We start from the raw sequence: 144179 nt of genomic DNA, 5'->3' as shown, positions 1-144179 counted from the left end.
AGACAGCCCCATGTCCTAATTTGACAGGCGTACAAGGGCGGGTGCGTGGACCGAAACGCAGACAGTGAGTATTCGGGGCCACACCCCCACCCCATACTACTGTCAAATTCGGACGCACGGCTGCATCTGTACAGCTGCTGTGTCTGCATTCACTTACATAGCCTCCTTCCATATCTTATGGCAGGTTATGTTTAACCCTTTAACCCTTTCACCGCCAGAGCTGCTGTTGCATTGTTACCCTTTTGAAAAAAAATAAATTTAGAGCTGAAGGTTACTTAAAACGACAAGCATTCTATATATATATTTCTGAAAGCAGACACCCTCTAGAATAAAATATTGGTAGTTCCAACTTTATGTCACACAATACTAGTGCAAACACAAAATTTCAGTTAAAAATATGTAGCGCCCCCACCCCACCCCCCCCATTCAGGTGGGTGCTTAGTGTGTTCTGTTATTGGTGATAGGTAAATTTGGCCTAGGCTTTGCATTTTTTCCTTAGGCCTGGTTGTTTATTTGTGGGTGGGAGTGTTAGAATACAGGTTCCCTCATCCTTCCAGTGGAAATGTTCTGGAAGGGAGGCAGGATTTGGGACTTGAGTGGCAGGCAGCTTATATGGAGAGCTCTGGACCAATCATTAAATTGTATTGGCAGGGGCAGGACTCACATATAGACTGGGGTCACATGCTTCTGGGAGAGATTCAGGAGTCAGGAGGAGTTGGAGCCATGTAAAGAGTGCTGCTGGAGGAGGCTTGAAGGCCTGGGGGTTCAGAGACCCCAGTGCTGGATAACAGGAGGAGTTCAGGAGTCTGGAAGAGGAGGCTTGAAGGCCAGGGGGTTCAGAGACCCCAGTGCTGGATAGCAGGAGGAGTTCAGGAGTCTGGAAGAGGAGGCTTGAAGGCCAGGGGGTTCAGAGACCCCAGTGCTGGATAGCAGGAGGAGTTCAGGAGTCTGGAAGAGGAGGCTTGAAGGCCCGGGGGTTCAGAGTCCCCAGCGCCGTATAGCAGGAGCAGAGGTCGTCATGTAGACCAGAGGAGAAACCGGGTGTACCGGACCATGAGGAAGAGGAAGTAGGAGCAAAGCGGAAGGAGGAAACTGGGAATTGACTTTCTGTGAGTACCATGGACTGTTAATTGGGAGTGAGCAAAGGGAGTGCAACCCAGTGGTGCTTATCAGTAAACTTGCTAATGAGTCCAAGGACCTAGTGAGAAGTACTTTTCTGAACTGACAGGGATTGATTGCAAGAGTCAAGGAATTAGGCGGTGGACGCCTGGGAATCTTTTATCCACAGCATTATTCAGAGTGATGCTGGTCAGCTCAAAAAGGAAAGTACACAAGACCAGAGACAAGAACCAGAATTAATAGAGGCATCTCATATTTTATATCTACTTGTTTACCAACCCAAGTTCAAGAATAAAGTTCTTTAAAAAAAAATAAAGACTGTCTGGTGTTTTGAAGTTGCCTGGGAAGGAAGATCGGGGGTCATTTACATAAAGGTAATCAACAACTTTGCAGCTCCCAAGGGCGTAGTGCGCTACAAATACACTAAAATTTATTTGAGAGCACATAAACACAATATATTATCCAATTGTTTGGTTAAAAAAAAATAGGTTGTGCTGAGTAAATAGATACCCAACATGAAAAACCTTAAAATTGTGTGCACCTGTGAGATGATGGCAAACTTCGGTAGCCTATATTTTCCATAAAATCCCCTACAGGTCATCAGTTTAGAGTTAACAGTGAATCGTGGCCCTTGGATTATTGCTCTCACTCTGGTGTGTGTGGCAACATATAAAATGTGTAGCATAATCCATAAAGCCAAACCAACAGAACGGACTATCCAGGTACCAAATGAGGAATATATGTATAATAATTGTTCAATAATTTTATTTATACTAAATTAAATATATAAAATATTTTCATAAAAACATATAGATGCTTCCCTGTGGTTCATAAGTAGATATTTCTCAAATTTCAGTCTGTAGAAATGGTTGACGCATTTCGCATGGTCGCTTCCTCAGAACCATTTACATATGACATATGATCAGAGAACCTTAACCACTTCAGATCTGGGCCATTGCCAAATGACGGCAACAGCGCGGATCTAAATTGCCAGGACTACGTCTGTTGACGTTGTCCCGTGCACGAGTGGCCAGCGCGCCCCCTGCAGGGCGCGCGCGGCGCGCTCGGTGATCAGCGAGTCTATGAGACTCGCCTGATCACAGATCAGAGCAAGGGGTTAGTCCCGACCCCTTACCACATGATCAGCTGTCAGCCAATGACAGCTGATCATGTGATGTAAACAGAGCCGGTAATCGGCTATTTTTCCTCCTCGCGCTGACAGCGTGAGGAGGAAAAAAAAAACCTGATGACCGGCGGCCGTGATCGGGACATCAGTCCCGATCACGGCGATCTTATAACACAAAGCAATAGGCAGCAGTGCTGCCTACCAGTGCCCACCAGAGTCACCCATCAGTGCCCACAGTGCCATCAATCAGCGCCACCCATCAGTGCCCACAGTGCCACCCATCAGTGCCCACAGTGCCATCCATCAGTGCCCCCCATCCGTGCCCCCCATCCGTGCCACCTATCCGTGCCACCTATCCGTGCCACCCATTCGTGCCGCCCATCTGTGCCGCCCATCCGTGCCGCCCATCCGTGGCCATCAGTACCGCCTTATCTGTGCCCATCAGTACCGCCTTATCTGTCCCCATCAGTGCCGCCTTAACTGTGCCTATCAGTGCCGCCTTAACTGTGCCTATCAGTGCCGCCTTATCTGTGCCTATCCGTGCCCATCAGTGCAGCCTATCAGTGCCCACCAGTGCCGCCTCATCAGTGCATATCAATGAAGGAGAAAAATTACCTGTTTGCAAAATTTTATAACAAACTATTAAACATGATTTTTTTTTTTCAAAAATTTCCATCTTTTTTTGTTTGTTTAGCAAAAAAATAAAAACCCCAGATGTGATTAAATACCACCAAAAGAAAGCACTATTTGTGGGAAAAAAATGATAAAAATTTCATTTGGGTACAGTGTTGTATGACCGCGCAATTGTCATTCAAAGTGCGACAGTGCTGAAAGCTGAAAATTGGTCTGGGCAGGAGGGGGGTTTAAGTGCCCAGTAAGCAAGTGGTTAAACAGGAAAACATGAGTAAAGATCATTAGAGACAAGAACATGCGCTCAGATATCCTATACATGGAGGTTCACATTAAAAGGTATAGTGACCCATATAGGGACAAATACCCCTATAACTTACGTATTAAGAACCCAAAGTAGTTAAAATGTCTTATTAATCCTTAGAGGGACCATGCTGGTTGGATTCCTGCATCTCCTTTAATTCTACTCACTCCTCCCAAATTTGGGGCACATCGTCTTCCATCCATAGATTGAACTATTTTGGGTTCTCAATACGTAAGTTATAGGGGTATTTGTCCCTATATGGGTCACTATACCTTTTAATGTGAACCTCCATGTATAGGATATCTGAGCGCATGTTCTTGTCTCTAATGATCTTTTCCCATGTTTTCCTGTTTAAAGCGGAAGTAAACCCATCCATAAAAACAGTTCCATTTCCGGCATGTGCCGGAAATGTAACACTCCCATTGGTTGTGCTCTCAACCAAACTGTCAAACCATCCAATGGCTGGTGTCATAACTGATCACATGTGCACCATTATGGCAGTTGTAGATTAAACAGAGGCAAAGATGGCAGCTTTCTTGGCTGAAAACGATAGGGGGGGGGGGGTTTACTTACACTATAAGGTTCTCTGATCATATGTCATATGTAAATGGTTCTGAGGAAATTTGAGAAATATGTACTTATGAACCGCAAGGAAGCATCTATATGTTTTTATGAAAATGTTTTATATATTTAATTGTGTATAAATAAAATTATTTTACAATTATTATACATATATATTCCTCATTTGGTACCATGATAGTCCTTTCTGTTGGTTTGGCTTTATGAATTCTATATAGGATGAGGTACCCCCATAGCCTTTTTACATTCTTGTGTAGCATAATCAACGTTTTTCATGCGTAGGAGCCCCGATACATGCATTTATTTTGGAGGCTCAACATTTTTCTGGGGAGGGTTCTAAGTGCCTGGGTGTGACTTTAATTTCTTACATTTTTTTTTAATTTCGAATGATTTTTTTTTGGTGACACATTCTCTTTAATGAGACATCAGGGATTTAAAAGTCTCACCTGTTCTCCGATTAAACGAATGCAGTGAAGTTCAGGAAAGTGACACAAGGACCCGGAAGTGAAGATTTATAGTTCAAGACTCTTGTTTTTTCTCGATACAGTATAATGAACACATTGTGAATAATGTAAGATAAAAGAAGAACATATAAACATACAGTATCTCACCAAAAAGGGAGTACATCCCTCACATTTTTGTAAATATTTTATTATATCTTTTCATGTGAAAATGACACTTTGCTACAATGTAAAGTAGTGAGTGTACAGCTTGTATAACAGTGTAAATTTACTGTTCCCTCAAAATAACACACTGAAGCAGAGCATGATCCCCTCCCCTCAGAGACTGGGCCGCAGGGCAGTATTCCAACATAACAAACCCAAACACACCTCCAAGACGTCCACTGCCTTGCTAAAGAAGCTGAGGGTAAAGGTGATGGACTGGCCAAGCATGTCTCCAGACCTAAACCCTATTGAGCATCTGTGGTGCATCCTCAAATGGAAGGTGGAGGAGCGCAAGGTCTCCAACATCCACCAGCTCCGTGATGTCGTCATGGAGAAGTGGAAGAGGACTCCAGTGGCAACCCGTGAAGCTCTGGTGAACTCCATGCCCAAGAGGGTTAAGGCAGTGCTAGAAAATAATGGTGGCCACACAAAATAGTGACACTTTGGGCCCAATTTGGACATTTTCACTTAGGGGTGTACTCACTTTTGTTGCCAGCGGTTTAGACATTAATAGCTGTGTGTTGAGTTATTTTGAGGGGACAGCAAATTTACACTGTTATACAAGCTGTACACTCACTACTTTATATTGTAGCAACGTGTAATTTCTTCAGATGAAAAGATATAATTAAAAAAATGTGAGGGGGGTGTACTCACGTTTGTGAGATACTGTACCTGATATTGAAATGTATCCCTAATTAAAAAAAAAAAAAGTAGGGATAACAAAATAAAATTAAACTAATATCCTGTATTAACAAGATATTACAAGTATTATTATAGAAAGTAGTATTTACTTAGTATAAGTATAAATATCATTGTCAGTAATCACTAATCTACATGGAAGTGTTTAAAAACGTGTTCAAAAATAAAATTTCTAAAAAGAAAAAAAAAAAGGAAAGATAAGAATGAAAAAAATGTGAGCAAGACAAGGACAGTCAAGGTTTTTCTTTCACAAATTTCTAAAATTCATAGATAAATAATGTAAACAATGTATTTTCAAAAATAGTAAGGCGGTTATGTAAAATGCAGGTTCATTTATCGTTAATCATAATACAGTTCAACTTTTGTATAACGTAATCAAATGTTATTCACGATTGATTCCAACAACACGCAATGGTTATTCTAGTGGCTAGTATTATACAAGAAATTAAGTGTTTGGTGTGTTTAGGTAAACTCATATCAAATTTTTGAAAGAGCGCAATTTCAGGGGATTTAATAATATTTATTTTGGTAATTTCACATATAAAGTCAAATATTTTGATCCAAAATTTACATTATTTGGGACATCGCCACCAAATGTGTACCATAGATCCTTCTTGACAACAATTTCTAAAGCATTTGGAAGAGACTTGTCAATTTTTTTTAGCTATTCTCAAAGGAAACAGTTTTCATTGTAATGGAGTTTCATAATTGGATTCCACTAAAGACGTATTGATCGATATTTTTGAGAGATTATTGATTTTATTTATAAATAATATTTATATTATATATATAATATTTATTTATAAACAATATTATTGATATTGATTGTTTTATACTATTCTGAGAGTTCCCAAGAAAAATTAGGATCTTTTTCCCATTTTTCCATATATGGGAGCTTATGTTCAGGTTCAATTTAAATACTACATATAATAGAGACGCGGCCTGTTATTGGATTGTTAGTAAAATTGATTAACCAATCCTGTCATCCCTATTTGAAAAATCTTGTACTACTAAGTTTATATTTGAAAAATAAAGTAATCAGGTTGCATCTAGACAGTTCTGAGGAATGCAGTTGTAATACGGATTGATAATAATCCAATGAGTACAATTTATTCCCAGATAAAAAGTTTAACACATCGCTTCCAGGGCAGTAACAGAAAAGGGAGGCCAGCGAACGGACGCTCGCTAGTTTCCCTTCCCTCTATTCGACTACATCTGCCATGCTTGTCCGGGGTTCACCTATGGGCATGCCGAGCCCCGGAAACATGATGGGGATGTATGGAAGCGATCACTTCAACTTGTCCGATTTACACGCACTTTCAGGGAATGCAGTGTGTGTAATGCCTTCGACATATGTCGGTGGCAGTAAAAGGGTTAAAACTCAAATTCCAATGTTCTCTTTTTAATATATTAGCTGTGCATAGAGTCTAAATATGACTGTGCAGTCCAAGAAGTACTAGAGTTCAGCAACTAGAGTTGCTCTCATCAGTGATAGTCCTGGTGACACATAACCCCGTCTCTCTCCTTGTATATAGATACTTGTGCTGAGGGGTGTGGCTATTACTCAGCTCTGCCAGCACAGAGCAATGGAGTGTGGGCAGGAGCAAAATTGAAAAGGTATTTTAGGGAATCAATCATAAAAAGAGAAGGGGTACAGGATTATAGAGCGATAAAAAGGTGTGAGAACTAATTTGGGCTAGAAGGGTCCCAGTTTGCAGCTTATTTGCTGCAATAGGTTAATAATAATAGTAATAAAAATAAAATAACCATGTATATCCATCACCACCATCATATCTGTACGAGCAGGTCATATACAAATTATCTTGCTCCCCTGCACACCATCAGTTTTTTCCAACAAGCATCCTGTACGTGGCCATACAAATACTCACCCGAGAGCGGGTAGTCCTAACTTTTGCAGCGATTAGCAGGCACCCTGTTATAGTGTACTGTATAAAAAAAAAACAGGAATGAACATAATGGATATTAGAACATTATAAAATTAACCTGTTGATCTCAAAAGAATTCCAGTGTGCTCCTAACTTCCTGGTTAAGCTAACAACCCAGTGCCATAGCTGCACTGAAAACCAAGTAGTATTGTTACCTTGTTACCAGCTCTTCCCTTCTTGTCAATAGAACGCCTACCCAACTCCTCATCTCCATAACATAAGTGAAGGAGGGTATTTTGTAGTCTAGCAGGCAAACAGCAAACAGCTTAAAATGCATTGTGCAGCGTGCAGTGCCATGTGGGGTACTCCGCGGGTGAGCAACCCGCCGAGCGCCCCACAAATTTGGGTGTTCGCTGTACGGACAAACAGGCAATGTTCGGTCCGAACTTTTTCTTGGCCCGAACTGTTCACCCAACACCATTGACTACACAAGGGGTACCTTTACTTCTGTGCTGTATTCATCAATGCCCTGGGACAAGGCTGAGGCTGCCGTGGGGCAATACTTGAACTTAAGGTGGGCCTCTGCTGTTAGAGATAAGTGTAACTAGAAGATCAAATGCTGGTCAGAAAGAGATCAACTGCAGGTCACCGTTAATTAATTCAGAATAACCTCAGAACATCTCCAACTAATGTGAAGGAAAAACCTTGTCAACACAGACCCTAAGGCTCCGTTCACACTGCTGCGACATGGGATCCGACTTGTGAGACCAAAAGTTGCACATCTTAACTGATGCTACACAAGTCGCTCCAACTTTAGAAAAGTTTCCTGCACTACTTTGGTCCGACTTGGGTGCAATTTCAGCCCTTGTACAGGCTCCTAAATAGCATCCAAGTCGTAAGGAAGTTGCAGGGCAAAGTCGTGAACCAAGCCTAAGACAGTTGTCACCAGAACAGATCTCTGATCTCTCCATTGGAAGATTCCTCCTCACCTCTTATTGTAGTGATAGCTCCTCAAAAATTCTAGCGACGACTCAAAAATTTGGGATTTCCAATCACGTCCTGCACAGACAGTAATAAAAACTTGACACGGATCAAGTTTCCTGCTCTTTTAAATTTAAAAAATGGTAGATTTTTTTAGAAAAGATTTTATGAGTCCCTTCTTGTCTACACTGCCTGCGGCGTATGCACAATGCAATGTACATCTATAATATTATTGTTATTATACATGATTTATATAGTGCCAACAGTTTTCCCAGTGCTTTACACCATGAGGGCAGACCGTACAGTTACAAAACAAGAAGGGTAAAAAATGCTGAGAACGGAGACGGGTGCTGTAACGATGTAACTCCAATTTTACAGTACATCATCATGGGCCACCCACTGGCCAAAGAAAGAAGATCGGACAAAGGAGGAAGACCAGTAGAAGATGTCAGTGACAGTAGACAGGGCAATGAATGGTGGTGCTGAACTTGCATTGCTTGAGGAATTTTCACATTATTACATTTAGTTCCCCTTTACGGTGCACTAATATTAACATGTTTCACATTAGCTTGTTGTTAAGGGTATTTAAGCTTGGGATCAAGTGAGACTAACATCTTCATAATGTGTATATATATTGTAAAGAGCTTTACAGTAAATCTTTGAAACACATGGCGGGGGTTGCCCTGAATAATCCACTATATTCTATCAAAGAACTAAGTACTAGTTTGGTTCTTGTGCATTGTGAATAGAGGCATATGCAAATAACAATAGTTCAGGTCTTTCTAACTTGAATGCCATGCTAGACCTCACTGTTTGCACACAGCTTATAAATACAGATTCTGCTTATTGGAACAAATTCTCTCTATCCCCAATTTCTCATCGAATGTCCCTCTGTTAGCTCCAGTGTAGAGTTTCGTATTGCTACAGTACATTTACTATTTAACTACTGTACCAGATTTTTTTTTATTGGGTTTTGCTATCTTCCATTCTTCCTACTTGTTCTTCAATTCAGTCTATGTGATCAGAGGGTCCAGGGTGTGTTCATTGCCTACAAATTCTAAAATGTGTCCCTCTTTGCCAACTCAGAAGATTGGGAGTTACGATTTTAGAGCCAGCAGGTTAGATCATTGTAAATGTATAGTATTGTTTTCATGTAATTAGCTAGTTGATTGTACTGTTTGCCACGCTATATGACCAAAATGTGTGTATGCGTGGCCATCACACCTATATGAGCTTATTGCTTACAACATTCCAAAACCATGGACCCACCCCTTTGTAGCTAAAACAGCCTCCACTCTTCTTCAAAGGCTTTCCACAAGATTTTGGAGTGGGAATTAGTGCCTATTTAGATGAGAAGACCTGGCTCTCAATTGCCATTCCAATTCACCCCAAAGGTGTTCAATAAGATCAGGGCTCTGTGCAGGCGGATTAAGTTCCTCTACACCAAACATATCAGGCTTACAATAAGTTTGGAAGTGCACATTTGACTAAAATGTCTTTACTATAAGTATCTGAACTCAACAATTTAAATGGTGTTTTTGGCCATATAGTTAGGTGATTAGCTCAGGTGTCCAAATAATTTTAGGTCATAAAGGAAGGTGCACTGGTCAGGTGTCCACATACTGTTTGCCATATTGATAGGCCTGAGGTTCAGGTGTGCACAAACGTGGCCATAGAATGTACAGGTATGTAGTCTTAGGGCTCTTTCACATGGGGCAGATCAGTGATGATCCACCCCGTGAATATCCGCTTGCTCAGCGGGGATCGCTCCGCCGATCCCCGCTGAGCAGGAAAATGACAGGTCCGTCGCTGTACACTGTGCAGCGACGGACCTGTCAGAGCGCCGCTCTCCCCTATGGGGGATCGGATGATGACGGACCGTAGAGTCTGTCGTCACCCGATCCGATCCGAAAACGGATCAAAAAGTAGGGTTTTCCTCCGTTACACTTTTCGGATCGGAACATGTCACCGCTGACATCCGATGCTCCATAGGGATACATGTATGTCCGTTTTTCATCCGAAAACGGAAGGATGAAAAACGGACATACGGATCCCCCGTGTGAAAGAGCCCTTAATCTGAAGAGGAGACTACAGCTCCACCTGCTGGCTGAAAATGAGAATACAAAATATTTAAAGTGGTTGTAAACTCTTATGCCCCGTACACACGGTCGGATTTTCCGATGGAAAATGTGTGATAGGACCTTGTTGTCGGAAATTCCGACCGTGTGTAGGCTCCATCACACATTTTCCATCGGATTTTCCGACACACAAAGTTTGAGAGCAGGATATAAAATTTTCCGACAACAAAATCCGTTGTCGGAAATTCCGATCGTGTGTACACAAATCCGACGGACAAAGTGCCACGCATGCTCAGAATAAATAAAGAGATGAAAGCTATTGGCCACTGCCCAGTTTATAGTCCCGACGTACGTGTTTTATGTCACTTCGTTCAGAACGATCGGATTTTCCGACAACTTTGTGTGACCGTGTGTATGCAAGACAAGTTTGAGCCAACATCCATCGGAAAAAATCCTAGGATTTTGTTGTCGGAATGTCCGAACAAAGTCCGACCGTGTGTACGGGGCATTATGCCGCGTACACACGAGCGGACTTTACGGCAGACTTTGCCCGGCAGACGGGATTTCGTCGGACAATTCGATCGCGTGTGGGCTCCAGCGGACTTTGTTTTCTCAAAAGTTGGACGGACTTAGATTTGAAACATGTTTTAAATCTATCCGTCGAAGTTGAGTCCGGTCGAAAAGTCCGCTCGTCTGTATGCTAGTTCGACGGACAAAAAGCCACGCTAGGGCAGCTATTGGCTACTGGCTATGAACTTCCTTGTTTTAGTCCGGTCATACGTCATCACGTACGAATTCGACGGACTTTGGTGGATTGTGTGTAGGCAAGTCCGTTCATTCGGAAAGTCCGTCATAAAGTCAGTCGAAAAGTCCGCCGAGCAAAGTCTGCCGTAAAGTCCGCTCGTGTGTACGCGGCATTACATATACTCAGTGAAGTGACGAGCCTCAGGTAATACACAGACATGAAACAAATCCTCCTACAGAAGTTGTATGTATTCATCTGCAGCCATCTCTTCTCTACATCAGGTTAAAGTGCAGAATTTGCACAGATTTCCTGAGCTTCTAAAGGCAGGGGTTGTGGATCTGTTATCATACACTGCACAGCTCAGAGAGGAGAGGAGAGCCCAGTGTAATCTGAGACCTGGGTGGAGGGAAAGGACACACCCCTCCCCTCTACACAATCTCACAAATAAACATGCACAGCTGAGGCTACCAATCACCTTTTGTGTGCTGCAGCTCCCCTGCCCCACCTCCCCTCAAACCCATGTTGTCAGCACAGACTGTTAGAAATGACTCAAGCAAACTGCATAGGAACCAGACTGCAGACACACATACACATCACACTCTGTGGTTTGGATTGAGGAAAGTACACGTTATAGAAGGATATGCTTTGTTCTCATATCATATCACATCATATGCTTTGTTTTTATATCAGAGGTCTACAACCACATTAACTGCAAGATTTAATATGTACTGCATATATTTTACTTTAGCTTTTTCATCCTGACCATAATAAAAAAGGCAAATATATGCAAAACCACCATACATACCCTTTAAACTAACTTTTTCTCGTTTTAAATGATCCAGTTCTTATGCATCCTTGAAAGATATAGCAATATAGTACTTACACACACTGATGTCCAGTATGGTATTCCATATGATAGGGTTGCAGAGTAATCACGCATACTGTTAAATGCCAACATCGTACCTACTGCGATCTGCACAAAGGCACACAAAATCACCAGCACCTGAGACAAAGGAACATGTATATTTATCAGTACTGCCTGTCCAAGTCTGCAAATGTATATTGCAGTGCTAAGTATTTTCTTTTCCAATATACAAATTAATTTATCTACAGTGCCATTTCTATGCGGGTGGGGGGGGGGGAGCTTTCTTTAGCATCCATTGATTGACACAGGATTGTAGAATAGTCTGACGTGTGGGTTATATTGCCACCTTCATGCCCTAACTATCATGCCTCAGTTTTTGCTAGTGTCCTAGGAAGTGGAAGGGACACCAGAAGGCGTGCAGTATACAAGAAATATTTAATGATTAAAATGACAAATAGCAAATCACAAAATAGTGGATAACACAGCACTTATCAGAACTGCATGTCAGCACAGGAACTCAGTGGGGGACACATTAATCCAGTCTTGAAGTCCGTGGCACCGCCGCTGGTTGGGTTATGTGAGGATACCAGCTATCAGGAAAGGGAGATAGCATGCAAGGCTGACAGGAAGTAACTTCACACAGTGTGGGACATACTGGGGGCATGGCTACGCATTTCAGAGTCACACTGCTCCTTTCCAAAGCCTGTGTGGGTAATACTACTTATACCCGTGGGACTACAATGCCCAGTGCTACTTCATAAAAAGGCAAAAAATAGTGGATTCACTATAAATATAGCATGTCCAAGTGTATAAAAAAATAAAATGAACATTAATAAATAAAAATGTGCATAATGAATTGCATTATTAGGCATAAAAATAAATGATAAACAATATATAACAATTAAAAGATAGTCAGATGGACCAATTGAAAAACAATAACCAAATATAAATAAAATAGGATTAAACAGATAATAAAATTGAATTCATTCATAAAGGTTATAAAAAAACACTTTTAAAATTGTGAAACATATCTTAATGCAAATTATATTTAATTATCGGACCCAGTGATACCCAAAAACTGTCACCAAGTGGAGATATATTACTCTATGCAGTGGACTAAAACATCAATGTTGTGAGGAAAGAAGGCAATAAATGGAATACAAATATTTAAAAAAATAATAATATATAGATGGAATGGCTGTATAAGAAATATATTTAAACATATCTATATATTTATATAAATATATACAATATATATATATAAAAAAATATACAGTTTACAAGAGTATGGCGTGTGTAATTGTTGTGATCTGGAAGAAAGGACTAATCAACAGTATTAACTTCTATCTCTTATCGCCTTCTATCAAACCACCTGGGGTGAGAGAGTTCAATGTGCACATCCAATATGTTTCTCTCTCTCGCACAATTTATTTAAATGCTCTGCTTGAGGAAATTCATTGGAGGTAGGCTCAATGACCCAGACCTTTAGCCCATCAGATAACTTCCCATGTAATTCTGCAAAATGCCTAGGAACATAGTCTTCTGTGCTACTGTTTTCACCGAAGCGTGCACAAAGGATCCTACTTATTCTCCTTGCATTGAGGAGACCACATGGGGATGTAAGACATTAAAGTATGTACTGTGAGAAACAGTTCTTAAATGATTGAGTTTATTAGGTCTTTCCATTTGCCACAAAAGATTCTTGGCCATGTAAAACATGTTTGCAGGTCAAAGATTTTTTATTTTTACATTGAAACATATTGTCTATATAATGACCATAGTAGACAATGTTGGCAGCATAGGAATTGTTGTTACAAATGTATTTAAGTTCCTATAGCCCCATAGTGAGGTTGGCATAGCTTGGAGCAAAATGAGCTCCAATAGCTGTGCTGGTGTGTTGGATATAATAACTTGCATTGAATTGGAAGTAATTATGCTCCAGCACACCGCCACAGCTATTGGAGCTCATTTTGCTCCAAGCTATGCCAACCTCACTATGGGGCTATGGGAACTTAAATACATTTGGAACAACAATCCCTGTGATGAGTGGCTGCTAGAATGAAGTCGACCTGTACTTCATTTATATCTGGGTCCATGGAGAAGTAATTGACTGCCCGTATGCCTATTGAGTGTGCTATGAATATATAAAGAGAATTGACATCCAAGGAGACCCACAGATAGGTAGGTTCCTAGAAGTACGATTGTAAGTTCTCCAAAAGATGCACTCCATCTTGGATGTAGGAGGGAAGGGACAACACCAAGGGCTGTAAAAATGATCCACATACAAACATGGACAACTTGTTACACTCTCCATGCTACAATGCGGCGACCAGGGGGGTTGACAGAGTTCTTGTGGACTTTGATTAGGTGGTAAAATAAGGGATTTTGTAAAAGGCTTTATCAAAAAAAATAAAATAAATAAAAGCAGATTCTTTTTTATCGATAGTACCCTCTGCTAGGGCTTTGAGGATTAAGCATTTTAATTCCTTTGTAAATTCTGCGAATGGATCCTATCATAGTTTTCTGTAAGTATTGGTATCTGATAATAGGCAATATTTATGTAATATTACCGTACCTCCCCCTTTGTCGGCAGATTTTATAATGATGGCCCAATTGGTGGTCAAACCATCCAATACCTTATGTTCCATGAAGCTCAAATTAGAGGATTTTGTTGTCGTTTCTTTGAAAGTCATTTGTTTGCACATAGCTAGTAGCTACCTGGTAGAATGTTTCATAGTAGGGGCCTTTAGCTTGTGTAGGATTAAAAAAAAAATCGATCTAGGTCTAAATGTAGTGTGCTGTATTGGATGAGTACACTGGAAGAAAATGTCAAATTCCTCCTTTTGTTTTTTCTTCCATTGGTTTTCCAGATTCATAAGGGCACTGATATCACCTTCACCAAATTGTCTTTAAGGACTCTCTGAATTGGAATTATGTTGTGGTGGCCCCATATTATAAAACCACTTTATAGTAAGGTTTCTTAAAAGCCTATTCAGATCCTTTAAACATAGAAAATGGATTTATTTTGTTCAGAAGGAGCAATATTCAGGCCTCTAAAAAGTAGTGATGTCTCATATGGTGTAGGTGGATGACATGATAGATGAAATATTTTACTGTTTGATGCTTCTCTCTTTTTTGGGAGTTCATATACTTTCCTCCTCTTCTATGTACTTTTTTTAGAGGCAGGAGAGGGGACACCCTAAAAAAGAAGAGGAGGTAGAAAGAGGAGAGAGAAGTGTCTATAAGGATTCTGTAGGTGCAGTGTTGTCACTGGAAGGTAGAAGCTGGCATTAAAGGTGGAATAGGTTCTATGGTCGGATGAGTGTTAAACTCAGTAGTGATATTATGACAGAGAGGGTGTTCTTGAGTGGGATTATGTTTTTTCCGTGTGCCATTAGGTTCAGAGGATAGGGCATGTTTCTTCCCCTAATGCCACATACACACGAGGGGACTCTTCGACCAGATTGGTCCGACGGACTATCCAACGGACTTTCAGCGGACTTCCAACGGACTTGGCTACACACGATCACACCAAAGTCCGACGGATTCGTATGTGATGACGTACGGCCGGACTAAAATAAGGAAGTTGATAGCCAGTAGCCAATAGCTGCCCTAGCGTCGGTTTTCGTCCGTCGGACTAGCATACAGACGAGCGGACTTTTCGATAGGAACTGGGTCCGGCTGAGTTCCGACGTAAAGATTTGAAACATGTTATAAATCTAAAGTCCATCAGATTTTCGACCGAAAAAGTACGCTGTAGGTCCGATAAAGCCCACACACGGTCTAATTGTCCGTCGGACCAGTCCATTTGAAAAGTCCGCTCGTGTGTGTATAGAGGATTTTTGTGACTATTCCTTGGGTTATTATTTGTAGCCTGAGGTTTATTGGACTCCTTGTTGGGCGTATGATGTTTGGATACCTCTAACAATTTTCTCATGTTACCAACATTGAAATTAGGAATGGGTTTTAATGACATCAAAGGTGGAATATTCTTTGATATACCTTTTTTTCTTCCACCAAAAATCTTTATTAAGATTGCAGTCATCTAGGTCTCTGCAAAACTTTCCCAATTTCTGATGTTTAAAGCTTCCTGCTTTTTAGTATTCTGTTTAACCTCTTTTGGACTGCCCCACGTATATATACTGCGGCCCTTCTTTGTGAAATCACGTACCTGTACTTGATTTTGTGCACTGGGTCTGGGGTTGTGACCTGCTGTGATTGGACACAGCGGGAGCCATTCAGCGTGTCCGGCTGACCCGATGTTTGCTGACACCCCGCGGTCATTCTCAGGAGAGGCAGAGCGGCGGTCTGCCTATGAAAACAAAGCAGACCATTGTTCTGTGAAAGGGGAAGATGGAGATCTTGTGTTTCTGCTAAGCAGGGACACAGATCTCTGTCTTCCCCCAGTCAAAGCATCCCCCACACAGTTAGAAAGCACTCCCTAGGAGCACATTTAACCCTTTGATCGTCCCTGATGTTAACTCCTTCCCTGCCAGTGTCATTAGTACAGCGACAGTATTTTTTTTAGCACTGATCACTGTATTAGTGTCCCTGGTCCCCGAAAATGTATCAGAAGTGGCACAGTGGTGGGCGGCACAGTGGTGTAGTGGGTAGCACTCTCGCCTAGCAATAAAAAGGGTCGCTGGTTCGAATCCCAACCACGACCCTACCTGTCTGGATTTTGCATGTTCTCCCTGTGCCTGCATGGGTTTCCTCCAGGTACTCTGGTTTCCTCCCACACTCCAAAGACATGCTGGTAGGTTAATTGGCTTTTGTCCAAAATTGGCCCTAGTATATGAATGTGAGTTGGGGACCTTGGATTGTGGGCTCCTTGAGGGTAGGGACCGATGTGAGTGTGCGATGTATGTGTGGAGCGCGGCGTAAATTGACGGCGCTATATGGGTACCTTAAATAAATGATAATATAATAGATGAGCATCTTAATGTGACACAATGTACAGGGATAGGGACACGAACCCACACTCACTCAGGTTGAACTGGATGGACTGGTGTCTTTTTTCAACCTCCCTAACTATGTAAGTGTCAGTTAGGTGTCTTACAAAAAAATGTCGCAGTCCTACAAAAAAAAATCACTGATCGCCGCTATTACTAGTAAAAAAAATAAAACAAATAAAAATTCCCTAAATATATCCCATAGTTTATAGACGCCATAACTTTTGCGCAAACCAATCAATATACACTTATTGGGATTTTTACCAAAAACATGTAGCAGAATACATATTGCCCTAAACTGATGAATAAATTAGATTTTTTACAATTTTTTATTGGATATGTTTTATAGCAAAAAGTAAAAAATGTTGTTTTTTTTTTCAAAATTGTCATTCTTTTTTTGTTTATAGCATAAAAAATAAAAACCGCAGAGGTGATCTAATACCACCAAATGAAATGCACGACCGCGCAATTGCATGTTAAAGTAATGCAGTGCCGTATCGCATAAAATGGCATGGTAATGAAGGGGGGTAAACTTTCCGGGGCTAAACTTGTTAAGGGTTGATATACATTTAAGAAACGGGCCATGGGAATATTTGCAGATTTCGCAGATTTGTGCCAATGTGTTTTGGCAGCAATGGAGTAATATTTTTCTCTCTTTGAGTGACAATTATGCTGACCCATTTCTGTATGCAGAAACCTGCAACTTGTTCCCATTACTTCTTTTAAATCACCATATAAAATAATCACAGCTTTTAATTTAAAAAAATGGGCAATTTAAATAATATGCCCTTCATTATCCACCATCTTGGATGACCGATGCTGCAGCTGTCCCCTGCTGTCTCTTCACTGAGAACCGAGCCACCGAACACCGCCGATTGCTCGGTTCTCACTCCTTCCCGAGCAGAGTGATGCTGACTGTCAGTGACATCAGCGGAGAGCGGACTGCAGGCCGTTTGCACTCCTGTGACCCATAGGAGAAGCCCAGCCTAAAAAGTTCAGGCTGGACTTCTCCTTTAAGCATTTAGCTTCCATTGACTTTAAGGGGGTTTGTAATAAGCACTTGAACTTTCACAATGTTCACTAAACCTGCCTGGAACCAAACCCAGGCTCACCACTAGAAACACACCTGCATTTCAGCAGACCACATTGCTCAGATATAAACCACTCCTCCTATAAAGCAAACATGGCATCCTAATCTTAGTTTGTAGGATTCAATATTGCGTTGGCCCACCCTTTGTAGCTATAACATCTTCAACTCTTCTGGGAAGGCTGTCCACAAGGTTTAGAAGTGTGTCTATGGGAATGTTTGACCATTCTTCCAGAAGCGTATTTGTGAGGTCAGGCACTGATATTGGATGAGAAGGCCTGGCTCACAGTCTCTGCTCCAATTAATCCCAAAGGTGTTCTATTGGGTTGAGGTCAGGACTCTTTGCCTGTAAAGTTCCTCCACCCAAAATTCGCTCATCCATGTCTTTATGGACCTTGCTTTGTGCACTGGTCTACTGTAAATCATATGGTGGAGGGGGTTATGGTGTGGGGTTGTTTTTCAGAGATTGGGCTTGTCCCCTTAGTTTCAGTGAAAGGAACTCTTAAGGCATCAGCATACCAAAACATTTTGGACAATTTCATGCTCCCAACTTTTTGGGAACAGTTGGGGGCTGGTCCCTTCCTGTTCCAACATGACTGCACACCAGTGCACAAAGCAAGGTCAATAAAGACATAGATGAGCGAGTTTGGGGAGGAGGAACTTGACTGAGTCCTGACCTTAACCCGATAGAACACCTTTGGGATGAGTTAGAGTGGAGACTGCGAGCCAGGCCTTCTCTCTAAAATCAGTGCCTGACCTCACAAATGCGCTTCTAGAAGAATGGTCAAACATTCCCAAGGACACACCTCTAAACCTTGTAGACAGCCTTCCCAGAAGAGGTAAAGCTGATATAGCTGCAAAGGGTGGGTCAACTCAATATTGAACCCTACGGACTAAGACTGGGATGCCATTAAAGTTCATGTGCGTGTAAAGGCAGGTGTCGCAATACTTTTGACAATACCGTGTGTGTGTATGTGTTTGTGTATATATATATATATATATATATATATATATATATATATATATATATATATATATATATGTAGTATGTAGTGGGGCAAAAAAGTATTTAGTCAGCCATCAATTGTGCAAGTTCTCCCACTTAAAAAGATGAGAGAGGTCTGTAATTGTCATCATAGGTATACCTCAACTATGAGAGACAAAATGTGGAAACAAATCCAGACAATCACAGTCTGATTTTTGAAAGAATTTATTTGCAAATTATGGTGGAAAAATAAGTATTTGGTCAATATCAAAAGTTCATCTCAGTACTTTGTTATATATCTTTTGTTGGCAATGACAGAGGTCAAACGTTTTCTGTAAGTCTTCACAAGGTTGTCACACACTGCTGCTGGTATGTTGGCCCATTCCTCCATGCAGATCTCCTCTAGAGCAGTGATGTTTTGGGGCTGTCGCTGGGCAACACGGACTTTCAACTCCCTCCAAAGTTTTTCTATGGGGTGGAGATCTGTAGACTGGGTAGGCCACTCCAGGACCTTGAAATGCTTCTTACGAAGCCACTCCTTTGTTGCCCGGGCGGTGTGTTTGGGATCATTGTCATGCTGAAAGACCCAGCCACGTTTCATCTTCAATGCCCTTGCTGATGGGAGGAGGTTTGCACTCAAAATCTCACAATACATGGCCCCATTCATTCTTTCATGTACATGGATCAAGGGTCCTGTTCCCTTTGCAGAGAAACAGCCCCAAAGCATGATGTTGCCACCCCCATGCTTCACAGTAGGTATGGTGTTCTTTGGTTGCAACTCAGCATTCTCTCTCCTTCAAACACGACGAGTTGTGTTTCTACCAAACAGTTCTACTTTGGTTTCATCTGACCATATGACATTCTCCCAATCCTCTTCTGGATCATCCAAATGCTCTCTAGCAAACCTCAGACGGGCCCAGACATGTACTGGCTTAAGCAGGGGGACACGTCTGGCACTGCAGGATCTGAGTCCCTGGTGGCGTAGTGTGTTACTGATCCCCCGTGTGGTTCTGGGATTTTTGCTCACCGTTCTTGTGATCATTTTGACCCCACGCGGTGAGATCTTGCGTGGAGCCCCAGATCGAGGGAGATTATCAGTGGTCTTGTAGGTCTTCCATTTTCTAATTATTGTTCCCACAGTTGATTTCTTCACACCAAGCTGCTTGCATATTACAGATTCAGTCTTCCCAGCCTGGTGCAGGTCTACAATTTTGTTTCTGGTGTCCTTCGACAGCTCTTTGGTCTTCACCATAGTGGAGTTTGGAGTGTGACTGTTTGAGGTTGTGGACAGGTGTCTTTTATACTGATAACAAGTTCAAACAGGTGCCATTAATACAGGTAATGAGTGGAGGACAGAGGAGCCTCTTAAAGAAGAAGATACAGGTCTGTGAGAGCCAGAAATCTTGCTTGTTTGTGGGTGATCAAATACTTATTTTTCACCATAATTCGCAAATAAATTCTTTAAAAAATCAGACAATGTGATTGTCTGGATTTGTTTCCACATTTTGTCTCTCATAGTTGAGGTGTACCTATGATGACAATTACAGGCCTCTCTCATCTTTTTAAGAGGGAGAACTTGCAAAATTGGTGGCTGACAAAATACTTTTTTGCCCCACTGTGTATATATATATATATATACATATATACACACACAATATACATATACAAATTTATAACCATTATCATCATAATTAGACATAAACAAACCATACTCAATAAAAGTATAGTCGTAAAAACAATATACTCACTCCTACACATAGAGGCCTTCCTCTTTGAAATTTCTCATTAAATAGGGAATTTGAACTTGTTGGAGTATTCCCTGAGTTCCGATTGGTGTTGGCGTTAGATGGAGCTTCACTGTATTCCGGAATAGGCAGGGGAAAGTTCCATAGCTGGTCATCTGTAGGTGCAGTAAGTGGGCTAACAGGAATACTCCATATGGGGGTATCGAGAAGAGAGTCATAGGCAGGAGGACAGTCATTCCAAATCTGCTCACTAGGTGTCACACTGGAGATATTCCACACTGGCTCTTCTGCAAATGAATTGTAATAAGCAGGAGGTTCATTCCCAAGGTGTGCAGCTGTCTGATTGCTGAAGTTATTCTCCTCCAAGGGCATTGCTGAAAATTATAGAGAAGAAAACAAACTAATTAAATAAATAAACAATTGATTATGTTCTCTAAAGTTTTTGGTGTGACTGATCATTTGTGAACCTCCTTCTGAAAATGCTAGTACCTGACAGTCTTCAGGATTCTGCTAGCTAAATGCCTCCAGGTGTCAGCAAGCCAGCTTAAACTTTTATGGGGCCTTTAACCCTTCTTGGCCTCACTACCACTTTGGTAATCTTGTGGTTCTACCAACACAAAGTTTTCAATTTGTGTTCTACAAACTCCATACGTAAAGTTTCCTTGCTTTAAGTCAGTCATCTCCAAACTGCGGTCCGTAGGCCAGATGTGGCTCTTTTCTTGGCCTTATCTGGCCCTTGGAGCATTATCCCTCCCACTGTAATGAGACATTATTTCTCTTTGGACACCAAGAGAGGGGCATAATTCTTGCCACTGACACTAATGATGGTGCACTTTCCCTCCCATTAATACCAAAAACAGCCCACTATTCCTCCAACTAATACCAATGGCGGGCCACTATTCCCCCCCCCCCCCCCCACTGCACACATACAAGATAATGGCACTGCAACCCAATCATGCAATCAGGGCTGGCAAGAGCTTTCTGTTTCCGCTGCAATTGTTCAAACATGAATTAAAAAAACAAAACACTAAAGTTAGCCCAATTTGTTCGTATAATATGACAGATGATGTTACGCCGAGTAAATAGATACCTAACATGTCATGATTTAAAATTGCGCACACTCGTGGAATGACGCCAAACTTCGGTACTTAAAAATCTCCATAAGCAATGCTTTAAAATTTTTTACAGGTTACCTGTTTAGAGTTACAGAGGACCTGGGATAGAATTATTGCTCTCACTCTAACGTTCGGGGAGATACCTCACATGTGTGGTTTGAAAAAAAAAAAGGATCTCAGCCTTTCCAGCCGAATAAACGGTGTTCTGACAAAGCAGACAACTCGTCGAAATCCCCAATCACGTCACTTCCGGTGACTCTCCAGCATCAGTAATTGGAAATTTGGACGAGTTTGCTGTATTGACATAACACCGGCAGCGTAAACACACGGTACACAATATAATGAGCGGACAAAACTCATCGAACCTTGAAACAGATGGGCTACAGCAGAAGAAGACCACACTGGGTGCCACTAATGTCAGCTAAGAACAGGAAACTGAGGCTACAATTCGCACAGGCTCACCAGAATTGGACAATAGAAGATTGGAAAAACATCTGGTCTGATGAGTCTCAATTTCAGCTGGGATTTTCAGATGGTGGGGTCAGAATTTGGTGTAAACAACATGAAAGCATGGATCCATCCTGCCTTGTATCAACAGTTCAGGCTGGTGGTGGTGTAATGGTGTGGGGGATATTTTCTTGGCACACTTTGGGCCCCTTAGTACCAATTGAGCATCATTTAAACACCACGGCCTACCTGAGTATTGTTGTTGACCATGTTTATCCCTTTATGACTACAGTGTACCCATCTTCTGATGGCTCCTTCCAGTAGGATAATGCACCATGTCACAAAGCTCCAATCATCTCACCACTGGTTTCTGGAACATGACAATGAGATCACTGTACTCCAATGGCCTCCACACTCACCAGATCTCAATCCAATAGAGCACCTTTGGGATGTGGTGGAATGGGAGACTCGCATCATGGATGTGCAGCCAACAAATCTGCAGCAACTGCGTGATGCCATCATGTCAGTATGGACTAAAATCTCTGAGGAATGTTTCCAACACCTTTTTGAATCTATGCCATGAAGAATTAAGGCAGTTCTGAAGGCAAAAGGGGGTCCAACTCGATATTAGCAAGGTGTAACTAATAAAGTGGGCAGTAAGTATATACTGTATATATCATTGCCCATTACCTTTTTTTTTTTTTTTTAATGCATTTCACAGAAAACTCTGCTTCATAAGGAGAGGCAAACAAAGATATGCTTGGATACAGAGAGGTACGTCTCAAAAAGATTGATTGATCCAAACATTGAGAAAACCATGTCCCTTTTCCAGGACTCCATCACAATCCCACCAGCCTGACACCTTCATTAAACCTGATGTTACAATAGGTGACAAGAAGAGAAACAACCAGTAGAAGTAACATTGAATTATTTAGCCCAATTATTATCTCTACTCCTTCAAATAATTTAAAGTGGTCATTGGATCCCACTGCTGTCAATCACAGCCAGTGAGGCAGAAGCTAGATGCATGTCCGAGCCGCGCTTTCTATCGACACACAGAGCGGGGCTCAGGAGCGAGCATGCACAAGTGCCCCCATAGCAAGCCATGGGGCACTCAGCAAGGAAGGGGGGAGGCAGAGCGCCGGACTGGAATGTAACTGTCACATTTCCTTGTGCTCTCAACCAAACTGTCAAACTGTCAAATGTCTGGTGTCATAACTGATCATATATGCATCATCATGGCAGTTGCAGATCAAACAGAGGCCAAGATCACAGCTTCCTTGGCTGAAAACTATAGAAGGGTTTAGTTCCGCTTTAAGGGCTCGTTCACACCATATGTGCATGAAAACTGCTGTGAACTGATAGGAAAACCGCGCAGAGATATCAGTTTCACATCAATTTTCATGCGCATCAGTTATGTGCCCTTTTCACACCAATACATGCATACAGTGCTTTAAAAAAGTATTCATACCCCTTGAAATTTTCCAAATTTTGCCAAAACCTAAATGTATTTTATTTGAGATTTTATGTTATAGACCAACACAAAGTGGCACGTAATTGTGAAGTGGAAGGAAAATGATAAATGGTTTTCAATTTTTTTTTACAAATATCTGAAATGTGTGGCGTGTATTTGTATTCAGCCTCCCTGAGCCAATACTTTGTAGAGCCCCTTTCACTGCAATTATAGCTGCAAGCCAATGGATAGAGCTAAATAAGGTGTGGAATAGTCTAGTACTAGCTATTGGTATATCTTGTATGGGGGAGAATAAAAGACATATTTGAGGTGATAATGGAATCCTTCTACCAGATTTTTTTCTATTATAAGACTAGCATTATGCCAAATGTTTTTTAAGTGGGGGCAATCCCAAAATAAATGTAGTAGTGTCCCATGTGTAGGGCAGCCCCTAAAGCAAAGTGGGGGATGTTGATGGGTAAAATAAGTTGAGTTTGGCAGGGGTGAGACACCATCTATAGAGCAATTTAGTGGCTGATTCTCTAATAGTGGTTATTTTGGTGCATTTGTGTAGGTTTGTAAAGATCGTGTCCCATTATTCAAGGGAAAGTGATATATTTAGATCTGATTCCCATTGTTGCATGGGGTGAGATTTTTCTGGCATATTAAATTTGTTTACATTTTTATATATTCTAGATATTAATCCCTTGTCCTGTGGGGAGGAAATGCAAACCTGCTCGAATTGTGTGAAGGGGGTGTGGAGTGTGAGTGAGTAGTATTTTTGATAGAATTGTTTTATTTTTGTATAATTATCATACTCTGTGTATGTAAGATTATATTTTGTTTGTAAGTGAGAGAAGGAGTGGAATGAATTGTTGTGGGTGAGTGATTTTAGGTTTGTTAGATTATATAGTTTCCATATTGCTAATGAGTTTTGGTCGCTATCTAGGGAAACAAAGCGAGGATCACCTAGAAAAGATGCTAGGGGAGGGATATCGGAGGACACGCTAAATTTATTAACAAGTCTGTTCCATAGTCTGCAATCTGCAAAATAGTTAGTTCGGAAATGTCCTGACTGATATGTTGCAAAAGGGCCAATACCGTTACTGTGAACAACCAAAATGGATCTAATTAATGACTGATGGCAAAATTTAGATAAAAATTAAATAAAAAATAAAATAAAAACAAACAAATAATATAGATGAAGGAAATAAGATAAGGACAGCGGAACCCCCCGCTAATTATAAGAATAAATTAGTTAAAGTAACTATTAGTTAAAAAAACTTGATGGTATTAAATATGCTGGGATATATATCTCAAACTCTATGGGTTGAAAAATAAACAAGTAAATGGATTAAGCCCATCTTATTTGACCTCCGAAGGGCTGGACAAAAACTACATAGCACATTGGAGGGTAAGAGTGGAAAATGGAAAGTAAATAAAAAAAATGTGTTGTGGGTGCTAGGCCTATATGTGAGGTGTTGAAGGAGACTATATGGTGATCTGACCAGGGACATGGGTGGATATCTGCTTTAGAGAAATTGGCTAATAAAATTGGGGTAAGAAAATATAGTCCAGACGAGAAAAGCTATCGTGTGGGTGAAAGTAGAATGTGTAGGCTTTAATTCTTACATTGTATGATCTCCAAGTATCAACTAATTGTAGATTGTATAATGATTTATTTAATGATTTGGGGAAAGCTTTAGAGGATGGGACTACTCTGCTCCTATATAGAGCTGAATGAGCAGCTAGATTGAAGTCACCACCCACTATTAGATGCGTGGAGTGAAATTTGTCTAGAGTGTCAAAACATTTACAAAAAAAGCTTGACTGCGCGTCATTGGGGGCATACAATGAAGCTATAGTGACCGAGCGTCCCTTAATTAAGCCTTTTAAAATCAAACATCGACTGTCTGGGTCTTTAAAGACATTTTGGGTTTCAAATACCACTGACTTCCTTATAAAGATTTCAGCACCTCTGGATTTTGTATTGTGTAATGTGCAGTAATATTGACTGTAACTTTTGTCAAAAAAGGATGGTTATCAGTTGCAAAATGAGTTTCTTGCATCAAAATTATGTCAGCTCCCAATCTTTTGTAGTGACGGAAAGCTTTCTTCCTCTTATGAGGTGAGTTAATGCCCTGGGCATTGTGAGAGATCACCCTAAGCCCCATTGAATTGGTGTTAAGAAGCAGTGAAGGTTAAGGGGTGATGGTAAAGTCCCACAAGGCCCAGGTTTGAGCATATCATAACATTGACATAGTTCCCATAATGTGGCTATCAGTGTCATCATTAGAATTATTGTATTACCTGAGATAGAGACAGGTCTGTTAGACTTTATGTTACTGTATAAGCTATCACATGTATATAGCTTCATGATACATATCACTATCAAGCGTAGATATTTTCTGGTTGACCTTTCTATATCAAATAACTTGAAAAAACTTTTTCCATATAAAATTATAACAAACAATAACCAGAGGGCAAACTGCAAAAGGCAGTTTGGCCTAAAAACAAATAAACTAGGACTGTGAAGTCCATAACTCGCACAGGAAGTCCAATCATCGGAGACCCGAAAAAAGAAGAGGGTCAAAAGCAGTGGAAAGATCGCCAAACATGCCGTGTGGGGACTTCCAAAAGCGAGCTGGGGAACGATCAAGCAGAGGCGGAGAGTCCCAACATCCCTTCATAATTAACGTTATCAAATTGAGAAAAAAAAGCGTGCATGCCTATATATGATATGATCCCGAAAAAAAAAAAATCTTAGACATTGACAACTGTATTAGAGCATATTAATAGCAAGGTTGCGAGCATTATACAGAGAAAAATGTAGAAAAAAAAAAGGGGGGGTAAAATTTCTTGTAGAAATTGTTGGTGGCTTATTAGAGTGAAGAAAAACGTTTGTTCGTTTCCAAAAAATGTTTAACTTCTTTTCATGAATATATAGCCATTATTGGTGACCAAATAAGATGGTGCAAAAGGGTTTAGGTGAATCTTCGAATGTTTCCCTATGGGAATGCATTTCTCAAGGATTGTCTCACTCTTCTTTAATCTCGGGTAGTAGAGGGAGTGGCCCAGATGGGGATGAGTGTGGAGTAGAAGGGAGTCTAGGGTTTATTTCTGGATCAAGCAATCCCAGTTTGACCAATAAATCTTTGCCTTCGGTGACATTGTGGACTGTGTATGTGGTTCCATTATGAGGTACTGTCAGTTTAAACGGGAATCCCTATCTATATCTTATGTGAGCAGATTGCAGGACAGATGTGATTTCTTTCATCTTACGTCTTCTCTCAAGTGTGACTTGGGATATGTCAGGGAAAATTTGATTTTTTTTGCCGTCCAATTCTATATTCTGTGAATATCTTGAGGATCTTAGGATATTTTCTTTAGTGAGAAAATCTTTGATACATAATATGATGTCTCTCGGTGGTTTGTCAGGGGGAGGTTTGGGTCGAAGTGCTCTGTGTATCCTGTCGCAGATGAAGGAAGATGGTGGTGTATCAGGAAGGAGGGACTGGAACAATCTGGTGGCTGCAGGTATTATATCTGTAGCTGATTCAGGATTTCCACGTAGTCTTAAATTGTTCCTGCAATTTCTGTCGTCCAAATCTTCAACTTGGGCTTGAAGAAATGTGTAATTGTCTGCTAGAAGTTCAAAATCCTTCCTTAAGTCATTGTGTGCAAGGGCTAGTTCATAATGTTTTGTCTCTAATATATCAGTGCGTCCACCCAGGGAGGCTATCTCCTGCTTTAATGTACTAGTGGTTTTGTGCAGTTCACTTTGGAACTTGTTGGCCAATTTGTCATATAAAGCAGACAAACTGGCATCCAAATCAGCCTTAGTTATGAGTACTCACTTTGTTGCTGTGGAGTAGTTTGATCGGCCGGAGCACCTGTAAAAGCAGGAGATGCCTGTGGAGAGGGACGGGCGCCATTTTGGGACATCTTGTGCTTGTCTTTATGCCGGAGAGGATAATTTGATCTCAGCTGTAACTGGCGTCCTCTACCGCTTGTTCTTTTGCCTGACGGCATGCACGATGCTGTCCTGCAGGGGTGTGGTTGAAATACGGGTGTCTCGTGTGGGGTGTGGCCCTGCAGGAAGGGATTTGTCCTCTGTAATCGGCTGAGCTGTTACAGAGAGCTGCCGTTCTTCATCGTGCCAAGCATGCGCCCCCTTGACTGGGCCATTCTAACACATGAATATTTTCTTTTTTTGCAGACTCTAACAGGTTTTCTTCTAAGATTGCCCTGTATTTGGCTCCATCCATCTTCCCATCAACTCTGACCAGTTTCCCTGTCCCTGCTAAAGAAAAGAATCACCACAGCATGATGAAGCCACCACCATGTTGCACGGTGGGGATGGTGTGTTCAGGGTGATGTGCTGTGTTAGTTTTCTGCCACACATAGCATTTTGCTTTTAGGCCAAAAAGTTCAATTTTGACCAGAGCACCTTCTTCTACGTGTTTGCTGTGTCCCACACATGGCTTCTCTCAAACTGCAAACAGGACTTCTTATGGCTTTTAAGGATGGGCTGACTGTTCGACTCGACGAAGATCGAACATTATGGGCCGTTCACGCCAACTTCGAGCCGTGCGTCACGGCCCGTAATGCACTGCGCCATCGCAGTGCTTTGCTGGTCGATGATTGGCCAAGCATGCACTATGACCCACATGCTTTGGTCAATCACAGCGCTGTAAGCAAACAGAGACATAATTGGCCAAAGGCAGGTTGTCTTTGGCCAATTATGGCTCAGGGTTTAAGTACACGCCCCACAGTATATAAGGCTGCCTGCACGTCGGCCCTTTGTAATTTGTTGCTAGCGTTATAGAGAGATGGATAGAGAGAGTGTGTCATTTCATTTACTTTGAGCAGGCAGTTTATTCAGTTAGCTAGATCTCACTGCAAACCGTTCCTGCTGTACTATTTTTAATCTACTTCAGGCAGGCAGTTGATCCAGTTTAGCTAGATCTCACTGCAGACCGTTCATGCTGTACTGTTTCTAATCTACTTAAGGCAGGCAGTTGATTCAGTTAGCTGCAGTGTATTTCATATATATATATATATATATATATATATATATATATATATATATATATATATATACAGTCAGACTGCTATATATATATATATATATATCCACTGTATCCAGTTTAGCTAGATCTCACTGCAGACCATTCCTGCTCTACTGTTTCTAATCTACTTCAGGCAGGCAGTTGATTCAGTTAGCTGCAGTGTATTTCATATATATATACAGTCAGACTGCTATATATTATTATTATTATTCACAAGATTTATATAGCGCCAACAGTTTACGCAGCGCTTTACAATGTATAGGGGGGACAACACAATTACAGTACAGTTCAATACAAAAGGTACAGGAGGGCCCTGCTCGTAGAGCTTACATTCTAAGGGAGGGGGTGATGGTACAAAAGGTAATAGCTGCAGAGAATGATTTGATGGGGGTGGCTCGGGGACAGTTGTTAGGTTTGTTTTTGATATAGGCTTCCCTGAATAAATGAGTTTTCAGGGATCTGCTAAAGGTGGACAGGACAGGGTAGGGGCTGATCGGACATACTGGGGCAGGGAGTTCCAGAGGATGGGAGAGGCTCTGGAGAAGTCCTGAAGGCGAGCATGGGAGGTGGTAACAAGGGAGCTAGAGAGCAGGAGGTCCTGGGGGAAAGCGGAGGGGACGATTTGGGCGATATCTGCCAATAAGGTTGGTGATGTAGTTGGGGGTAATGTTGTGAATGGCCTTGTAGGTTATGGTTAGCATTTTGAATTTTACGCGGTTGGGTAGGGGAAGCCAGTGAAGGGATTGGCAAAGAGGAGAAGCAGTCATGGATTGGTTAGTGAGGTGTATTAGTCTAGCAGCAGAATTCATAATAGACTGAAGGGGGGATAACCTGCTTAAGGGTAGGCCATTAAGGAGAGAGTTGCAGTAGTCAAGGTGGGAAATAATCAAGGAGTGAATAAGTTGCTTTGTGGTGATGTTGCGTAGGTTAAGGCGACAGGATTTAGCCAGTGATTGCATGTGGGGGCTGAAGGAGAGGTCAGAGTCAAGGATTACACCCAGCACCCTGGCATGTGTGGAGGGACCAATGGTTGTTTTGTTGATATTAATGGTGAAGTCACAGGGGGGAGACCGTGAAGGAGGAAATATAACAAGCTTAGTTTTAGAATGATTGAGTTTGAGAAAGTGGTGTGACATCCATATCGATATGTCATTTAGTAAGTTTGAGATCCGTGAGGAGATTGAGGGGGTGAGTTGAGGAGTGGAGAGATAGATCTGAGTGTTGTCAGCATAGAGGTGGTATTGGAAGCCATGGGAGGTTATCAACTGGCCCAGGGAAAAGGTATAAAGTGACAATAGGAGAGGCCCAAGGACGGAGCCTTGGGGTACCCCAACAGAAAGAGGAAGGGGAGCGGAGGAGATGGAGTTGTAAGTGACACTGAAAGTGCGCTGAGATAGGTAGGAGGAGAACCAGGATAAAGCAGAATCACGGAGGCCAAGGGAGTGTAATTTGCTGAGGAGAAGTAGGTGGTCAACTGTGTCAAAGGCAGCAGAGAGGTCTAAAAGTATGAGTATGGAGTAGTGCCCATTGGTTAGTTTTAGTAGGGCAGTTTCAGTAGAATGTTGTGGGCGGAAACTAGACTGTAGGGGGTCGAGAAGGTTGTTGTCCGTGAGGTAGTGACTCATTCGGTCACGGACAAGGCGTTCGATGAGCTTGGAGGCAAACGGGAGCAGGGAGATGGGTCTGAAGTTATTCAAACAGGTGGGGTGTAGTGAGGGTTTTTTGAGTATGGGGATAACCAGTGCATGTTTGAGCGGGGAAAGAAAGATGCCGGAGCAGAGGGAGAGGTTGAAAATGTGGGTTAGGGAGTTGAGGATAGAGTGGGAAGGTGGTCGCAGTAATTGAGAGGGGACAGGGTCCAGGGGACAGGTAGTGAGGTGGGCCATGGAGAGGAGTTTATCAACTTCATCTGTGGTAACTGGGCAAAAGGAGGAGAGTATTGAGTGTGGTGTTGGACCCGATGTGTTGGGTAGGGGAGGAGTTTGAATGCTGGATATCTCCTTGCGAATTATGTTGATTTTGCAATTAAAATGGGTGGCAATCTGTTGAGCGATAAGCAAGTTGGTGGGTGGGGGCAGTGGGGGGTGAAGTAAGGTATTAAGCGTAGAAAAGAGTTGACGAGGTTTGGATGAGAGGGTTTTGATGAAAGTATTTTAATAGGTTTGTTTAGCAGTGTGGAGGCATGAGTTGTATTTGAGAAGGGCAGATTTGTACAGGGTAAAGTCTTGCAGGGATTTAGTTTTACGCCATGCTCACTCAAGAGCACGGCTGTGTCTCTTAAGACTTCTGGTGTCGTCTGTTTGCCAGGGTTGTGGCAGATGGGGCCTGGTTCTGTGTGTAGAAAGAGGAGCAAGTATGTCTAGGGAGGATGACAACGTGGTGTTGTAGATGGAAGTGGTTAGGTCTGGGCAGAACAGGGGTGCGATTTTGTCATAAAGGCCATCAGTAGCAGAGTGAAGAAGGGAAGGGTTGAGGTTGCGAAGGTTTCTGCGGGTAGTGGTTTGTGGGTTGGCAGCATGGGATGTAGGAGACAAGGAGAGTGTGAAACGGATAAGGTTGTGATCAGAGAGAGGAAAGGGGGTGTTAGAGAGGTTGCAGGTAGTGCAGCGATGGGAGAATACAAGGTCAAGAGTGTTGCCATTGGAGTGAGTGGTGGTTTGTGTCCATTGTGTTAGGTTAAAAGAGGAGGCTAGGTTGAGTAGTTTAGAAGTGGTAGCAGTATTAACATTGATTGGAATGTTAAAGTCACCTAGGATGATGGCAGGCACTTCAGATGAGAGAAAATAGGGTAACCATGCAGAGAAGTCATCCAGAAAGCGTGACACTGGTCCAGGAGGCCGATAAATGACTGCGACCCTCAGACAAGCTGGAGAGAAAAGACGAATGCAGTGCATTTCGAAAGAGCAGGGGGAAAGAGAGGGAGGTGGGGGAAGTACCTGGAAGGTGCATTGTGGGGATAGGAGACGTCTGACACCACCTCCTTTTCGTCCACTGGGTAGGGTGGAGTGAGTCCAGAGGAGGCCACTGTGGGACAGGGCAGCTGGAGAGGTAGTGTCAAATTCCTGGAGCCAGGTTTCAGTTATAGCAAATAGATTAAAGGATTTGGAGAAGAAAAGGTCATTGACTAGTTTGTTGAATATATATTTGTTATATATATATATATATATATATATATATATATATATATATATATATCAACTGTATCCAGTTTAGCTAGATCTCACTGCAGACCGTTCCTGCTGTACTGTTTCTAATATACTTCAGGCAGTCAGTTGATTCAGTTAGCTGCAGTGTATTTCATATATATATATATATATATATATATATATATATATATATATAATACATACACAGGCTTGTATATATATATATATAGTCTAGCCAAGCCTATACCTGACAGTAGGCCATTCCTGGAGTACGTGTTCAAAGACACTTTCAGGCAGGTGACTCAGTGACGTGCAGTTCATAAAATATAAATCCACTGCATTGTAGTCCAGCCAAGCCTGTACCTTACCTGACAGTAGACCATTCCTGGAGTACATGTTCAAAGACACTTTCAGGCAGGTGACTCAGTGAGCTGCAGTTCATTTTATATATATATATATATATATATATATATATATATATAAAATGAACTGCAGCTCACTGAGTCACCTGCCTGAAAGTGTCTTTGAACACGTACTCCAGTGTATCAAAATCCAAACAGGAAGTAAAAACGTCTGTGATAGGTGACTTTCGTGAACACAGTTGATCAGATCCAGTGACTTGCGGTGCTCCCCCTCAAAGATCCCCACTCACCAGCTCCCTGCACCCCTACAGGGGTAGTAGGCATGTAGTAGTAGGCAGCAATAAGGTGTGTATGGGTCCTCAGGGTCCACCGCTCCAGCAGCTGAGGTGTGCTTGGGGGACAGGAGCCACACTGGGGCAGAGGTTCTGTCAGCTCTGCAGGGGCAGGTTCAGAGGTGGTTGACGCCACACCAACTTAAGGCAGGAATGGTGGTTTGCGACAATGGCACCAACCTCCTCTCTGCCCTCCGACAGGGACAAATGACCCATGTGCCCTGTTTGGCTCACGTCCTTAACTTGGTGGTGCAGCGGTTCTTGGGCAGGTACCCGGGCTTACAGGATGTCCTGAGGCAGGCCAGGAAAGTCTGTGTGCATTTTCGCCGGTCATATAATGCCAGTGCTCAGCTGGCAGACCTCCAAAAGGAGTTTAACCTGCCCAAGAACCGCCTAATCTGTGACATGCCCACCAGGTGGAACTCAACGTTGGCCATGCTGCAGCGGCTGCACACGCAGCAGAGGGCCATCAATGAGTACCTGTGCGACTATGGCACCAGGACAGGGTCAGGGCAGCTTGTTTTTTTTCCCCACGCCAGTGGGCCATGATCAGGAATGCATGCACTGTCCTGTCACCATTTGAGGAGGCCACGAGGATGGTGAGCAGTGACAGTGCATGCTTCCGTGACACTGTCCCCCTTGTCCACCTGATGGAGCACACGCTGCATGGAATAATGGACAGGGCACTTGAGGCAGAACAGAGGCAGGAAGAGGAGGACCTCCTTAGCTCTCAAGGCCCCCTTTATCCAGACAGTGTTCCTGCGTGCCCGCCGATCACACAGGAAGAGGACGAGGAGGAGGAGGAGGAGGAGGAGGGGGAGGAGGAGGAGGAGGAGGGGGTGGAGGAGGAGGATTGTGTCAGTATGGAGGTGGAGCCTGGCACTCAGCATCAGCAGCAGTCTTTAAGGGATCAGTCCCAACAAACTCATGGACTTGTACATGGCTGGGAGGAGGTGGCTACGGACCATTTCGTCCTTAGTGACTCAGAGGACTCCGGACCGAATGCCTCAGCAAACCTACGCTGCATGGCCTCCCTGATCCTGCAAAGCCTGTGTAAGGATCCTCGTATTCGTGTTATCAAGGAGAAGGACCAATACTGGCTGGCAACCCTCCTTGATCCACGTTACAAGGGTAAGGTTGCAGACCTTATCTTGCCGTCGCAGAGGGAGCAGAGGATGAAACATCTTCGGTAGGCCTTGCAGAAAGGTCTGTGCAACGCGTTCCCAGAGACTGGGAGGTTACAAACTCCTGTTTCTGGACAATGTGTTGCTGAGGCTTCGGTCAGTCAAACAAGGAGCGGTGGAGAAGGTGGCCGTCTGACCGATGCGTTCAGACAATTTTTTAGTCCGCAGCCCCAAGGTATGATCGGTTCCAGCAACCATCGCCAGCGTCTGTTTTACATGGTGCAGGAATACCTAGGGGCAAGATCTGACTTGGACACGTTTCCCACCGAAAATCCTCTGGGTTACTGGGTCTTGAGGATGGATCACTGGCCAGAGCTTGCACAGTATGCAATTGAGCTACTGGCCTGACCTTCATAAAAATGAATCAGTCTTGGATCACCACCAGCTACCAAGCACTTTATGCTGATGTAACCGAATAATTTTTTTTGAAATCTAAGATCCCTTCAAAGACTGCCTATGCTGATGCTGAATGACTATCCTGAGTAATTATCCTCTTCCTCCTCAATGATCACGCTGATAGGTTGTAAGAACATTTTTGGTTCTGAGCGCCGCCACCAGTGCCTAAGGCCCAATTTTTCAGCCCCTGTTTAACAGGGGCGTGTAATTACAATTTTTGATGCAATACTTTGCAGCAGGGCTCGTTCCTGCGTTCCAACTAGAGTATCTGTGAGGGGTTGCAGTGTTGTGGCACCAGCACCAGTGCCTAAGGCCCAATTTTTCAGCCCCTGTTCAACAGGGGCATGTAATTACAATTCTTGATCTAATATTTCACAGCAGGGCCCCTTTCTGCGCCCACCAAGAGCGAGTGAGGACTTACAGTGTTGTGCCACCAGCACCACCACCACCACCAAAGGCCCAATTTTTCTGCCCCTGTTCAATATGTGGCATGTAATTACAATTCTTGATCTAATATTTCACAGCAGGGCCCTGTGAGGGCTTACAGTGTTGTGGCCACAACAACAACTAAGGCCCAAATTTCTGCTGAGTATATAGGGCAGGCCCCTACTTTCAAACATCCAACTTACAAACGACTCTTACTTGCAAACAGAAGGAGACAACAGGAAGTGAGATGAAATCTACCCCTTGGATGGGAAATTCTCTCCTGTAAGAGTTAATATGGGAAAAACATTTCTCCTTTCCACTGATGCTTTATCACCAATCCTTGTTTCACAAAAAACCCCAAATTTTCAAAAAACATTTGTCATTGGGACAAAAAGTGAGGTGAAATCTTCTGAAGAGGAGCACAGACAGCAAAACAAATGTCACAGGGGAGATAACCCTTCCTTATGTTTTCCAAAAAGCTTAAAATAGATTTTTTGGCTGGAGCTAAACACGTTAAAAATGTACCAGTTCAAAATTACAAACAGATTCTACTTAACAACAAACCTACAGTCCCTGTTTTGTTTGCACCACCTGTATACTGCTGTTCAGAGTACAGAGCCTGTATACTGCTGTTTCCTTTTTTAATTTGGGTGCGGGGTTCCCCTTAATATCCATACAAGACCCAAAGGGCCTGGTAATGGACTAGGGGGTACCCATGCCGTTTGTCTCACTGATTTCCATCCATATTGCCAGGACCCGACATTACATTAAAGCCGCAAGCAGTTTTAAATGACTTTTTTTCCTTTAAAAATGACATTTTGTGCAGGGACTGTTCTAAGCACGGGAAACACACGCCACTTTACAGGCATACTATAGACACCCCCCAGGTACGATATTTAAAGCAATATTTCACTTTTTTTTTTTTACTTTAAGCATCATTAAAATCACTGCTCCCGAAAAAACGGCCGTTGTTAAAAGTTTTTTTTGCATTGATACATGTCCCCTGGGGCAGGACCCGGGTCCCCAAAACCTTTTTAGGGCAATACCATGCAAATTAGCCTTTAAAATGAGCACTTTTGATTTTGAACGTTCGAGTCCCATCGACGTCAATGGGGTTCTAACGTTCGTGCAAATTTTCGGTCCGTTCGCAGGTTCTGGTGCGAACCGAACCGGGGGGTGTTCACCTCATCCCTAGTTACAGGGGTAATAACCCTTCCCTATGTTTTCCAAAAATCTTTAAAATAGATTTTTTGGCTGGAGCTACACTTACAAAATGTACCTGTTCCAAATTACAAACAGATTCTACATAAGAACAAACCTACAGTCCCTGTCTTGTTTGCACCGCCTGTATACTGCTGTTCAGAGTATATAGGGCCTGGGGGCCCTACGCCTTTTCTTTTTTTAATTTGGGTGCGGGGTTCCCCTTAATATCCATACAAGACCCAAAGGGCCTGGTAATGGGCTGGGGGGTTACCCATGACGTTTTTCTCAATAATTTACATCCATATTGCCGGGACCCAACATTACATTAAAGCCGCAAGCAACTTCCGGTTCCGGCGCCGCATGGAGTAGCTGCACCCTTTATCAGCTCCCGCTCTGAGGACGCCCAAACCAGCCTACAAAACCGGCCCAGAAGCCAGAAACCCCCCTCAACCACCTCGGGCACCTGTACCCGCTCTATGGACCGATTCGTGGAGGTCCGCGGCTCCCGCTCCAACACGGCCCTGACGGCGCCGCCGGCCCTGCCGCAAATCGAGGCCCCGGCTTCGGCCTGCACGGAAGTCTACACAGGCACGCAGCAGCAGCATCAGCACACGGCGGAGATGGAAGTAAGTGGAAGCACAGCTCCACACACATCCCTACAGGCATCCCCTGCCCAGCCACATTCTCAGGCCTCCTCTCCTCAAGTACCCTCTCCACAAGCCTTCTCCATGCCAGCTACATCCCCACAGCTCGCCGGGGATCACAAAACTGAACGCATTGCACAGGCAGTGGCAGCACTTCTGTCCCCCATGATATCTGCCTCGGTAGAAAAGGCTGTTAATGCGGGGATGAAACAGATAAAGGCCCAGCTAGGAGAACACAACACTAGGCTAAACGAGCTAGAACATCGCCAATCAAGCATAGAGGAAGAGTTGTATCAAGCTCAAGCCACGGAACAAGCACAAGACAAAACCAACCAATACATTATCCAAAAACTTGACGATTTGGAGAATAGGTCCAGAAGGAGCAACCTGCGATTCGTGGGGATTCCCGAATCTCTCCAAGCATCTGCCCTAATGGACTTTTGCTCCCAACGCATACCTGAGGCGCTAGGCCTAACAGGCCCTTGCACGGTGGAACGCGCTCACAGGATGGGGTCATATAGTGAAGAACGCAAGAACCCCCGGCCCATCATAGCCAAATATCTGAACTACTCTGACAAGGCTCTAATTCTTCAAAAATTCCGACAATCCCGCTCGCTTCAAATCGACGGGGTGAGGGTCCTGATTTTTGCTGACTACTCCATCGAAGTCTCAAAAAAGCGCAAGGCCTTCCAACAGATATGCTCTGAACTCTTTAAACAACAGATCAAATTTACTCTGGCATTCCCGGCTATCCTACGCCTCAAGACACCCAACGGGGACCAGCTATCTTTCCAGGAACCCTCAGAAGCAGAAGCCTACATGCGGTCTTTGCTCCCCAACGCCCAACAACACACCCCGTCGAAAGGCACTTCAATTAACCGCTCCCTGGATCAACGCAGCCCGCGCAAAGACTCCCCCAAGCGATTCAGACCCTCGGTTCCGGACCAGCATCGCTACACCCACCGCTGAACAGAAACCAGAAACCTACCTTCACCTGGTTTTCCACCATCTTCTTTTTTTGGACAGTAAATTTTCTGTCCCCCCACAGGTTCCACATATCCTCTGTTCCTCGCCAACACGTAATGTATAATGTCTCTTATACATATGTTTGTTCTTCCATTTTAAATGTTTTTCTCCTTTTAGGATTCATCCTAGCAAGTTACAATTTTTAAGTGTTTTTCTCTACATCCTCCTGGCTTCACTGTGTGCGGACAACCACTCCCCTCTCCCCCTCCCCCATGTATGCGACCCCTTGGTGTCCACATAAACAGCTGTCTCACGGCCAAGGGCTCTCTGGGGCTTTATCATTACCGTCCCGAAATGGGAGTTGACCCTCACAGTGACTCCATGCGGAAAAAAGCGAAGTTTCCATGTTCATTTGTTTTATTGGTGATACTCTCCCCTATGTTGACTCTCCTACAGATTAACCCCTCTCCCCATCTCCCCTCTCTCCCACACGGCCCTAGCCAACTCAAATCCACCTCCTTTTTTCTATCCCTCCCATACAACAACATCAAGCCCCTGGACACAACTGGCACTCTATCATACCTACCTCACAATAGTAAACCATACTTAACAGCACATACCCCCTTTCGACCCCCCTGATATGAAAATAACTTCATGGAATGTAAAGGGTCTAAGATCCCCCCAAAAGAGAATGAAAATCCTAAGGCATCTCAAACGTCTTAAAACTGATATAGCACTAATACAAGAATCCCACCTACCAGCTTCAGATTTTCATCGCATGCAGAAACTATGGGTAGGCACTGTGCTAGGCTCAGAGGCAGCAGGACGCAAAGCTGGCGTTCTCCTGCTCATACACAAGAACCTCCCGTGCACAGTCCTGTCTGTGAAAAACGACGCTCAGGGGCGTCTGATCACGGTCCACATCAAAATAGGCTCCAAAGAACTACTCATAACTAATGTATATGCCCCCAATAACCCAGGCAGACAATTCTACACTGAATTATCCAGTTGGATACTAAATAACCCACATCTCCCTCATCTAATCGGAGGAGACTTCAATGACATCATCCATCAGATAGACGACAGATCTTCACAAAAACGTCCAAAACAGGGCACTAACCCACCACCCCCTTCCCTCCTGGCCAGCACCATGGAATCCACACATTTCCAAGATCTTTGGCGCCTTTCCCACCCAACAGACAGGGAGTTCACTTTCTACTCCAACCCTCACAAAACATTCACCAGGATAGACTACCTCTTTGGCTCTGACAACATTCTCCCCTACCTCCAGAACTCCACCATCCACGACATAACTATCTCAGACCATGCCCCTATTGAGGTGACACTGGACAATCTAGACCTACCCCCACACCCCAATTTATGGCGGTTCCCATCTTATCTACACAACAACACTGACTTCCAAAACTACATCTCTGACGCATGGGCTGAATATTCCTCCAATAACGCCCCACACATACACAACCCCAACCTATTCTGGGACGCTGGTAAAGCTTTCTTAAGGGGCCGTATCATATCGTATGCAACCTCTTTTAAACGTAACACCCTAACTAAATACAAAGAGGCCAGCTCACGCTTACACCAAGCACAACGAGAAATGTACATTAATGACTCCCCAACAACACGCTCTGAATGGCAGACAGCGAAGAGGGAATTTGACACTTGGGTAAACACCTTAGAAAACACCAAGAAGGCCCATTTAGATGCCACATTCCATAAATTTGGAAACAAAGCAGGAAAACTCCTATCTAGATTATGCAAAGGCCCATATCGCCCCACTCACATCACGTCCCTACGTGACAAATCAGGCGCCCTACACGCCACTCCACTTTCGATTAACAAAGTCATGCAAAAATTCTACTCCACTCTTTATGCCCCAGACCCCATAGACAAACCTACTGCGCACGCTTTTCTAGATAAAATAACCTTACCCAAACTATCCCCAACACAATTAGAAACCTTAAACGCACCTATCACCATCCCTGAAATATCGACAACCATTCGCAACTTAACCCTGTCCAAAGCCCCAGGCCCAGATGGACTCACCAGCGAATTCTTCAAAACCCTACAACCCCTAATAGAACCTACTCTCCTCCAAGTATATCAACATATATGGGCAGGGGGTGCATACCCACATTCGGGGAACCAAGCCATCATAAAACTACTGGCAAAAAAGGGTAAAGACCCCCTAGAACCGGGTTCATACAGACCCATATCACTTCTTAACCTAGATGTGAAAATCCTCTCAAAAATCGTTGCCACTAGACTAGCAGATATTATGCCCTCCCTTATCCACCCCACCCAGTCAGGTTTTATTAAAGGACGTACGGCCACCCTTAACATCCGCAAAGTCATGCTGGCCCTAGAACATGCAATGCATTACCCGAACACCGATCATGCCATTATCACGCTAGACGCGGAAAAAGCTTTCGATAACGTCAGTTTCGATTGGTTATCCATGACAATGACGGCAATAGGATTCACTGGCCCCTTCAAACATCTAATCACTGCCATGTACACAGCTCCGACAGCAAGGTTAGTGGCAGCAGGCCGGCTATCAGAAGAAATTCACCTCCATAAGGGCACTCGCCAGGGCTGCCCCCTATCGCCACTCCTCTTCAATATAGCACTAGAACCACTCTCCAGATATCTAACGACAATAGCCCCACTACATGGCTTAAAGATAGGCCCACATAACCTACACACCTCACTTTTTGCAGATGACGTCCTTATATTTTCAGCCAACCCTACATCAGATATGCTAACCATAAAAAACGTATTCGACGAATTTCGCTTATGCTCGGGCCTCCGTATCAATTACAGCAAAAGCGAAATTCTTCCCATCGGCACTCACTCAACACCAAAATGGACCCAGCAATCAATCTTCCCTGTTGCTAAATCTCACATCACCTACTTAGGAATAAAAATAGGAAAACTCCCTTCTTCACTATACCACCTCAATTACCCTCCTTTATTGTCAAAAATATCTCAGGAACTAAATACCTGGATGGATCTGCCCCTTTCGCTTTTGGGAAGATGTCATTTAGTGAAAATGGTCAGTTTTGCAAGATTACTCTACCCAATGCAAACCATCCCATTACTCCTCCACCATAAAGATGTGACCTCCCTTAACAACGCTATATCTAAATTTCTATGGCAGAACAAAAGACCACGCATAGCTCTTAAAAAACTCTATCTTCCCAGACGCGAAGGGGGCATTAGTCTCCCTCATGTTAGAATGTATAACCTTGCATGTTTGCTAAGAACAAGTCTAGACTGGATAACCCAGTCCTCTCGTTACTCAAACTTCTCTCTGGAATCTGCCATGGCCCATCCCTACTCACTAGTAGCCCTCCTACACTGCAGATGGAAGTCGGTCCCCCACCCCCACCAACATAATCTCCTATTAAGAGATACAGCAATAGCCTGGAGAGAAACACGAAAGATCCTCAAGCTATCCCCTTTTGTGTCAATACACCTCCCGATCCAAGGAAATCCAGCATTCCCGCCGAGTTTAGAACATAAATCTTTCAAAACATGGGAACAAAAAGGTTTAACGAAATTCTCCCTCCTCTGCAACACCCAGACGGGTCAACCATTACCCTTTGCTGATATCGCTGAATCCTTCACTCTACCCTCCACACATATCTTCCACTATGGGCAATGTATCAGCTTCCTAAAGGAGGCGTGCAATCACAACGAAAAAAGGTTCCAACCAAACGTCACGGATCTAATGATAATGAGCAATGCTTACAAAATCTCAGACATATACAAACCACTCCTCAACAAGTCCTCTCCACCTCTCTCATCATCCTCAATCAAAAACTGGAACAAAGACTTCCCCGATCCAAACCTAGTAGAAAAAATCATCCAAGGGCTCAACGCTGTACAAAAGCTAACACCCAATGAAATATGGAGAGAAACACAACTGAAAATAGCCCACAGAGCATACATGCCTTTCTCAACCTCGAAAACTGACAAAAACAAAGCTCTTTGCCCACATTGCAACCATCAGAAACCATCCCTAGCTCATCGTTTCTGGCACTGCTCCTACATTTCCGCCTTCTGGGACCAAGTTCTTGCCTACATATTTGAAGTGACCCTAATCAAACTACCCAAGGATCCTTTGCTTCTTATCTTCGGCCACTGGGACCCAATTCTACTACCCTGGTCCAAAACCGCCACCACCAGGGACGGCTCCCCAAAAAACCCGAAAGAAATCACATCACATAAAGGGTGGCCCTTGACTTGCCTATTAATCGCAAGGAGAACCATTTTGAAAAACTGGATTACACCAATAAGCCCCAATATCTCTCAAGTCAAACGGGACCTCATGCATCTTCTATACAAGGACCGCCTAAACACGGACTTCAAGCACAAAAAATCTTCAGAACATTTCTACTTCAAATGGCTCGCCTTCATGCGATCATCTCTCTCACAAGCGGAAATAGCAAACATCTCCTCGTCCTCCTTTTCCTACTACGATCCCTCCCATCCGCTGCCATCTCAAGACCATAACCGATGCCACACTTCTATCCCTGGCACCAACCGACCCTTTGCCAATGCAAATGTAAATGGGATTACTGGATAATTCTGCATGGCTTTACAACTTACCATAACAACTCTCTTACTCTTTCCAGGGCTCCCCCCCCCCACACTCAACCAACCAACCCAACCCCCCCCTCCCCCCCCCCCCCCCCCCAGTTTTCGTATTTTCTTTATTATTTTTCAAGTTCAATTATAATATGTACTCAGGGTTTTCAAACAGATCCATCCAGGTATCCAGGTACCCACTAACTGTTATCATTTATTGAAATGCTATGTCCAGGTACACACGCTCCAAGCAGCCACCCTACATGGGTATATATACCGGAAACCCTCCCACGTCTTAAAAATTTAGTTTACAATTAAGTAACCCTTTTATTTTGTTACTTCCGTATATGTCACAATTACATACTGTACACTATACTGTATATTTTTTGTATTCTCTGAAAATTCAAATAAAAACTTTTTGAAAAAAAAAAAAAAAAAAAGCCGCAAGCAGTTTTAAATGACTTTTATTCCTTTAGAAATGTCATTTTGTGCAGGGACTGTTCTAAACACGGGAAACACACGCCACTTTACAGGCATACTATAGACACCCCCCAGGTATGATATTTAAAGGAATATTTCACTTTTATTTTTTCACTTTAAGCATCATTAAAATCACTGCTCCCGAAAAAACATCAATTTTTAAAAACTTTTTCTATTGATACATGTCCCGTGGGGCAGGACCCATTTCCCCGAACCCTTTTTAGGACAATAACTCGCATATTAGCCTTTAAAATTCGCACTTTTGATTTCTTACGTTCGAGTCCCATAGACTTTAGCGGTGTTCGAATGTTCGCGCAAACTTTCGGTCCATTCGCATGTTCTGGATGCGAACTCAACCGGGGGGTGTTTGGCCCATCCCCAATGGCTTTTTTTCCCTGGTGGCGCCGCTCGCGACAGAATTATACCATCCCAGCAGGACCTGCCCTGTTACTGGTCCCCTGTGCTGTATCCACATCTCTCACAACCTCCTTTCAAATTCTTCTTCCATGGTGGCTGGTGTCTGTACCTCTCCTCTTCTCCTATCCGGACCTAGGGTGGTTTGGACGTGTTCACAACAAGAAAGCATCCCACTGCTGCCACCAGTGGGACGGAATCACTTCCCAAACTCTGCTTGAGTTCTTCCTTCAGTCTGAACATAGATATCAGATATTATAGCTGCCTATTGCAACCAAGAACTAGACGTGACTCGTTTGGCTGCAAAACTGGAAATGTTTATTTGAAAACTCACAGAGAATTTATACTACACACTCAGGTGAGGCTGATCACATTATCATATGCAAACGCAACTGTATACAGAAATATAATTAACATTATAAACATTAAGTTAAATACAGCAGGTAAAATAAGTATTGAACACATCACATTTTTCTAGATAAATATATTTCTAAAGGTGCTATTGACATGAAATTTTCACCACATGTCAGTAATAAGCCATGCAATACCTACTTACAAAGAAACTAAAACAAATAAGTTCAGAAATGAAGTTATGTGTAATAAAATGGAATGACACAGGGAAAAAAGAATTGAACATGCAACCTAAACGGTATTTAATACTTCGTACAAAATCCTTTGTTGGTAATGACAGCTTCAGGTATGAAGAAACTAGTCGCATGCATTGCTCAGGTGTGATTTTAGTCCATTCTTCCACACAGTCTTCAAATCTTGAAGGTTCCGTGGGCCCCTTCTATGAACCAGGGACAGATCCAGGGGGGGGCAATGGGGCAATTGCCCCCCCTCGAGAAATTAGTGACAGGCAGGCGGATCAGTCAGCGGGACCAGAGGGTGAGCCGGCGGTTCAGTTAGCGGGGCCGGCGGGTGAGCCGCGGTTCAGTTAGCGGGGCCAGCGGGTGAGCCGCGGATCAGTTAGCTGGCCAGCGGATGAGCTGGCGGATCAGTTAGTGGGGGCGACGGATCAGTTAGCGGCCTGGAGCATTGGAGAGTGCTATCGGAGCTGTCACACTTCACTACACTATTAGTAAAGTGAAGGTGATATTTTTCCAGTTTCCACTATCTGTTATTTCTGTGAATGACCCAGGCTGTTTATCGACTGTGAAGTGAAGATATTTTTCCAGTTTCCACTATTTCTGTGTATAACCCGGATTGTTCATTGACTATTCCTCTGCCAACCATGTTTCTGCCTTCCACGTGAATTGACCTCGGCCTGTTAAATGACCATGCTTTTTGACTGCCTCCTGAAGTGATCATTTGTCCTGCCACTGTACAGCACAGGGGTCTCACATATGTGAGGGGCTCCAGAATAGATTTTCCGAGTGGAGAAAACTTTTTTTCTCCAGGTTTTTGTTTTCTTGGTTTAGGGTCTGGAGACTCAGAGGCTTCGAAGAGATTTGGGTGGGAAGAAGACTCTACCCCTGTCCTCAGGTCTTACCTGACGAGGCCCTAATCCTTATAGTGCTGCCTTTGCCTGCCACCTGAACTGGCCATGTCTTTGCCTGCCGCCTGAAATGGTCATGTTTTTGCCTGTCACCTGAACTGGCCATGTTTTTGCCTGCCACCGGAATTGGCCATGCCTTTGCCTGCCGCCTGAAATGGTCATGTTTTTGCCTGTCACCTGAACTGGCCATGCCTTTGCCTACCACCTGAACTGGCCATGCCTTTGCCTGCCACCTGAACTGACCATGCCTTTGCCTGCCACCTGAACTGGCCATGCCTTTGCCTGCCACCTGAACTGGCCATACCTCTACCTGTTACCTGGAATGCCTGCTTATGGACCATGTTCATACTTTGGCTTATCTCTGTCTGCTGCCTGGACAATTCCTGGACATTTCCTTTGGCTGTCTGGACCAATGCTTTGACTGGCTGGGACGATAGTATTCCTGCCTGCTAAAACCACAGGTAATCCTTTTTTTTTTACCCTTTGCTCAGCAGAATGTATTTTGGAGTGTAATTCTTGGTGTGTACATGCTATGCCTGACGGTGCTACTTGCATGTTGGGCCTATGTATGTGGCCAGGCTGTGGAAAAGTCTCACACATGTGGTGTCGCCATACTCCAAAGACAAGTAGCTGAATGTATTTTGGGGTGTAATTTTTGCTATGTACATGCTATGTGTTAGAAACATCATATAAATTGACAACTTTGTGAAAAATACATTTTCGTTTTTTTTCTGCATTTTTTAAAACTTGTGGAAAAAAATAACATATTCAAAAGAATCATTATGCCTCATAGAATATACATTGGGGTGTTTTCTTTCCAAAATGGGTTAATTTTTTGGGTAATTTTGTTGTCCTGATGCTCCAGGACCTTCAAAAATGTGATAGGTGCTCAGGAAATGAAATGTGTAATTTATGCCTTTCGAACGCCTGACGGTGCTACTTGGATGTTGGGCCTCTGTATGTGGTCAGGCTGTGGAAAAGTCTCACACAAGAGGTATTGCCATATTTGAGACGCGTAGCAGAATGTATTTTGGGGTGTAATTTCAAGTATGCTTATACTGTGTGTGAGAAATAACTTGTAAATATGACAATTTTGTGAAGAAAAAAAAATATATTTCTATATTTCCTAATTTTCCAAAGCATTGTGGGGAAAAAAAATTGCAACTTCAAAAAATTCACTATGCCTCTTACTAAATACCTCAGACTGTCTTCTTTCCAAAAAGGGGTAATTTGGGGGGTATTTGTACTGTCCTGACATTTTAGGGCTTCAAGAAATGAGAGGCCATCGGTGCATCAGGATTGATCAATTTTCAATAATGCGTACCATAGCTTGTAGACTCTATAACTTCTACACAAACTAATTGTCATACACTTATCAGGATTTTTTTTACTGAACATGTAGCAGAATACATGTTGGCCTAAATTTATGACCAAATTAGATTTTATTGGATTTCTTTCAAAACAAAAAGTAGAAAAAAATTTGAAATTCTTGCTCTTTTTCCGCTTATATCGCAAAAAAAAAAAAAACACACACTCAGTGGTGAATAAATACCACCAAAAGAAAGCTCTATTTGTGCAAACAAAATGATAAAAATGTAATTTGGGTACAGTGTAGCATGAGTAATTGTCATTCAAAGTGCGAGAGCACTAAAAGCTGAAAAATGGTCTGGGAAGGAAGGGGGTGAAACTGCCCAGTATGGAGTGGGTTAAATAGGTCAGAGGCGGGGCCACCCGGGAGACTTCGCATGGTGACATCATGTCCCAGCATGCAACGGTGTATATAGCAACCAGCTATATGCAGTGTTTTTAAAGGGGGGAAAAAAACAAAAAACACAACACTTGCAGTTCCGGTGCGACTTCATTAAAGTCTATTACACGCAAAACACAATCTGCTGTGGGAAAAAAGTCCATGACCCTTTCCAAAAATGCACCGGCTAAAAAACTCATAGATGTGAACATGTGATAGGAAACCATGTTTAATGGACTGCAGTGCGTTTCTGCAAAACAGAAAACGCTCCAAAAAGCGCTTAGGTGTGAACGTAAGGTTAGGGAGAAGGAAGGGATGGAGCTTATGAGGATAGTAAAATAATCTGGGAGGGGGGGAAGGGGGGAATAGGGTAAAAGGAAAGGGGGAGCAGGTAATGGTAGAAAGGGAGAGGAGTGATTATGGTGGGGTAAGGGATTGTGCACCCAAAGAATGATCTCGGGGAGCATGAAAGAAGAAATCAAATACCTTTTGGGGTAAAAAAGAACTTTTTCCCCCAAATATGAGAGGTATAAACTGTAGACCAGATACCAATTTTCTAATTGATTTGGTCAGATAAACAATGTCATAAACAACAGGGTGAGCACATAGAAAAGAGATTAATAAAAGAACTTTGCAACCATTAGTGATTCTCTGAGAAGGAGTGTCCATTGAATATATAAAGAAATCTGTAGTATTACATGACCTGTAGCACACTGCAAGAAGCCAAGGTCCTTATTACGATTCAGACATTGGTGCAATAAAACCTCTAATGCCGCGTACACACGAGCGGACTTTACGGCAGACTTTGCCCGGCGGACGGGATTTCGTCGGACAATTCGATCGTGTGTGGGCTCCAGCGGACTTTGTTTTCTCAAAAGTTGGACGGACTTAGATTTGAAACATGTTTCAAATCTATCCGACAGACTCGAGTCCGGTCGAAAAGTCCGCTCATCTGTATGCTAGTCCGACAGATGAAAACCAATGCTAGGGCAGCTATTGGCTACTGGCTATGAACTTCCTTATTTTAGTCCGGTCGTACGTCATCACGTACGAATTCGACGGACTTTGGTTGATTGTGTGTAGGCAAGTCCGTTCATTCAGAAAGTCCGTCGTAAAGTCCGTTGAAAAGTCCACCGGGCAAAGTCTGCCGTAAAGTCCTCTCGTGTGTACGCGGCATAAGAACTAAAAATAGGAAATGCATTCTGAAATTGCAATTCCAGGACAGTCTTTCGGTCTGTCTTCCCTGGAAAAGGGTCCCTATAGGGCAGTGATGGCGAACCTTGGCACCCAAGATGTTTTGGAACTACATTTCCCATGATACTCAACTACACTGCAGATTGCATGAGAATCATGGGAAATGTAGTTTGGGGTGCCAAGGTTCACCATCACTGCTATAGGGTGTCTCTTCCATCTCTGTGTGATTATATGAGCCAATTGTCTAGTCATGTCCCTGGGCGAGACAAATAGATCCCATGCCACAATAATTAAGATGGGGTTTTCCAAGCTGGCATCAATATGCATTAACGGCACCCAATCACATTCATGTCTCAATTGTTACTCCAAACTCAAAGTATAGTGACAGGACCATTACATAATTTCACTTGAATGGACTGCCTTATGTGCGATTGTCCCTCCAAAGAAGTCCAGAGACCAAATTTTCGCCCTAAGCCAGGAGTTTTCTCTACACTCACATATCCTGCAGTGCTGTTCGTTAATTATTTACCCAGCAAGATCCAATGGGAGTCTTTGCTGTATCGAAAGGTAGAAGAGCTTATTGGGTAAAAGTACCCTTTCTTGTGACATCATTGACCTATTAAAGAAGTAATGTACTGACCAGACGTCACCAAGTGAAGGGTGGGGATGATGGAAAAATTTAGCACACCTGAGCCCTGGATTAATATACACTATATCACCAACAGTATTGGGACACCTGCCTTTACACACACATGAACTTTAATGGCATCCCAGTCTTAGTCCGTAGGGTTCAATATTGAGTTGGCCCACCCTTTGCAGCTATAACAGCTTCAACTCCTCTGGGAAGGCTGTCCACAAGGATTAGGAGTGTGTCTATGGGAATGTTTGACCATTCTTCCAGAAGCATATTTGTGAGGTCAGGCACTGAGGTTGGATGAGAAGGCCTGGCTCACAGTCTCTGCTCCAATTAATCCCAACGGTGTCCTATTGGGTTGAGGTCAGGACTCTGTGCAGGCCAGTAAAGTTCCTCCACCCTAAACTCGCTCATCCATGTCTTTAAAGAGGAAGTAAACTCTGATGGATTTTACTTCCTCTTTATTTCCCTGCAAAGTTAAAGCATAGTGGGCTACTATGCATCGCATAGTAGCCCGTTATGTGTCACTTACCTGAGAACAAAGCCTGCAATGTCACCACTGTCTGGAAGTGCCCATCCTCACCCCTCTTCCTTATGGGGCCGCAGACTCCGGCTTTGTGACTGGCCGGAGTTGCGTGACGTCACTCCCACGCATGCGTGTGGGAGCCGTAAGTCACGGCACAATCCCTCTGGAAATGGCACAGTCATGCCCTTTCTAAAGTGTGATCGCTGTACGTTGTGTTGAGCAGCAGTCCGGAACTTCAGTGATCCAACATAACCTGTGTACAGTACACCAATCAAGGAAGCCTGAGCACTGTTGATTGGAGAACTGGGTCTGATGGGGATCTGGACTGCTGCACATTGTGTTGAGTAGTGGTTAGGATCTCCAGCAAGCTGCCAATCCATGGAATTTTAATAAAGGCTGCAACATATTAGTACATAAAAAAACACTGGTATGTCCTAAGCTGTTTATTCAGACTAAGGCCCCATGTACACGGGACGCTGTTAAACGTACGTTCAGAGGCAGTTGAACGCTTTTCTCAAATGCCCCTGAACTCATTAATTGTTATCCTATGTGACCATGTACACAGCCTCGTTTATTGCCGTTTTTATGCAGTTGCGTTTAACAGCCTTTGGAAGCAAAAAAATGGGTCAGACGCCAGAGATTTCCACGTTTCAGACACCAAATGTGGCTAAATGCAGCTAAACGTGGTACCGGCGTTTAGCGCTATATTGGCCCTATTTGCAACCCAAGAACAAGGACCTAGTACCACCCCCTTTGCTACTGCCTTGTTTACCACTATGCAGTGGCCAACTCTCTCACAGAACTGGTCAGTGGTCCAAACGAAGCCTTAAACAGCTAACAAAGTCATCAGATTGATTTGCCCAACAGGTTGGTGAACTGCAACAATTTTTTACTTGTAGTGTTATAGCAAGTTTTTCTTTAACAAACCGGCAGTAAAAGTTATTGGTATTGAACACACAGGTCACATATTCACTCTCTCCCACATGTACTAAACAGAAAAGGCCTTAAATTGTTAATCATTCTTCAACAGCAAAGATAATTGTTTCCAATACTAAGGTAAAGTACGCTAAAGACATTTATATATCTAGTTCACATATATGATAATATATTTCCATGACAATATATTTCCAAGGTATAACTCGGGAGAAACAAAAAGTAAAAAAAAAACATATTTTCTGTCTCTAAAAGATCTGTTTTATTATATTTTTATATTAGAATTATTTTATATTATAATAAAGCAATATAAAGGATAAAAACAATAAAGGCATAGTACCTCAAAAGCTGGCCATGCTTTCATTTTCTACATATCAAATATGCAATGTCATTGATGTTCAATACAGTGTTTAGCTATCAGAGTTTCATCATATTGAAAATAATATCCTGGCAAACAGCTAACAGGAAAATACACATACGGAGATAATTGGCGTTGCAACTTATGTATTATTCTGTTCAGTCAGTCTTGAGTTTCAGGCATCTCTGCCATACAACACAAAGAATGGTCTAAGGATGGGCTGCCCTAGACTAGCCCTTAGACCTTTCTACAGACGTCAGTGCAGTTGAGCAATGTAATCAATACCCAACAAATTTGGTTATGCACAACCTTAGGTTTAATTGTTAAATTGAATATACAGGTTAACAGATATCAAGCGAAAAAGACTTTTAATATCTGTTAATCTGTATATCCAACCTATACAATAAAACTATTGTTGAGCAGAGAGCTACGTAGAATCCCCCCGAAATGCATTAACTCTTCTTATACAAGGAAATCAATATTTTGTTCAGACTCCCAACAATTAAAATTCGTTCTTGATGGATTCTAGCTCTACTCTTTTTTGTGGATTTGGTAGGAAGTGATCTTTTGTGGCTCTTTTGTGTATTTAGAGTGGCCTCACTAGGGAAAGGTATAGATCATTGGCAGGGCCGTCTTTAACATTGATTGGACCCTGGGTAAAAATTTTCTTTGCCCCCCCCCCATGCAGTTTCGCTTTCCACCTGCTCTAAGACATACAATAAATAGCAGCTAGACTCAAAATCAGTTTACTGAACCAGATCAGACAGCGATTGGTTGCCAGAGGTTACAGTGCATTATTACTGCTCACTGATTGGTTGCTAGAGGTTACAGCAAACATTACGGCTCACTGATTAGTTGCTAGAGGTTACAGCACATGATTTCTGCTTGTTGAATGGTTGCTAGAGATTATTGCACATCAATACTGCTCACTGATTGGTTACTGCACATCATCACTGCTTACTGATTGGTTGCTAGAGGTTACAGCACATCATCTCCTCACTGCCTGCACACCATGAACTGGGGAGGTGAGGGGAAGCATTAATAGACAGAAAACTCCTAGGGATCCTAGGACTCCTGGGATCAGTGGCAGTGTTGGGGGAGGAGACGGCGTAATCAATGGCAATGCTGATTTTTTTTTTTTACTGACAACCAATATAAAGAGGAGTTTCAACACTGGCCACCAATGTAATAGGGGTTTACACTGACTACTAATGTAATAGGGGTTTACACTGACCACTAATTTAATAGAAGCATTCATAGTAAGAATCAATGTAAGGAAGGCTTTACACTGACCACCAATGTAAGGGGGACATTCACACTGGTCACTAGTGTGAATGAAAGGTTTTTACACCAAGCACCAATGTAATGAGAAGATTTACATTGACCACCAATGTAACTGAGACATTTAGCCTGCGTGTTCGGAACACATGCAAAATCACTTTCCTGACACCATAGAAACGTGGTGCCCTTTAGCAGATATACAGCAGTGACATTAATTGTTAATGACACCCTCGCGCATCTGCTGACATGTGCCTTGCCATCATGTGATTTTGAAAAAGGGTTTGGGACTTTCTTTCGCATTTGTACTGCATAGAGCAGCCCATTGAAACGAATAGGTTGCCCTACACGTGACCTACATCTTTACCCTGTCGGTACACCTTTGCATCCTAAAACCCATGCTAACCTCTGCACCTCAAGGGACGAGGGAATTTAAACTGGGATAGTTGGCAAGTATGAGGCAGCTGCTTTGGGCCCCACAACAATGACAAGGCTCAGGGCAGCTGCCCCTTTTGCCCTGCCTTAATGTCGGCCCTGATCATTGGCACCAAAGGTAAACGTAAAATATTACTTGGAGCATGTGGCTACAACCTACAGTTCCAAAAACATAAAAATAACCTGACAGAGGTTCCACATTTCTCCTATTATACTGAAAAAAGTGCTTCTGTTGCCATCTGTGTTTCCGCTAGTGATATTTCCCATCATTTCCTTTCCAGAGAGAACGTCAAGGAGCATCTCTACAATGGGTACACACACCAAAAATGAAGGGCTTGTTTAAAGTGCAGTGACTGATGCAGAGGTTCTATCCATCACGTACTATGAGCAAAATTAAAATAGGATAAGTTCTGGGCTTTAACCACTTCACCTCCAGAAGATTTAACCCCCTTCGTGACCAGGCCATTTTTTCTGATACGGCACTGCATTACCTTAATTGACAATTACACTGTACCCAAATACATTTTATGTCCTTTTTTTTCCACAAATAGGCAAGCCGACAATTTTGAAAAAAAAATATTTTTTACTTTCTGCTATAAAATATATACAATAAAAAGATGGATAAAATCAAATTTCTTCATTAATTTAGACCAATATGTATTCTGCTATAAATTTTTGGTAAAAAAAAATCCCAATAAGCGTATATTGATTGGTTTGCGCATTATAGCATTTACAAACTTTCAGATATTTTTCTTTTTCTTTTATTTACATTTTTTTACTAGTAATGGCGGCAAACAGAGACTTATATTGGGACTGCAATATTGCGGTGGACAAATCGGACACTAACTGACACTTTTGATACTTTTTGGGGACCAGTGACACTAATACGGTGATTAGTGCAAAAAATATGCACTGTCACTGTACTAATGACACTGGCTGGGATGGGGTAAACATCAGGGGCATTCAAAGGGTTAAATGTGTTCTTAGCCAGTGCTTGTGTACTACGGGGGACAGGCTTTTACTAAGAGAAGGCATAGATCCGTGTCCCTGCTTTGCAGGAACACAAGACCAATGCCTTTACTACTGACAGAACTACGATCTGCCTTATTTACATAGGCAGATTGCCATTCTACCTGTGTACTGAACAATCAGCAGGTGCTGGGGGACATTGCGTAAATGGTATCTGCTACTGGGCTCCCACTGTGTGTGATCACAGCAAGAGCGGGAGCGGCTCGCCAAGGGCACATGTGCGCACCCCAGACCTGAAAGGTTCAGATCACGTACTAGGTAAGTGATCTAGCGCAGAGTGGCTGCCCTGCTGCAGTGCATGTACGGTGAGATGGCTGAGAATAAAATTCAAATCCTCAAACTCAATCCTTCCAATACTGAGCTCATAATGTATCCTCACCTTCTCTATTTGTCCTGGTGACCACCGGTATTAAGACTGGAAATGGGAAATCCAACATTTGGAGTAAATTTCAATTCAAGCTTTGGTAAAATAAATGAACCACTTCAGCCCCGGAAGGATTTACCTCCTTAATGACCAGGCCATTTTTTGCGATACGGCACTGCGTTACTTTTATCACAAAGAGAGTTTTCGTTTGGTGGTATTTGATCACCTCTGCGTTTTTAATTTTTTGCACTATAAACAAAAAAAAAACTGACAATTTTGAAAAAAAAAAAAATTTTTTACTTTCTGCTCTAAAAAAACATTTTTTTTCATCAGTTTAGGCCAATATGTATTCTTCTACATATTTTTGGTAAACAAAAAGCAATAAGCATATATTGATTTGTTTGTGCAAAAGTCATAGCGTCTACAAAGTAGGGGATAGATTTATGGCATTTTTATTATTTTATTTTTTTTTACTAGTAATGGCGGCAATCAGTGGTTTCTAGCGGGACTGCGACATTGCAGCAGACAGATCAGATACCTAACAGACATTTTTTACACTTTTTTGGGAACCAGTGACATTAATTCAGTGGTCAGTGCTAAAAATATGCACTGACATTGTACTAATGACGCTGGCAGGGAAGTGGTTAACATCAGGGACGATCAAGGGGTTAAATGTGTTGCCTGTTTGTGATTACTAACTGGGAGACTGTGTGACTGGGGAAACACACAGATCCGTCTTCCTGCTTAGCAGGAAGACAGATCTCATTGTCATCCCTAGACAGAACAGCGATCTGCCTTGTTTACTTTAGCAGATCCCCGTTCTGTCTCTGCGGGGAGCGATCGTGGGCGGCCGGTGGACATCGAGTCCGTCGGACCCACTGATTGGCTCCCCCACTGGCCAATCAGAGCATGTGCGCATGCCCATGAATGCTAGTGCTACGGCGATTTGCGCAGCCGAGCCACCTTAAAGCAGTACATCTGCGGCAGGTGGTCGGCAAGTAGTTAAAAGGGTTCTTCCAGCAGCTCATAAAAAAACCCACCTCATCTCTTGTGCTTTCTGCCACAGACTCACCAATCCAGCTCCCTTCTCTTCCTGGCTAAATGACCTCAAGCATCAGTCAACCCACTTCCTGTGAGCCTAGAGTGTCAAGGGACGTGGCCGGAAGTCCAAATACCCCAGGACAGCTGGCCACTAAGCGACAGGGTTAAGGTTGGTAGTATAATGAAGGAGCGTGCAGGTTTAGAAACAGTTGTCATTTCAAACACGAGTGCTCCGGTTCTGGAGGTGGTCACATGCTGTCTCGCTGCTTCAAACAGGGGAAGGACGTCCCGGAGATGCTTCAGGTAAAAGGGATGCCTCCGGTGATAGTGGAAAGGATGCTTCCCGGACCGGGCAGCTGCTCAGCTCCTGGAGTCGGGGTTTAACCGAGGGTTTTCGGATTCCATATTCGCGTACTCATATTCCTCCCGTTTCCAAAAATTAGCGTTCTGCACTGCTACACCCTTCTGTGGTTTCTGAGAAAGGATGTGGCTTCAGGGGGGGAAGTGTGACCCCTTCCCTCACTCTCCCTTGGAGGATTTGGTGGTTTCTCCATTGGGGGTGGTCCCCAAGAAATAACCCCAGAAATGTTGACTAATTCATCACCTTTCTTTCCCTAGAGGTGGCTCTGTTAATGATGCGATTGACATAGGTGCCTGCTCAGTGTCCTATACCTCTTTTGATGCCATGGTCTTTGGGGTCCGGCGTTATGGGAGCGGCGCTTTCATGGCCAAAACTGCTGTGGAGTTGGCTTTTCGGCTGCTGCCGGTCCATCTGCAAAGTTTTTATCTCCTGGTATGTCATTGGCTAGATGCCTTTTATGTGGATCGATGTCTGACTATGGGCTGTGCAGGCTCTTGCTCCCTTTTTGGGACCTTCAGTTAATTCGTGGAATTGGTGGTGCGGGAAGTGTCAGGCATCAATTCCGTCATTCACTACCTCGACAATTTTTTATGTGTGGGCCCCCCTTCCTCTGGGTTATGTGGTATCTTGCTGGGTACCCTTCAACATATTGCGGAACGTTTTGGGATATCGCTGGCTCCAGACAAGACTGTCAGCTCAGTTTTCTGGGGATTGTTATGGAATGTCGGCTGCCTGATGACAAGCTGGTTGCTCTGCAGTCAGGGATCCACTTGGTGATAGGGAGGCGCAAAATTCAACTACGTCAGCTGCAGTCCCTTTTGGGTAAGTTGAACTTTGAGTGCAGGATCATGCCCATGGGGAGGATTATTTGTCACCATCTGTTGGCTGCTACAGCAGGCGTCTCTTCTCCCACTCATTTTATTACGCTGGCGCCAGAACACAGGGAGCATTTGCCATGTTTTCCTGGACTCCTTTAATGGGAGTTTGCTTTAGATGGATTTTGATTTGGAATTTTTTACCGATGCGGCCGGGCCGTCTGGATATGGGGCATGCTTTGGAGAAAATGGAGTGCGGCATGCTAGCTGGACGATTGGCGGGAGGCGGGATTTCTAAGAATCTTGTCCTGCTGGAATTATTTCCGGTTATTGTCATGGTGGAAGTCTGGGGTGAGTGCTTTTGTAATAGGAAGATCCAGCTCCTTTGGGGGTGGTTGAGGTCATTAACAACGTGTCGGCATCATCCGCGCCGGTTGTCCGCCTGTTGCGGCACCTGGTGTTACGTTGTTTACAACTGTGCATATTCAGGGAACGACTAATGCAGTGGCTAATGCTTTGTCTCGGTTTCAGTGGAACAGATTCCGGGAGTCAGTACCAGGAGTGGAGCGACACAGATATCCTTGTCCCCAGCAGCTGTGGCACATTGCATTGGCGTCACCGCAGGATTGATCTGGAACTCCGTGGGGACATGGTCTGCTTATGTAAAGGTTTGGCAGGAGCGGTTGGGGCTGTTTGGAGCGTGTAGGTGAAGTGGCTGGTGACGGAGTGGTGACTGTGTTGCTTTTTTTTATTTGCCTGAATTATGAGAATGGTGTGTCAGTTTCAGTTATTGATCGTAAGATGGCGGGATTAGCCTTTTGGTTTAAGATAAAGGAGGGCCAGGGTTTTACAAAAGTTTTCCTGGAAAGCAGGCCTTGACAGGGTATAGAAAAGGGGCTAAGAGCCGTGATAGTAGGCATCCTGTCACTTTTTCCATTCTGCAGCAGTTGCTTGGGCAGGTAAGTTCAGTGTGTACCTCTAGTTACGAGGCCTGTTTGTTCAGTACAGCCTTCGCATTGGACTTCTACAGGCTTTTCGGGTAAGTGAATTGGTGAGCCATTTTAGATCGACCCAGGGAGGCCTCCTAGTGGGGGACGTTATCTGCGGAAGTGCTTTGGTGGCTCTTTTTCTTTGCTGGTCTAAAACAGATCGGTTAAGGAGGGGTAAGTATGTCCATATGTATCGAGTTCCAGGTGCATACATTTGCCCTGTGGATGCTGTTGAGGAGTATTTGGGCATTCAACCAGCAGTTGGTGGTTAATTTTTGGTCCATCGGGATGGGTTGGCACTCTGTTTTTCAGTTTGGGTCGGTATTTCAATGATGTCTGGGGGCAGCGGGTTATGATCCCCTGAATTATTCCTCAAATTCCTTTCGCATCGGGACTGCCACTGAGGCTGCCCAGTGGGGATTGGAGACCTCGGTCATAAAACGCTATGGACCTTGGGAATCAGACAGGTTTAACCACTTAAGGACCAGAAGAATTTCTGCCTTAATGACCAGGCCATTTTTTGCGATACTGCACTGCGTTGCTTTAACTGACAATTGCGCAGTCGTACAACGCTGTACCCAAACAAAATTTACGTCCCTTTTTTCCAACAAATAGAGCTTTCTTTTGGTGGTATTTGATCACCTCTGCGTTTTTAATTTTTTGCGCTATAAACAAAAAAGTGTGACAATTTTGAAAAAAAAGCTATATTTTTTACATTTTGCTATAATTAATATCCCCTCAAAAAATATATAATATATATATATATTCTACATATTTTTGGCAAAAAAAAAATCACAATAAGCGTATATTGATTGGTTTGCGCAAAAGCTATAGTGTGTACAAAATAGGGAATAGATTTATGGCATTTTTATTTTTATATATTTTTTACTAGTAAAGGCGGCAATCTGTGATTTTTAGCAGGACTGCGACATTACGTCAGTCAGATCGGACACTTTTGACGCATTTTTGTGACATTTATACAGCGATCAGTGCTATAAAAATGATTACTGTGTAAATGTCGCTGGTTAACACTAGGGGGCGATCAAGGGGTTAAATGTGTTCCCTGCTAGGTGTTTTTTAAATGTGGGGGGATGTGACTTAGTAGGAACAGACGATCTGTCTCTCCTATCCTGACAGAATGGGATATTGTGTGTTTACACACACACATCCCCACTCTGGCTCTTGTGCCCACGATCGCGTATGGCCAGCAGACATTGCGGCCGCCGGCCACGCGCATTGTGTCCACGTTGTGCAGCGGGCATGCACCTGCAGGAGTTTTTTAAAGGGCCAATGTACAGCCACAGCGATTCGCAGGAACGTGCCACCCTGCAGCAGTATAAGGATGGCGACTGGTCGGCAAGTGGTTAAAGAGGAACTGCAGTCTACTCACATAATTTGTAATAAAAACATCTTAGCCATTCGGAAGCTTCCCTCCAACCACTTTGCATATTATTTTATATATATTGTGATTCTGTACTTGCCAAATATGCTGCAGAAATCTCCCTCCACTGAGTCTGGCTGCCACCATTTTAACTGTGGGCAGCTGAAGCTGCTGCCTGTTCACTTCCTGGATTTACACAGACACACAGAGGCACGCCTCCAGCTCTGCAGTCCTCATTGGCCCTCTTATGACTCATTCCCCTCCCTTCCTGGCAAACTCTCACGAGAGAGAGAGCTGTGCATGATGTCATAAGCCTAGTCTTTTTACCAGACAAGAAACAGGAAGTGGGCTGTATAAGGTGATTACTGGCAGAAAAAGAATGTTTTACTATCCAAAGTTAAAACAACAACAAGGGTAGAAGATTTAATAGATGGAAAGATGAAATAATTATTGAAGTTCCTCTTTAACCTCTTGCCGACCAGCCGCCATAGGTCAGCACGTCTGCGCAAACTGCCGTAGGTGTACATCGGCCTCTTTAATAAGTATAGGGGGGCGCGCAAGCTGCTGGAGCCGATGTGCGTGGCCGGTGGCCGCGATGTCCGCCGACAGAAACAGAAGGGGGATCTGTCAATGTAAACAGACAGATCTCTGTTCTGTCTGGGAAGTAGAGAGAGATCTGCTGTTCCTAGTAATCAGGAACAGTGATTTCTCTCTACTCCCTGTCAGTCCACTCCCCCCCACAGTTATCCGATCACCTCAGCCGCTACCAACGGCTCCGGTAAGCAGGGGAGGGCACCGGAACGCGGCAGGAGGGGGGGGGGCCTCTCCGGCTGGCGATAAAAGTGATCTCACGAAGAATCTGCCACAGAGACCACTTTTTTCTTGAAGCGGACCGCCCCCTGAAGAAGAGGATACCAGAGTTATGGCAGCTAGCTGCTGCCATAACAACGATATTCCTCTTCAAAGTACCGACGTATAACCACGGAAGTGGTTAAAATGTATCTGTGATATCATTGTTTTTGTAAACAAAATGTGTTTTATGGTTATTTGTTAATAAATGGCCAGTATGGCCAATTGAATTCCAAAAAGGGTGTATTTGCGTTATTTACTATCGGTATAACAAGTAAAGGGAGTAGTAGTGGTAAGGTGGAGTTTGTATCTTACCATAGTCATGGGGGGCTGGACAGTGGAGGAGGACACCGCACCCTAAAGTTAGGGTTTAATTTACCCTTCCCAATTGACTACAATAAATTGTGCCAAAATTTCTTCAAAGTGAACGTTTCACTCATTATTGATGTCACTCATATGTACGTGCTGACTGGTTCAGATTATTGTTCTTTTCAATCCCATTAGTTGTGTATTAATATTTAGCCCAGGTTCACAGTGAGCTGCGGGAATGAAGCCGCACATGCACGATTTCACTCCCGCATGTAAGTCCCGATTTCGGCCGCGATTTCAGAGACATCTGTTACAGGTGCAGGTTACTGCACAGATGTCAATGTAAATCGCAGCCCGAAATCGCAAAAAGTAGTACAGAAGCTACTTTTTGAAATCAGTGCAGCGCCGCATATGCGGCATCGCACCGATTAGGATGGTGCCATTGACCGCAATTCGTCAAAACGCTCCAGTGTGAACCAGGGCTTACAGAGATATGAGGTGTTTAAAGCTGATCTTTACACTGATATAAAAATGCAGCTTTGATTCAGACTCCAGCCACTTATAAAAAATACAAATAATACAGCTCTTTAATCATAAGTACATCATTAAAGTGATTGTAAAAGTAACAAACATCTCTATACTTACCTGCTCTGTGCAATGGAATGCAAGCTCTTAAAAGATATGTCCACCAAAAAAGTGATTATGCTATAGTTGAACCCTTCAGAATTGAATCCTCCTTTTTATATCTTTGAAAGAATCCACCAATGGTAACTTCCAGCTGTTGCACTTTTCACATTGGCATTAAGATGATCAATAGTATGAGTGGGAACCCTTCGTAATCCCTAGGATTGAGAGGTGGAGCTGGCAACTGCAGAAGACCCCATGAAATTCAGAAAGTTAAAGGTGATTTAATCAAATGCCAGATCTTCAAATCTGAAGTATGTTCTCTGGCTGGACTGATCCTTTTTGAGAGATCTGTTCTTAAAGAGTTTGTTAGGAGAGTATATATCAGAATTTAGATGTTACCTGTTAACAGGAAGATCACAGCGGGCTCCGGGTTGAACCTTTAGACTCTCTTTCTGAAAATAGCGCAAGTCTGAAGTTCTCCTGATGGAAATTGTGTCTATTGATTATGAGAGTTGCAATTTTACGGCCTCTTGGTATTCATTTAACTCTTAATGGGATTGAACCCTGTTACATCTATCTAGTTACATAAAAAAAAAAAAAAAAATCCACTGCTTTGCATAACTTTCAGGAGTGAACCAGGAAATGTTGATTGTGCAACCTTTCCATTGTGAAACCGAAGAAGAACAAATTGATCCATAATTCAGAAAGAGACACGGACACTGAGACATGTTTGGGGTTATGTTTGTAGACACCATATATATTTCTTGTACAGAAACAATATTAAAAGTGCAACAGCAGACAAAACTTTCTTTGGATCGAAAGGGGAGGGTAATGCGTGTAAAAATACCACCACATTTTAGACACTTTATGGCATAACAAAATTTGTTGGTATTTTAACAAGAAATAAAGTACATTTCTGATTAATCCACCATATTTACTTTTTTGGCATGCCATTATCAAAATTAGTCTGACCAATGCCAAGGTGCCACATCCTTGATACTGCTTAAGGAAAGTGGAGAACCCAGACTGGGATTTTTTAGGCATCAATTAAACCACAAAATATTAAGAAATTACAAACATATTTTATTGAACATCAGATAAAACTACAATAAAAACAATTCAGCTGCTAGATAGCTCACAGTTTCTTAATACATAAAGACCACCCTTTATTTTTTATTATACTGTACATAGGATATAGGAGCCTATCAGAAAATTTTCACCAACTGACCCGCCTTCTTGAATCCAGGACTTTAGATACCTCATACTTGTGCAGCCCATCCACGAGAACAGGAGAAGGTAGTTGTTGAGGTCTTGAGTACCGGTTGAAATTTGCTTTTTTTAGTAGAGAAATGTGGAAAATTGGGTGTATCCAGAGAGAAGGGCGCAACTTCAGGTGGTAAGAGACTGGCCCAGTTCAAGAAATGATCCTGTAGGGACCGATAATAATTGAAAGAAGGTTGCTTCAGTGTCACATAATTAGCAGATAGGCATACTCTGTCTCCCACTGCATATGGAGGTATATGGCGCCTTCGTTTATCAGAGCAGAGCTATATTAGCCTGCTGCCTTTTGTAGAAGCCAACAAATCTTTCTCCAGTGCAGCAAGATGTATTTTACTCGTAGGTTTGCTGTGGGTACACCAGGAGGAGGTTGTAGTGTGGGAAAAGTACAAGGGTGACAGCCTAGAGCTGCATAAAGAGGTGTGGTATGAAGGGCACTATGCCAACAGGAGTTGATGGCAAGCTAAGCTGAAGGCAAATATTCTGACCAATTAGCCTGTAATGAATTAACACAGTGCCAAAGGTAGGTCTCGAGAGTCTGGTTCATAAGTTCAATTTGACCATCAGTCTGTGGGTGGTGTGAGGTTGAGAAGGACACTGTAATGCCCCGTACACACAGTCGGATTTTCCGATGGAAAATGTGTGATAGGACCTAGTTGTCGGAAATTCCGACTGTGTGTAGGCTCCATCACACATTTTCCATCAGATTTTCCGACACACAAAGTTTGAGAGCAGGATATAAAATTTTCCGACAACAAAATCCGTTGTCGGAAATTTCCGATCGTGTGTACACAAATCCGACACACAAAGTGCCACGCATGCTCAGAATAAATAAAGAGATGAAAGCTATTGGCCACTGCCCCGTTTATAGTCCAGACGTACGTGTTTTACTTCACCGCGCTCAGAATGATCGGATTTTCCGATAACTTTGTGTGACCGTGTGTATGCAAGACAAGTTTGAGCCAACATCCGTCGGAAAAAATCCTAGGATTTTGTTGTCGGAATGTCCGAACAAAGTCCGACCGTGTGTACGGGGCATTACTCTCAACTTTTTATATAAATCTCTCCAGAATTGGGAAATGAACTGGGAACCCCGATCAGACATGATGTACAGTCAGGTCCATAAATATTGGGACATTGACACAATTCTAATCTTTTTGGCTCTATACACCACCACAATGGATTTGATATGAAACAAACAAGATGTGCTTTAACTGCAGACTTTCAGCTTTAATTTGAGGGTGTTTACATCCAAATCAGGTGAACGGTGTAGGAATTGCAACAGTTTGTATACGTGCCTCCCACTTTTTAAGGGACCAAAAATAATGGGACAATTGGCTGCTCAGCTGTTCCATAGCCAGGTGTGTGTTATTCCCTCATTATCCCATTTACAAGGAGCAGATAAAAAGGTCCAGAGTTAATTTAAAGTGTGCTATCTGCATTTGGAATCTGTTGCTGTCAACTCTCAATATGAGATCCAAAGAGCTGTCACTATCAGTGAAGCAAGCCATCATTAGGCTGAAAAAACAAAACAAACCCATCAGAGAGATAGCAAAAACAATCCGCTTGAGTGCTTCCGTCAGTACACAGCTTCCTCCAATCTGGACCTTCAGATATCAGATTTTTACAGCTGAATATTATAACCAAGATCCAGACGAGACTAGCTCAGTTAGACAGCTTTAACATGGACTGTTTATTTTGAGATCTCACACAAATATATACACCAGAATGACAATATAAACTGTAACCAGAAACCTAATTAACATGAGCTAATTATCTAATCGTTTAGACCAGGGGACTCCGAAGCATGACCTTTGAGGACAGACTTGCCATCTTTTAGCTCAGAAGACACAATCAGCATTATCATAAATATAAACACAGCAAACCTTCTCACAATAGCAGAAGCTAATTACAATTAACAATACAAACTGTGATCCCCCCTCCTAAGCCTAGTAGGCAACAAACTATAGTAGGAGTAGACTGTCTGGCTCCTACCCAGTTCTAGAGGCCTTTGATCAGCTCTTTTTTATATATCCTGGGAGATATTGTGGATAAATATTACTGTTATATTTAAAGCGGAGGTCCGGCCGGACTTTTTTTTAAAAGTCATCAACTACAAACATTGTAACTGCTGACTTTTAATAAGGGCACTTACCTGTCCAGCGATCCCGCGATGTCTGCCCCCCAAGGCCGATCCGTCCATCAGATCGGGTGTCGGCGCCACCATCCCAACTAAGGGAAACAGGCAGTGGAGCCTTGCGGCTTCACTGCCCGTTTCCTACTGCGCATGCGCGCGTTGCGCGACACTTTGTGAATGGCCCTGTGGTTTTCTGGGACACACACGTGTCCCAGAAGACAACGGGGCAGCTCGCCGAAGAGCCGCGGAATAGGAAGAGGCAGATTAGGAAGACTGCCTAGCAACAGGCATTTCTGGTAAGCAAAAAACATTTTTTTTTTAGATTTTTTTGTAGAATGTTAATTTAATTTTTAATTTTAGGGTAAACCTCCGCTTTAAGTAACCACCTTCTCATTGTCCATTAAACAGCTGTCCATCATTTTTCTCATTCACCCTGTGCCCCTAATGGACACAGGGTGACTTAGACATAGGAGGTGCATGGGGAGCTGAAACAACCTCTCCAAGGGATTCTGGGTTCCACGGGCCCTTCTCACAAGCCGCAATCTAAACAATGATTATTAGTACTAAGAAAGAACACTGCAGAACCTCTGAATGATTCATTAACATCTTAACCAGCATCAAAGACAAAGCTTGTCAAAGTAAATACTCTTTTAATTTAGCCTATAACAATAGCCTATAATAAAAATAAAAATTCAGCACCGAGCTGAGCTGCAAGATAACTCTCTGCATTTGACACAACTACAGTATTTTCTGAAGAACATTAGTATCTCCCTAATTAGCTCACTTCTTGAAAAGCTTGCTCTTTTAAAATAAGTAGACAAAAATGTTGTTTGCCTATAGTAACTGAAGTAACAGGTAGAGTGATCAGGAGATTGATCACACAGTGGGTGCTTGAAGTTCACTTACTATACAGATCAGAAATAACAACGCAAACATGGTTGGAGAAGCAAAAGCTATACATACAATATATAATAGTGTAAAATAACTCATGAAGCTGTTATTTTAAAAAAAAGGACCCGCTAGAAGCAATGCCCCTAAGTCACTAAGTGGCAGCATACTACAGTCCATGAGAAAACCAAAAGAGACAAATTAGGGAAAGGAATATTTAATATAATAAACTTGGCTGTAAAGAACAAGCAGCTACTTGTGCATCACCTGAGACAAAGTCTCCCTCACATTAAGTTGGGCTGGGTTTGGCAGTCCAGGTGAGCAGCTGAAGGGATCCCAGGACCGGCTCCACAGGTAAGTGTCAGATAAACTCTCTGTCCTGGACACACAAAAAAATGGCTGTGGGCACAGGACCACCCCACTTTAGGCTAAGCACTCTGGAACAGTTGGTACAGTGAGATCTATGCAGTGTTTGGGTCTTCTAAGGAAGCTGTGTGTTATTGTACTCCAACCTGGCTGCCCTTCGAATAATAGCAGTGGAGGACCTGGCTCCTGGTGACAAATGACATGCCCAGTCAATTCTGTCTCAGCAGGTGTGGTCTCTTTGAGCCTTTCAGGGCAGGAAAGAAAGCAACTCATACCTCCTGGGCGTGTCCAGGAGCTTGTGGAAACCCAAAGGATTTTAGGAAAAGAAGTTGAAGGAGCCCACACTTGCATCTTAGCATGGTAAGTAAAGGGGTACCCCTATAGGGTAACAGGGCTACACCCCTGTCATACTTTTTAAGTATTAAAAAACAAACAGCAGTTGTAAATTGCATTGCCACATACATTTGCTTTAGTTTGCACTAAACTCAGCACTATCAGATATATTAATTAAAGTGCTTGCCCATGTCCAGCATTAGGGAAACAACACCCTACCCCCAACTATATATACCGTATAAGGTCAACTATATATATATACACTACAAGAATTTTAGCAACAATTATTGTATATAATTGCCTGTCTTCTGTATATTTCCAGGTTATGACAAGGCACTTGCTGACAGTACACTTGATAAGTGGGAGAGTCTGTCACCTATAAATACAAGGTAAGTCTTAGCATTATCCTAAGAAATTTAGCATTTTCCAGCACCTTTTTTGAGATGAAACTCTGATGCCGCGTACACATGGTCGGAATTTCCTTCAGAAAAAGTCAGATGGGAGCTTTTCATCGCATATTCCGACCATGTGTATGCCCCATCAGACTTTTTCCGTCGAAAATTCAGACGGACTTAGATAGAGAACATGTTCTATATTTTTCAGACGGAACAAATTACTATCGGAAAAAACGCTCGTCTGTATGCTGTTCCGACGAGATTAGCAGAAGGACCCCAAAGGGTGGCGCACTGGCTATTGAACTTCCTTTTTCTAGTCCTGTTGTACGTGTTGTATGTCACCGCGTTCTTGACGGTCGGAATTTGGTGTGACCGTGTGTATACAAGACAGCTTGAGCGGAATTCCATCTGAAAAACCTTCAGAGTTTATTCCGACGGCAAAACCGGTCGTGTGTACAGGGCATAAGTGTGGGACATTGTAAAGGATGCCTGTAATTTGACTTTAAGATTTATCCAGGCTATTTGGAAAAAGCAATTATACAATTACATGAACAGGGGGAGAGGTTTATAGAAATTGATATAGGAAAGGTATACCATTACCATGGCTGTAAGTAAAAAAAAATGCATTTTTGTTGGTTTGGCAAATCACAGCTGACTGCAGTCTGATATATAAAGGCTCTTTTTAATAAAATTAACCACTTGCCTACTGGGCACTTTTACCCCCTTTCTGACCAATCAAATTTTCAGCTTTCAGCACTGTCACACTTTGAATGACAATTGCATGACCATGCAGCACCGTACCCAAACAAAATTTGTGATGATATTAATAGATTGTCATATGCTATTGGTTTTACCATATGACCATATATACAGGTGCATCTCAAACAAAATTAGAATATCATCAAAAAGTTAATTTATTTCAGTAATTCAATTCAAAAAGTGAAACTCATATATTTTATATAGATGCGTTATACACAGAGTGATTTACTTCAAGCAATTCTTTCTTTTAATTTTGAGGATTAGTGAAAACCCAAAATTCAGTATCTCAGAAAATCAGAATACATAAGACCAATAAAAAAAAGGATTTTTTTGGCTTACTGAAAAGTATGTCCATGTACAGTATAGTATGCACTTAATACCTGGTCGGGGCTCCTTTTGCACAAATGACTGCATCAATGCGGCATGGAGGTGATCAGTCTGTGGCACTGCTGAGGTGTTATGGAAGCCCAGGTTGCTTTGATAGCAGTCTTCAGCTCGTCTGCATTGTTGGGTCTGGTGTCTTTCATCTTTCATCTTCATACTCTACAGATTTTCTATTGGGTTTAGGTCAGGCAATCAAGCACAGTGATACCATGATCATTAAACCAGGTATTGGTACTTTTGGCAGTGTGGGCAGGTGCCAAATCCTGCTGGAAAATGAAATCAGCATCTCCATGAAGCTGGTCAGCTAAGGGACTCGTGAAGTGCTCCAGAATTTCCTGGTAGAGGGCTGCGCTGACTTTGGACTTGATAAAACACAGTGGACCAACACCAGCAGATGACATGGCTCCCCAAATCATCACTGACTGTGGAAACTTCACACTGGACCTCATGCAACTTGGATTCTGTGCCTCTCCACTCTTCCTCCAGACTCTGGGACCTTGATTTCCAAATGAAATGCAAAATAGTTCACAGTCCATGGTGATTTGGGGAGCCATGTCATCTGCTGGCGCTATGTATAGAGTGAAAAACAGTGTAAAAAATCCAACATGCAGAAGGTTTAAAAATGCACCACACTGGTGTCAAGAGTTCCATAAGATATAAAGGGATACTTTTTTTATGCATTTTTCTTCCACTTTCCGACCAGCTGTGCGTTTTTATGATGTGTTTTTTGAGTCACACGTCCAAGTTTCACAGGTGCATGATTGGAGCCAGGAGTCCAGAAATAGCGGCAAAAATGCAGCACGAACGCATATGTGTTTTTACCGCGTTTTTTTCGATGGAGCAGTGTAAAAGGCCCCTAGTTTTTTATACAAAATCTGTTCATATGTGCTTCCTTATCTGTTTTCTTTGAGAAATGCAAGTGTTTTCTCTTGTGAAACTTATATTTTTTTAAAATATTTTTTTGTTTGTATAAAATGGCATTGTTATTTTTAGTAATTCAGTTTTTTATGCCTCTTTATTGCTTTTGGGTCCAACTACATTTGGTCACTGGTCAGGGGGACGGTGAAAATAGATGGTTGAGACACAGTTTTACTGCCCCCTGACCACCCTGCCTTAGCCGAACCCAGTAGCTGAAGAGGGTTGTATGTTGCGGCAAAAATTACACCACCACAATAACAATGTATTCCCATGGGACTTTATCACAGAACAATTTTTTTTATAAAATGAACACATTTTATATGTACAAAAGATCAAAAAGAAAACGTTAAAAAAAAATAAAAATTTAATAAAAATAAAATAAAAATGTTGGTTTTGCAGTTTATTTAATTTACACAGGTGAGTTAGATAACTATAGAAAACCATATAGCAGCTCAAAAGGAATATACAATAGATATACTGTAAAAAATATAGTTGCTAGTTAGTCCTATGGAAGTAAACGGCATTGTTGTTGTAACATTAGAGTTGTGGCAGCAAATCACTTTATACAGACCTATTCATTTTTGATGAAATTATACCCCCTGTACTGTCCACCAAATGTGACAAATTCTAGTGAACAAGGGTGGGCCTCAACTGCAAGCTAAGCGCTAGGCTGGCAGTTGTGGCACGGTATTCCATTTGGCTGTCAAAAACAGGCATTCAGGTGGCAGTATTACCTTCTGAATGCTTGTCAACTACTTCTTCACCCACCATAGATTGCTTTTCAGAGACCAATGCAAGCTTTGGCTTTGATTTTTACATCCACACACAAAGGTTTCACTGGATTATTCTTGTTCCAACTTGGGCATCTGTGTGCTTTGTACTTACCTTGGTTTCACTTACAGAAGAATGCCATAGGGGTTTTAAGTGTAGCCACAATGTCAAAGTAACCAAAATCCCTCTAATATTATAAGAACACACAATATGTCCAAATTCTTTCTTACAAGGACTTCTTACTAAATGAACGGATGGATGGATGAATGAATTGATCAATTAATCAATTGTAGCTCTTACTCCCAGAGGGGCCGCTGAGAATATACAGTACCCAGGTCTCCCAGTGCAGTGCAGAGGCCGCCACAGTCCCACAAGCATCCCCACAAACACTGACAATTACTCCTGCACATTTTTTACCTCCCCGGACACCTTATGGATACCTCCTTCCAGGTATTGGCTGGGGCATAATTCAACATTTATAGGTAAAGTTGATCCAGGGAATATCCAATTGCCTCTTAGGGGATCAGGAAAGAATTTTGTTCCCCGGCTGGAGCAAATTGGATAATGCTTTGCTGGCTTTGTTGCCTTCCTCTGGATTAACTGTGGGTAAAGGATTGGGTATATAGGATTATATTTTTTTTTCCCCTTTTATTGGTTTAACTAAATGAACTTGTGTCTTTTTTCAACCAGTTCCAGACTAACTATGTAACTGATTCATCATTCAGCTGATCATCTAAATCTCCTGGCCCTATGTCCCACACTCCGCTTGAGTGCATCCGTCAGCATACCGCTTCCTCCAGTCTGAATATAGATATCAGATATTATAGCCACATATTGCAACCAAGAACTAACAACCAAGACTAGCTCAGTTGCAAAACTGGAACTCTTTATTGAACAAGAATACAGGCTTTTTATACACTACACACTCAGGTGAGGCTGATCACATTATCATTTGCAAATGTAACTGTATACAGAAGTATAATTAGCACTTTAAACAATAAGTTAATTAAATAACTAGCCACCTAGACACTCAGAGGTGTCATTTCAGGTCAGACTTGCCGGCATCAAGCTCACAAAGTACAATAGACATTATTACAAGTGTAAACACATCCCTTAGCAGACAATACGTGAGTTAATTAGCACAATTAACAATACAGTGATCTCCCCAGTTCTCAGCCTAGTAGGCCACATACTATAACAGGAGACCTACTTACAATAACACATTATGGCAGAGGACCCCAGTGGTCTGAGCGGATTACATTAACATCTAAAGTAATTGATGATTTAAGGCATATAGGCCCCAAATATGGAAATGGAACCTCCAGTTCCCAGAGTCTGTGTGTTTTTGGGGAGACACGAACCTAAATCAGAAACAAGACCACTCCACAGATTCCCCAAGCATACATCTTCCAAAGAGTAGTGTCCCTGTAAATGCCAGGGTGCATAGTCAGTGGGTAAGAGGCTTGCTCCAAGTCCTCTCAAAAAGCCCCTGTCCCAGCTAGGTCTGTCACAGGCCAACACAATCCATCATTGCTCCACTCACCACAATGGAGCCAAAAAGGAAATTACCCAAGCAGCCTATCTAGAGGAGGGTGCTACACATTCAATCAATCATGTTTGCATTCTTCACCCTCATTTGGCCATTCACACATTTTCATCCTTTAGACGTTAATTATAGCGTGAATCTGCTATGGACAGAGGGTGAATGTCAGCAAATACAAATAAAGATATTTTGCAGTGCATCAAATGCGCAGTGTTTGTCCTACCCCCCCCCCCAACCTTTCTGTGTAGCTCATGTGCCAGCATTATTTATTTCTTTTACCTTGCTACTGTATCAAGAAACAGTTTTTATTATTCCCTGTGGCATCATCACCAGACATCACCAGTACAATTCTTGCAAGGCACAGCTGCTGGGAGCTAAGTTCCCACTAACGCAAGCACACCCCCAGAACTACATCTTCTAAAACCCCCATGTAGTATCCATGTGGAGAATGACAGGGAGGGGTAGGGGATAGGTGGAGTTCTGTAGTTTAGCACAGGCAGGGTTGACAACATTGGTGTGGATTTCAGTGTAGCAGAAGCCCAAAAGAGTGAAATGCGTCAGTATGGGGCGGTCTTAAGTATTGCCAGTCCAAACAGGAAGTTGGAAACACAATGGATTACTGGAAGATTAGCAGGTATTTTTTCTGTATTTGCAGAAATTAAAAAGATAAAACATTGGTAAATGTGCAGGAATTGCAGGGATCAGCCAAAATGCCGAAGTTCATTCAGTTAAACCAATAGAAAAAATAAATGAAAAATCTCTGTCTACACAATACCCACAGTTGATCCAGAAGAAGGCAAAAGAAAACCCCTATAAAAGATGATCCAATTACCTATACTGTACATATTAATATCGAGTTACAGTATATTTTGTGCATTTAGGAATAAATGGTGAGTCACTGAGCAGTATTTAACCACATCCCGCCCAGCCTATAGCAGAATGACAGCCAGGCGGGGGATCAGTTATCCTGACTGGGCATCCTATGATGTGTCCAGCAGGATAGGCCACCGGGGGGTGCTCCCAAAGGGTGTGCAGAGCGGCGATTGGTAATCAGAGCTACACACCGCATCTCAAATCTCAGTAATGAGCCTATGACATATCACAGCTGGTCACATCTTAACCAGGAAGTGCCATTTATTGGCTTTTCCTCTATTCACGCTGACAAGGCGCGGGTAGAGGGGAGCCGATTAGTGGCTCTCTGCTGATAATCAGCACATTGATTATCAGTGCAGACCTATCAAGGATGCCCACCAGGGATGCCAACCCGTGTCCACCGTGCTGCCTATCAGTGCCATCTATCATTGCCCATCAGTGCCACCTATCAGTGCTGCCTATTAGTGCCACCTCATCATTGTCACCTCATCAGTGCCAGTCAGTGCAGCCTCTTCAGTACCCATTTGTGAAGATGAAAACTTACTTATTTACAAAATATTATAACAGAAACTAAGAAAAGAAAAAAATTCAGAAATTTTGGTCTTTTTTTATTTGTTTAGCAGAAAAAAAAAACAGTGGTCATCAAATACCACCAAAAGAAAGCTCTATTTGTAGGGAAAAAATGATAAAAGTTTCATATGGGTACAGCGTTGCATTAACGCACAATTACATAGTTACATAGTAGGTGAGGTTGAAAAAAGACACAAGTCCATCAAGTCCAACCTATGTGTGTGATTATGTGTCAGTATTGCATTGTATATCCCTGTATGTTGTGGCCATTCAGGTGCTTATCTAATAGTTTCTTGAAGCTATCAATGCTCCCCGCTGAGACCACCGCTTGTGGAAGGGAATTCCACATCCTTGCCGCTCTTACAGTAAAGAACCCTCTACGTAGTTTAAGGTTAAACCTCTTTTCTTCTAATTTTAATGAGTGGCCACGAGTCTTGGTAAACTCTCTTCTGCGAAAGAGTTTTATCCCTATTGTGGGGTCACCAGTCCGGTATTTGTAAATTGAAATCATATCCCCTCTCAAGCGTCTCTTCTCCAGAGAGAATAAGTTCAGTGCTCGCAACCTTTCCTCATAACTAATATCCTCCAGACCCTTTATTAGCTTTGTTGCCCTTCTTTGTACTCGCTCCATTTCCAGTACATCCTTCCTGAGGACTGGTGCCCAGAACTGGACCGCATACTCTAGGTGCGGCCGGACCAGGGTCTTGTAGAGCGGGAGAATTATCGTTTTATCTCTGGAGTTGATCCCCCTTTTAATGCATGCCAATATTCTGTTTGCTTTGTTAGCAGCAGCTTGGCATTGCATGCCATTGCTGAGCCTATCATCTATTAGGACAATTCTCATTCAAAATGCGACAGCGCTGAAAGATGAAGGTTGGCCTGGGCAGGAAGTGGATGAAAGTGACCTGTATTGAAGTGGTTAAAAGCCATTAGTGAATGCATGCATGTTGTATTGTAAATATGGAACATCTTACTGGGACCTACTGTAGATTTGAATTCTGTACCATACTGTATATTTGTAGAAAAAATGGGAACTTGAAATGTCAAGCAGATTTCAGTAAACAGTAGAAAGAACTGTTATGAAGGCACGCATGCATGGAAAAATTATAAGGGTAACTTCACATCTTTATCCTTTTTAGGCTTTGTTGATAGTTTAAGTCAAGCACCAAAATAACTTTATAGGCTTGATTTGTTCCAGTATTCCTGCAGTAGATATTGAAATATCAGATCAAAAATTCCTTGATGTCATGTGGAAACCTTGGAAAAGACGTGATGCTGGGTCTGTGTAAACACTTCACACTGAACTATAGACAAATGTGCATGGACTTAAAAAGGAAAAGTGATGAATACTATTTACAATGTTCCCTTTTTTAAATATAATATTATAATCTCAGATGTCGCAAAGCTGGATGATGAAATATGTCATGACATTTTATTTTTTAATTGACTTTTTTAGCAAGATAGCTTCCTTACAAGCTAGTAAAGGGATCCTTTGGACCATCTAGCAGGTCACTCCTAAAGTCAAAAAGACTGTACTTAGAATATGTTCTTACTGGAATAGGGATTCACTCTTTAAACAAATGACAATGGTCAGAAGCTATATGAAGTGCAATTTTCCCACCTCACTGTCAACCACTAATAGCTTGTTGACCCAACCCAAGGAGCACTACTTCTTTGTCTGCTCAATGATATAGCATATTATAGTTATATAGAGTTACAGCAGAGCCCTATTTTGCCCAACGCCCCCTAATGTTAGTGTCTTCAGAGTCAGATCCTCTTTTCTTCCATTACTGTAACCCCCCCTGGTAAGAGTGGTGAGCCAGTCCAATATCCTGGAAAGCATAAGACTCCCATGGGGAAATGAACTGCTATAGGAGAGTTACAGGCAAAATGGACTAGTGCATCTGATGGATCAGGCAACAAAATGTGTTATGAATATCCACATCCTGTACATTTAGCAGGTCTGGTTCAGAAAATGTTGTTAGGTACAGTCTGGGGATTTTATGTTTAGATGAAGTGTAGATAATTTGTGATGGTTTTGCTGAGTCTTCAGTCAGTTGGCTTTTTTTTGGGTCAATTAAGTGGTAAAGATCTGGAAGAAATGAATGGATAATATAGTTACATAGTCAGGCTAAAAATAAAAAAAGACATTTTCATAAAATTTTCTCTGCAAAACTGTACTCTTGACCCCAGCATGCTGCATTGTGTGTGCTATGATGTACATTACATAGTCCTGACTGCTGCAATGTACTGTATTTCCAACATAGTCCTGACCACTGCACTCAATACGCTATGCTGTACGTTATATTTTTCTAACTATGTAACTCCATATGTGTAGCCTCCCTGTTGTCAGAGGTGTCCAGTAATTATAGGTGACTGCAAGGTGTTTTTTCACCTTAATGCATCCAGTAGGATGCATTAAGGTGAGAAAACGCCTTGCAGTCACTGCCCCCCCAGCCCCCCATTTTACTTACCTGAGCCCCCGAATTTCCGTCGGTGCCCTCTCTCCACAGGTTCCCGGCTTTTGATTGAATAGATTGACAGCAGTGGGAGCCAATGGCTGTGCTGCTGTCAATCAAATCCAATGGCGTGGGCACCGGGGGGTGGGGCCGAGTCCTGCATTCGGCCTCTATGGACGCCAAATGCTGGACTCGGGAGCGCGCCTGCAAGGTAACCTCCTCTGGAGAGCGCTTCTCCAAGGCGGTTATTTAATGCGGGGAGGAGCCGCAAGAGCCGCCCAGGAACCCCAGAAATGGATGTTCGGGGCCACTCTGTGCAAAACGAGCTGCACACTGGAGGTAAGTATGACATGTTTGTTATTTAAAAAAAACAAAAAAACGATCCTTTAGTATCACTTTAAGTAAGCAGGACTGACGAGCAGGATATCATCAACAGGTGAGTCACTATGGAGAGATAGGAGCTGGCAATTAGCCAACAGCTGAGCAGCCGGCTCAGAGAAGGAAGGGCTCAGCCCTGACAGTACCTCCTCCTTAATGACCACCAGGTTTGAGGGGAAAACGTCTATGGAAATCACGGAGGAGGACAGGGGCATGTACGTCCGAGGATGAGACCCAAGAGCGTTCCTCTGGACTGTACCCTTTCCAATGCACCAGGTACTGTATGTGCCCCGGAACCTACGGGAGTCAACAAGGGACTGTACTTCATACTCCTCATGGTTCTCAACCTGTACGGGGTGAGGTCGTGGCACTGAGGTGGTAAAGCGGTTGCAAACCAAAGGTTTTAATAAGGAGCCATGAAATACATTTGAGATACACATATTAGAAGGAAGGTCTAATGCGTAAGCCACTGGGTTAAACCTGCGGAGAGTACGGAAGGGCCCAATAAACCGAGGTGCAAACTTCAGAGAGGGAACACCAAGATGGAGGCTGCGAAATGACAGCCAGACTCTGTCCCCAGCCTGGTAGTAAGGCGCAGGCAGGCATCTGCGGTCAGTATGGAGTCTGTACCTATCATTAGCATGTCGCAAAGCCTCCTGAACTCGTGCTCAAGTGGAACACCACAGAGATGCTCCGCTAAGGCAGGAATACTCTGCGGAAGAAATGAGTCAGGCAACATGGAAGGTTGGAAACCATAGTTTGCCATAAACGGAGACAATCGGGAAGCAGAATTCAAGGCACTATTGTGAGCAAACTCCGCCCATGGTAAGAGGTCTGACCAGTTTTTATGATGACAAGAAATATAGCAACGTAGGAACTGCTCCAAGGACTGATTGGCTCGTTCTGCGGCCCCATTAGACTGCGGGTGATACGCAGAGGAAAAAGCAAGCTTAATTCCCAACTGTGCACAAAAGGCTCGTCAGAACCGGGACACAAACTGACTACTCTTGTCCGAGACGATCATCTTGGGTAGCTCATGTAAGCAAAATATCTCCCGAGCAAGTGGGCAACTTCTTAAGTGGGATACAATGAGACATTTTCGAGAACCGGTCAACCGCCATAAGGATAACTGTGTTACCTGGGAGTTGGATAACTCCACTATATATTCCATAGACAGGTGGGTCCAGGGCCTCTCTCCATTGGGTATGGGTTGTAGAAGGCCCACTGGAAGGTGTCGTGGAGTCTTAGTCTGAGCACACACGGAACAGGCAGCTACGAAGGCAGTTAAATCAGCACGTAGACTAGGCCACCAGAATTGTTGGGAAATGGCCCAAAAGAGTTGATTTTTCCCAGGGTGGCCAGTAGCCTTGGAAGAATGGTAAGTCTGGAGCACGGCAGTATGGAGACTCTCTGGGACAAAGAAGTGGTCACAAGATTTTTCAGGAGGAGCATGGACCTGAGCGGCAAGAATTTTGTCACCCAAAGGAGATATGAGACTGGTGTGACCCGTAGCCAGAATACGATCAGGAGGAATCAGAGGAACCGGATCAGACTCCATCTTGGAAGTGGAGGAAAATTGTTGTGACAAAGCATTAGCCTTTACATTCCTAGTACTGGGCAAGAATGAGACAATGTAATTGAAACTTGACAAGAAAAGAGCCCATCGCACCCTTCTGGGAGAGAGGCGTTTAGCCTCAGACAAGAATGTGAGATTCTTATGGTCAGTAAGAATGAGAACCGGCACAGTGGTACCTTCGAAGAGATGTCTCCATTCTTTCAGGGCTAAAATGATTGCTAACAGTTTTCTGTCACCAATCTCGTAATTGCACTCTGCAGGTGACAATTTCTTGGAAAAGTAGCCACAAGGATGCATAGCGCTCTGAGAGGTAGGACTTTGAGACAGAAGGACGCCAACTCCAGTCTCAGAAGTATCAACCTCAAGGATAAAAGGTAACGTAGGATCAGGATGTGCCAACACAGGAGCAGAAACAAAGGCAATCTTGAGACTCTCGAAGGCCTTAATGGACTCCGGAGACCAACTCTGTGGGTTACTGTCCTTTCTGGTCATATCAGTCAGGGGCTTGACCAGAGACGAGAAGTTACAAATAAACTTCCGATAATAGTTGGCAAAGCCAAGAAAACGCTGTAGAGGATGTAAACCCATGGGTCGGGGCCACTGTAGGACTGCTGAAAGTTTCTCTTTCCATCGAAAAACCAGCAGTGGAAATTACATAACCCAGGAATTTACAATAGAGATTGTTCTCTCTTAGTTTCTGAAGCACACAACAGACATATGTGTGGTGGCTCTCCAGGGACTTGGAAAATATGAGGATATCGTCGAGATAAACCACCACACATAACTGCAACAAATCTCGGAGGACAGCGTTAATAAATTCCTGGAAAACGGCCGGAGCGTTACAAAGGCCAAATGGCATTAAATAGTACTCATAATGGCCTGTTCTGGTATTAAATGCAGTTTTCCACTCGTCACCCTCCTTAATCCTCACAAGATTGTATGCCCCTCTCAAATCAAGCTTTGTGAAAACCGTTGCTCCCTTGAGGAGGTCAAAAAACTCCGTAATCAACGGAATCGAATAAGCATTCTTAACTGTGAAATGATTGAGACCCCTATAATCAATACAAGGTCTCAGTTCACCACTCTTCTTCTTCACAAAGAAGAAACCAGCACCAGCAGGAGATGAGGATTTGCAAAAAAAACCTCAAGAAAGTGCGTCTGCAACATACTCCTCCATGGCCTTATCCTCCAAGATGGACAAAGGGTAAACCCGGCCACAAGGGGGTATGGTACCTGGTTGAAGGTCAATTGCGCAATCATACAACCGGTGTGGAAGCAAACTACCGGCTTGAACTTTGTCAAAGACATCGCTAAAATCGCGGTACTCCTCCAGCAGGGAGGATAGTGAAGAAGTGCACAGGACCTTGGCTACCTTCTGGAAGCGTGTCTTATTGCATTGTGGCGACCAGGAGAGAACCTCAGCATGGAGCCAATCAAAAGAGGGGTTGTGCCTCTGTAACCAAGGATAACCAATAACCAGCGGAAACTTAGGTGAGGAAATAACTTGGAATTAGATTATCTCATGGTGAAGAGCCCCTACGGCCATGGACAATGGAACAGTCTCATGAGTCACATGGGCAGGCTGTAGAGGTCTCCCATCAAGAGCCTTAATGGGAAGTGGAGTGTCACGCAGCTGCAGCAGAATCTAGTGCTTCGATACACAGGCAGCATCAATGAACAGGCCTGCAGCCCCAGAGTCGATTAGAGCCTGTATATCGACGGACGACTCAGCCTAAGAAAGGGTAACCAGAACCAGGGGCTTATCCTTCTAGATAACTGGGGAAGAAACAACGCCACCTAAGTTCCCCACTCCAAAGACATTCTGGTAGATTAATTGGCTTCTGTCAAAAATTGGCCCTAGTATGTGAGTTGGGGACCTTGGATTGTGGGATCCTTGAGGGTAGGGACCAATGTGAGTGTGCAATGTATGTGTGGAGTGCTGCGTAAATTGACAGTGCTATATGGGTACCTTAAATAAAAAATTGGGATAATTGTAGACATGCACCCACACTCTCTCAAGTTGAATTGGATGGACTGGTGTCTATTCAATCTTACTATGTAACTATATAATATTGTCTGTCCGTGACAGGACCTCAAGGTTTGGGTGTTCCCTGGACAGGTAGGACAAGACTTCAAAAGGTGACCTGCCTGACCACAATAAAGGCACAATCTCTCCCTCCTCCTAAAGGTTCTCTCATCCACAGAGAGACGCGTGAAACCCAAGAGCATGGGTTCACCTTCACTGACCGACTCAGTACCAGGAGGCATGGGAGGTGACAGAGGCAAGGATGGGACTGCAAAGCTCAGAGACAAATGTAAAGGAGGCTTCCACAAGCGCTCTTTAAAAGTATCAAAAAAGAAAAAACACAATAGTCAGTTTTTGACTATACCTTTATTAAAAAAGAAAAAAAAAAGTGTCCCGCAATGTACATCCATTGCCAGTAACGCAGTCGTCAGGAGGCGTCCCATCAAGGAGCAGCTTTTTTTTTTCTATTTTTCGGGTCCTTTGGGCGGCGTGATTGAAGATGGATGGACATCGGGGGACACTTTTTTTTGTTTTTTTAATAAAGGAATTGTCAAAAACTGTCTGTTGTGGTTTTAACTTTTTGACACTTTTTTTTGGTGAATGGGTAGGGTTATAATGTACCTGATACCCATTCACATGGGGGGGGCCGGATCTAGGGGCACCCTTGTTCCAGATTCCAAGAAGCCCCCTGTCCGCAGACCCCAACAACCAATGGTCAGGGTTGTCAAGAAGAGGCTCTTGTCCCCATTAACATGGGGACAAGGTGCTTTGGGGGGCCGCTTGCCCCCCTCCCCTTTCCTGGCCTGCCAGGCTGCTTGCTCGGATAAGGGTCTGATATGTATTTTGGGGGGATCCCACGACAATTTTCTTTTAAATTTTGGTGTGGAGTTCCCCTTAAAATCCATGCCAGACCCAAAGGGCAAGGTCTCAGTTGTGAATGGGGACCAGGTGTATTAAATTTGGTGTTATCGCTCTCACTCTCTCATACTGGTCACTGGAACTTCAATATGACACCTCATGGCAAAGAACTCTCTGAAGATCTGAAAAAAAGAATTGTTGTTCTAAATAAAGTTGGCCTAGGCTATAAGAAGATTGCCAAGACCCTGAAGCTGAGCTGCAAGACCATACAGCGGTTTAACAGGACAGGTTCCACGCAGAACAGACTTCGCCATGGTCGACCAAAGAAGTTGAGTGCACGTGCTCAGCGTCATATCCAGAGGTTGTCTTTGGGAAAAAGATGTATGAGTGCATTACGTCACTGCAGATTCATCCCAGTCGCATCTTTGCATATGTGCATGCGCATCCTCAGTGCCGTCAGATGCCAGTTCCACCGTCAGGTCTGCGCGCGCCAGTTTGGGGGCTTATAAGGTGGGCTCAACCTGCTCTTTATTGTGGACCTGATGCCAGGGGGACTTGTGTACAACTGCTTCAGGTGTGTTGACCTATATATTTTCCCTATGGCCTTTTTGCATGTGGATTATTGTTATACCAATTATTGCATACTGTGATGAGACTAATGACCATTTCCTTGTTGTGTCCGATATATGACCTATACCTTATTCATTGTAGACTTGTGACCTTTTCTTGGGGACTCAGCCTCAGGCATATGGTCTTTACTATCTGGGCCTTTCCCTTTGCAACTTTAATCTGATATGGGTAACAATCTCCCATTATGAAGCACAGGACGATGTCCCCTGAACATTAACCCTATATACCCCCTGGCATTCTTATTCATATATGTTATCTTTTAGGTCAGTTTTTGGCAAACCAATTCTTCATATCTCCAATTTGTCTTCTCCTCTTTCCCCCTTTTCCCCCTCACTCTTCCTCTTCTCCCCACTATCCTTTCTCTCCCCTCACCCTCCCTATCCCCCAAAACCTTCTGTTTCTAATTGTTCTTGCCTCTCCTGGTTTGTATCAGTGACCTGAACAGTCCTTATAGTTTTGTTTATAGTCCTGAAGGCAGTGCACCCTTGTGGGCCCGCCTTTCCTACCCCCCTTGTCCGTAGTGGGGGAGTTCCAGCTGTGCCCTTACACTTAGCACCCAGGTGGACGAGTACACAGTGGTACGCAATTGATTAATTATTTGAATGTATTATTGTTGCAGTTACATGTAACATCCACTATCTGTACTATGTATTATTTTGTATTTGACTGTTGTTATATCTTGTTGAAGGTATTGTACTGCTTTTTCCTCCTGAAAAAGCAGATTAATCCATAAAACATGTAGAGGAGCAATTGGACACCCCCATGGGGTTTACTACTTCTGGGGGGCATATTACTTGTGACCCCTATATACTGTATACATTAGTCTGTCATTCAGTGATAGATGTGATTTTAGTATGTATCTGTGCATATGCATTAAAAAAAATATTTCTTTTAACTTTTGTATCAAATAACATTTGCAATTTTTTGGTTACTTTAAATGTGTTGTTAATTGGTTCTGAGATAGTCCATTCACTTTGCTAGAAGACCTCTCCCTTGTTGTTGGGGTTTTCTGGGGGTTAATCCCCCTACTTTTTGGATTAATTCATTTTGGATAATGGTACCCCTCTTTTTTCTTTAATTAGTCTTATGCCACGTACACACGAGCGGACTTTTCGACTGGACTGGTCCGACGGAGTATCCGACGGACTTTTGACCGACTTTCGACAGACTTCCAATGGACTTTCCAAATGAACGGACTTGCCTACACACGATCACAACAAAGTCCGACGGATTCGTACGTGATGACGTACGACCGGACTAAAATAAGGAAGTTGATAGCCAGTAGCCAATAGCTGAACTAGCATCCATTTTCGTCTGTCGGACTAGCATACAGACGAGCGGACTTTTCAATAGGAACTGGGTCCGGCGAAGTTCCGATGTAAACATTTGAAACATGTTCCAAATCTAAAGTCCGTCAGATTTTCGACCGAAAAAGTCCGCTGCAGGTCCGATAAAGCCCACACATGGTCGAATTGTCCGCCGGACTCGGTTGAAAAGTCTGCTCATGTGTACGCGGCATTACCCACTTGAGGCACTCCATACAAATATCTTGGAGAACAAACCACAGATTTTTTGTGCATGTAGGCTGCGTCAAATCCTTCTGTCTCTTCATGTAATCCCAGGCAGACTCCATGATGTTGAGATCAGGGCTTTGCAGGGGGGCAAACTATCACTTCCAGGACTCCTTGCTCTTCTTTACACTGAAGATAGTTCGTAATGACATTGGCTACACGTTTGGGGTCAAACGTCCTGCTGCAAAATAAATTTGGGGCCAATCACATGCCTCCCTGATGTTATGGCATGATGGATAAGTATCTGCCTGTATTTCTCAGCATTGATACTGCCCAAATCTCTAACTCCATTTGCAGAAACTTGCAAAGAACCCCCACCATGCTTCACTGTTGCCTGCAGACACTCATTATTGTACCTCTCTCCAGCCCTTCACCAACAAACTGTCTCCTGCTACAACCAAATATTTCAAATTTTGACTCAGTCCAGAATACCTGCTGCCATATTTCTTCACCCCAGTTCCTATGTTTTCAAGCACAGGACATGAAACAAGGCTAAAGCCGCGTACACACAAGCGGAATGTCAGACAGAAAAAGTCAGACGGAAGCTTTTCATCGTCTATTCCGATCGTGTGTAGGCCTTATCGGTCTTTCCTTTTCGAAAATTCTGACGGACCTAGAAATGAAACATGTTCTAAATATTTCCGACAGAACCAATTCCTATCGGGAAAACCGCTCGTCTGTATGCTGTTCCGACGGACCAAAAACGACGCATGCTCTGAAGCAAGTACGAGACGGAAGCTATTGGCTACTGGCTATTGAACTTCCTTTTTCTAGTCCCGTCGTACGTGTTGTACATCACCGCCTTCTTGACGGTCGGACTTTGGTCGGACTTTGGGTTGACCGTGTGTAGGCAAGACCGCTTAAATGTAATTCCGTCAGAGTTCCGTCTGAGAAACCTTCGGAGTTTATTCCGACGGCAAAACCGGTCGTGTGTACGCGGCATAAGAGACTAAACTATGCATGAAAACAGAGAAACTGGGGTGCAGTTCTAGTTGCTGTTAATCTTCCAGCAGCAAGGAAATGTGTACATACAAAAAGACATCACAACTGTTTGTGTCCATATGTAAGATTCCAATTAAAAGTTGAGTCTCACCTTGGGAATACAACCTTGTGGCACAAAAAGTGCCTATATGGTCCCTTAACAAATAGCAAACAACATTGACATAAGCAGAACTACCGCATTAATTCCAGTGATAACATAAAATAGTGTTCGAATAGCCACCTGCAAAAAAAAAAAAAAATCACAGTAACATAGTTGACACGAGGCTTTCAGTAAAACTATCATGTACAGTTTAGTCATTACAGTACATAATCATTTTGAGATTTTGTAACATATGCCATTAAAGCATTTCTAAAGGCACAATTTTTTAATTAAAATAATAAAAATGTTATACTCACCTGCTCTGTGCAATGATCTCCTCATAGCAAGCCACTCGCTATGGAGGCACTTGAGGTCTGGCCTCGCTTTCTAGCCGGGCTGTGTGCATCCATAGAAGCACACAGCATGGCTTGACCTGTCAGTCAAAAGCACAGGATTTGATCGACAGCAGTCAACTCGAAAATCTGAGTTCCCCAGTGTTCCCAGCTTTGTCATACACTCCATCTAAGTGAGCACACTTCACCCTATACCCATATCTTGTGCACCCCACTCCCTTCATTCTCCCATTGTGCTCCTCAACTCCAGACACCCCCCATTTTGTCCCCTAGTCCCTCCATTCCCTTACTGTGTACCCCATCTCCATATAAACCCCCTTACACCCCAGGCTCACTGTTAGTTGAAGGAGTTCCAGTGCACAGCATGCCATTTGGAAGTGGTACCGGGGAGGAGAGGAGAGAAAGGAGAAGAGAGATCAGAGCCATCTTCAACTGCAATGAGTAAGACACTGCCGCACATTCAGCAGGAGCACGCCATTTGCTCTCCTTAACTCTGCCATATTGTATATGACCATATTGTAGTGGGTAGTTAATCCTGCCCAACAATCCATTGTTTTCTCTGCTGTACAAAAAAAAGCTGGATCCCCACTGAAGCTCTTGGGTGAGGGAGAGAGAATTCCTATTCTAGTGTGAAGTGGGATCCAGTGAATCCATTACTTAGTTGATTACACCCAGCATAGACTGTAGTGGACATCTTCACTATATTACCAAAAGTATTGGGACACCTGCCTTTAGACGCACATGAACTTTAACGGCATCCCAGTCTTAGTCCATAGGGTTCAATATTGAGTTGGCCCACCCTTTGCAGCCATAACAGCTTCAACTCTTCTGAGAAGGCTGTCCACAAGGTTAAGGAGTGTGTCTATGGGAATGTTTGACCATTCTTCCAGAAGTGCATTTGTGAGGTCAGGCACTGATGTTGTACGAGAAGGCCTGGCTCACAGTCTCCGCTCTAATTCATCCCAAAGGTGTTCTATTGGGTTGAGGTCAGGACTCTGTGCAGGTCAGTCACATTCCTCCACCACAAACTCACTCATTCATGTCTTTATGGACCTTGCTTTGTATACTGGTCCATATCATTTGGTGGAGGGAGGATTATGGCGTGGGATTGTTTTTCAGGGGTTGGGCTTGGCCCCTTAGTTCCAGTGAAGGGAACTCTTAAGGTGTCAGCATACCAAGGCATTTCGGACAGTTTCATTTTCCCAACTTTGTGGGAACAGTTTGGTGATGGCCCCCTCCTGTTCCAACATGTCTGCACATCAGTGCACAAAGCAAGGTAAAGACATGGATGAGCGAGTTTGGGGTGGAGGAACTTGACTAGCTTCCTGACCTCAACCTGATAGAACACCTTTGGGATAAATTAGTTTAGAGACTGCGAGCCAGGCCTTCTCGTCCACATCAGTGCCTGACCTCACAAATGTGCTTCTGGAAGAATGGTCAAACATTCCCATAGACACACTCCTAAACCTTGTGGATAGCCTTCCCAGAAAAGTTGAAGCTGTTATAGCTGTAAAGAGTGGGTCAACTCAATATTGAACCCTACGAACTAAGACTGGGATGCCATTAAAGTTCTTGTGCGTGTAAAGGCAGACTTCCTAATACTTTTGGTAATATTGTGTATGTCCTAGACCTAAAAAATGGACACATGATTGTAAGCTCATCTGGGCTAGTGACTGATGTCATTTGGTTCTACGTACTTCAAAAAAGTTCATATCAACATGGAAAATAAGTAATAAATATTTGTAACTTACCGTGTTTCTGCAATGCAGATATAACCTGAAAAAGTTTGGGTGGATGCAGGAGTCATATTGATTAATATCCAAAAAGTTAAACACAAGTCCAGCACTGCTAAAGATAAAGGTTATGGCGATGAAAGAAGAGATGGCCTTGGCCTGTGGGGGAAAAATAATACATAGATGTGTTTAACAATTTTCTTCAAGAAAACAAATTTTTGGTGATTTATAGCCAACATCTTATTAGCTTTCAACAAAGAGCCACAGAGCTGTGTAATTTCTTAGTCCTTATCTAAAATCAGCCATGCTAACATAGACTGGCTCAACCCCCAGCTATCCCGTGGAAGTTAAAGCGGTACTAAACCCAAAAACAAAAAAGTGATATATTGCAGCTTTTTAATTCATAGATGTGGTAGCTATATTAAAAAAAAAATTTCTATTACTTTCACCTGTTGATTCTGCCAGTAAGTCTGTTATTTTAAGCTGTCGAGTATAAAAGTGGCAGTTGGGGGGGTTGAGACAAACCATTAAACACGTAAAGGGGTACTTACATTTGTAGCAGTACCCCTGTAGGGGCTGCTAAGTGATGTGGCCCACCTGTCACCCTGCCCAGCCCGGCATTCACTTCCTAGTCACTTTGAGACAATGAACAGTCTATGTGCTTGTTTTTGTTATTTTTATTAGGGAATTTAACTTGGATGGGGTAAGGGAATTGCTTCAACTGCTAGAGGAGATTGACATCGAGGCTGGACCTTGGATCCTGGCCACAGCTGACGTCTCCTCATTATATACTATCATCATCATCACCAGGCATGCAAAGCTGAAAAATGGGGACTTAGGACATATACTAAGTTACCCTGTGTTCAAAGGAAATTTCTCATTAAATGTCTGGACTTTTGCCTTCGGATCAGCTATTTTTGGTATGATCAGAAATATTACCATCAGAACACTGGAGTAGCAACGGGAGCTAGATTTGCACCCAGCATAGCAGGACTGTTTTTGGCTCAATGGGAGGAAGAGGCAGTGTTTACGGATATACCTATGGAACTTTCTGTATATAAAAGATATATTGATGACATATTCATCTTGTGGAAACTAGATCAAAACCGACTAGAAGAGTTTATACAAAAACTAATTATCAACAATTGGAATATTGTATTATCCTGGGAAATAAGTGAAACCTCTATATCCTTCTTAGACCTTGAAATCACACAAAAGGACCATGAAATAATTACTAAAACCCACTTTAAGAATGTGGATGGGAACAGCTACTTCCCAATGGAGAGCTCTCACCACAAGAATCGGCTCTTTAATATCCCAAAGGGCCAATTCATGCATTTGAGGAGAAACTGCACTAATCTAGGGGATTACTCCACCCAAGCACAAAATATGGGACATAGATTTGTGAATAAAGGTTACAAAAGGGAACATATACAAGAAAAAATAATGGAAGTAGCTGACATGGACAGGAGAAAATTAGTGAGTGATAATAGACCATCAGAACAGCAACCTGATCTAGTGCCCTTTATTTTGGACTATAATTGTCAAAATTGCAAGATAGAGAAGATTGTCAAAAGACAATGGCACATACTACAAGCAAAAAAACACCTTCAAGGAGTATTACCTAGGAAGCCTAATTTTATCTACAGAAGGGCACCTACTATTAAAGATAGAATGGTAAAAAATGTAGTTGAGCCACTAAAAAAAAACACCTTTTACATTTTTTACTGGGAAGGGTTTCTTTCCTTGCAAGAGATGTTTTTCATGCTCATGAACCAAACGTCCCAATGTAAAGATATTCAGTTTTAACTCTACTACTGCGGGTGTTGCGTATGAGATCAATGATCAATGATTTCATATGTTGCAATACTGAGTGGGCAGTGTATGATTTAGAATGCAGCTGCGACTTGCAATCTATTGGATGTACCAAGAGACCCCTCAGAGTACATATCAAGGAGCATGTACATGGTGCTGTGAACAAGTGCCGAAACGTGTCAGCTGTCACATTTTAATGGTCATGTTATAATAAAAGATCACAGAAGAATTTCCAGAGTTGCCGGCATTTTGTTTTTTATTCTCAAGTATCTTAGTTGGATGGAAGGAGGACATCCCAAGCCTGAGCACCTGAAGTAGGTGTGTCGGTGTGTAGGTGTGTCAGTCTTCTAATATCTCACCAGCGGTGCTTCTCTTGCATGCAACATGTACAAAATATTCTGAAGGGCTGTGATAAACATAGTGCATCCAAGCATTTTTCCCTTGTACACAATAAGGACCCTTCCCATCCTAAATTTTGGGGAATGTAACCATATAAGAGACATTGGCGTGGCAGCCACAAAGTGAGAGTGTTAAGTCAGCTTGAAACAAAATGGATCTTTCCAATGGAGACCCTCACACCGCAAAGACTCAACATTGAGTTCGACTTGAATTGTTTCATTAGTGAATTTTAATCTCTGCCTTCTTTTTTACACATATTCTTTTTTGCATATATACTCTTTCTTCTCTCTGTGAACAATATTGGCTTTGATTGATTTCTTTTACCTCTGGGTTTATTATATCCCTAGCCCACCCTAGGAATCATATTCTTCTTTCTGTCATTATATGAATACATTTCTTTTATTGATTCATTGTCATTTATATGTCCTGTGTGTTCATCGTTATTCTGTGCGCCATTTCCGGCTGGTTCTCATCAGCTATCGGTTTAATTGTTTTTAATACCAATATACATTTTTAGCTCGTTTTTATTAAATATACCCACTTTTTCATTCACATTTTGGTGGACATACATTGATGTACCATTTAAGTAGTATGCACTGCCCCGGGGTTCATATATATTATTATGGCCAGCTCTGGGAAAATTGCAGCTTCAGGAAAATGGATCGCATATTTATCAAATAGGAAGACTCCTAGAAAATGGCCGCTAATATGTTTTGCTATGCGGACTCCAACAAAATGGCCGCGGCCACATTCCCTCACCATTAGCCTATTTAAGGACACCTGATGTGTTAGCCCCTATCCCCTGATAAAGTCACATGACCCGTGACTAGAGATGGGCCCAACACCCCCCCCGTTCGGTTCGCACCAGAACATGCGAACAGGCAAAACAGGCATTTGTTCGAACACCGTTAAGGTCTATTGCACACGAACATGAAAAATCAAAAGTGCTAAGTTTAAAGGCTTATATGCATGGTATTGTCTTAAAAAGTGTTTGGGGACCTGGGTCCTGCCCCAGGGGACATGTATCAATGCAAAAAAAGTTTTAAAAACGGCCGTTTTTTCGGGAGCAGTGATTTTAATAATGCTTAAAGTGAAACAATAAAAGTGTAATATTCCTTTAAATTTAGTGCCTGGGGGGTGTCTATAGTATGCCTGTAAAGTGGCGCATGTTTCCCGTGTTTAGAACAGTCTGACAGCAAAATTACATTTCTAAAGGAAAAGTCATTTAAAACTACTCGCAGCTATAATAATTTGTCGGTCCGGCAATACACATAAAAGTTAATTGATAAAAACGGCATTGGATTCCCCCACAAGGGAACCCCGAACCAAAAATTTAAAAAAAAAAATGTGTGGGGGTCCCTCTCAAAATGCATACCAGACCCTTCAGGTCTGGTATGGATTTTAAGGGGAACCCCGTGACAATTTTTTTTTTTTAAATGGCGTGGGGTCCCCCCAAAAATCCATACCAGACCCTTATCCGAGCACGCAACCTGGCAGGCCGCAGGAAAAGAGGGGGTGCGAGAGAGCGCCCCCCCTCCTGAACCGTACCAGGCCACATGCCCTCAACATTGAGAGGGTGCTTTGGGGTAGCCCCCCAAAGCACCTTGTCCCCATGTTGATGTGGAAAAGGGCCTTATCCCCACAATCCTTGCCCGGTGGTTTTGGGGGTCTGCGGGCAGGGGGCTTATCGGAATCTGGAAGCCCCCTTTAACAAGGGGACCCCCAGATCCCGCCCCCTGTTTAAAATAATAATGGGTACATTGTACCCATACCATTTCACAAAAAAAGTGTGAAAATGGTAAAAAAAAAAAAAAACAACACACACCGTGGGTGAAGTCCTTTATTAAAAAATAAAAAAATAAAACTGTCCCACATAGTCCGTTCACCTCCGCCGACGGACCGAAAAAAAAAAATAAAGGGGGAGAGAGCGCCCCCCCTCCTGAACCATACCAGGCCACATGCCCTCAACATTGGGAGGGTGCTTTGGGGTAGCCCCCCAAAGCACCTTGTCCCCATGTTGATGGGGAGGTGGTCCTCATCCCCACAACCCTTGCCCGGTGGTTGTGGGGGTCTGCAGGCGGGGGGCTTATCGGAATCTGGAATTTCTGAAAAAATTGTGTGAAAATGGTTAAAAAAACAACACACACCGTGGGAGAAGTCCTTTATTAAAAAATAAAAAAATAAAACTGTCCCACATAGTCCATTCACCTCCACCTGATGGACCGAAGGGAGGCACACGCCATACGACGTGTACTCGCAGGTGACAGCTCTTTTAAAACTGTGGGCGGGGCCACACGGTGTCGTCTCTGGGTGACCCCGCCCCCTCTGATGCACGAGGACATCCCTATGGCTTCCCCTGTAGCGTCAGAGGGGGGTGGGGCCACCTGGTCCGCCCCCCTCTGATGCTACAGGAAAGTGATGTGGCTCACCTGTCACCCTGCCCAGCCCAGCATTCACTTCCTAGTCACTTTGAGACAATAAACAATCCATGTGCTTGTTCTTGTTATTTTTATTAGGGAATTTAACTTGGATGGGGTAAGGGAATTATGAGATGCTCAGCAAATTGTATATCAATCAATTGATGGATTGTATATCAATCAATTGGGATAATTGTACACTCCTCTGTACAAGTTACTACTTCAGTCTCCTCCAGCACTTTCCTTGCTTGCAGACTATTCCTCTTCATTCCTTCTGCACAACTCTTAACTCCCAGGAGCAGTTAGCACATGTTTAAAGTTAAGCCTGACACTGGCTCAGCCAGGCCTTAGCAATTGCCTTTTGCAGGCAGGGACCGCGGGCCCCCGGGCCCCCATGGTGTAGCAAGACATGAAAAGTCTTTAGTGCTAGCTGTCCTACTGGTGGACTACTGCTCCCAGTGAGCCCTCTTCAAGCCCTGCCAGCCCTCCTGGCTGCAGCTGCCTAACTCCACTGCCCTTACTACTGGCTCTGCACCCATCTCTGTCTGCATGCTTCCAGTCCTCTCAGGCGTGCCTCCCCAGTCCTCCTGACTGCAACCGGTGGTTCCCTCCTGGAAACTTGCCGGCAGTACTGACTCCCGCTGTTCTCTCTTGCTCCTCCTGTGCCTCCTGCCCAGAACCTTCACGCTTTCCTGAAGGGCTCTGTCCTGCAATCGAGCCCAGGCCCAAGGTCACCCCCCCTTCTCCCCAGACTGCGGGGCTCCCTCAAAGGCCCTGACAGCCTAGTACTCCATCTCCAGTTCTTCCACCTGACAACTCCTCCCCAGCTGGGCTGACCCGGGGTATTTAAGGAGGCCTGCCCCCTGCCAATCCAGGTTGGAGATTGGTCAGGGCTCCTTAGAACAACCCAGGCAGCTCCACCTCTCCTCTCATCCCCTCTTGCTAGAATCCTCTAGAAAAAAGAGGGTGGTCTCAGTGACGCTGCCTGTGAGTCATCAGTACTAAACTCCGAGCCATTCCCAGCCCACACAAACCAAAACAAACCCAGGCCTGCCTAAATTTTCCTACACTCACCAAATATCCTAACTTCGCACCTACCTATGTAGAGGGTGCTACACATTGGTCAGCTTTTATTTGTTTTTGTAAAACCTTTATCCCCAAAATATCAATAAATAAATAAACTGTTGCTGTAGGGGCTTAAAAAGTGTTAGCTGGAATTTGACTTTACCTATTCCATTAGTCAATTCCATCTAAACCGCTAGTGCATCTAATACAGAGATGTCAAACTCAATTTTATCACAGGCCGCATCAGCATTTTCGTTGCCCTCAAAGGGCCGGTTATATCTGTAAGACTAGATGTCCAGAGCACCTCCCCCTTTACATCCAATGTCAAGTGCTCTCCCCCCCCACCACCATCAGAAGTCAAGAGTCGCCCACCCTCCCTTAGATCACAGTGCACCCACTTACCATGTGCTGCTGCCAGGAAGAAGCTGGGGATGGAAATTGGAAGCAAAAAGTGCAGGGTCTGGAGGAGGACCAGGGGAGGACTGGAGTTAGCTACCAGAGTCTGCTGAATGCTGAGACCAGGGGAGGTGAAGACAAGAGGGTGCTGCATCTGCACAGAGAGGCGCAAGATCTGTAGAAGGAATTCTGTCCTCCTCTCTGCTGTAGAATGCTGAGACGGGAGGTGACAGAGACAAGCCTCTCTGCAGTTGCACATAGAAGTGCAGGATTTGGCGAAGGAGTTCTTTCCTCCTCTCTGCTGCTGACTGCTGAGAAAAGGTGGGGCAGAGATAAGCGGGTGCTGCAGCTGCAGGAGAGGTGTGAGGGCCCCAAGAAATGGGCTGGATTCCGCCCGCAAGCCTTGTGTTTGACACATGTGATCTAATACTATCTTCTCCCAGATTGCTGATGTGTAGGTGAATATGTGCTGGACTAGTAGTGAGTGAGGTATTAATATTACTGAATATATAATAGAATTCAGTCCTCCTTTACAGGGGCTGATGTGCAGTGAAGGTGCCATGTAGATTGATCTTGTTTTGGTCTTGAGCTGCTACATCTCTGATGGTCTCTATAGAACACTCAGTACAAACGTTCATGACGCAAAACAGACAAATGGAAGTGTTTATTGAACAAATGTATTAAATGAAGCCAACACGTTTCAGGGGAAATGTCTCTCCCTTCCTCAGGGCTAAAACATGGGTATGAATGGGCTCACGATATGATGCGGTTAAGATATTTATGCAAGGGCTAGATCCAAACTGTCAAACCTGAAATTATTGCTGACTGTCGGTTTAGTTCAATCTGCTGTAATTCCAGCTTTGACAGTTTGGATCAGGGGTGTCCAAACTTATTTCAAAGAGAGCCAGATTGATGAAGTGAACATGCATGAGGGCCGACCATTTTGCCTGACATTCTTTGTACCATTAAAATTCAGTCCAAGTGTGTTCGTTTGAGCGCTAATACACTGCCCAACAAGAATTCTCTTGCTTTTGTGGCTGTGTGTGAGTAAAGAGATGAGCTCGGGCGTGTTATTTGGATATACCGTATTTATAGGCTTATAACATGCAACTTCACTTTAAGAGTAAAATTTCTGGAAAAAATCTTAAAATTTTAAATAAAAAACTGTGAAGCAAAATAACGGTCAGTGCCCATCTCCAGCCTCACCATTGCCATGAATGCAGCACCCCCATTGCAATCAGTGCAGCACCCCACATTGCCATGAATGCAGCACCCCCATTGCCATCAGTGCAGCACCCCCCATTGCCATGAATGCAGCACCCCCCATTGCCATGAATGCAGCACCCCCATTTCCATCAGTGGAGCACCCCTATCGTCATAAATGCAGCACCCACCATTACCAGGAATGCATCACCCCCATTGCCAGGAATGCAGCACCCACCATTGCCAGGAATGCAGCACCCACCATTGCCATACGTACAGCACCCACCATTGCCATGAATGCAGCACCCACCATTGCCATGAATGCAGCACCCACCATTGCCATGAATGCAGCACTCATCATTGCCACGAATGCAGCACCCACCATTGCTATTAATGCACCACCCACCATTGCCATGAATGCAGCACCCACCATTGCCATGAATGCAGCACCCACCATTGCCAAGAATGCAGCACCCACTATTGTCATAAATGCAGCACCCACCATTGCCAGGAATGCAGCACCCAACATTGCCATGAATGCAGCACCCACCATTGCCAAGAATGCAGCACCCACCATTGCCAGGAATGCAGACTCACCATTGCCATCAGTGCAGCCTGATTGATGCCCATCCATCTGCAGCCTTGGAGGGGACAGGGAGAGGGGCGGGACGAATGCCTAAAGATTATAAACAGGAAAGATTCCTGTTTTCTGGGCGGCCTCTTTAATAGAAAGTCCTGCCTCCTATGATGGACAGAACAGTCCTCCAATGGCAGCGCAGGAGACAGGACTTCCTTTTATAGAGGCTGCCGTGTAAACAGGAAATTCACGTGTGTGTGTGGCACTCATCCCACCTCCTCCCTGTCCCCTCCAAGGCAGCCAGCATATATATCTTTTGTGGCCCCGGCGCTGGGAGATCGTTGGGGGCCACAAAAGATATACACGTCCAAATCACCAGGCAGGCCATTCAAAACTGGAAAGCGGGCCACAATTGGCCAGTGGGCCAGACTTTGGACCTGCATGGTTTAGATCAAGCCCTTACATAAGTCTCCTAATTGAATCTCATTGTAAGTCCATTAATACCCATATTTCAGCCCTTTGTTCAATCTGTTTCCAGATTGATAATGTTGTTGCTGCCTATGGTGTCTCCACTGCTTCTCCATCCAAAGTGGAGACACCCTAAGACAAGAAGCATGTTACTGGCCGAATCTAATGCAGCCATTAATTTAAGGACTGTAAGCTACAATTTAAAACATTTTTGTTTTTGGGTTTAATACTGTTTTCATTTTTTGAGGGTTATATTGGAAATCAGCGAGCAATCTTTAGGCATATAATTAAATAATTTCAAATGTAAAATTATAAGAAAAGTTCCTGCTCTTATAGTAAGACATCCAAAGCTCTCTGTGAAGAACCACAGACACTCCAAGTAAACCTGTGTTTTGACCATGCAGGGCAAAGCAATAGTTACTCCTTAATGTCTCCTGCCCAACAGCATATTCTCACAATTCTTTTGCTCTCCTGCTGCTCCATTCAGTCACAAGTGAGAGGATCAATCATCATAGACAGAGATTACAAAGAGCTGAGGACTTTTTCCCACCTCTATGTATCATCACTGGGCCAGTCTTCAAGGACCAATGTTGTCGCATGAGTAGAAGAGGAGTCGATCACATAATTATCTATACAAGTGTAGCACCCTCTAGTGTGCAGCTAGCTTAGGTAAATTTATTTGGATGACTCATGGTAACAGTGTGAGTCTGTAATTAGGTTGGGTAACTGCAGGTCAGGCTGGATGGCTCTACAGGCCAGGTCTCTGGAACCTCCCCCTGTTTCTAGAAGCTTGGGGAAGCTTCTGGAAGTTAGTGGGAGGAGGTCCTGATCTGCATACTTGAGGGAATCTGGCCAATCCCCAGACAGAGGGCCTGACAGGGTAAATGAATAAGCTATTGAGCTGACTGGAACTCAACCGTCATTTAATGGGGCACATAAGAGGGCCAGGAGAGTGGTAGGGAACATTAGGGGAAGTGGATGCAGCTCCTCTCAGATTAAGTCTTGAGATCCTAATACACATATAAAAAACAAACACAAGAGGGCTCCTCCATCTAGGTATAGCAATTTATTATAAAAAGTATAAAAGACAATAAAAATGCACTCACTAGATAAAAGTGGATCAAGGCTTATCATAAACCCATATAGACCTCCATGGAATCACCGTGAGGCTGCAGAGCTCTGCAGGCATGTGGCTAGTTGAAGCAGAGTTCTTGATGGAAGCCTTCCTATATGGTTTGTTAAAGGGGCACAACGGACTGCCCTGAAACATGTAGCTACACCCCCAACACTTCCTGTCATCTCCCAACCGAAAGAGATGCTGTTTGTTTTCAATCTTCTTTTATTAGTTTTTTTAAACGCTTATGCAACCACATATAAATATCTTTCATCACCAAATTGAACATTATTTTATTGTATAACATCCTCTTCTTAAAATATCATTGTTGTTTTCAATCTTCTTTTATTAGTTTTTTTTAAACACTTATACAACCACATATACATATCTTTCATCACCAAATTGAACATTATATTATTGTATAACATCCTCTTCTTAAAATATCATTGTCATTTCTAATAACCTATTCTACGTTTATTATGTTTATCATATGTTTCTTTACAATGTCCCTACTCCATTCATCCACACCATTCATCCCTGTCTTACTTTTTCATACATACACGCTATACAAATATTCATGCATATCCATTCATCCCTATAACTCTTCACTGTCTTATTTTCCATACCATACATTCAACCATACATACACAAAAAAAAACATGGAAAGGGATCTCCCCCATCTATACTGGGTGTTTTGTTCCTTTTCAGAAAAATTGTTTCATTTTTATCGAAGTCCGAAACTTTTCCCATTGATGCTACATTATGGGCTTTTGGTCCTCTTCCGTCCCCTCTCCTTATTTGCTCTTCCATATATTGTATTTCGTTCATTTCACATATCCATTCCGTAATTGTAGGACCATTTATTCTTCTCCATTTTCAGGCTATTATCGTCCTAGCTGCATTTATCATATGGTGAAGAATATCTGTCTTTATAAATTTCAATGACCCCGGTATTATAGACAGTATCAAAACCTTAACGCTTGGTTGCATCTCGTTTCCAGACACCAATTTGTATATTTCAAATATTTTATACCAGAATTCCTTCACCACATGACATTCGTCCCAAATATGTGTCATTGTTCCTCTGTCCCTTAGGCATCTCCAACATTTCTCTGTATTATCTTTATTTATTTTATTCAGATCTACTGAACTCCAGTACCATCTCATCATAATTTTATAGTTGCGTTCTTGATGCTTAACTGCTATCGATAGTTTATGTGTTAGTAAAACTGCTTTATCCCATTCTAATAGTAAAATCGGACTCTCTAATTCTCTTTTCCATTTTTTAATACTAGCTATTTCATTAAGGGGTCCGGCAGGAAGTAGAAGTTTATAGATTTTAGTTTATGGGTCGGTTTTCGCTCTAAGAGATGCTGTTTGGAGCCGCGGCTATCTTGCCACTTCTCGGAAGCTGCTGTTGCTTATGTTCCAGCCTGAAGTCTGACAACTGCACTTCCTTCAAGAACTCTGCTTCAACTAGCCACATGCCTGCAGAGCTCTGCAGCCTCACAGTGATCCTATGGAGGTCTATATGGGTTTATTATAAGCCTTGATCCACTTTAATCTAGTGAATGCATTTTTATTGTCTTTTATACTTTTTAATAAATTGCTACACCTAGATGATTTTATTTTTTATATTGGCCTGGCGGGGTGGCTGGGTCAGTCATAAATATGCTGGAGGCTGGCGAGCAGGGGAGTTGGGTGGATGATGGCGTGCTGAGGTTGCTGTTGTGTGGCCTGGGAGGGGACCCCTGGGGGCTGAGGAAAGGAAGCCTCAGAGAGGAATCTCCATTACCTTTGGACATCCGGGCTGGCATGGGAAGATCTGATTGGTTGGAGAACTGAACAGAAGTCTTGCCAAGTGCAGCGGAGTGCAAAGGAAAGTGTGAGTACCTCAGGACAACCAGGGGCATACAAGGGGAAAGTCTGCCAGAATTTTAATTTTTTTACTAGAATTTTGCATTTCCAAAACTGTTGCTCTAATATCGTGTGACATTAACAAAAATTGGAACTACTACTATTCTATTTTTGGGGTGTCTGCTACAAAATATATAATGTTTTATGTAATCTTAAGGCCTAAAAATATTTTTTTAAATATGTGAGCCTCATGAACACAGAATGTGTAACTTTCTTGCACAACAGCAGGAAAGCAGGAAGATGCACGCCCATGATACAAGAAGAAAAAAAAAAGGATCAGTGCATTAAGATTGCCCATCTGCCCTTGGATGCTAGGTTCTAGATGGTCAACAAAGACCCAAAGATGCAACATTTTAGGTAAAGATAGGAATTTTTGACACATTTCTTTCCCATCTTATGAACTGACCTGGTTGGAGCAAAATCGAATCCAAAGCAAAATAAATGCTGCAGCGGTATACTGTGAAGAGGAAGAGATAAAAAAAAAGTCAGACCAGTCCTTTATTCCTTCTTGCCTTCCTTCCTTCCTTCCCTCCCTCCCTTTAGTTCCTTCCTTCCTGCAGTGATAGACAAAAAGGGTGTGTCCCTTCTGTGTGAAGCTGAGTATACACTATATAAGGCTGCTTACACGGCGGCCCTGTGTAGTGTTGTTGGTGTGGACAGAGAGATAGCTTGATTTAAATTAAGCAGGCAGGTTATTCAGCTAGCAGTGTATTTGATATATATATAGATATATATCTCCTCGTCCTCCATCGTCCTCGTCTGTGGTAGGTGGAACACTGACTCACTGCTGGGAAACTGAATCAGTGTTCCGTCACAGATGAGGACGAGGAAGCGGAGCTTTGTTACACTGGATGGCCGCCAACTAGACTGCATGTCACAGCACTGGGGATCAAGGTACATGAGGCATGCAGATGGGCAGAGTGAGGCATGCAGATGGACACAGTGAGGCATGCAGATGGACACAGCGAGGCATGCAGATGGACACAGCGAGGCATGGAGATGGACACAGCGAGGCATGCAGATGGACACAGCGAGGCATGCAGATGGACACAGCGAGGCATGCAGATGGACACAGCGAGGCATGCAGATGGACACAGTGAGGCATGCAGGTGGGCAGAGTGAGGCATGCAGGTGGGCAGAGTGAGGCATGCAGATGAGCACAGTGAGGCTGCAGATGGGCATTGTTGACCCTCTTTTCCACTTACAGTAGCTGCTGCATTTCTCACCCTAGGCTTATATTCGAGTCAATAAGTTTTCCCAGTTTTTTGTGGTAAAATTAGGTGCCTCGGCTTATATTCGGGTCGGCCTATACTCGAGTATATACGGTATATATATATATATACACATACACTCTGCATCCAGTGTAACCTATAGCTACAGTGCATTCCGTGATGTACTGTTTCTAATACACTTCAGGCGGTGTATTAATACACAGTTTTGTGTATATATTATATATATATATATATATATACACTCTGCATTTAGTGTAGCCTATATCTACAGTGCGTTCTGTGGTGTACTGTTTCTAATACACTTCAGGCGGTGTACACAGCATCTAATACAGTGTGTACAGTGTCTACTACACTTCTGGTGGTGTACACAGTATAAAATTGTCAGAAACCATAAATCAGACTGAGACAGAAGTACAGTTAAATCACACTTGTTTAATAATAATACAAAAAGTTAAACAGAGTAAACATAGTCAAAACATAGCCAGAGTTCAGGAACCGGAATGGATAGTCAGACAAGCCAAAACGTCAGGGAGCCAGAGAACAGCGTAGTAGAACAGCAAGCAGGATCTGGAGCCACAGGAGAGCGTCTCTAGAGATGTGACCAAGGCGAAGGCAGAGATCATCTGGACTGGACGGCTTAAGTAGGCAGGACTGACAAGCAGGATCATCAACAGGTGAGTCACTGTGGAAAGATGGGAGCTGGCAATCAGCCGACAGCTGAGTGGCCAGCTCAGAGAAGGAAGGGCTGGGCCCAGCCCTGACAGTACCCCCTCCTTAACGACCCCTCTCCCTTGGAGGACCACCAGACTTGAAGGGAAAACATTTATGAAAAACACGGAGGAGGCACAAAGGAAAACACGGAGGAGGCATGTACGTCCGAGGATGGGACCCAAGAGCGCTCCTCTGGACCGTACTCTTTCCAATGCACCAGGTACTGTATGTGCCCACGGAACCTACGGGAGTCAGCAATGGACTGCACTTCATACTCCTCATGGTTTTCAACCTGTACAGGGTGAGGACGTCTCACCAAGGTGGTAGAACGGTTGCAGACCAAAGGTTTTAATAAGGAGACATGAAATATATTCTAAATACGCATATTAGAAGGAAGGTCTAATGCGTAAGCCACTGGGTTAATCCTGCGAAGAATACGGAAAGGCCCAATAAACCGAGGTGCGAACATGAAGTCGGAGGTTGCGAGATGACAGCTAGACCTTGTCCCCAACCTGGTAGGAAGGCTCAGCAAGTGTCTGCGGTCAGAATGGAATCTGTACCTATCATTAGCATGTCGCAAAGTCTCCTGGACTTGTGCCCAAGTGGAACGAAGAGCAAGGAGATGCTCCTCTAATGCAGGAATACTCTGCGGAACAAAAGAGTCAGGCAACATGGAAGGTTGGAAACCATAGTTCACCATAAACCGGAACAATCGGGAAGCAGAATTCAGGGCACTATTGTGAGCAACTCTGCCCACGGTAAGAGGTCTGACCAGTTGTTATGATGGTCAGAAATATAGCAACGTAGGAACATTGCTCCAAGGACTGATTGGCTCGTTCTGCGGCCCCATTAGACTGCAGGTGACATGCAGAGGAGAAAGCAAGCTAAATTCCCAACTGTGCACAAAAGGCTCCCCAGAAGCGGGACACAAACTGACTACCCCTGTCCGAGACAATCACCTTGGGTAGCCCATGTAAGCGAAAGATCTCCCAAGAAAAAATGGAAGCCAGTTCCTTAGAAGTGGGCAACTTCTTAAGAGGAATACAATGAGACATTTTCGAGAACTGGTCAACCACCATAAGGATAACTGTGTTGCCCTGTGAGTTGGGTAACTCCACAATGAAATCCATAGACAGGTGGGTCCAGGGCTTCTCTCCATTGGGTATGGGTTGTAGGAGACCCACTGGAAGGTGTAGTGGAGTCTTACTCTGAGCACACACGGAACAGGCAGCTATGAAGGCGGTTACATCAGCACATAGACTAGGCCACCAGAATTGTTGGGAAATGGCCCAAAAGAGTTGGTTCTTCCCAGGGTGGCCAACAGCCTTGGGAGAATGGTAAGTCAGAAGCACGGCATCATGGAGACTCTCTGGGACAGAGCAGCGGTCACAAGGTTTCTCAGGAGCAGCATGGACCTGAGCAGCAAGCATTTTGTCACCCAAAGGAGAAGTTAGACTGGTGCGAACCGTAGCTAGAATACGATCAGGAGGAATCACAGGAATCGGAACAGACTCCATCTTGGAAGTGGAGGAAAATTGTCGTGACAAAGCGTCAGCCCTTACATTCTTAGTACCGGATAAGAATGAGACAATGTAATAGAAACTTGACAGGAAAAGAGCCCATCGCGCCCTTCTGGGAGAGAGGCGTTTAGCCTCAGACAAGAATGTGAGATTCTTATGGTCAGTATGAATGAGAACCAGCACAGTGGTACCTTCGAGGAGATGTCTCGATTCTTTCAGGGCTAAAATAATCGCTAACAGCTCTCTGTCACCAATCTTGTAATTGTACTCCACATGTGATAATTTCTTGGAAAAGTAGCCACAAGGATGCATAGCGCTCTCAGACGTAGGACTTTGAGACAGAAGGGCACCAACTACAAAAGGTAACGTAGGATCAGAATGTGCCAACACAGGAGCAGAAACAAAGGCAGCCTTGCGACTCTCAAAGGCCTTAATGGACTCCAGAGACCAACTCTGTGGGTTACCGTCCTTTCTGGTGATATCAGTTTGGGGCTTGACTGGAGACGAGAAGTTACGAATAAACTTCCGATAATAGTTGTCAAAGCCAAGAAAACACTGCAGAGGACTTAAACCCACGGGTCGGGGCCACTTCAGGACTGCTAAAAGTTTCTCTGGGTCCATCGAAAAAAACAGCAGTGGAAATGACATAACCCAGGAATTTAACATGTTCACAATGGAATTCGCACTTCTCCGCACTTCTTACAATAGAGATGGTTCTCCCTTAGTTTCTGAAGCACACGACAGACATCTGTGTGGTGGCTTTCCAGGGACTTGGAAAATATGAGGATATCATTGAGATAAACCACCACACATAACTTCAAGAAATCTTGGAGGACAGCGTTAATAAATTCCTGGAAAACTGCCGGGGCGTTACAAAGGCCAAAAGGCATTACAAGGTACTCATAATGGCCTGTTCTGGTATTAAATGCAGTTTTCCACTCGTCACCCTCCTTAATCCTCAGGAGATTGTATGCCCCTCTCAAATCAAGCTTTGTAAAAACCGTTGCTCCCTTGAGGCTGTCAAATAACTCCGTAATCAACGGAATCGGATAGGCATTCTTAATCGTGAAACGATGGAGACCCCTATAATCAATACAAGGTCTCAGTTCACCACTCTTTTTCTTCACAAAGAAGAAACCAGCACCAGCAGGAGACAACCTCGAGAAAGTGCATCTGTAACATATCCTGTCCAGGTAGTGAGGGAAAATGAGGAAATGGGCAGAAACCTCCAACAGGAAACCAGAGAGCAATAAAAACTGACAGGGATTCTTGCTTTCCCTACTTTGCTCAAAAAGAGCATTACTGCGGTCTTTACCCTTTACAGACAGTCTTTTAAAGTGGTTGGAAACCCTTACATATAACCAGTGAAGAGACTGGTTTCAGGTGATGCACAGAGATGAAACAAATCCTCCTCCATTAGTTGTACCTGTTTATCTGTAGTCTTCTCTTCTCTACATCCGTTCAAAGTCCAGAATTTATAAAGCTTGTCTGAGAGTTCAGAAAAAAGTGGGTGGAGAGATGAATCACACTCTGACTCACACAGCACACAGGAACAGAGCTGAGGATGTCAATCAGCTGGAGCTCCTTCCCCATTACCATTTTTCTCCTGCTGTCAGGAAAACTTGTCAGAAATTACTCATGCATTTCTGACAGGAGGCAGCAGAGAGATGCTCTGGATTGAGACAAGTACACACTAAAGAGGGATATGCTTTGTTCAAATTCCATGTCTGAGGTTTACAACCACTTAAATTTTTTATACTGGTGACATGTCACTGAGAAAAGAGGAGAAAGAACATTTTTCCAAGAGGTCCACAGAAAGCAACGTTAGGAGGCTATAATCCTCCCCCACTCTAATCGAAAATGAAAAAAGAACATTTTGTCTGGAGATGAACTAAAAGCATGCAGAAACTTTTAGCAGGCATACAGTATATTCATCAAGAGACACGTGTATAAACGGATGTACTTACAAATACGAGGCAGATAAATACAATGCCGTACGATATAGTTTTTAAATTGTCATACTCTCCAAAAATCACCAATTTAACTGCCAGTGACAACTGCACAAGGCTGAGGCAAATCAGCAACACCTAGGTACAAAATGAGACTATTAGTGTTTTTACTGTATACTATTCCATGATAATATTACAATGACCATTTGTTAAGCAAATCATCACATCAGCAGCGATGATAAATGTACATGTTATATTGTAATAATAAATACAGTGCAGCACTAATAAAACTGTGATCTAAGTAATCAATATATGTTAAGATTACCCTCAACATATGTAAATCCAAAGTAATCAATACATGTTAAGATTAACCTCAATATATGTAAAACAAAATAATCAATACATGTTAAGATTAACCTCAACGTACATAAACCAAAGTAATCAATAGGTTTTAAGATTACCCTCAACATATGTAAACCAAAGTAATCAATACATGTAAAGATTAAAGGCTAAGTTCACCTTTTTTTTCTAAATTCCAGCTCCCCTATGTACCAATTTACTGTAGCATTAATGTACTTCTTTTGCAAAAATAAAAAAGCTTTTAATTTATTGTACACACGTTTACCTCACTGTCCTTATGGCTGTTTGAAAACACTGCTCCATTACTTCTGCCTTACTTCCTGGACAGACTTTAGGTCAGGGATAGGCAACCTCGGTACTCCAGTTGTTTTTAAACTGCAAATCCCATCATGCCTCTGCCTCTAGGAGTCATACCTGTGATTGTCAGGGTCTTGCAATGTCTCATGGGACTTGTAGTTTCACCACAGCTGGAGGACCGAGGTTGCCTGCCCCTGCTTTAGGTCATGACACAAGAAGGAGTTGACCAGCTGAGGGTGGATGATGCAGGGTGTGTGCTAATGAGGTCAGCTGGTCAACTCCTTCCTGTGGCATGACCCAAAGTCTGTCTAGGAAGTAAGGCAGAAGTAGTGGAGCAGTGTTTTTAAACAGCCATGAGGACAGTGAGGTAAGCCTGTGTAGAATAAATAGAAAGCTTTTTTATTTTTGCAAAAGTAGTACATTAATCCTATATTGGTACATAGGGAAGCTGGAATCTAGAAAAAAAAAAGGGTGAACAAAGCTGAACTTAGCATTTAAGCTCAACATTAGGGATGAGCCGAACACCCCCCGGTTCGGTTCGCACCAGAACCCGCGAACGGACCGAAAGTTCGCACGAACGTTAGAACCCCATTGACGTCTATGGGACTCGAACGTTCGAAATCAAAAGTGCTCATTTTAAAGGCTAATTTGCATGGTATTGTCCTAAAAAGGGTTTGGGGACCCGGGTCCTACCCCAGGGGACATGTATCAATGCAAAAAAAACTTTTAAAAACGGCCGTTTTTTCGGGAGCAGTGATTTTAATGATGCTTAAAGTAAAAAAAAAAAAGTGAAATATTCCTTTAAATATCGTACCTGGGGGGTGTCTATAGTATGCCTGTAAAGTGACGCGTGTTTCCCATGTTTAGAACAGTCCCTGCACCAAATGTCATTTTTAAAGGAAAAAATCTCATTTAAAACTGCTTGCGGGTTTAATGTCATGTCAGGTCATGGCAATATGGATGAAAATCAGTGAGACAAACGGCATGGGTACCCCCCAGTCCATTACCAGGCCCTTTGGGTCTTGTATGGATATTAAGGGGAACCCCGCACCCAAATTAAAATAAGGAAAGGTGTGGGGCCACCAGGCCCTATATACTCTGAACAGCAGTATACAGGCGGTGCAAACAAGACAGGGACTGTAGGTTTGTTGTTAAGTAGAATCTGTTTGTAATTTTGAATATTTTTAACGTGTTTAGCTCCAGCCAAAAAATCTTTTCTAAGCTTTTTGGAAAACATAGGGAAGGGTTATCACCCCTGTGACATTTGTTTTGCTGTCTTTCCTCCTCTTCAGAAGATTTCACCTCACTTTTTTGTCCCAATGAAAAATGTTTTTTGAAAATTTGGGTTTTTTTGTGGAACAAGGATTGGAAAGCATCAGTGGAAAGGAGAAATTGTTTTCCCATATTAACTCTTACAGGAGAGAATTTCCCTTCCTAGGGGTAGATTTCATCTCACTTCCTGTTGTCTCCTTCCGTTTGCAAGTAGGAGTCGTTTGTAAGTTAGATGTTTGAAAGTAGGGTCCTGCCCTATATACTCAGCAGAAATTTGGGCCTTAGGTGTTGCTGTGGCCACAACACTGTAAGCCCTCACAGGGCCCTGCTGTGAAATATTAGATCAAGAATTGTAATTACATGCCCCTGTTGAACAGGAGCTGAAAAATTAGGCCTTAGGCACTGGTGCTGGTGCCACAACACTGCAACCCCTCACAGACACTCTAGTTGGAACGCAGGAACGAGCCCTGCTGCAAAGTATTGCTTCAAAAATTGTAATTACACGCCCCTGTTAGACAGGGGCAGAAAAATTGGGCCTTAGGCACTGGTGCTGGTGCCACAACACTGCAACCCCTCACAGACACTCTAGTTGGAACGCAGGAACGAGCCCTGCTGCAAAGTATTGCATCAAAAATTGTAATTACACGCCCCTGTTAGACAGGGGCAGAAAAATTGGGCCTTAGGCACTGGTGCTGGTGCCACAACACTGCAACCACTCACAGACACTCTAGTTGGAACGCAGGAACGAGCCCTGCTGCAAAGTATTGCATCAAAAATTGTAATTACACGCCCCTGTTAGACAGGGGCAGAAAAATTGGGCCTTAGGCACTGGTGCTGGTGCCACAACACTGCAACCCCTCACAGACACTCTAGTTGGAACGCAGGAACGAGCCCTGCTGCAAAGTATTGCATCAAAAATTGTAATTACACGCCCCTGTTAGACAGGGGCAGAAAAATTGGGCCCTAGGCACTGGTGCTGGTGCCACAACACTGCAACCCCTCACAGACACTCTAGTTGGAATGCAGGAACGAGCCCTGCTGCAAAGTATTACATCAAAAATTGTAATTACACGCCCCTGTTAAACAGGGGCTGAAAAATTGTGCCTTAGGCACTGGTGGTGGCGCCCAGAACCAAAAATGTTCTTACAAGCTATCAGCGTGATGATTGAGGAGGAAGAGGATAATTACTCAGGGATAGTCACTCAGCATCAGCATAGGCAGTCTTTGAAGGGATCTGAGATTTCAAAAAAAATTATTCGGTTACATCAGCATCAGGTGCTTGGTAGCTGGTGGTGATCCAAGACTCATTCATTTTTATGAAGGTCAGCCGATCGACCGAGTCGGTGGACAGACGCACCCTGTGATCGGTTACCACGCCTCCAGCAGCACTGAATGTGCGTTCCGAAAGAACGCTGGATGCAGGACAGGCCAGTAGCTCAATTGCATACTGTGCAAGCTCTGGCCAGTGATCCATCCTCAAGACCCAGTAACCCAGAGGATTTTCGGTGGGAAAGGTGTCCAAGTCTGATCTTGCCCCTAGGTATTCCTGCACCATGTAAAACAGACGCTGGCGATGGTTGCTGGAACCGATCATACCTTGGGGCTGCGGACCAAAAAATTGTCTGAACGCATCGGTCAGACGGCCACCTTCTCCACCGCTCCTTCTTTGACTGACCGAAGCCTCAGCAACACGTTGTCCAGAAACAGGAGTTTGTAACCTCCCAGTCTCTGGGAACGCGTTGCACAGACCTTTCTGCAAGGCCTCCCGAAGATGTTTCATCCTCTGCTCCCTCTGCGATGGCAAGATAAGGTCCGCAACCTTACCCTTGTAACGTGGATCAAGGAGGGTTGCCAGCCAGTATTGGTCCTTCTCCTTGATACCACGAATACGAGGATCCTTACGCAGGCTTTGCAGGATCAGGGAGGCCATGCAGCGTAGGTTTGCTGAGGCATTCGGTCCGGAGTCCTCTGGGTCACTAAGAACGACATGGTCCGCAGCCACCTCCTCCCAGCCACGTACAAGTCCATGTGTTTCTTGGGACTGATCCCTTAAAGACTGCTGCTGATGCTGAGTGCCAGGCTCCACCTCCATACTGACACAATCTTCCTCCTCCTCCTCTTCCTCCTCGTCCTCTTCCTGTGTGATCGGCGGGCACGCAGGAACACTGTCTGGATAAAGGGGGCCTTGAGAGCTAAGGAAGTCCTCCTCTTCCTGCCTCTGTTCTGCCTCAAGTGCCCTGTCCATTATTCCACGCAGCGTGTGCTCCAACAGGTGGACAAGGGGGACAGTGTCACTGATGCATGCACTGTCACTGCTCACCATCCTCGTGGCCTCCTCGAATGGTGACAGGACAGTGCATGCATCCCTGATCATGGCCCACTGGCGTGGGGAAAAAAAAACAAGCTCCCCTGACCCTGTCCTGGTGCCATAGTCGCACAGGTACTCATTGATGGCCCTCTGCTGCGTGTGCAGCCGCTGCAGCATGGCCAACGTTGAGTTCCACCTGGTGGGCATGTCACAGATTAGGCGGTTCTTGGGCAGGTTAAACTCCTTTTGGAGGTCCGTCAGCCGAGCACTGGCATTATATGACCGGCGGAAATGCACACAGACTTTCCTGGCCTGCCTCAGGACATCCTGTAAGCCCGGGTACCTGCCCAAGAACCGCTGCACCACCAAGTTAAGGACGTGAGCCAAACAGGGCACATGGGTCATTTGTCCCTGTCGGAGGGCAGAGAGGAGGTTGGTGCCATTGTCGCAAACCACCATTCCTGCCTTAAGTTGGCGTGGCGTCAACCACCTCTGAACCTGCCCCTGCAGAGCTGACAGAACCTCTGCCCCAGTGTGGCTCCTGTCCCCCAAGCACACCAGCTCAAGCACCGCATGGCATCTTTTGGCCGGCGTACTTGCGTAGCCCCTTGAACGCCTACGGAGCACCGCTGGTTCCGAGGAAGAGGCCATGGAGGAAGAAGAAGAGGAGGGGGTGGAGGAGAGAGGTGTGTCACAATCAGCATTTTGGAGGCGTGGTGGCGGAACAACCTCCAACACTACTGCACCTTGTCCTGCATCCTTCCCAGCTGCCAGCAGAGTCACCCAATGCGCCGTGAAACTTAGGTAACGTCCCTGTCCATGCCTGCTGGACCATGAGTCAGCGGTAATATGCACCTTACCGCTGACCGCCCTGTCCAGCGAGGCATGGACATTGCCTTCCACATGCCGGTAGAGAGCCGGAATCGCCTTCCGTGAGAAAAAGTGGCGTTTGGGTACCTGCCACTGAGGAACCGCACATTCCACAAACTCACGGAAGGGGGCAGAGTCTACCAACTGAAAAGGCAGCAGTTGAAGTGCTAGCAATTTTGCCAAGCTAGCATTCAACCGCTGGGCATGTGGATGGCTGGGAGCAAACTTCTTTCGGCGGTGCAGCAGCTGGGGCAGGGAAATTTGCCTGGTACAATCTGACGTCGGTGTACCAAAAGCAGATTGCCCACAAGTACTTGGCTGTGACACACCTAATTCTACACCTTCATTCCTCTCACTGCAGGTCTCAGAGAGGACTGAAGGTCTAGTGGGGTTGGAAATCTCAGCTGATGAGGAGCAAGGAGAGATCCTCTTTGTTCTTTGGTGTGGGTCTTTTAGATACGCTTGCCAACGAACTGCATGGCAGGTCAACATATGTCTGGTCAAGCATGTGGTACCCAAGCGGGAGATGTTTTGGCCACGCGAGATACGCTTGAGACATATGTTGCAAATAGCAGCGGTGCGATCTGATGCACTCGTCTCAAAAAAGGCCCACACCAAAGAACTTTTTGAATAACGCGCAGAGACTGCAGCGCCCTGCACATGTGGAGCTTTGGGGTGTGATGCAGTCAATGTGCTGCCCTTAGGCTGGCCCCTGGAGGGCATCCTGCCTCGTTGGTGATGTGCCGCCGCCTCCTCCTCCTCCTCCTCCTCCTCCTCCTCCTCTCTCCTATCAGGCACCCACGTTGAGTCAGTGACCTCATCATCCCCTCCCTCCTCATCACTGGAGCAAACCTGGCAGTATGCTGCAGCAGGGGGAGCATGACTGCCAGATTGCTGTCCTTCTTGGGCACCCCCTCTGTCCGTGCTCATGTTACTGCCTTCATCGAGCTCAGTATCGTCATCAGAGCCTTCCAAACGCTGGGCATCCTCCTGGAGCATGTACCCAACACTGTGGTCAAACAGTTCGAGGGAATCCTCATGAGGACATGGTGGAGCTAGGGAAGGAGTCACTGATGACATTGAGCTGAGGGAAGAGGCCGCTGCTTTGCCAGACAAAGCACCCTGGGCATGGGTGAGAGAGGATGAGGAGGATGAGGACGGCTTGGTCATCCACTCGACCAAGTCTTCCGCATGTTGCGGCTCAACACGGCCAGCTGCCGAAAAAAAGGCCAAGCGTGTCCCATGGCCACGTGCTGATGAGGATGCACCGTCTCCACGACCAGCACTAGACACAGAGCCTGCTTGCCCTCTCTTATTGGCTTGTGACTGTCTGCCTCTCCTTCTTGGCCTTCCAGACATACTAATGGCCTGTAGCTGCACTAAGCTGGGATAGAACACCTGTAATTTTCTTCAAGTAGCTTTATATACTGTAACCAGACAAGCCTGCCTGTCAGTAGGAAGATAACAGGAACGGATCTAGCTGTACACTGTGAGCAGGACGCACTGTACTAAATGTAAATAGTCTAGCTGCCTGACCGTGGTACTAATAGGATCAAATAGAACACCTGTAATTTTCTTCAAGTAGCTTTATATACTGTAACCAGACAAGCCTGCCTGTCAGTAGGAAGATAACAGGAACGGATCTAGCTGAACACTGTGAGCAGGACGCACTGTACTAAATGTAAATAGTCTAGCTGCCTGACCGTGGTACTAATAGGATCAAATAGAACACCTGTAATTTTCTTCAGGTAGCTTTATATACTGTAACCAGACAAGCCTGCCTGTCAGTAGGAAGATAACAGGAACGGATCTAGCTGAACACTGTGAGCAGGACGCACTGCACTAAATGTAAATAGCAGGAACGGATCTAGCTGAACACTGTGAGCAGGACGCACTGCACTAAATGTAAATAGCAGGAACGGATCTAGCTGAACACTGTGAGCAGGACGCACTGCACTAAATGTAAATAGCAGGAACGGATCTAGCTGAACACTGTGAGCAGGACGCACTGCACTAAATGTAAATAGCAGGAACGGATCTAGCTGAACACTGTGAGCAGGACGCACTGCACTAAATGTAAATTGCAGGAACGGATCTAGCTGAACACTGTGAGCAGGACGCACTGCACTAAATGTAAATAGTCTAGAAGATAACAGGAACGGATCTAGCTGAACACTGTGAGCAGGACGCACTGCATTAAATGTAAATAGTCTAGATAGAAGATAACAGGAACGGATCTAGCTAAACTGAATACAGTGTATATATATATATATGCAACACCTGGGATGCATATATATACACAATACACTGTAAGTGCAGCTAACTGACTGACTGTTCTGCCTAATCTATCTAACTCAAATCAAATGACACTGTCTCTCTCTCTCTCTCTAGCTCTCAGCACACCGGAACACACACTACACAGGGCCGCCGTGCAGGCGGCCTTATATAGTGTGGGGTGTGTACTAAATCCCCTGAGCCATAATTGGCCAAAGCCACCCTGGCTTTGGCCAATTACAGCTCTCTCTACTGACGGCGCTGTGATTGGCCAAGCATGCGGGTCATAGTGCATGCTTGGCCAATCATCAGCCAGCAATGCACTGCGATGCCGCAGTGAATTATGGGCCGTGACGCGCCACACGAATTTAGCGCGAACGGCCCATAACGTTCGCAATTCGGCGAACGATCGAACAGCCGATGTTCGAGTCGAACATGGGTTCGACTCGAACACGAAGCTCATCCCTACTCAACATACATAAACCAAAGTAATCAATAGGTTTTAAGTTTACCCTCAATGTAAACCAAAGTAATCAATACATGTTAATATTAACTTCAACATATGTAAACCAAACTAATTAATACGTTTTAAGATTAACTTTAACATATGTAAACCCAAAGTAATCAATACATGTTAAGATTACCCTCAACATATGTAAACCCAAAATAATCAATACATGTTAAGATTAAGCTCAACATATGTAAACCCATAGTAAATAATACATGTTAAGACTAAGCTCAATTTATGTAAAACAAAGTAATCAATACATGTTAAGATTAACCTCAGCATATGTAAACCCAAAATAATCAATACATGTTAAGATTAACCTCAACATATGTAAACCCATAGTAATTAATAGATGTTAAGACTAACCTCAATTTTTGTAAAACAAAGTAATCAATACATGTTAAGATTAACCTCAACACAAGTAAACCACATCACAAATTTTGTGCTGGCTGCTCACAGTTAGGCCCCTTTCACACTGGGGCGGTAGGGGGCGTCGGCGGTAAAACAGCGCTATTTTTAGTGCTGTTTTACCGTGGTATTCGGCCGCTAGCGGTGCGGTTTTAACCCCCTGCTGGCGGCTGAAAAAGGGTTAAAACCACTCGTACAGCGCGGCTATAGCTGCGGTATTGCCGCGGTATAGCCGCGCTGTCCCATTGATTTCAATGGGCAGGAGCGGTGAAGGAGCGGTGAATACACCGCTCCTTCACCGCTCCAAAGATGCGGCTTGCAGGAGATTTTTTCTTCTCCTGCCAGCGCACCGCTTCAGTGTGAAAGCCCGAGGGCTTTCACACTGAACAAACAGCGGAGGCTGTTTAGGGGCGGTTTGCAGGCGGTATTTTTAGCGCAATAACGCCTGCAAACCGCCCCAGTGTGAAAGGGGTCTTATTGTACCTGAGCACAGTGATTTTTGTTACTTTTTGGACATGTTATTTTGTCTTCCTGACAGGGTTGTATTTTTTACTAAGCCACATAGGCCATGGGCTAGGGTGCCATGGCTGCCATGGTCCGCCCATGACCATCCAGGCCACTTTAAAATGATCCTGATCCTGTCTACTTAAATTTATCAAGGATACTACTCATGGCTGCTACTTATGGGGTGGCACATCACCACCATGGCAAATTTAAATTTATCCTGGCTACTGCTTATGGGGCAGCACATAGACATATAGTCCACTTTATTGTTATCCTAACTACAACTACGTACAGACTTACAAAGTCTGTCAAGTAAAATGTCTACCTACCTGGTGATAGAAAAAATACTGTATGTATCTGATTGTGTCACTATTGTATTGCGGATATAGTCCTTGTTCTTGGCCTTTGCGGACACTTGGTTGTGTCATTATAGTAGATTGCATCTCTGTTGACACGTTCCTGGTTGGTTGCTTCAGTAAATACTGTGTCAGTAAGTACTGAGTGTGTTTCTGCATACATGTTTCTGGTGGTGTCAGGAGGTACTGAATGTGTCTCTGCACATACGTCTCTGGTTGTCAGTAAATACGGAGGGTCTCTGCAGATATACTTCTGGTTGTCAGTACGTACTGAGTGTGTCTCTGTGCATATGTCACTGGTTGTGTCAGTAAGTACTGAGTGCGTCTCTGCAGATATGTCTTTGGTTATGTCATTAAGTACAGAGTGTGTTTCTGCGGATATGTTTCTGGTTGTGTCAGTAAGTACCGAGAGTATCTCTGTGGATATGTCTCTGGTTGTCAGTAAGAACTTAGTGTCTTTGCAGATATGTTTCTGGTATTCGGTAAGTACTGAGTGTGTCTCTGCGGATATGTCTCTGGTTATATCAGTAAGTACTGAGTGCGTCTCTGCGGATATGTCTCTGGTTGTCTTTAAGAACTTAGTGTCTCTGCAGATATGTTTCTGGTTGTCGGTAATTACTGAGTGTATCTCTTTGCATATGTCACTGGTTGTGTCAGTAAGTACTGAGTGTGTCTCTGCAGATATGTCTTTTGTTATGCCAGTAACTGTTACTTGATGTGAGGTAGCAGAAATACACAGAACTGGTGGAAAAGGCATGGGCTCAGCAGTGTCTCTCCCAAATGCAACATACCATGAGTAAGGTGAGTAGTGACATGGGATGGTATGCTCACAGAGAAACTCTGTATGTTACACATGTACACATGGTATATGGCTCATCTCTAATCCGGGGTACCTGCACAAAGTTGACCTTCACATGAACGTGGCCCTGCCTGGTGCTGGGCATAGGTAAACATGTACACGAGAGGAGAGGTACCCTTGCGCATGCAGGGCGAGAGGGCCCCGCCCACAAGTGTGTCTCTGCAGATATCTCCCTGGTTATGTTAGTAAGTACTTGTACTTAATGCAAATCTTAGGACAGACACACATGCATCATCATGTAGCAGAGGGGAAGATATACACACTCTGGAGAGATCTGTAGTGAGTGGTATCCCATTCCCTTTGCATACCTATGATGTCATATTCCCTGTGTGTTGGAAAGAATTGCTGGTGTGAGTGTTTTTATGGTTTTTACTTGATGTTAGCCTATGATCTACCTGTGTTTCTGCCTGATTTTCTTGTACATGGAATGATGTGCCCCAGAACCTGTGATCAGAGATACGAAAAGGTGAAGTGATTTTTTTAACCAACTTTAGTTAAGTGGTCACATCAGTCTGGTGAGTTTGTTTCGGTTGGAGAGAACTCTGGTGATGGAAAAAATTACCATCTGCATATAAATTACCTGATGGTGACCCCGCCCCCCTCTGACGCACGGTGACTTGGCGGGACTTCCCTGTAACGTCACGGGGAATGCCACAGGGAAGTCCCGTCATGTCCCGTGCGTCAGAGGGGGCGGGGTCACCGGGTGGCCCTGCCCCCCGTTATTTAACAACCGTCAGACGAGGAGACGCTGTCACACAGCGTGAGCCTCCCTCCATGCCAGCATGGATGCAGAGCGGCCCGGAGAAGAAAATGAAGAAGAGAAGAAGAGAAAAAGAGAAGAAGAGAAAAAGAGAAGAAGGAAGAAGAGAAGAAGAAGATGAAGAGAAGAGCGGGAGCCTCCCCCCATGCTATGGGTGCGGAGCGGCCCGAGGAGAAGAAGATAGAAGACGCCGCGGAGGAGATGCTGGACGAGAACGCCGGAGGAAGAACCAGAAGATGAAGGAAGATAGAAGAAAGAAGAAGCATTTAAATAAAGGAATTGTCAAAAACCGTCTCGTCATTTTTAACATTTTTGACAGTTTTTTAGTGAAATGGTAGGGGTAAGTACCCCCTTACCATTTTACACAGGGGGGGCCGGGATCTGGGGGTCCCCTTGTTAAAGGGGGCTTCCAGATTCCGATAAGCCCCCCGCCCGCAGACCCCCACAACCACCGGCCAGGGTTGTGGGGATGAGGCCCTTGTCCTCATCAACATGGGGACAAGGTGTTTTGGGGGGCTACCCCAAAGCACCCTCCCAATGTTGAGGGCATGTGGCCTGATACGGTTCAGGAGGGGGGGGGGCGCACTCTCGTCCCCCCCTCTTTTCCTGCGGCCTGCCAGGTTGCGTGCTCGGATAAGGGTCTGGTATGGATCTTTGGGGGGACCCCACGCCGTTTTTTTTTTTTTTTTATTGGCGCGGGGATCCCCTTAAAATCCATACCAGACCTGAAGGGTCTGGTATGGAATTTAGGGAGAACCCCACGTCATTTTTTTTTTTAATTTTGGCTGGGGTTCCCCTTAATATCCATACCAGACCTGAAGGGCCTGGTATGGAATTTAGGGGGACTCCCACGTCATTTTTTTTTTTAAATTTTGGTTCGGGGTTCCCCTGTGGGGAATTCCCATGCCGTTTTTATCAATGAACTTCTATGTGTATTGTCGGCAATGCAATAGCCGCGGGGAGTTTTAAATGGGTTTTTTCCTTCGAAATGTCATTTTGCTGTCAGACTGTTCTAAACACGGGAAACATGCGCCCCTTTACAGGCATACTATAGACACCCCCCAGCTACGAAATTTAAAGGGATATTACACTTTTATTGTTTGACTTTAACCTCCCTGGCGGTATGATTATTTCGGATTTTAGGTGCTGAAAGCGGTACAATTATTTTGCATGGAAATTTGGCGTTTTATATTGTAGGTCTGTAAATCTTAACAATAACACACTTAAATCTGTCCAAACCAGAGTCTAGTAGATATCCCGGGTATGATAAAGTTTGAAACACAAAAACATAAATTATAATATAATAAATAAAAATAAATAATTTAAAAAAATTTAAAAAAATAGTAATAAAATAAATTTCCCCACAATTCACTATCGCTCAATTCTGCAAGTGTTCTAATTTACTATCGCTGTTTTCTAGCTGGTCTAAAGCCACTTTTGACGTAAAGAGACACTTTTTGGTTGCTATGGACAATCTCCAGTTTCCAGGCAGAAAGAACAGTATATATAATATAAAACTGCATGCAGGGCATGGGCCAAAGCACTGGGGACAAAAGGGATGTGAAATCATTTCATACAGTACTGTAATCTGTAAGATTACAGTACTGTATGTGTTATGATTTTGACATTTTTTTGAATTTGCCGCCAGGCTCCGCCCCCGTGCGTCGCGCCGCTCGCAGGGAACGGAGCCTGGCACGGAGAGGCTTCGGAGGAGGACGGAGCCCTCGGACACTGCGGGGGACATCGCAGGATCCCGGGGACAAGGTAAGTAACGCTGCCCCAGGATCCTGCAATGCGATCCCGAGTGTGGCTCGGGGTTACCGCTAATGGGACTGAAATTTAACCCCGAGCCACACTCGGGAAAACCGCCAGGGAGGCTACGCATTATTAAAATCACTGCTCCTGAAAAAACGGCCATTTTTAAAACTTTTTTTTGCATTGATCCATGTCCCCTGGGGCAGGACCCGGGTCCCCAAACACTTTTTATGACAATAACTTGCATATAAGCCTTTAAAATTAGCACTTTTGATTTCTCCCATAGACTTTTAAAGGGTGTTCCGCAGCATTCGATTTTGCCGCGAACACCCCAAATTGATAACTGTTCGGCGAACTTGCGAACAGCCAATGTTCGAGTCGAACATGAGTTCGACTCGAACTCGAAGCTCATCCCTAGTGATGAGCCGAACACCCCCTGGTTCAGTTCGCAGCAGAACAAGTGAACAGGCAAAAAATTCTTTCGAACAGGCGAACACTGTTAAAGTCTATAGGACATGAATGTGAAAAATCAAAAGTGCTAATTTTAAGGGTTAATATGCAAGTTGTCATAAAATGTGTTTGGGGACCCGGGTCCTGCCCCAGGGGATATGTATCAATGCAAAAAAAGTTTTAAAAATTGCGGTTTTTTCAGGAGCAGTGATTTTAATAATGCTTAAAGTGAAACAATAAAAGTGAAATATTCCTTTAAATTTCATTCCTGGGGGGTGTCTATAGTATGCCTGTAAAGTGGCGCATTTTTCCATTGTATAGAACAGTTCTTGTACAAAATGACATTTCTAAAGGAAAAAAAGTCATTTAAAACTACTCGCGGCTATAATGAATTGTCGGGTCCCGGCAATACAGATAAAAGTCATTGAAAAAACCAGCATGTGATCCTCCCCAGTCCATTACCAGGCCCTTTGGGTCTGGTATGAATTTTAAGGGGAACCCCAAACCAAAATGTGAAAAAAAAATTGCGTGGGGGTCCCCCCAAATTCCATACCAGGCCCTTCGGGTCTGGTATGGATATTAAGGAGAACCCTGCGCCAATTTATTTTTTTTAAATAGCGTAGGGGTCCCCCTCAGAATCCATACCAGACCCTTCAGGTCTGGTATGGATTTTAAGGGAAACCCCATGCCAAAATTGAAAAAAAAATGGCGTGGGGGTCCCCCCAAAAATCCATATCAGACCCTTATCCGAGCATGCAACCTGCAACCCTCCTGAACCGTACCAGGTCACATGCCCTCAACATGGGGAGGGTGCTTTGGGGTAGCCCCCAAAGCACCTTGTCCCCATGTTGATGGTGACAAGGGCCTCATCAACGCAACCCTTGCCCGGTGGTTTTGTGGGTCTGCGGGCTGGAGGCTTACATTGTACCCATACCATTTCACAAAAAAAGTGTCAAAATGTTAAAAAAAAAACAAGACACACCTTGGGACAAGTCCTTTATTAAAAAATAAAAAAATTAAAATGTCCCACGAAGACCATTCATTTACATACCCGGGTGGCCCTGCCCCCTCTGACGCCACGGGGAAGCCATTGGGAATTCCCCGTGCGCCAGAGGGGGCAGGGTCACCCGGTTACATCACCATGTGGCCCCACCTTCACTTATAAAAGAACTGTCATCAGCGCTGAAGCATCATACGGCGGGTGCCTCCCATGGAGGTGGATCTTTTTTATTTTTTATTTTCGGTCCGGCAGAGCCATAGAAGAAGATGAATGGACTTCATGGGACGTTTTTATTTTTTTATTTGTTAATAAAGGACTTGTCCCAAGGTGTGTCTTTGTTTTTTTTTTTTTTAACATTTTGACACTTTTTTGTAAAATGGTACCGGTACAATGTACCCGTTACTATTTCAAACAGGGGGGCGGGACCTGGGGGTCCCCTTGTTAAAGGGGGCTTCCAGATTCCGATAAGCCCCCCGCCCGAAGACCCCCACAACCACCGGGAAAGGGTTGTGGGGATGAGGCCCTTGTCCCCATCAACATGGGGACAAGGTGCTCTGGGGGGCTACCCCAAAGCACCCTCCCCATATTGAGGGCATGTGGCCTGGTACGGTTCAGGAGGGGGGGTGCTCTCTCATCCCCCCCCCCCTTTTGCTGCAGCCTGCCAGGTTGCGTGCTCGGATAAGGGTCTGGTATGGATTTTTGGGGGACCCCCTTTTTTAATTTTGGCGGGGGGTTCCCCTTAAAATCCATACCAGACCTGAAGGGCCTGGTATGGACTTTGGGGGGACAGACACACAATTTTTTAAAAAAAAATTGTTTTGGGGTTCCCCTTAATATTCATACCAGACCCAAAGGGCCTGGTAATGTACTGGGGGGGATCCCATGCCGTTTTTTTTCAATGACTTTTATCTGTATTGCCAGGAGCCAACAATTCATTATAGCAGCTAGTAGTTTTCAATTACTTTTTTTCCTTTAGAAATGTCATTTTGTGTAGGGACTGTTCTAAACAAGGGAAAAATGCGCCACTTTATAGGCATACTATAGACACCCTCAGGTACGTAATTTAAAGGAATATTTCACTTTAAGCACTATTAAAATCACTGCTCCTGAAGAAACGGCCATTTTTAAAACTTTTTTTTGCATTGATACAGGTCCCCTGGGGCAGGACTCAAGTCCCCAAACACTTTTTATGACAATACCATGCATATAAGCCTTTAAAATTAGCACTTTTGATTTCTCCCATAGACTTTTAATGGGTGTTCCGTGGCTTTCGAATTTGCTGCGAACACCTCAAATTGTTCACTATTCGGGCTCATCCCTACTGACCAGTTTTCTTCTCGTCTTTTTATTATTTTTGGAGGGACGTCCAGTTCTTGGTAATGTCACTGTTGTGCCATATTTTCTCCACTTGATGATGACTGTCTTCACTGTGTTCCATGGTATATCTAATGCCTTTGGTCTTTTGTACCCTTCTCCTGACTGATATCTTTTTAACAATGAGATCCCTCTGATGCTTTGGATGCTCTCTGCGGACCATGGCTTTTGCTGTAGGATGCGACTAAGAAAATGTCAGGAAAGACCTAAAAGAACAACTGAACTTTATTTGGGGTTAATCAGAGGCACGTTAAATGATGGCAGGTGTGTACTGACTCCTATTTAACATAGGTTTGAATGTGACTGCTTCATTCTGAATACAGCTACATCCCCAGTTATAAGAGGGTGTGCACATTTTTGCAACCACATTATTTTTTTAGTTTTTTAGTTTTACTTCCCCTCCCTAAAAGATTTCAGTTTGTTGTTCAACTGAGTTGTACAGTTTATAGGTCACATTAAAGGTGGAAAAAGTTTTGAAATGATTCATCTTTGTCTCATTTTTTTTATATCACAGAAACCTGACATTTTAACAGGAGTGTGTAGACTTTTTTTATCCACTGTACATACAGTATACAACTTTGTGTTCCAGCAGCAGTAGGGGGGCTTCCTGTCCCGTTCCCAGAAAATAATCAAGTCAGGCGCTGCTTAGCTATTCACAGAAGGCTTTGTATTTTATGAATAAATACAAGGCTTACTTTTATTTGGCTGAGGTGGAGAGGTATGAGGATGACATCACAATATCTACCTCAGCTTCAGGTGGCATTTACTAAGCATTTATAAAAGCATATTTTAAAGCTCAACTTTCTTTTAGGTTTGGATAGAATATGGAAGGGTTGGACCCCATGTCAGGTTTTTTATTACGTAGGCGAGTCACCCTTTCTATTTTCCTTGTGACCATCGTTACCAAGATAAAGTAAGGGGAAATCCAAAATTTTGAGTTGCCACCAGCCCAAAGATAGAAAGGAAATTTTCCAATGGAAAAACTTGTTCTGGTGACAGCGAAGAAAAGCTTTACCTCACCTTAGAGAAATTTCTTCTCACTTCTGGTTGTGTCTACAGGACAGGAAGTATAGGGAGATACTTGAACAGAACCCAGATTGCAAACAAAAAGAAAAAGAAAACAGTAATGCCCTGTACACATGATCGCACATTCCGACAACAAAATCCATCTGATTTTTTCCGATGGATCTTGGCTCAAACTTGTCTTGCATACACACGGTCGCACAAAGTTGGTCGGAAATTCCGAATGTCAAAAACGCAGTGGCGTACAACACGTACGACAAGCCGAGAAAAATGAATTTCAATAGCCAGTGCGGCTCTTCTGCTTGATTCTGAGCATGTGTGGCACTTTGTGCGGCGGAATTGATCTACACACGATCGGAAAATTTGCAATCGGAGCTTGTTGTCGGAAAATTTTAGATCCTGCTCTCAAACTTTGTGTGTCGGAAAATCCGATGGAAAAAGTCCAATGGAGCCTACACACGGTCGGATTTTTCGACAAGCTCCAATCGCACATTTTCCGTCGGAAAGTCCGACTGTGTGTACAGGGCAGTAGGGTTTTATCCATTCCCCGTTCTATGCACAAAAACATCATTGTGGGAAAAAGTACATTTTAAATATCAACAGAACTCCAATAGGCTCCAAAATTTTGCTAAACGTCTGCTAAGGCTGCATAATGCTTGTACATGCTTGCAGAACACAACAACCTTTGGGTTGTTGCTCATTTGCTGTGCATAAGGGGAATCGGTCATTTTGCCTATTTAGAACAAAGTGACAGGTCCTCTTGAAAACTTGTTTTTCCCCCATGCACTAGTATTTAGTTGTGCACCACCACCGCTCTATATAAGTGTTTGAGCTGTGAGTCTAAATACTGTACCTGAAAGCAATGGGTAGCTTTGATGTAGATAAGTATCAGTGGTGGTGGTGGGGGGGGGGGTTTCAGTAGAACCTGTCACTGTGTTTCCAGCATAGGCGTGCGCACAGGGTGTGCCAGGTGTGCCTGGGCACACCCTAATCACTCTGTGCAATGCAGATTCCCCTTGCTTAACCCCCAAGGCAGCTACTGAGAAAGGGACTGGGAAATCTCTGTCCTCAGTCAGTCACTTTCTCGGCTATTTCACCAATGCCCCTCAACGGGGCTCCTAACACATTGTAAAAATAATTTAAAAAAAAAACATATTATGACTTTTTTTTTTAATTGTAAAAAATAACAAAATAAAATAATAAAAACAAAAAACTACTGCCACCAATCTCATCCCTACTAACACCATCCACTGCTCTACTGCGCATGTGTGTTTGAACTTTGGGGTGCACACCCTAATGCAATAGGCTGCGCACACCTATGGTTTCCAGGAATGAGAGTTAATAAAGCAGTATTAAACCAAAAGATAAAAAATTTTATATTGTGCAGCTTGCCAATCCTTAAATGTGGTGGCTGCATTTGTTTTCTTTTTCAGGTGTTTTATCCTTTACTTCCCCTTGTGATCTGGAGTGTCATCACTCTGGACGGGGGCAACAGAGCCACCCTTAGTCAGCCACATTGTCAATGTGGGAAGAAGGTAGTGAATGATGTATTCGCAGATTTAGATGGACTTGACCCAACTGAAAAAATAAAGCTCGACTTCAGCGAACACTTTTTAAGCCGTTATTGCAACAGTTTTTCCTTTTAGGATAAAGGCAGGGGTGGACTGGGACGAGGGTCGGGGTGCAATTGCCCCCCCAGGCTGCTTTGACGCCCCATAAAAAGGCTGAACCGCAGTGGTGAAACTACTAGGGTCGCAAAGGTCACACTTGCGACTGGGCCCTAGTGTTCTGCCACTGTGATGGGCCCCAAGCAGTATTGCTGTAAACAGCAGAAAAGGGCCCGTTAAAACTATAATCGTCCATGAACTTACTCTCCCCTGTGTCCCATCTTTGTGTACCTGACCAGCAGACTAGTCAGGTGCACAAGAAAGGGGCGTGGGGGGTGAGGAAGCTTGACGACAAGTGAAAGCGACTGCAAGGAGAGGAGGACCAAAACCTGCAGACAACTGCAAGAGGTCAGTATGCTGCTCTATGAGGGCTCACTGATGTAAGGTACGGGTGGAGACCCTGAGGTAAGGGGGGGGCACTGATTTAAAGGTCCCCCTTATATCTGTAACCTCATTCTCCTCTTACATCAGTGAACCCCTTTACCTTAGTGTAGTTACTCTGCAGACTCTGGTGTAAAGGGGAACTCTGATGTAAGAGCCCCCCTTACATTAGAGTTCCCAGCATCAGAGTCAGAAAAGTTCACCCTTATGCCCTGTACACACGGTCTGGTTTTCCGACGGAAAATGTGTGATAGGACTTGTTGTCGAAAATTCCGACCATGTGTAGGCTCCATCACACATTTTCCATCGGATTTTCCGACACACAAAGTTTGAGAGCAGGATATAAAATTTTCCGACAACAAAATCCGTTGTCTGAATTTCTGATCGTGTGTACACAAATCCGACGCACAAAGTGCCACGCATGCTCAGAATAAATAAAGAGATTAAAGCTATTGGCTACTGCCCCATTTATAGTCCCGACGTACGTGTTTTACGTCACCGCGTTCAGAATGATCGGATTTTCCGACAACTTTGTGTGACCGTGTGTATGCAAGACAAGTTTGAGCCAACATCCGTCGGAAAAAATCCTAGGATTTTGTTGTCGGAATGTCCGATCAATGTCTGACCGTGTGTACAGGGCATAAGAGTGGAAGAGGAAACTTTTCAGAGTCTGAGGGAAGGAGGAACTTGCTTGGAGGAAGTCCCTTCCCTCCAATCAGCTCTCATTGAGCTGCAGAGTGTAACTTCAGCTCTCTGCCCCCTGCTTCCTGAAAGCTCAGACAAGCTATATAAATTCTGCACTTTGAACAGCTGTAGAGAAGAGATGGCTGCAGATAAACGAATACAACTTATGCATCGTGGTGCATTACCTGATGCCAGTCACTTGGGCGGCACAGTGGTGTAGTGGGTAGCACTCTCGCCTAGCAGTAAAAAGGGTCGCTGGTTCGAATCCCAACCACGACACTACCTGCCTGGAGTTTGCATGTTCTCCCTGTGCCTGCGTGGGTTTCCTCCGGGTACTCTGGTTTTCTCCCACACTCCAAAGACATGTTGGTAGGTTAATTGGCTTCTGTTCAAAACTGGCCCTAGTATATGAATGTGAGTTGGGGACCTTGGATTGTGGGCTCCTTGAGGGTAGGGACTGATGTGAGTGGACGATGTATGTGTGGAGCGCTTTGTAAATTGACGCCACTATATGGGTACCTTAATTAAATAGGGGTAATTGTAGACACGCACCACACTCACTCAGGTTCAACTGGATGGACTATGTAACTATGTAACTTCAGCGGGTATATTATAAGGGTTTACAGCCACTTTAAAATGTTTTCAACCCTATGAATGCAATTTTTACTGGACAGCCTGGTCTATTAAAGGAAGGTGAAAAATAGACTTACTGGCTGGATAAATGGATGAAAATAAAGGGAAAAGTATAAAAAAGTAAACAAATGCAGCTACCACATCTAAGAATTAGTACATTGAAATATATTCAATTTGTATTTTTAGGTTTATTACTGCTGGCCTGCTCCCCTTCTTCCAAAGACTCAGTGATCTAGCCAAAGCAGGCAATCGGCAGTTACAAAGGGACGGATGATAGATCATTTACATTCATATCCAGAAGCTCTGCAGTGACCGATACAGAGCCAGAGCCCTGACAAATGAATGGAATAGCAGGGGAGGGCTTCAAAGATGTGTATCAGTGGACTGAATATGCCCATGTGAACATATTACATTTCCATCAATGGGCAAAGCAAGAGATTCCCTTTAAGCAATGCTCCTAGAAAATGTCCTTAAGATTAAGAAATGCTTCTATGATTAAATGATGCAACGATGTCTTAATCATCACTCACCCCAAGACATCTTGATTTCGCATTGGGATATACTGGTGTGAAGTTCTCTGATGCTTGGGATGAATTTAAATTCTGGAAAGAGGTCCTGTTGCTGTTATTTACAGGCAATGATGGAATAGGATTATTGTATTCTGGGTATCCTGTCTGTGTGTTGAACTGTTGTACACTGGGTGGCACATGTGCTCTCTGAGACGTGTTGGGAGAAGTATGTAGAGTGTTCAGTCTTTGTGCATTCCAATGATAACCAGTAGAGGGCGTATTTATCATTTCAGACGTGGAGGGCGTATTATGTTCAGTATTCAGCTGCTGTCTATTCCATTGTTGAGCAGTCGGCGTGCTGTTATTTATCTGATAAGCGCAGGATGCATCATATTCAGACAGTGCGTGTATGTTCTCTTGTTCAGTAGATGGGGTTAATATTTGGGAAGGGGGCTGGTAGGGCATACATGTTGGCAAGTCAACAACTGATTCATAAGAAGGCGGAGGAGAGTCGCCATTTTGCAGCTGATCAGCAGGCGGTGCAGTAGCATGCATCCACATTGGAATAGCATGGCGGGTGCCATACCCAGGAGGTGTGTACGGAACATCGTCATGTCTACGACTCAATTCATTCCCTTCTGTAAACATACCTGAAGGAGAGAAGAATGGAAAAGATAAAGATTCCCCCTGGTAAGACATGGATACAATGAAATAATGCAACAAAGCAGAGTCAACAAACACTGAACTGAAAGTGGTTGTAAACCCCAGTCATGAAATTTGAAATAAGCTCCTACATTGTGTTGAAAAAGTATTCATGCCCCTTGAAATTTTCCACATTTTGTCATGTTACAACCAAAAACGTAAATGTATTTTATTGGGATTTTATGTAAAAGATAAAGAAAAAAGGTAAACCCCTAGGGGTGGGACTTTAAAGGCACTACCAATGATGGAGTTGAAGTAAGAAAAATTGTTTATTCAAAAAGAAATATATACAAAAAACAGTGAACTTGGTCATGAACAACTAAAAAAATCACAGTATACAAGATATAGATACAATATCCTATACCCAACGCGTTTCAGAGAAAACCGTAGTCTCCTTCATCAGGGGTTAACAGGATGTATATAATCTAGAATGCAGATAGTTAAAAGTAAATTAGTGCATCTATTCAATGACATACAGATACGGGAAAGCCAATATAATAGCAACTCGCATATTATTTAGTTGTGTATACATGAAGAAAAAATGTTTATGTGATAGATAGACCAACACAAAGTGGCACATAATTCTGTAATAGAAGGAAAATGATAACAGGTTTTCAAAAATTTTTACAAATAAATATGTGAAAAGTGTGGCATGCATTTGTATTCAGCCCCCCTGAGTCAATACTTTGTAGAGCCACCTTTTGCTGCAATTACAGCTGCAAGTCTTTTTGGGGATGTCTCTACCAGCTTTGCACATCTAAAAAATGACATTTTTGCCCATTGTTCCTTGCAAAATAGCTCAAGCTCTGTCAGATTGGATGGAGAGCGCCTGTGAACAGCAATTTTCTAGTCTTGCCACATACTCTCAATTGGATTTAGGTCTGGACTTTGACTGGGTCATTCTAATGCCGCGTACACACGATCGAATTTACCGACAACAAAATCCATGTTTTTTTGCCAAGGGATGTTGGCTTAAACTTGTCTTGCATACACACGGTCACACAAATCTTGTTGGAAATTCCGAACATCAAGAACGCGGTGACGTACAACACATACTAAGAGCCGAGAAAAATGAAGTTCAATAGCCAGTGCGGCTGTTCTGCTTGATTCCGAGCATGCATGGAATTTTGTGCGTCGGAAATGTGTACACATGATCGGAATTTCCGACAACGGATTTTGTTGTCGGAAAATTTGAGATCCAGATCTCAAATTTTGTTTGTCGGAAATTCCGATGAAAAATGTCCAATGGAGCCTACACACGGTCGGAATTTCCAACAACAGGCTCCCATCGAACATTTGTTGTTGGAAAATCCGATCGTGTGTATGCGGCATTACCCATAAATATGCTTTGCTCTAAATCATTCCATTGTAGCTCTGGCTGTATGTTTAGGGTTGTTGTCCTGCTGGAAGGTGAACCTCCGCCCCAGTCTCAAGTCTTTTGCAGACTCTAACAGGTTTTCTTCTAAGATTGTCCTGTATTTGGCTCCATTAATCTTCCCATCAACTCTGACCAGCTTCCCTGTCCCTGCTGATGAAAAGCATCCCCACAACATGATCCCCACACCATGTTTCATGGTAGGGATGGTGTGTTTAGGGAGATGTGCAGTGTTTGTTTTCTGGCACACATAATGTTTTGCTTTATGGCCAAAAAGTTAAATTTTGGTCTCATCTGACCAGAGCACCTTCTTCCACATGTTTGCTGTGTCCCTCACATGGCTTCTCACAAACTGCAAACGGGACTTCTTATGGCTTTTTTCAACAATGTCTTTCTTCGTGCCACTCTTCCATAAAGGCCAGATTTGTGGAGTGCACACCTAATAGTTGTCCCATGGACAGATTCTCCCACCTGAGCTGTGGATCTCTGCAGCTCCTCCAGAGTTACCATGGGCCTCTTGGCTGCTTCTCTGATGAATGCTCTCCTTGCCCGGCCTGTCAGTTTCAGTGGACGGCCATGTCTTGGTAGGTTTGCAGTTGTGTCATACTCTTTCCATTTTCAGATGATGGATTGAATAGTGCTCCGTGAGATGTTCAAAGCTTGGGATATTTTTTTATACCCTAACCCTGCTTTAAACTTCTCCATAACTTTATCCCTGACCTGTCTGGTGTGTTCCTTGGCCTTCATGATGTTGTTTGTTCACTAAGGTTCTCTAACAATCCTCTGTGGGGCTTCACAGAACGGCTGTATTTATACTGAGATTAAATTACACACAGGTTGAGTCTATTTACTAATTAGGTGACTTTTGAAGGCAATTAGTCCCACTGGATTTTAGTTAGAGGTATCAGAGTAAAAGTGGCTGAATACAAATGCACGCCACACTTTTCAGATATTTATTTGTAAAAAAGTTTAAAAACAATTTATCATTTTCCTTCCACTTCACAATGATGTGCCACTTTGTGTTGGTCTATCACATAACATCCACATAAAATACATTTACGTTTTTAGATGTAACATGACAAAATGTGGAAAATGTCAATGGGGTGTGAAAACTTTTTGAAGGCATTGTATATCGGTAGTGTTTACTTGTCCCTCTGCAAAGCTCTAAGTGTCCTTTCTCTCTGGTGCTTCGTTCCTCTGTTATCAGCATGAGTCGCTTCTGAGAAGTTTTCCAACACATGTGATAACATGAGCTAAAATTTGTGTCAGGGAGGGAGATAAGCACACAGCTTGTCTCTTCAGAATACAGCTCTGCATGTCCCTTTCCTCCAATCAGGGCTCCCACAGTGCCTCAGAGCTGTAACTGCAGTTCTCCACTTCCTTCTCTGTACTACTCACAGATAGATAAAGATTGTCACTTTGAAGGGTTGTAGAGAAAAGAAGACTGCAGTTAAACAAGTAAAACCTATGTAGGAGGATTTGTTTCATCTCTGTGTATCACCTGAGGCTTTTTCGCTTCACTGGGTATATGTGAGGATTTACATCCACTTTAACCGGTTCAATACAGGGCATTTTCACCCCCTTCCTTCCCAGACCAATTTTTAGTTTTCAGCGCTGTCGCACTTTAAACGACAATTGCGCGGTCGTACGACGTTGTACCCAAAAAAATTGACGTCCTTTTTTCCCCACAAATAGAGCATTCTTTTGGTGGTATTTGATCACCTCTGCGTTTTTTATTTTTTGCGCTATAAACAAAAGAAGAGCGACAATTTTGAAAAAAAACACAATATTTTTTACTTTTTGCTATAATAAATATCCCAATTTAAAAAAAAAAAAAACAAATTTTTTCCTCAGTTTCGGCCGATACGTATTCTTCTACATATTTTTGGTAAAAAAAAAAAAAAAAACGCAATAAGCGTATATTGATTGGTTTGCGCAAAAGTTATAGCGTCTACAAAATACGGGATAGATTTATGGCATTTTTTTTTTAAATATATATTTTTTTTTTTTTTACTAGCAATAGCGGCGATCGCGTTTTTTTTTCGTGACTGCGACATTATGGCGGACACATCGGACACTTTTGACACATTTTTGGGACCATTCACATTTATACAGCGATCAATGCTATAAAATTGCATTCATTACTGTATAAATTGTGACAGGCAGTGAAGGGGTTAACCACTAGGGGGACATGAGGGGTTAAATGTTTCCTAGGGGAGTGATTATAACTGTAGGGGGTGGGGACGCACAAGGGGAGGAGACCGATCAGTGTTCCTCTGTACTGGGAACACAGATCGGTCTCCTCTCAACTGACAGGACGTTGATCTGTGTGTTTACACACACAGATCCACGGTCTGGCCCGGTTAACGGGCAATCGCGGGTGCCCGGCGGACATCGCGGCCACCGGGCACACGCACCGGGTCCCGAGCAACGTGGCGCGCACGCGCCTCCTAGGCGGCCGGGAAGCCCAGGCCGTCATATGACGTCCACCCAGGATGGGAGATCCCATCTGTGCACGTCATTTGTCTATGGCCGGGTAGCGAAGTGGTTAAGATGTCCAACCCTCCATATGGCCAATCAGTGTTAAAGAAGACTTGCTTCTTGGACCATCTCTTGTTGTTTAGATGACCGTGGTAGACCTACACCCAGGACTGTAATTACCAGGGAGCCCTTGTGAACTGGTGCCTGGGAAAGCAGGGTTCGAGTGGAAACCACCAAGCCCCATAATGTATCAATGCTGATAGGGTTTCCCTATGTTGATTGCATCTTTCAACCACCTCAGGACATTTTTGGCTAAATTGAGCAAAGAAACTGTAGGGGGAATGGTGTGTAGGGGATTATGATGGGTGCCAGAAGGCTCTTTATAGTGCAGGAAATATTATAGCCCTACTTTGGAATCAGAGGGACAGAGGGACATTGATCCAAATCAGGGACAGTTGGGAGCTATGGCAGTATGGCCCCGTTCACACTGGAGCGGTTTTCTGCTAGAAGCTTGTAGCTTTAAAACACCCAACAAGCAAAATCCCATTCATTTCAATGGTCCCTGTTCACATCTGAGCGTTCTGTCACCTGAAGCTCTAAAAAGTACATAAGCTTCTTTTTGGCAGACTACAAGCATTTTTGACACCATAGACTTCAATAGAAGTGCCTAACTTGAGCGTTTTACGAGCGTTTTCCGCTCAAATAGCAGCTCTCCACCCCTAATTTTCTCTCCTCCCCCTATTACTTTCAATTAGATAAAAATACCTGAAGCTGTAAAACGCTTGTAATACACTTCTAAAACGCTTTAGAAAAGCTTGTAAAAAGCTGCAAAAAAGCTTTAAAAAAAACGGCAGTAAATTGATACTCTCAGGTGTGAATGGAGTCTTACGTTAAGCTGTCCATACACTATTAGAAAATCATTTGTATATAGTGCTTACCACTGAAGGAGCTGCTGATGTTTGGGTCCCCTGACTCCGGATGTCAACGACTTTACAGACAATGCCACACCCTCTGAAACACCAAAGTGACACCTGAAGGGAAAAAATATATTTGTGCAACACACAGTAAAACAAAGCCCAAAGGATAGAAATGAAGTAATAAACCAGTGACTTTACTACTAATCCCTACACTAAAGGGAGTCCTGACTAAGGGGCAATGCAAAAAGAGTGGTTTGACAGTCCTCTGCAAATTTTTTCCAAATGGCCAGTACATTGGGGCCCAAATCCAGGGTTGGAGAGCTCAAACGTGACTACCAGAAGCACGTTTGTAAAAGCCTAAACAGTGTCCCAAGTGACAATACCATTCCCTTATATAGTATGAGGAGGGTATGGCCAGTGGCCTCTCATGGACACATAGGATGAAGATTTGCCTCCTCTCGCTCTTTGTGAGGGGCTCCATGATGCCAGCTGTTGTGACGCCCTCCCCACAACAGGCAAAGACACCAGACTTGATTGTGCAACACACAGTAAAACAGAGCCCAAAGGATGGAAATGAAGTCATAAACCAGTGACTTTACCCCTAATCCCTACACTAAAGGGAGTCCTGACTAAGGGGCAATGCAAAAAGAGTGGTTTGACAGTCCTCTACAAATTTTTTCCCAATGGCCAGTGCATTGGGGCCCAAATCCAGGGTTGGAGAGCTCAAACGTGAGTACCAGAAACACGTTTGTAAGAGCCTAAACAGTGTCCCAAGTGACAATACTGTTCCCTTATATATATGTAAAAGTAAAAATCAGCGCAAATACGTATAACAATGCTCAGCAGCTGAACACCAGGGTCAACAATCAAATCCCTAGAATAAATGTATAAGCAAATGGTGCAGCGCTAAATAGGGACAAATCAAAAAAATAAATAAATAAACATACGCAATAACATGCAATGCGGAGAATATACGATGTATGTCATAAAATGAATAACACAAATATAATATGACTACGTGCTGTGATTGTGTCAGTTTCCACAGAACACAATGAAAATAAAATCTTTCAAAGTTCAAAGCAGCACAGAAAGTCCATGAGTCATCCAGTGAATCCAAACAATCATGTGTGATCAAACAGCATGCCGGAAAAGGTGACAAATGGACGTGCCCACCACCATTATGCAGAGTGGCCTCTCACCTGACAAAGAGGACCCTTTAATTATAGAGGGTCATAATAGGCATTCCCTTATGGGTCATACAGGTATGGAGAACAGCGGTTCAGCGTTCAAAACTTCCGTCATAAGGCTGGATCAGGACACTCTCGGATAATACAGTGGCATATGGAACAGAGAATAATGGCAAAGATAGTGCTCTCCGTATAAACTATTTTATTTAAAAAGATAAAAGAGATACACTCACAAGTGAAGCACCTAACCAGTGCAAGTAAGCAGGCAAGAGCAATGATGTAAACACAACTCTCTGAGGATGCGCGATGGCCTGCAGGTGACGTCACAACGTATCCTCTTTCTGGACGCGTTGCGTCCCAGTGGGCGGGGACTTCTTCAGCAGAAAATAGTATGAGGAGGGTATGGCCAGTGGCCTCTCATGGACACATAGGATGAAGATTTGCCTCCTCTCGCTCTTTGTGAGGGGCTCCATGCTGCCAGCTGTTGTAATGTCCTCCACACAACAGGCAAAGACACCAGACTTGATAGTGGTGCTCCCACAGACCAGAAGATGTTAGCGACCCTCTACATCGCTCACATTGCAGCAAATTGTCCCATCAGCACAAATCCTCCAAAATTCCCCCTGCTAGCACAAATCTTCTCCCCCCCTCCCAACACAAATCCCCTCAAATCACCACTCCTAGCACACCTCCCTCAATTTTCCTTCCTAGAACAATTTTTATCCCCTGCTGACCCCAAAATTCCTACCACAACCTTCTTGTGGTCACCCGCACTTCACAGCGCCCAGGGCACACGCCCATCCTGCCCACCCCTTGTCTCAGCCCTGATGCTGAGATCTGTAGTTCAGTCTCCCTGGGGACTACATCTCCCACAAGTCCTTGCTCCTACAGCAGTAATAGAAAAATGTGTGATGGCAGTGCATGTGTTATCTGGTCTGATCAATCCAATAAGCAAACAAACAAAGCCTGGTGCTCTAGGCACAGCATACCCCTCGGGATTTTGAGAACAGACCAGGAAGGTATATAAAAAAATTTTCTTTATTGTTGAACAGAATAATTGTTGTCACTGCCCTGTGAAACAGTAGCGGGCTAAAATAAGTAGCTGCATAGAATGATGCCTGACATGTTTCAGACTAGGGTCCTTCTTCAAAGGCTTTGTGTTATCTATAGCAATTTTTGTATAAAAATTATTTCAATTTGATTGCATTGCTGTACTAACGTTCAACTATGTTTACATTATAGAATATATATGCTATAGATGACACAAAGCCTTTGAAGAAGGACCCTAGTCTGAAACATGTCAGGCGTCATTCTATGCAGCTACTTATATTAGCCCGCTACTGTTTCACAGGGCAGTGACAACAATGCTTGCTACTTTTGTATTATTATCATTGATTTTAGATTTCATTTTTTTCTATTGTATAATTATTCTGTTCAACAATAAAGGAATTTTTTTTATATACCTTCCTGATCTGTTCTCAAAATCCCGAGGGGTATGCTGTGCCTAGAGCACCAGGCTTTGTTTGTTTGCTCCTACAGCAGGCGCAGTCCTTTCCCAGGCTGCACAGCAACAGCATTACTCTTTTCATTTGTTTTCCCAGGTGATGGATGGGGCTTTCCTCTGGCTGCACAGCTTTACAAGTGTCTTGTGTCCTCTCTCCTCCTCTCCTCACTGGCAGGAATGCAGAGGGATAACAGCTGCAGCATGGGTGACATGGTTAGTGACAACCTGGTCAGTGCAGTGAATCATGTAAGAGAAAAAATTTCTATCCTTCGCCTTTGACTGCGGTTTAAAACAAACATCAATTTGACCCCAGTAACAATTAGAAAATCAAACGATCGTTCCTTAACCACTTCCCATCCGGCCTATAGCAGAATGACGGGCGGGCGGTGGTTCTGTTATCCTGACTGGATGTCATATGACAGCTTTCAGGATAACATGCCGGAGCGCGCCCGCGGGGGCATGCAGCGCAGCAATCGGTGGTGCTGTGTGTGTCATTCTGACACACCGCATCTCTGATCATGGTAGGGAGCCTCTGATGGAGGCTCTTTACCATGTGATTAGCTGTGACCAATCACAGCATGAACCAGGAAGTGCCCTTCCGATGCCAATCAGTAATGCCTGTCAGTAGCTCCTCATCAGTGCTGCCTATCCATTACCATCTATCAGTGCCACCTATTAGTGCCCATCAGTGCCCATCAGGGCTGCATATCAGTGTAGCCTATCGGTGCCCATCAGTTCTGGATATCAGTGCCACCTATCAGTGCCCATCAATTCTACATATCAGTGCCTCCTCATCAGTGCCACCTTATAAGTGCCACCGCATCAGTGCCGCCTCACCAGTGCCCATTAGTGCAGCCTCATCAGTGCCCGTCAGTGAAGGAGAAAACAAAATTTTATAACAGAAACAAAGGAAAACTTTTTTTTTCAAGCACCACCAAAAGAAAGGTAAATTTGTGGGAAGAAAATTATAAAAATTTAGTTTTAGGTACAGTGTTGCATGACCGCGCAATTGTCATTCAAGGTGCGACAGCGCTTAAAGCTGAAAATTGGCCTGGGCAGGAAGGGGGGAAAGTGCCCGGTATTGAAGTGGTTAAATGAAACATTTCAAATAGTATTCTACTAGCGTATACTCAGCTTTATAAAGTATTATTTTACTGATAGAGTAGTGGATGCTTGAACAAGACTTTCAGCAGACGTAGTGAGTCAGTCAATATTAAGGGAATTGTAAAAAATGCTTGGGATAAACATAGGCCTATAAGCAACATATTTCTATAGGTATTTATAACTTTAAATAAATTGATTTTTACTACGTACCCTGATCAATGCAAGTGATAAAAGAAGTTGTGGACTATTGGATCATTATTGCCTTTCTGTAATGGGAAGGTGAAAGGAAAAGAGGGGGATCCTGCATTTAAAGTGAGGACATACCTTTCTATAATGGGTAGGGGCTATAGATGGTGAGGCCCTGCCAATTTTACATTACATTTAATTTACATCTAATTTACATTTACATAAAAAGGATGAGTCAAGTAAAGAAAAGAACACAGATTTATTATAGAATGTATGTGAGATGTACACACAAGGGTACATTCGTGCAATGTGCTCAAAGTTGCGTTATACAAATGTTTTTTGGGAATTAAAACACTGCAAAGTTTCATATCAATTTAATTGAATTATTTTTGTTTATTTTATTTTACTATAAAGGCTTTATAGTGCTTCCAATATTTTTGATATAAAAACTGCTGTGTTTATGACAAACTGCAGCATATATGGCATTTTTTTTACTTTGCCCATAGTTACACACAAAGTAATACTTTTTTTTTCTGTAGAGGTCTTTAATTTGGACCAAAAATGTGTGATAATTCAGGAGGGACAAAAGTTATAAAAACAGGTCATTTGGGACTGCGTAAAAAGTTAAATATCAGTTTTGGATGGACTGACCTTGTAAGAATGTAAACAGTAACACTTTAAATAAGAAACTGATCTGCAGAGCATCCCTTTAATCATCATTCATAAACGGGTGTATTGTTTGCACTTACCCGTAATGAAGACAGGTCCTCTCCTCTTTTTCGGTATTACGCTCCCACAGCCGATAGCAGTGTAAGTGACAAGTAAAAAAAAGGGATGAACTGATATGGAATCACAGACGGATGGTGGGTTAAATAAATACAGATCATAAAAGGTCTGTTTTTCTCTGCTGCTGGCTCCACTCCCTTGCCTCTGTTACAATTAATGACATCATTGCACAGACGCACATTCACCCTGAACTTCCTTCCATCACTAAATACGAGTTTGTTTCTGTCATGGAAAATTCAATCCTCAATGGGCCCTCATTTAAAAAAAAAAAACAGACCACCTACCATCCTTTCCTCTACTTGTGAATTCGTAAAAGATAAGATACAAAAAAAAAATCTTATATACAACCCATCCTGAATTCCTTGCCAAATTATGAACACATGAACAGATCCTAGATGCAGAAGGTATAGCTCATAGGGCTGGCTCGGAGGATGAAAGTTGTGTGCTTGGGAACAGATCACAAAACGTTCATTTAGTTAAAGTAGTTGTAAATTGTAGGATATGTAGAGCACCCCCTAAGGAGCCGCAAAGTAGAATGGGATCCCCCAACCTGCACAGCCAGGCACACCAAATCTCCACAGGCACTCAGAGTCAAAGAACAGTCTAGTACTTTGTTTTTGTTATTTATTTGAGGGATTAGAACTTGGATGTGGATTGGGAATTATGGGATGCCCACTTGACTTCAAAACAATTCCAGGGACAACTTTCCCTATAGATGTAGCACTCTAGAGTTTAGGCAGGGTTGCTCCTCACAAATATACTTGCCAGGAGTAGTTATCCTGGTTGATTGATAGGGATCTATTGATTTCTCCCTAAGTTTGGCCTTGTTGCACTTTTCTCTTCTACCACTAGGTGGCTGGGTACTTGGTGGTACTAGATATGAGAAGGGCAATGCAAGGTCAGGTTATGAGTACATGGGGTATCTCAGCCAATGGGCAGGGGTTTTCTTGGATTCCTTGGCCTGCTGGGAGAGCCTATATATTTGGGTGGAGTCAGGTGATCTATGTTCTGTGTCACCTGAGCGGCTGTCTGGGTGGACGTGTGTCACGATGCCCTGGGCTTCTAGGCTGGAGATTGGGCCTATCCTGGGGCCATCTGGCTGCTAGGCTGTCCAGAAGCAATAGAGGGCCTATCCAGAAGCAATAGAGCAGCGCAGGGTTGGGATTGTGGCTTGCAGTCCAACCAGAAGTGAAGGTTCTGCCGGCCCTAGAACCTGTCAGTGGTCGGTGGTAAAGGGAAAGCTGTGGCCACAAAGGGACCATTCATCTTACCAGGGACCACAGTGAGTAACTGAAGCAAGTACCGGAATAGTATTCTCACCGAACGGGCACGGTGGAGAATCGGGAAACTTCAGACGGTGATAAATCAGGGACCCAGTCAGCGGAGGTGATGCTTGTGGAGCAGCCTTGTCTGTCAAGCCAGGGACCGAGCAGGCCAGCAGGGGTGAAGCTTGAGAAGTATCGGGAGTGCCAAGTTAGGGACCCAGCAGAGAGGCAGGGTTAACGCTTGAGGAAGATACCATTGTGAAGACTGGAGGAGCTCAAGGGATTTAGTGGCAGTGAATCAATGGGTCTAGTGAGAACCCAGGAGCTCAGTGTGCTGAAGAACTACAAGGAGAGTTGTAGTGAAGGTGAAAGAACTGTTATGCTTTTGTTAGGAGCTGTTAAAGACTGTTGCCATAGGAGACAGCATTCCAGCATGTGCAGATGTAGCTTCTTGCTGGAGGCCTCTCCCTGCACGGCTGTCCTGCTATTGAAGTCTTGGAGTCTGCTAATTTAACTTGCAACTACCTACGGGTGTCCTGGCCCTAACCCTCTTTCCCCCCAAAAATACAAAAAGGACTGTCAAGAGAAATAAAACCTCTTGTATATCCAAGAAGTGTCTGGCGCCCAATGACTTTCACCATCTTTGCACCCACTATGCCTCACAACCCACTACATACAGAAGGATGTCAGCTATCTCTGGCCCTGGAGGTCCTCATTAGACCAAAGGAGGCCTGGGACCTTGCTACATATACACTCCTCTGCTTCCTCCAGCTCTAACTTGCTGGCAGGACTCCCAGCTTTGTCACTCTAAAGGGATTTGTAGCAATGGCCCATTACAGGCAGGGACTCACAGCCACTATACTTGTAGAACATTGGAGTGACACAGCTAACACATTTCCAGCACTTCCTACCATGGTCACTGGGCCCAGCACAAGCTCTTCAGGCACTGCCAACCCACTGGTTGAATGAAGCTGCCCCTTTCACTAGTCCTCCTGGCTAACTTCTCCCCACTGTCCTCCAGACTGACACTCTCTCCACAGTCCTCCAGACTGACAGCAGCTAACCCGGCTGGCTTCTCAGGAGAACTCCGGACGTGCTGACCTGCTCCTGCTGTCCTTTTACTTGCTCCTGTGCCTCCAGGATAGGATTTCTTTGTGTGTGTTGTAGAGGATCACTTTAACACCCAAGCCCTAGGCTTGAAGTCACCCCTACCCCGGACTAGGGGGCAACCTCAATGGCCACTGATAGCCTCCTCAGTACTCTATCTCCATTTTCCACCCAACTGCCCCTGCTGGCATGACTCATGGCTATTTATGACCTGCCCCCTGATTTATGGCCTGCCCCCTTCCAGCCCCTTTCTGCTGGGATTGGCTGGGGCCCTCATAAATATTCCAAACAGCCCCTCCTATCCTCCAGCCACTGTATCTAGAAGCTTCTCCAAGGTTCCAGAAAACAGGGGAAGGCATCAGAGATGCTGCTTGCTGAGTCATCCAGCCTCCCTGATTCACTCAACCGTGACCCAGATTCAACCCAGGCATGGCTCTCAGCAAAACCAACTTACCTTACACTAACAGCTAACTATATACACTAGCTAAAGGGTGCTACAGAATTATAGGGGGGTAGCTGTTAGTGTAGGTAAATTGGTTTGGCTGAGAGCCAGGCCTGGGTTGAATCTGGGCCAGGGTAAAGTGACTCAGGGAGGCTGGATAACTCAGCAAGCAGCATCTCTGGTGCCTCTTCCTGTTTTACTAAAGCTGGAGCATGCAGAATCTGCAGTTGTGCATAGAGACCGATCAGTTTTCAGGGTTTTTTTTTATGTCAAAGCTTAATTGAACAAGCTGAAGTTAGAAGCTGATTGGCTACCATGCACACCTGCACCAGATTCTGTGTGCTGCTGTTTTAATAAATCTCCCCCATAGTTTGCTAAAGCACTGTGTTTCATAATCAAATGCAAATTTTTAAATAAAATGCTTGTTTTCATCTTTGTTTCATCCTTTTGTGGTAGGTTTCCTAATGGTACCAACACTGGTCCATGCCTGGGTACTGTATGCTGAAGCAGCAATTTGTAGTCTCTATCAGAAGCCTGTGTGACAAAGTAACACTGTGGGGCCACGGACAGGGACAGAACATTACAAAATATTTTACAGCGCACACATACAAGAATGACTTTTCCTGCAGGGCTAGTTAAAAACACCTGAACATATTCAAAAAATACGGGGGTTTGGTCACACTATATGGTCATATAGTGCTAAGCCCACTTACTGCGACAAAGTACCCCGAATTAGTGGGTTCTACTCTAGTAATAGAATGGAAGATCCTTTGTCTCAACCATGGGAGCTAAACTCCTCTATGTGGGAGAACTGAAGGGGATACATCCTATACACTGGTGGCCACTAAATAGGAGGTAATGAGGAGGGGGAGGGGTGCTCCAGCCCAAAAGACCTGGTCAGGGCCTATTACAATATACAAGAACATATTTGGGGGGCACACCATACAATGCGTTTAAATTCAAGATGGTGCTGCTATAAGACCAACAAACAGTACAAAATATTTTACAGTGCACACATACAAGAATGACATTTCCTGCAGGGCTAGTTAAAAACACCTGAACATATTCAAAAAATATGGGGGTTTGGTCACACTATATGGTCATATAGTGCTAAGCCCACTTACTGCGACAAAGTACCCCGAATTAGTGGGACAGAACATTGTCACCCTATTTTAAGCACTTGTTTACTGGGCACTTATACCCCCTTCCTGCCCAGGCCAATTTTCAGCTTTGAACGCTGTCACTCATTGAATGACAATTGCGCAGTCATGCAACACTGTACTCATATGAAATTTTTATAATTTTGTAGCAAAGTCTTTTACCTCTTTTGGTCTAATGAGAACCTCCAAGGCCAAAGATAGCGAACACCCTTCAATATCTGGTGGGTTGTCAGGCATAGTGGGTGCAAAGATGGTGAAATTCATTGGGCGCTAGACACTTCTTGGATGTAAAAGAGGTTTTATTTTTTTTGACAGTCCTTTTTTTATATTTTGGGGGAAAAGTGGGTTAGGGCCAGGACACCCTTAGATAGTTGCAAACCCAATTGGCAGACTCCGAGACTTCAATAGGAGAACAGCCGTGCAGGGAAAGACCCCAGCAAGGGGCCACTTCTGCATGTGCAGGATTGCTGTCTCCTATGGTAACAGTCCTTTAACAGTTCCTAACTCAAACGTATCAGTTCTTTCAGCTCCACTACAACTGCTCCTTGTAGTTCTTCAATACTGAGCTCCTGGTCTCACACTAGACCCTCTGATTCACTGACTTTGAATCCCTTGAGCTCCTCCAAGGTTTGCGGTGGTATCTCCCTCAAGCGTCAACCCCGCTTCTCTGCTGGGTCCCTAGCTTGGCACTTCAGATATTCCTCAAGCTTCACTGCTAACCAGCTCAGTCCCTGCCTTGACATACAAGGCTGCTCTGCAAGCGTCTCCTCCGTTGTTTGGGTCCCTGACTTGATCACTGCCTGAAGTTTCCCGACTCTCCACTGTGCCCTTCGGTGAGAATATGGTTCCGGTACTTGCTTCAGTTACTCATTGTGGTCCCCGGTAAAAGCGATTGGTCCCTTCATGGGCACAGCTTCTCTTCTACCTCCGACCACTGACAGGTTCTCCGGCCGGCAGAACCATCACTTCTGGTTGGACTTCAAGCCGCAATCCCAACCCTGTGCTGCTCTCTTACTTCTGGATAGGCCCTCAGACAGCCTAGCAGCCAGATGCCCCCAGGATAGGCCCAAACTCCAGCCTAGCAGCCCGGGGCATACGACACACGTCCACCCAGACAGCCATTCAGGTGGCACAGAACACAGATCACCTGACCTCATCCAAATATATAGGCTCTCCCAGCAGGCCAAGGTATTCAAGAAAACCCCTGCCCATTGGCTGGGATACCCACATACCCATAACCCAACCTTGGGTTGCCCTTCTCGTATCTAGTACCACCAAGTACCCAGCCACCTAGCGGTAGAAGAGAAAAGTGCAACAAGGCCAAGCTTAGGGAGAAGTCAATAGATCCCTATCAATCGACCAAGATAACTACTCTTGGCAAGTAATTTGTGGGGAGCTTCCTGACTAAACTCCAGGGTGCTACAATTTTATGAGACAGATAGAGCTTTCTTTTGGTGGTATTTAATCACCACTGGATTTTTTATTTTTTGCTAAACAAATGAAAAAAGACCAACATTTTTGAACAAAGAAAACTTTTTTTTTATTTCTGTTATAAAATTTTTCAAATAAGTAATATATTATAAGTAATAATATATTGTGCTCTTTTATGAAAAGTATATCTATCTACACTGACATGCTTTTTTCTTCTGTTTATATACAGTACGTTTGACCAGGGAACCCTCTTAAAGTGATTTTGTCTGATTTCAAGGAAGTCTTAAAAACAGTATTATATGTACCTCTCCGATAGCTTGTGCCACTGATATTGGCTTCATTCAGAATCTTCAGCATTCAACACTCTTGGGAGCATAGGCTGCCATCCAGCCCCTGCATCGCTACAGGATACAGCATTGATGAAGGAGTCCATGGATGGAACCACAGCCCATGGCAGGAGACACAGACTTCCAAAATTTTCAGAAATGTTGCTTCCTGAAGATTCTGACGGTGGCCACTGCAGAGTAAATAGGCCTGCATTTAAGATTTTGTTGGATGAGGACAATGTTGTTTTAACTGACTGTCTCCCACACCCCTAAGAAAGTGATTCCCCCCTTGCCATTTCTGCAACAACACACAAAATATCACATTTACAATAAAAATGCAGCTTGTCCTGAGTCATGCTTTCTTGCGATCCTTAAAAGATCACATGGCCAAGCTGCATGAATTCACTCCACTATTTTTCATGTACAGTGGGGACGGAAAGTATTCAGACCCCCTTACATTTTTCACTCATTGTTATATTACAGCCATTTGCTAAAATCATTTAAGTTCATTTTTTTCCTCATTAATGTACACACAGCACCCCATATTGACAGAAAAACACAGAATTGTTGACATTTTTGCAGATTTATTAAAAAAGAAAAACTGAAATATCACATGGTCCTAAGTATTCAGACCCTTTGCTGTGACACTCATATATATAACTCAGGTGCTGTCCATTTCTTCTGATCATCCTTGAGATGGTTCTACACCTTCATTTGAGTCCAGCTGTGTTTGATTATACTGATTGGACTTGATTAGGAAAGCCACACACCTGTCTATATAAGACCTTACAGCTCACAGTGCATGTCAGAGCAAATGAGAATCATGAGGTCAAAGGAACTGCCTGAAGAGCTCAGAGACAGAATTGTGGCAAGGCACAGATCTGGCCAAGGTTACAAAAAAATTTCTGCTGCACTTAAGGTTCCTAAGAGCACAGTGGCCTCCAAAATCCTTAAATGGAAGACATTTGGGGCGACCAGAACCCTTCCTAGAGCTGGCCGTCCGGCCAAACTGAGCTATCGGGGGAGAAGAGCCTTGGTGAGACAGGTAAACAAGAACCCAAAGATCATTGTGGCTGAGCTCCAGAGATACAGTCGGGAGATGGGAGAAAGTTGTAAAAAGTCAACCGTCACTGCAGCCCTCCACCAGTCGGGGCGTTATGGCAGAGTGGCCCGACGGAATCCTCTCCTCAGTGCAAGACACATGAAAGACCGCATGCAGGGACAGGACGACTGGTTGCAATCAAGGGAAAGATGAATGCGGCCAAGTACAGGGATATCCTGGACGAAAACCTTCTCCAGAGTGCTCAGGACCTCCGACTGGGCCGAAGGTTTACCTTCCAACAAGACAATGACCCTAAGCACACAGCTAAAATAACGAAGGAGTGGCTTCACAACTCAGTGACTGTTCTTGAATGGCCCAGTCAGAGCCCTGACTTAAACCCAATTGAGCATCTCTGGAGAGACCTAAAAATGGCTGTCCACCAATGTTTACCATCCAACCTGACAGAACTGGAGAGGATCTGCAAGGAGGAATGGCAGAGGATCCCCAAATCCAGGTGTGAAAAACTTGTTGCATCTTTCCCAAAAAGACTCATGGCTGTATTAGATCAAAAGGGGGCTTCTACTAAATACTGAGCAAAGGGTCTGAATACTTAGGACCATGTGATATTTCAGTTTTTCTTTTTTAATAAATCTGCAAAAATGTCACTAATTCTGTGTTTTTCTGTCAATATGGGGAGCTGTGTGTACATTAATGAGGAAAAAAATGAACTTAAATGATTTTAGCAAATGGCTGCAATATAACAAAGAGTGAAAAATGTAAGGGGGTCTGAATACTTTCTGTCCCCACTGTATGTGTGATAATATTGAGGATAGAAGGTATCTAGACTATTTTACCAAAAGTATTGGGGTGCCTGTCTTTATACCCACATGAACTTTAATGGCATCCCAGTCTTAGTCCGTAGGGTACAATATTTAGTTGGCCCACCCTTTGAAGCTATAACAGCTTCAACTCTTTTGGGAAGGCTGGCCACAAGATTTATGAGTGTGTCTATGGGAATCTTTGACCATTCTTCCAGAAGCATATTTGTGAGGTGAGGCACTGATGTTGGACGAGAAGGCCTGGCTCACAGTCTCTGCTCGAATTAATCTTAAAGGTGTTCTATCGGGTTGAGGTCAGTACAGTTCCTCCACCCCAAACTCGCTCATCCATGTCTTTATGGACCTTGCTTTGTGCGCCATGTTGGAACAGGAAGGGGCCGTCCCCAAGTTGTTCCCACAAAGTAAGGAGCATGAAATTGTCCAAAATGTTAAGTTCCCTTCACTGGAACTAAGGGACAAAGCCCAACCCCTGAAAAACAACCCCACACCATAATCCCCCCTCCACCAAATGATTTGGAGGGCTGTCCCAACACTTTTGGCAATATAGTGTGGATGAGTAAGTTTGGGGTGGAGAAACTTGAAAAAGTTGAAAAAGAAAAAGTTGGGGCCCAGCTCCATATACTCTACTCTGCACACGGACAGCAAAATTACCCATTTCAATCATAATGCTCCACTTTATTGTTCATGAAGATGGGTGACACACTAGTCAGTGCCACAAGAACCCCAATCAGAAAATGTACATTTCCTAACACCATCACACTGTTTTCAGTTAGCTTTCTTACATTAAAAAAGTAAACTTTCCTTGTTCTATTCTTCTTTCCCTTGTGGACGCAAATGCTCTCCTTTTTGCAGCACAGCATCTACAAGATGAATTGGTAACGAACACAAATACTAACCAAGAAGTAAACAAATGTCAGATTTACGATCTTTGGAAGTAAATTAGGATTACAGGAAGGTCTGTTTACTGTGCTGCTGGCTTCACGCCTACGTCTCTCTGACAGTTAACGATATCACTACACAGGCTCACATCTAGGCTGGCCTTCTTAGAGTAGCACTTATTCTCGAAGGGGCCACTGATGTTTAGGTTCCCTTGTCCTTAGTTATTACAACCCTCCAGGCAGTACTGCACCTTCTGATACACCAAGGATGAAAGAAAGGTTGTTTAGGTCACATGCCCAGCAGAGCAACATAACAGCAATAAATAATAGCCAATGATGGCAAACAAAGGCAAATAAGAGTTGCACCAATGTATTGTCAAACCACTTATGAAGAATACCTAGTAGAGGTGCACCGAAATGAAAATTCTGAACCAAAACCGAAAATTCAGGATGCAATTGTCCGAAAACCAAAACCGAAATGAACAGTTTTTAAAATAAATATATATCTTTTATACATAATTGTATTATATTCGACCTTTTAATTAATAGATTTTGCAGTGCCTTTGCTTTAAAGAAAAAGAAAAGCTCAAGAAAAATGCACCCCCTTAATTTCTATGTATGTCTTCACACTGATCCATTAAAGACGGCAAAAATGCACCCATGTTGCATTTTTGGTGTGGTTTTTGAGTCACATGACCTATGAAAGTCATGGCAAAATTGTTTTTTGGTGGTTATTATTGGCACCTTTTTTTCTGTGGTGGCAAAACACAGATAACCCTATTTTTGACCGATAATTTTCGGCGGCCAATATATCAGTGCACCCCTAATACCCAGGACCTGGTTTGGGAGGGGAATCTATACCTTATACATCTCCTTGTAAGCAGACCCTTGATTCGCCACTAGCAATGGTCATGCCAGCCCAGAGCACCTCCCATCGTTCTCCAGCAACAGGAATGGCATGGGGCACCATGCACCTTTAGATTTCAGGAACCCATCATCTTGGTTACTCACAAGGTCCTGGCCTGAGGCCCATCTCCAGAAATAAGGAATGTCCACATGATCAGCCTCTTTACTGTTTTACTGTAATATGAACAGAGTGGAAAGTTTTTCCCAGTACAGAAGTTTACCATCCCATCTTTCCACGAGACATCTTCAATACTGTCCTGGTCAAATTAAGTTAACATGGGGATGCAGCCAGCATTTTGACTTTCCTCTGCTGTAGGTTCTCTGATATGGGTTCTCTCCTTGGGCTTATTACAGGCCTACCCCGCAGGGCGTACATCAAAACTAGACTTCAACCTATAAAATGGTTCTCTGCAGGCTACCACTTCCCATTGGCCTCTCTCCCAGCTCAAGCTTATAAGGGAATAGACTGGTTAACCCATAGTATGTACCCAAGGGCATAGTTTCCCTCAAAGGAGTATTAACCCCTGCTTGCAACCTAGCATGGCCAATTACATTCCTGTTATGCTGATCTTCCACCAGGGAAAAAATCCCACTATAAATTTGGCTCCATTTAAACTTTTTAAAGCTCATGTTTAATTTTTAACTCGCAGCATGTTTGTTGTACATAGTATTCTGCGTTTACTACCATGGCACTGACTACAAATCTACAAACTAAAAAATTTTGATGGAGCCTCCAATGACCTCCTTACTGTCATTCATTTTAACACAAAGTAGTCCTATATCAAGTAGAAGAAGCAGGAGAGCTGTCAGTACACTACTAGAGATCAGAGTTGAGGACAGAAGTTTTCAAGCAAAGGAGAGGACATTGGTTAATGGAAATTACATGTATCCTTCATTTTCCAGATAACTATTCTGTCCTTGGTAGATCACCATGTCAGAACTCAGAAACTCATTGTGCCTGTTCCTGTGCCTCCTATGTTATACTAATCTCTCCTACACTGTGTAAATGTTATTGTAAAACAAAGCCTGCAAATACCTTATCTTAGATCTCTTCTAGCCGGTCACAGCGGCCATGTGACCTTCCCGGCTGACATCTGAGGCGGAACTCGGTCCCTCCCTCTGCAGCTGTGGATAGGAGGAATAGAGGAGCCGGAGGTCACATGACCGACCATAAAAGAGCAAAGATAAGGTATTTACAGGCATCATTTTAAAAAAGCAATTACACAGTGTAGGAGAGATTAAAAGAACAGAGGGGCTGGCTGTAACTTGTTCTTAACCTTTACAACCACTTTAAGCCTCCCCACCCTTTCCAGTGACAAAGCAAGCAAGTGCTGAAAAAGGTGGTTTAGTAGTTAAAAAAAAAAAAAAAAAGAGAGTGGTAGCAGTAATGACTATCAAATATTTTATGTTATGACTTAATTGCCATTACTCTTTCTAATCCCCCTTTCCGGTCTGGGCCATTTTTCAGCACTGTGATATTTTGACTGACAGTTACACTGTCATGAAACACTGTACACAAATTAATTTTAAATAATTTTTTCGACAGAGCTTTCTTTTGATGGTATTTATTCACCACTGTTTTATTTTTTAATTTTTAAACAAAAAAAAAGCTTAATTTTTACATTTAGACTTTTGATATTATAAATTTAAATTTTAGCCCATATATATTCTGCTGCATTTATTTGTTAAAAAAAACAAAAAAAAACAGTGTCTATTATTTAGAGTGTGAAAGTAAAGCTATGGTATATACAGTGGGTACAGAAAATAATTACTTTCCTTTAAAATAATCACATTTTGCTGCTTTGCAGCCTAAAATGAAGACAGACACAATTTTTGTTTTATCCAGCTGTATTTACTCAGTGCAACTTTTAACATCCAAGTGAAAGATATAACACCAACATTTCAGAAAAAAATAAACAAAATTCAAAAACAAAAATCACTAAGCTGGAAAAAGAATAACCCCCTTTTGCTTTAATTCCAGTCTTTAGTCTGTTGGGATATGTCTCTACTAACTTCACACATCAAGACTTTGCAATATTTGCCAAATCTTCTTTGCAGAACTGTTCAAATTCAGTTAAATGTGATGGTGACTGTTTGTGGGCTGCAGTCTTCAAGTCATTCCACAGATTTTCAATGGGGTTTAAATGGGTTCTTACTAGACCGTGCAAGGACAGTGTGTGCACTGCTGGTTCCAGCATCCTAGTTTTGGCTGTGGCATTCTCCTTGTCTGTCTGTCCACCTGCAAGGTGATTAATGTAGCCAGTCTCTGGGTGGAAACCAAACCTGATTTAAGCCAGCCAGGCCTGCAGTCTCATGTTTGTGATATTGCGTTTGTAAGACATGTTCCATGCTCCCTGTTTGTCTGCCCTGCTAGATTGGATTTCCTCGTTGACAACCTCAGATCGGATATTGACTACTCTTTGAACTCTACCTGCCTTTTGATTCGGAATTGTCCCCAACTATTCTGAACCTTGCCTGTCTTGTACCCGGACTGTCATTGAATATTTCTACATGTCTGCCAACCGCATGTACCTGTTTGCTGTGCTCAGTTCGCTTCTGCCCCAGCGTGGTGGTCAGGCACTATAACATTGTGTATAAGATCTGTGGGCAATCGAGTACCAGTAGGCCTGCTTGCCTTCTAGGAAAGGGGGCTGCTATAGGTGAAGGACACAGAAGGTAGCTACAGTGCCTGGCCACCTGAGTTAGAGGTAAGCGTGACACACCCCCATAAAGACTACATTTTGCAAAACAGACCTTTCAACATATTTCCTAGAAGATATGGTAAGTACTTTGAAGACCACATGTTTTGCCACAAGTTTTTTTTAAATAATGAAAAAAATTAACATTTATTTTTTCACACAAAGCTGTAAATTAATAATATATTTCAAACACACATTAAGGGAATAGTTCGAATTACACCCCAAAATGCATTCTGCTATTCCTCCCAAATATTGGGATACCACATACCAAAGACTTTTTTGCATCCACAGAAGGGTCCAAAATTCAAGGTGCACCTTCAGGCTTTCAAGTGGCATAAATTACACATCTAATTTCCTGACTACCTATGACATTTTTGGAGGCCTTGGTGTCAGGACAGTGGAAACCCACAAAATGGCTAAGTTTAGGAAGCAAATACCCCAAGGTATTTTTTTAAGAGGCATATTGAGTTTTTTGACACTAGTTTTTTATTTTTGCCACAAGTTTTAAGAAAATGTTGAAAGAAAACAAAACTGCATTTTTTTAGTTGTCAATTTAATAAGATATTTTCCACACATACCACGAACATACTTAAAGTGATTGTAAAGGCAGAAGGTTTTTTTTATCTTAATGCATTCTATGCATTAAGATAAAAAGCCTTATGTGTGCAGAAGCCCCCTGATACTTACCTGAGGTCTCTCTGGATCCAGCGATGTTGCAGGATTGTCTCAGCTGCCCGGGACTGCCCTCCTCATTGGCTGAGACAGCAATGTGGCACCACTGGCTCCCGCTGCTGTCAAAGTCAGTCAGCCAATGAGGAAAGAAAGGAGGTGGGGCCGGGCCACGGCTCCCTGTCTGAATGGACACAGGGAGCTGTGGCACAGCTCGGGTGCCCCCATAGCAAGCTGCTTACTGTAGGGGCACTGAACAGGAGGGAGGGGCCAGAAGCACAGAAGAGAGAACCGAGAAGAGGAGGATCTCTGTGTAAAACCATTGTACAGGGCAGGTAATTATAATATGTTTGTTATTTTTAACTAAAAAAACCTAGACTTTACAATCACTTTAAAATGACACCACAAAAACATTCTGCTACTCCTCCCGAGTATGGGGAAACCATATGTGCACAGGGACTGTCCCTGATTTGGAGCAATGTCCCTCGTTCCTCCTCATTTGTCCCTCATTTTGGTCTGATCTATATAATTGTATATAAAATGCACTTTTTATCTTTCAAAAAGTGTTTCCCAGTGCTAAACTTTTCATCCAATTTCTAAATTGATGCAGTTGTAAATTTTAAAAGCCAATATAAAGAAATAGTAGTGGTAAAAAAAAGCACTTGTGGATTTAATGAATTAATTAATTAACTTTTTTTTGTGGTTATTTTCCTTTAAGGGAGCATGGCAGGGGGAGTGTCCTATGCCTCCATACGTTTGCTAGTAGGTGTCCCTCATTCCCATCTCAAAATGTTGGGAGTGTGGTTGCCCTGAGGAATTATACACAATGCTATATAGACTGGCCAGGAAGTACGGGAGATTAAACAAAGGGTGAACAAAAGAGTACCTGTGGTTCCAGAAGTTCCGTTTTCCATAGAGCATAGCTGGGATTGGTGTCTCGCAGGAATGTAGTCAGTGGGAAGTGCAGATGGATCAGCTCAGGCGGCAGGCAGAGATGTAGTCAGCAAAAAGGCAAAGGATCAGTCCAAGGGGCAGGCAGAAATGTGGTTGATAAAAAGGCCAGAGTCAATTCAGGCAGCAGGCAGAGGTGACACTGCAATGACTTGATGGAAATCAAGAACACTGTTGCTGGCTTACACTGGTCTGGTGTTTTTGCCTTGGTGTGCGGGTGATCAGAGACACTGTTGCTGGCT

At 43.6% G+C, this 144179-nt stretch overlaps 1 protein-coding gene across 2 annotated transcripts; it reads right to left on the bottom strand.

The window, feature by feature from the left end:
* Positions 1 to 70305: 70305 nt before the first annotated feature.
* LOC141106375 (uncharacterized) lies at positions 70306 to 130364 on the bottom strand. Of its 2 annotated transcripts, XM_073597104.1 has the most exons (8): positions 130186 to 130364; positions 125477 to 125569; positions 120002 to 120630; positions 99747 to 99866; positions 94723 to 94773; positions 82964 to 83104; positions 80872 to 81000; positions 70306 to 72372 (listed from the first exon to the last, which is right to left on the bottom strand). In XM_073597104.1, exons 3-7 carry the CDS (start codon positions 120626 to 120628, stop codon positions 80917 to 80919), a joined length of 1023 nt encoding a protein of 340 aa, XP_073453205.1. In that variant the 5' UTR covers positions 120629 to 120630; positions 125477 to 125569; positions 130186 to 130364; the 3' UTR covers positions 70306 to 72372; positions 80872 to 80916. The 2 variants fall into 2 exon arrangements, with proteins under 2 accessions (XP_073453205.1, XP_073453206.1); XM_073597105.1 differs by lacking the exons at positions 94723 to 94773; positions 99747 to 99866.
* Between the last annotated feature and the right edge of the window lie 13815 nt (positions 130365 to 144179).

This window comes from Aquarana catesbeiana, linkage group LG08 (assembly GCF_042186555.1).
Source record: "Aquarana catesbeiana isolate 2022-GZ linkage group LG08, ASM4218655v1, whole genome shotgun sequence".
Classification (NCBI taxonomy): Eukaryota; Metazoa; Chordata; class Amphibia; order Anura; family Ranidae; genus Aquarana; species Aquarana catesbeiana.
Note: the sequence above shows the minus strand (reverse complement) of the source record. Positions and strands in the feature narration are given on the sequence as shown.

Bases quoted from the DNA above. Each gene is read 5' to 3' on its own strand.
- LOC141106375 (XM_073597104.1), bottom strand. From the start codon at position 120,628: ATGTTTACAGAAGGGAATGAATTGAGTCGTAGACATGACGATGTTCCG. The intron at 94,774-99,746 runs GTAAGTACATCC...TCCTCTTCACAG, and splicing joins TATTTATCTGCCTCGTATTT to TATACCGCTGCAGCATTTAT. The intron at 81,001-82,963 runs GTAAGTTACAAA...TTTTTTTTGCAG, and splicing joins ATCTGCATTGCAGAAACACG to GTGGCTATTCGAACACTATT.